The sequence below is a fragment of the Indicator indicator genome, chromosome 13 (assembly GCF_027791375.1).
Source record: "Indicator indicator isolate 239-I01 chromosome 13, UM_Iind_1.1, whole genome shotgun sequence".
Lineage (NCBI taxonomy): Eukaryota > Metazoa > Chordata > Aves > Piciformes > Indicatoridae > Indicator > Indicator indicator.
In genome coordinates, this window is record NC_072022.1 from 17930417 (window position 1) to 18074595 (window position 144179).

Here is a 144179-nt window from a genome sequence, read left to right on the forward strand (position 1 = left end):
GGGAGCACAGAGCTGGCCACCAGCGCTCCAGCCAGGTGCTGCTGTGGGAGTTCCTGGCTGTAGCATGTGCTCCCTGCAAAATACCTGCTGGTATTTTCTCAGCTGGAAGAAGAGATGTGTATCATTTTGGCAGGGAGGGCTTACGCAGCAGAGGCTCTGTGTGTGCACGGAGGGAAGGTGGAGCACCTCTGATGCCCTTGGGCAGGGCACGCATGGTGCTGTGAGCCTGGGGTGCTGCTGCATGCTGGCTGTGCCTGCAGGGTGTTGCAGCATGAAAGGCTGCTTACTCCCAAGGTGCCTCCAACCAGCCTTCTGGGTGGGTAGGATCTGGCTCTGGAGCCACCTCTGGACAGAGGTTTACCAACAAAGGAAACAGCTTCATACTTTTTGCACCCATAAGCTACTTAGAGGTAGAGCTGTCTTCTCTCCTGGTTTAGCAGATGATGGGTTTTGGTCCTCATCTTCTGAATTTCTCAGTTGTAGTAGTGTTGGCTGGTATGGGCACAAACCTGGGGATTCCCTGGGTACATAGCAAAGGGCAGAAGAGCCACAGAATCCCAACAGTAAAAGTTGCTCTGAGACACTAATAGCTCGTTCTACCCAAACAAGACAAATCACCACGAGTTGCTGCAGCAGCTCTTATGTGTGGGATGCAAAGAGAAAGGTTGAAAAAGACAGTTTTATAAAACTCATGCCCATGCTGTGAGCACAGGAGCTTTTTGGGGAGGGGATGGAGGAGTGGGATGAAGACAACGACAAAGGCTCAGTCATTCGGATCGCACCCACCTGTGCTGGGAAACTCAGAACCACAACAGCGGCCGGAGAAGAACTGACACCATGAACCAGGCCGGCCACAGCCACTCGGAGCTGCAACAAGTCCCCGCACTCCTTTTCCACATTGCAGGCAGCAGAACAGCCCCCGACGCTCAGAGCAAGGCCGGGTCGGGAGCGGGTCCCGCTAGAGGGCGGTGGCTCCACAGGTACCGGCGGCCGCTGCCGGCTCGGCACGGCGCGGGTCGGCTCGGCACGGCACGGCGCGGGTCGGCTCGGCACGGCACGGCGCGGGTCGGCCCGGCATCACCGCTGCCTGCCACGTGCTTGCACTTGTTTGTTCTTTTTTCCCCCCTGAAAACAGCATTACAGATCCCCTCGACAGGAAAACTAAGGCGGGTGGGAGATGGTGTACTCGTACATGCCCTGCATTAGTGCAGCCAGAGCTCCTGCTGACTCAATTCTATTTACTTAAAAAAAAAAATATATAAATATATATATATATAAAGTTTGGTGCTAGACAGTCATTTCAAAAGTGCCTTCTCTTCCCCACATCTGCCAACTTCTTTTGTTTCACTTTTCCCCATTTCCTGGTCGTTGCCCCAGTTTCCCTGCTGCACTGAAGCCCTGCATTCAGTCACTGCTGCTGGACTGCACATGGCTGCACCAGGAGAGTGTTTCTTGTTGTGCAGCCACAAGCCTTAGGAACTCAGCAAAGCTGATTGGCTTCACAGACAGAGCCATCCTGCTTCATATTAACAAACATGCTTAGTCTTCCCTTGGCCTTGATACAGGCAATAATGTGACCACATCTTCCAGGGCATGATTCAGAGTGGGAAGTTAACATGCTCTGAATGACTCCCCAGGGACTTTCTTGCCACTGACTGTGCAGGGAGCCTTAATCTCCTACCCTAGGCAGTTGGGAGAGACAGTGTAAGCATCTTCTGTGTATGCTGTAATGGTTGGGATCAGCCCAGCTGCCTGTAATTGCTGAGCATGCCAGAAGGCACCTAGCTCCTGTTGGACCATGTAGCCTCATTGTCTGGGGAAGCGGCACAGACAAAAAAGCCACTGGCTGCTCTGCTCATGTTATCATTGCGTGCAAAAGTCAGTACGCTGCAACAGCAAAAACAAACAAACAAACAAACATCTGAACAGTGCATTGACACCCTCACCAAACACACAATCTTAGAGCTATCAAGTGGAAAAGCAGTTCCCTGTGGGCCTGTCTGATGCGAGTGTGGGAGAGGAGTGTGCAGAAGGCAGAAACACGGTGTACAAGCAACATCAGGTGCAATTTGGCCCTTAGCTTCAATTTTGCAGGCAGGCTGTCACTGTACACCATCCCTGGAGATGACCCTCAGAGCTTGCCCGTGCCTTGGGTCTGCATCCCCTTGGTTGCACACCAAACCTTTTGTTTCCAGCCCCCCAATCCCACACAGATGCTTGGGACCACTGGTGAGTAAAGGAAGGGCTGTCTCATTTCATGAAGGCAAAGCTGATGTCCCAAGAACAAAATGTATGACACTTTGGCGTGTTTACAAAGAATTCAAAGCTTTTTAACAATGTCAGCTGATCCTTCAATCTCCCCCCAAAAAGGACTTTGGTCAGTTTAAGTCAAGGAAACACAGACCCATGCTCACCTAGCAGCAGGGCTTGGCTGTGATGGGCAGCCCTGCAACATCCACAGGCTGATGGAGGGGACTCCAAATAACTGACTAATAGAAACAAAACTAAAACCAGCTGGCTTCACAGCGCTGATTTTAAGGCCTTGTACTGAAAAAGCATGGTATATACAGTTGGAAGAGACAGTTGGAATAGACCATGGGGCCCAGATTAGACAGCAAACCTGTAGCAAAGGGGAACTACCATATACCTCCAAGTAAAATTTTGGCTTCTTAATCTTAGGGAAGCAAGCTGGGAGAAAGCTGCAGCCACTCCTTTCCAATAGAACATAAATATTAGCTTCCTTCAAGTTTATTTGACCTTCATGGCCAGTGTGTCCCAAAATCAACAATAAGGTTCCAAAACTCCAGCTTCCACCCTTTGCTATATGCTTAGGAAGATGATTCACTGCTATTATAGGTCACAGAAAGCCAAAACATCTCAAGATCCAGAAACCACCAGCTCGAGCTGTTTGCCAAACCTGCCTGGTGAAGGCTCAGCACAGGCACAGCCCATGCCAAGGTGGCCACACTCCACATCTGGGGAGCGGCTGTGCACTGTCACCCACAGAGCAGTCCAGAAGTGCTCTGCAGGGCCTGGCATATTTCCTCACTAACTTTTGACTCAGCAGTTGATATAAACAACACATTTTATAGCTCAGTAAATCCGACAACCAAATAGCCCAAGCTCCCATTTAGTGCTACAGCTGGGCTGCCTGTATGGTTTCCCCACTGAGAAACAACCTGAAAAGAGGCAGAGTGAGAGATCAGGTATTGAGGTCCTCCCACCACAGCCCAGGTAGCCACTTTGTCATCAGAAAGGAAGGGATTTCTTCTCAGATATACAAGACAAGAAGAATATTATGAGCAAGACACCCTTCACAGGCTCTACTTGAATACTTGCCAAACTTTGTTGTGTTCAGGTAAGTTTCATTCCAGAGGACTGCTAGCTTCAGCATAAGAGGGCACGCACGTCTTCAGAGGTCCACCCAGGCTCACAAAACACAGCTGGAAGCTTGTGATGCCACTTTCCTGCCCTGAAAACTTCATGCTTGTATATGAGGCATCCCAATAACCAATAAAATTACAACAGGTATGAGTAGAGGGTGAAATGGAGCACACCAGCTTGGGATTCCTTAGCACTGAAACCCCTGCTGTAACATGAGAAATGTGTAAGTTCCTGGCTCTGTCAGACAGCAGACAGCAATTTTGACCATCACCAAACAGTTCAGTGGGAACTAAAATCTTCTTTTACCTGATCCAGTTTGCTCATCTAGAGGTGAGGAGTCCATCAGCTGAAACAGTAAGTCTTTGCACCTATTGCAGTAGCACTTCTCCTTTTGAGGGGAACATGCTAGGTTTTAACATCACATTCAAGCGACTCCTGACTGCCAGAATGCATTCAGAGGACAATGATGAGATTCTGAATGTTATTGTCTCTAATACTTTGGCAAAAGGGAAAAGAAGCAGTGATCAGATCTTGAGAAATCAGGCAGGCTGTCTCTACATTAATGGTAAGTGTGAACTAACTCCCACAGGAAGGCATGGCCTGCTGAGATTTTTGTTGAACTGTTTTTGGACTCTTTCCCAAGCATCCTCCTCCAACCATAACCCAGGAAAACTATAAGAGCCAGATGTGAGACCCCATACAGAAATCACTGATGGAGCTGGGCTGCTGATGTGGTGACAAACTCCTTGTGGAAGCCACTCCACTTTCAGGACAGCCACCCACTGGCTCTGAGCTGCTGCTCTTTCAAATCCTTGGAAGAAAAACTGAGATGCAAAGAAAAAGAAATGGCTTTGGTAGGAGAGAAGATGCACAAAGTCTTTGGTGCAAGGTAAGTGACGAGGACAAGTTGTGCTGGGGATGGTGGAGATGGATGTATGAGGCTGGTTCACAACTGTAGAGGTAGGAAAGGGCAAAGCACACATTTCCTTCCCCTGTCCAGGGGACACAGGAGTCACGACTCCATCCTGTTTAAGCAGGATGTCGAACATAGGCCACTTCCCAGTGCCCTGCTCAGGAAGAGAATAAAGAAACCCGAAAGGGTAAAAGACAGCCACACAAATGATGCAAAAGCCAGAAGACTTCCCAGTTCAACAAGAGGATTAAAGAGGTTGATCCATTCAATCTGCCATAAAGAAGTCAGATGGCTGCATGGCAGCATATTATCACACACCCTTGTGACATTGATGGTGTGGAGATGAGCAAACTGCACATGTGGAAAAGGGCAGCACTTTGTCCTGATTGCTCAGAGGAGGAAGCAGCAGCAGACTCCTGCTCATTTCCGAGAAGGCACACAGGCAACAAAACAAGCTGTTTGGAAATTCAGTGTCATTTTCAGTTTGGCTTTTATTTTCATCAACTTCAACAACAAGGTGTTCCAAAACACACACAGGATTCGGTGCAGGCAACACTGTCATTGCTACAAGCATTGGCAGATTTCCAGCTCAATTTAACCCATGCACTTTGATGTACAAAACGAAACAAAAAAAAAAAATCACAGCTCTACAAGGGAGGGTAAAAGCTACAGCAGTTCAAACTCATGTGAAAATTCCAGTTATATGGCAGTGGGGTCCATAGTGGTATACAGTAGAAAGGAGGTTTTCACAGCATATATTTTAATCATTAGTGGTACAGCAGAAAAGCTCCATCTTACTGCTGAATTGGAAAGCAGATACTGAATGAAGTTCTTGCACCCAGACTCTGGGCACAGTATTAACTGCAGTAACCTTTCTAATCAGAAGCTTCCTAGTTCCTAAAACGACGGTATTCGTTGCATCAATATTTGTACAATACTGAAGCAGCTCAGAAGGATTACACAAAACCTTGGAGGTGAGAGGGGCACAGCCTAATTCACCTCCAGGAATCTGCTAAGTATCTGCGCTAACACTTTTCCCCTGCACTAACACTGCCCCGCTGAATTAATTCTTGCATTGAGTCAAGAGCAGGATGACAAGCTTCTTTTGTAGCATGCAGGGGAAAAAAAAGAAACAACAAAAAACCAAAACAAAAAAAAGGAAAAAAAAGCCATCGTTAAGATTTCACACTGAGAATGTTAAATACTTTGAAATCTAGGACACTGCTCTTTGAAGTGTTACAAAACAACGTGATAAAATAGGCTTTCAGTATCTGAACCCTCCCCCCCTCAACTGCAAAGTAACACAGGCATCTCAGTATGAAAAATACAAATACATCTGTCCAGAGAGGAGTTGTTTGTTACAAGGTATATACTGTAAGTGTTTCTGCATAAAAACAATAATTAAAAAAAAAATGAAAACAAACAAACAGAAAAACAAACAACATTTTACTGTGGTTCTGTCAGACCCGGTAGCCCAAGAAGAAATAAAAAATGGGTGTGTTATGCTGTAGGAAATAAAAATTACATATACAAAAAAAATGTATTTATGTACACACTTTACAGGGTAACCATCTTGCAATTACTATTTAGAGCTATCCCAAACAGGCTCGCACAGTTACTGCAAGGCAGTCTTTGAATGCAACACAGACCTGGCACATCGGACAGATGGAGGAGGATGCTAACGATATTGGACTCAAATGAAATACGTGGCACGTTGCAGGGCTGAGGAAACAGCCACTGCATTGAAACGAGATTGTATGGCCATAGCAAGGTAGGATGAAAAGTAATTTAAGCTGCTTTCTTCCAAATCTTCCCAGCCAAAAAAAAAAAAAAAAAAAAAAAGTCAGGCTTACTGTCAAAAAACACAAGCCAACTAAAAAGCAGCTGCTCTGAGCTCCTTTGTTTTGGATATGTTTGAGTCTCACTACCTTGGCCTGTACAAATGTGAGAACACACATTTTGTTCAGTTACTTGTCCACAGGTTCACTGGCAGGCAGAGGAAATGCCTCAGAGCACAGCTGCTGTAGAACCAATAAAGAAAAAAACAAAACAAAGCCAGAGAAAAATCAATTTCTCATGTAAACATGACTTTCTGTAGTAGCAACATTCATTATCCAGGAACTGGTCCTTGTCCAAGCAGCTGGAAATTTCTTTCTGATTTTACTCTCCAATTCTAATTGCTCATCACTTACTCTATAGTCACTAGCAACAAACCACTACAGGCTCCAGCCTATTACAGATAGATCTAAAGACAGTTCTACTTTACATGATAAGAAACCAATCCAGTGTAGTCTAAATAAAAAATTGACTTGGTTTAGGATAGCTGAAGCCCTACAAATTAGTGTGCAGCTCTCAGTTGGTCCTCTGTTCAACTGGATGCTAGGTAGGCAAATCCTTATGCTTAACTAACCAGGCTGCGTATGTGGCAAAACCTAAATCTCTAGCTTAAATGTCAGTAGTAGTATGGCATGGCTAAAGGCTGGGTGAAGGGCAGAATTCAAGAGTGACCAATGGTTGTATCTGCATTTATATTCTGAAATAAGCAAGCCAGGACATACACATGGATGTAAATTCAAAACAAGAAGAGACAGCAGGTTTGTTTTTCCCAGAGAAGGCAAGGGAAAAGAGAAAGTGGGTTGCAGGTGGCTGTAAGTGCTGGCCTGCCCAGCAAAGTGCACGTGCTGTCTCCGCTGGAGAATATTACACATGAACAGAGCACTCAGCTCCGTGGGAAGAGGCTGTTTAAGTGCAACGTTCAGCAGACCGATTCCCATTTATTTTTTGGATGAACTGACAGTTCAAAGTTTGGTGGCTTCGGGGGTTTTGCATTTGGTTTTGGGATAGGTTGTGGGAGTTTTTGGCTTAAAAAAAAATAAAATATATATATATATTTGAACCTTCCTGCTTTTCAAAGTAGGATTGCTGAATGAGAGAGACAATATTGCAGGTCAGGATGCCCACACAAGGTGTGTGAGAATGCAAAAGTCAAGAAAAGAAGACCTCTCCCCAAAAGAAAACATGAAACAAGAACAACACCTTCTTGAGAAGGTCAACAGCTTTCAGGGAAACACCACCCACCTCCTCCCTTCACTCAGCTCTTCCCCTTGCAAGAGCTGGCGTGGAGGTCATGGTCCAGAAGTATGACCTAGACAGCATCAAGGGCAAAACCTAGCATGAGTAGGCAAGAAGGTTCCCTCTGCCCTTCGTCCAAGGGCGCAGTACCGAGCAGAAGGAAGACAAATGAAGGGCTGAGCAGTTCATGGTTGAGGCGGGGTGGAGTGGAGTCTGCAGGGCTCACTCCCCTTCCTCCTTGATGCGCTGCTGTTTGTTGCGGCGAGCATCCATGTCGAAGTTGAAGTCGTTCCACTCATCGCGAGGCGGGAAGGAGATGGTCTGCCGGAGCGTGAAGCGGACCGCATCGATGACTCGCTCCCCCCGCGTCTCGCTGGAGCCCACGCTGACGGTGGAGGCGCCACTGGGGGTGCGCAGGAGGTGGGGAGGGGAGGAGAAGTCATGGAGCTGCCGGTGGTCCAGGATACCCTTCCAGATGGCATGGCGGAACTGCTCTGGGATCTTGAGGCTCACCAGATCCTGCAAGGTAAAGTGGAGGGCTTAACATGACAATCCCTGAGCAAGCTGGGCTCCAGGAGCAAAAGCAGCCTCCAGGCCACCCTACAAATGCCTATTAACTAAAGAAGTTGCTAAAATCCAAGTGGCCACAACAAACTGTAGAAGACAAACCACTAATCTGGAAAGCAGTGGTTCACTTCTGAACAAGCACGTGTAGCCATAAGGCAGCAAGAACTAGTGTCACAAGGTCTGTTTTGAAGTTACACAAAACACACATTCATGCATAAGACACAGTGACCTAAAGCTAGATGTTTGAGTGGACTTGCAAGGCCTCCAAGACAACCTTAGGGAGATCTGCTGGTTGTCTGTGGTGGGTGATGCTGCGCTGCAGAAGTTCAATGGCTTTGAAAATGTGTTTATTTCAAAACCTGAGAAAGGATTTTAGAATTCATTCTAAGCTCCACTATTTGAAGCTCTAACTCCATAGGAACTGCTTTAATTACCTGAACCCAACCAAAACCTAAAAACAGACAAATAACTTTAGAAAACTTGGACTTTGAAGCCCCATCATCTCTGGTGCGGTACCTGAGGGAAGTAATACTTAAACCCTGCGAAACAAGATATCAGCTTCTGAAAAAAATTGGCAACCAGCTTTGGTTAATTTGGGTCAGCTTTCCTAACTAGATTAGCAGTAGAAGGAAGACAGCCCAAGCTAAGAAACATAAGCACCACAGCTTTGCAAAGTCTCAGGGCAAAAAACATGGGACAGCCAGCTCTGAAGAGAGCAATGGCACAGGAGAGAAAGCAGCAACCCTGCAGCAAAAGCCATGCAAGATCCAAAAACCACCTGGGCTGAGATGCCAGTGGCAAGGGAAGATCATTAAGGTAAGTCCAGAAAACAGAAGCAGGGAGGCAAAAACGCAGACCACTTCTGGAAAGCCTACTTTTCTGCCAGGGCATGAGGTGTTTCAGAGAGGTGTAAACTGAAACCAAGCCTTGCAGAATTAACAGGCCTGTGGATTGGGGCCACTTTGGGGCTAAAACAGGGAGTTGAGGGGAGGTGGAGACACTCTTTCTCTGTGCCAGGCGAGGAGTTACACTTCTGGCCAAGTCCAGCCTCTCTTCACCTCACAGTGAGTATTCTGTGCAACAGCCTTTATCAAACTAACAGTATAAAAATATACTGAGTCTGGATTTCTGACCTGTTCCTACAGCAGGGCCAAGAGTGCAAACAAAGGAAATGGTGAGGAATTACTTACATCCATGGAGTAATGCTCAATCTGATAGATGGTGGTCAGCCCCTGGGTCGTGAAATAATCCACACAGGATGAGCAGCCCAACCTCGCTAAGAAGCTGCAGAGGAGGAAGGAAGGATGGAGAGAGAAAAAAGGATCACCCTGGCTGCAACAGCCCAAACCACAGAAAAACCAAACACTCAGCCAACCTGCAGCAACAGGAAACAAAGCTATCACCCTTGGCTTGACCTTCTCCAAGACATCCCAGGCCAGCAAGCCACATCTCTGCCACATCAAACAAATGAGGGAGTCCTTCAGTTTGGCACCTAGCAGACAGCCCTTGTGGCAGCACCTTGCCTTAATCAAGAGCTGGGGCTAGACAGCCTGTATCTTGAGGCATAAAGGTTCACCTGTACCCTCCTGCCAAGTTACTTCACCCAGAAGGTGGCTGAGGGTGTGGCAGCTTGCTACATGGATAGAGAATCTACAGCAAGGGCTAGGGCTCAGACCCATCATGCACACAAAGTACTTCAAGTAGCACATTCCTCCCTAAGTGTAAAAGATAAAAATATATTTGATCTCGTGAAGGAGCTTCTGACCCCAGCTATGGCTTGTTGAGTGGTCAAAGGGGAAGGAAAAAAAAAAATAAAAGGAGAAAGAAAAAGTTAAAAGGAAAGTAAAAAGTGGAGGAAAGGAAAGCCAGAAGAGGAAACTGAAAGAAAAAAATAAAATAAAAAGAAAAGAAAAAGTAAGAAGAAGAAAAAAGGAAAAAAAAAAAGGAAAGCAAAGAGGAAAATGAAAGAAAAAAAAGAAGGAAAAAGAGAAACTTTGGCAAGACTGCCTGACACCCACAGCTTCATCAGTCCAACAGATGCTGCATGTCTCAGCTTTCTTGCAGTCCTAACATCCCTGTTTGTCTCTGGTTTTCAGAGGTGAAGGTTTGAGGCTCGATGTCCAGTGCTCCAAGTGAATGGGGCAAGGGAGCTGGCAGGACCCTTCAGGCTCCCGACAGGAGGCCTCCACTCCCTGTGTGTGGGAAGCGTGCGCCAGGCAGCCTGCTGCCGCTCACCTGACAATGCTGCAGTCTGTGGGGTATGGAGGAGGGGGGGTGCAGTGGGATGTTGAAGGCATGGAGAGGGGAGGAGGCAGGGCCTGCGTGGGGCTGAGGCCATTCATGTCGCCGGTCATGGCCATGTGGGCGCCCATCATGGGAACTGGAGGAGAGAAGGAGGAGCACATTGTTACCCAGGCATCCCCAGACCACTCTTTGCCCCCTGCACAGCACCAAAGGACAGGACCCACAGCTGAAGCAGCCTTAAATCCTCAGCAAAGCCCCACATGGAGCAAGCTCACAGGGAATTTCAGGCAGAGTTGCAATGACTGCACAAGGACCAGATGACAGACAGTCCTTCAGGAACTTTCCCTTCACTGGAGCAACTGTCAACAGTGCTGTCATGTCACCTTCTCTTACAAACAGGCTTAGGAGAAACCTAAGCAAGCCTGGTCTCGGCTTTCCCTGCTGCAGGGGGGGAGCGGGACAGAGCCAGCAGAGTAACCCAATACAGAAGGCAAACAGCTTTGTTTTCAGAGACACTGGGAGTACCCGAAGGGGATCAGCAACAGGTGTGGGCAAGAGTCCAGTGCTTTTGAAATTAAAAAACCCCAAAATAACAAAACTCAGCCCCCAGAACCATGTCTGTCATCCCAGATTTACAGGGCTGCTGGGCACTTTTCAGCAGCCAGGATGAAGCAGGTTAGAGAGCTGCAAAATGTAGGTATTTCCTTTGAAGCTAACAAGTGTCTTAATTGAACCAAGGGGAAAATTTTGCTAATATTTGCATCTCCTCTGCTGGGAAAGAAAGAAAAAACAAGGCTTGAAAGACAGATGACAGCACAGCCAGCCAGATCTGCAGTAAGAGGTGTCTGTTTGCCCCTGTGAGGCTTAGAGCAGGATGCTGAAGACTTGCCTTATGGCACAGCAGCGAGAAATCTTTGGCTCTGCACATTGCCAGAGAATGATTCCAGGCTCCTCAGCTTAACACTAGCCACTTGGAGATGCCAAGTCTCCTTGTCCAAACTAGTGGGGAGCATGCATGGAACAGGAGAAAAAGGAGTGAAGGTTTCTTACTGTTGGTTCCCATGCCGTCAGGGATGGTGGTTGGGGTCAGGGCATTGCGCTGCTGAGGGTTAATTAACTGGCTGACCGAGGGCAGCTTGTTCATGCTGTTCATTTTGCCAAGTGGTGGAGAGTTGGAGCCGTAGGATGACTGTGACTGCATAGATGTCCTGCAAATCAAAGAGACATTAGGACAGGAATCACAGCAGTTGTTTGTTAAAAGTACACATCCAAGGGCCTGGATGCTTATGGCAGTTGTGAGCTACTGCTAAGGAAATTACTGACACTGTGGGAGCATCACAGATAAAGGTCATTGGAGAGAGACTGAGCAGGGAATTCAATGCCAAAATATCTTGGAAAGTTCTAAAAAGCAAATGGTGAAATACTGACAAAGGGAAGCTTCACTTTCAGTTCCAATTTTTTACTTGAGGAATATTTTGTACGTGAGCTTTTTAGTTGAAAAGATCATACACAAAGCCAGCAAACAGCTGCCAAAACTCAAAAAAAAGTATTTTTAAGTTAAGTTCTCTGTGTGGCCAGGGACACTTTTGGTAAGCAGAAGCCATCTCAAACCATCCTAAGTACCCCTAAAACTTAACTGAAGAACTAATTTTCAGATCAAGTCACACTTACCACCTTGGTTTCTCCAAAATTCTTATCAACTCATGTTATCAGGTGTGTATAGGACAGAGGCTGTTTGCACAAGACAGACTCAATACACCTTAAGGATCACTACTGAGAGAGGGTCAGAGCTGCCTGGGGCACAGACATGCAGCTTTTGCTAGTGTGAAAAAGAATCTGGTATCTAAACCCTGCAGGCTGCTTGCAAAAAGGATCAGATTTCTACTAGCACTCAACAACAGCGCTAACCTCCCTCAAGTCCAGACAGCCCCAAACTCTATCCAGTGTATCCATGAATCAGGCCAGAGAGGCTTGCTGGTGACCTACCCCCTGCCCAGCCCCAAGGATCCCAGCTGCAATCCCTCCTTGTAAGCGATCCAGAGCATGAAGACCAGACTGCTTCTGAATGCCAGCCCAGCTCCCAGCTCAAGTTACAGCTGAGGCATCCCATCTGGAGTGGGGTCTTATTTGGGATATGCAGAAAATGGTCATTAAAGTGGGTCCAACAGCACTACTGGCAGAGCACTATCATGCCACAGGAGAGCAGGTTTTTCTCTCCTTCACGCCTAGGAGCTTTGCAAGATGGGCAAAGGTGCTGGGAAATGGGGCACACTTCCCAAGCAACATACCCTTGGGTTGGCACTTGGTTCAGCTATATTATGGTGACCCCATGGTGAATGTGCAAGGGCACATTCTCATCTTATTTCCCATTGGGAAACTTGTTCATCTGGGCATAACTGGTTACACTAATTCCTGGGAACTGGCTTTCTTTCTATACAAAAAGAATAATTGTTACTTCAAATAAGCAAAGTGTAAAGGGAAGAAAAGGCTTATTCCTAGATGATTTATTAAAACCTTCAGCACTCAAGGTCAAGTTTCATGCAATTACATTGTCTCCATCTTCCTGCGCTTTTAAGACTTGCAGTGTTGGGTGGAGAAAACATCTATGCTAACAGGCTGGGGTATCTAAGGCCCTGAAGAAATGTTACCTAATTACACAATTACAGGAGGTACAGAAAGAAGGGTGTGAACTGTCCTTTGGCAGTGAAGATGTAGGACGAGATCCAGCAAACTTCATAGACTCAAGGAAGTGGAAAGCTCAAGAAGCTTCACAAATTAATATCAATGGAAGCAACTCCCAAGGGGAAGCAAAATCAAGCCATGAGGTTCAGACCCAACTTTTCAGGGTGAAGGGAATGATTCAGATCTGAGGTTTCAGTTCACCAATTATAAAAGTTGAGGCCAGCCATGAAGTTCAAGTCAGGTTGACATCAGCGTTAACCTAAGGAGCTTCTGCATCTGCACAATAGGTAAGCAAGGATGTCACCATGTGCACAGCGAAATCCCAAATCAAATCAAAGGCCTACCCAAAAATAGTTAATTTTATTCAGAGAGGTCTTTAGTAAAGTTTTTTTTTTTTTTTTAATTTTAAAGAATGCCTGCTGCTATGAAACAAAATTCTGAAAGGAGGTCAATAGTGGGCCTAATTTTGCCTTTTCCACCACCAGCAGTGATCTCAAGCTAGTTAGGACACTACATATTAATTTGGAGGTTAAAAAAAAAAACAACAAAAAAACAACTACAAACCAAGAAACCAGCCAAAACCAACCAACAATGGAGCAAACACAAGCCAACTCAAAGCACCCTACACTTTGGGAAACAAATGTGCTTTAACATATAGCTTAAGGACTTCTTATCTCATTTGTCCTCATAAGAATCAATTAAAACAATCAAGCTCAAGTGAATAAATCAGGAAACAAAAGCATTTTTATCTCATACTTGTTTCAGCTAAAGTATTCTATCACATAAGCACACATATAAAAGGTTGAGAGAAAGCCATTGAGCCAAAGAAGAGTCCCAAGATGCAAAATTTTATTGAAAATTAATGTCACACATCAATATAGCAACAGCCTCAGAAACACATGAAAATCTTTTTGGTGTTAAACACACAGACTACATGGTGTTTGAGGATTCATTTTAAAATATATTGCCTTTTTTTTCCCCCCTTCTAAATTATTTTTTTTTTTTTTAAACAGGTATTGTAAGAATGTCATGCACAGTGGTTTTCATTAAAATTATACTTGCTATGTCTCAAGAAAGATTAGAAGTAGGAGCATTACCATTTCTTTGATCTCAATGCCAATGAAATGCATTTTAATATCAAGGTATAAGGACTTCAATTAAAAGCCCATTATACTTCTTGGAACAGTCTGATACAAAAGGCACTGAGTCACATTCTGCAAGTGATTTTTCTCACTTCAAGAGGCCATGTAATTATTTAGCCACTAACATTTGTAGTTATGCAAGCTCATATGAGTGCAATCACCTTCAAGGCATACACTGATCATCTCAAGAGGTCAGGAAAGAACTTCCTTCTCCCACATACAAAGCATAGTTCAGTTCATAGGTTACCTTATACAGTTCTGTGCTTTCTCAGCTCACTGGATAGCAGCCCTTCAACAGAGTTAAGAAACTGCTTGGACAGACCTGATTGAGTAGACAAGTCCCAGAGTCTTGGTTCACATTAGATAAGCACACTGCCATGTAAGCAGCCTTAATATAAATGACATCAAAGTTTTATTAAGTGCAAGAGTAGGGCAGCTCAGGCTCAGAGTTTTCAAGATTTCACTCAAGCCCCTATGCCTACAGTTTGCTATCCCTGAAGACCTAGATTTATCACAATGCAGGGAGACCCAAGTGGAATCAAAGCTGTCCAGTTTAGGTCCTGCCTTTCCTTACAGTAAGGATTCTATCCCAAGTTCACAGATGGTCAATCTGCCTATTGGCAATGTTTTTTGCAAGTAAGGCTGTCCAGTGGGCTACATAGCACTGGGATGTCACTGATGTAGTCTAGCAATGGCACAAGAGCGACATGGGTGATGCTTAGTTGAGATCATCTACTCTGAAGGCCCATGAAGCAGGCACTAAAAAGCAGAGAAATGTCTTTGCTCTCCACATCTCAAACATCTGCTATTCCAAAGCAAGCAATAGGGCATCTCTTCAGCCACACAAATGGTCTGTAGGCTTGGTAACTAGGCTGGGAGCATAGAAAGGAGGAGCCCTGCTGGTTACTAGGCTGACAGCAGTTACAGCACATGGACAAGGGTGGCAATAATGATGCCCCTTAGATCTCAGGTATGGGAATTTCCCAAGGCAAGCAGTGGATTCTTTCCAGGGAATGGAGCTATGATACAGGAAGTGGATATACATCAGCTAGTTGACACAGACTGATACAGCCTGCCTGACTGATAAGGTCCCATTAGTCCACTTGGCGATTCCTAAAAAAAAAAAAGCTTACATTTCTGAAGCTCCAGAGATGACAATGAGACAATCAAAAGACAGCAAGGGAAAAGTCTTCTTCTTTTATCTGCAGAGGACAGACTATAAAAACCACAATTGCCTCCAGTTCCAGATTGTTTGATAAAAATGTGTCATCTAACACAACCATTGAGTCACCATTAAGACCAGGTGCACTGTCATCATCCTCTTTCTTTTAACCTCCTTGCCTGTAAAAGCTTTTCCAGAGGACAGAGTGATCTAAATAATTTACAGTATTGTTTGGTAGAAGTCCCAGGTGCTCTATTGGTACAAGAGATTTCCTAGAGGTCAGACTAGATAATGAACCGGAATCTCCCAGCAGAGGCTGTGGCTGCCTTGGATCTTCTGGTGGGCTGCATCTTCAAACTTGCTGGTGGAGAGGCCCTGAAGCGGAGGTCTACATACAGATTAGTGTGTCCCTGCTGCAGTATTTCCATCCAAAAGCAGACAAGACCAAGATACAGGTACAAACCCTCATTGAAAGGGCAGCCTGATGCTGCAAAGCATCATTCTGTGCCTGAGGAGCATTTGCTGTTGAGATGCACACCTCTCACCTTTCTTCTCCCAAATAGAAATGCACAGAGTAAATGCTTTGTTATCTCCAAGTACTACCTGAAGTTTCCAGGCAAAGTAAAGAGGCACTTAGTTTAGCTAGCTTTACATGAGAAACAACGGTTGAGCTGTAACTGTATGAAACAGTCACTGGCAGTATTTAATTAGTTATTATTTATACTCAGTGACAATTTTTGGGGCTCTTCTCCATCAGCCATCCCCTCACACACTGCTATGGTAGAACAAGTCTTTCTAAGACAACAAAAAAGGTGTTCAGAGATAGGACATGGCTTTCACAGGAGACGTTAGTACGAGTCATCACCTGCTCAGATCACAGCTCTGCTGCCTGGAAGCAGATGATGTGATGTTCAGAGATAAGAGTCTTCTCCCACTGCATCAGGCTTTTTGTCTTGGTGGGTGGCCAGGAGGCCCACTCTGCATTTGGGAGGCATCTTCTCTTCAGGCTGTGTGTAACTGCAAGTGTGTCAGAGCTGGGTATGCACCTGCCCCAGTTAAATCCAGCATGGACTGCACTGCAGGCACACAGGTCCCCATCAGTATTGATCCAGGATGCACTTCATGGGCACTAAGCAAAAGTCACTGGTTGCAGCATTAATAGACAAGGTGATCATTGCCTGAGGCTACTTGGCTGAGTCAACTTCAAGGTATGCTGGCACAGCTTTCTTTTAAACATTGATACTTGTAGCAAGGGGGTAAAATGCAGTAGCATTGGTTAGAACTCTAAGGCAACATCTAATAACTCCTGAACATCTGCAAGGAAAGGGGCAAGCTTCAACCTCTTTTTCACAGGTAGGGCAAGGAGCAGTTTTGGACACTGCCCTTTACAACTTCAGCTGCAGAGGGACACTGAACACATGAATGTCATTACACAAAATCTTCAGCCTTGCATTTACCTTGTACAACTCAGCCCACCCCTTGACTCAGCTCACAGAGTTAGGAGTGACCTTCCCAAGTTCAGCAAAGCTGGATTAATGACAGCAGTGCTCCTTCAAAGTCAAATTCACTCATTCTTCCCTACAATTTTATGTATTTTGGATCAGATCTTAAAGATCAGAAAGTGGTAGTAAGAACTTCTACAGGAAAAGTGAAATACAATTGTGCCAGTTCATATAATCACCTCCCTCTGTCCGGCAGTACAAATACATTGGCTACTTGCACTATTACTGCATGACCAGCATTAAAAACAAGTCAAAATGACTATGATAGACTGTTGAAAACACACCCCTTTCCCATCCCCCTCAATCCATGAACACATTTAATTTTAACAACAGAAGAGGCATTTTGAAATTGAGACCTGCTCAGAGAAACTTTTCCGAGTTCCACAAATACAGAGATAAGAGGAAAGAATATCAACAAGTTACAAAAACAGGAAGAAAACATTACACCAGGACAGAACATTGTTGTTCCTGACCTCCCAATGCTATGGGCTACAGCTAAGAGGTCTGTAGAAATGTCTGTTGTTTTTGCAAAGTTTGAGTCCCTTCAGAAGATTACTCTCACTATTCACTCTGTTGCTATCAGGCTCTGTGTTTGCCCCACTGTTCCTAGTCCTGCCAGCCAGGCAAAGTGATCCCACCAGCTCAGTTTATGGATATACTGATGGGTTTGGGGGGCTGGAATGTTTTAGGATGGCATCAGTCTGTTTGGGAGGATCTCTCCTTGAGTCCGTGAGTTCACTCCTGAAGCAGGCCGAAAGGAGACTGTAGAGAAGGAACCAGAGAAAAGAAAAGGTGAATGTACAGGACCCTTCACCAACCACAGAGAGAGAAATAGACACTTTCCACCTTCATGATCACAGTAGGGGCTTTGAAGGAGGAAAAAAATCAGGTGTCTCAGCACATAAAGTGATGGTATGTGACAAAAAGATTTCAAAAGCTGGAAAGCCCCAGATAGAAGCAAGTGCTTGGCAAAGAAGAGAAATCAATTAGTTGATAGGGAAATCTGATTTCCATATGCCAGTCTCGTGGGTGCAAATGGTGCCCCAATACTGTCTCCAGCAACAAATATGAGCAGAAAAAAAAATCACATAGCCAAAAGGAAAACAGAGAGAAGCAGCTTCCACTGAACCCACTTCAATTACTTAAAAACCAGAAGTCGGCTCTAGGGAGAGAAGATGATGTCTGCTGTGAAAGGATCATAGTGATTACATCTCAACTATTCCCATTTTCAAAGCTGGGGAGCCCTCTGCACTAAAGCCGAGGAGTCCCTGGGATTGCCAGAGGATGCTGAAGGTACCATACCCTCAGAGCCAAAGTGAATGCAGCACATCTTCATACACCTAATCCTACACTTTTTCTTGCTTATTCTCACCATGACAATTTTCTCTAACGAGAAAGCTATCCAAGTGCTTGAAGTTCACAATGCATAGAAGCACAGCACTGCAAAACCAAACCAAATCATGCAAAAATCCACTCTCAGTTTCCATATCAAAAAATGAGAATAAGTAGGTGGCAATATGAAGAATATCTTCCTCGCCAGCCCCCCCCCCAACAGCAAGCACTGGGATCCTTGCAATTCCCATCTCAGATGGAGTACTCCAGGCACTGGATAGCTTAGCTCTGTGATAATTCACTTATGTAATTCCTGTAAGCTGTGATGCTTACCAGATTGCAAAGCAGCTAAGGGGTTGGTAGCTGCAGCCCTGCTGATATGACAGAAACATTTGCTAGGATATAAGATCCCATTTGGACAAAAGAGTCCTCTTCTTGCTATCTATTGGAAGACTGTGAAAACTCTTCAGTCAGATGAACTTGATGATCCTTATGGGTCTCTTCCACTTTGAGGTATTCAATAATTCTATGCTACAGTTTATTTCAATAAAGAATGATCTGAAAACTGCTCAGCAGTGTGAAACCCAGACAGGAAATTTTGCTGAACATGAAAAAATATTTTCCAGTGAAAATCCTGAAAGACTGCACAGATACTCCCTGGGAATATTAACAGGAAACATAATTCACAATAGAGTATCAAAAGAAACCTTTCCTGCCCAATGAAGCACAGGCTACCTCTGGTATCTCTGACAGCAGGCATCTTTCTGGCAAATCCATGTTTAAAACAACTAGTGGCAGACCATGAAAAAGAAGTCTTCTAAATAAAAATGTGTACTGCTGTTCAAGTATGGGTCCTGGGATTTGGCAGTGAAAAAGGAAGAACAGAACCTGCAGAAAAAAAAAAATCCAGCTTCCCACCTGTGATCATGAAGGCGTTTGACATAATAAATAGGAGAAAACCATGCACAAAGGAGCAAACAGAGAGAGGAGATGAGACAGAGAATGATTGTGATCTGGCATAATGTGCAATACTGCAGTATATTGCTCATCCTGTGGGACACAAAGCTTTCTGACTGTCACCAGATTTATCCTTTTTATTCCAGAAGAGTAAGGCAGTTGCATCTGCTGGCCTGCAATGCTGGTCTGTATGTGCATGAAAGCAGTTGTTTTCCAAGATGACATATTTTTAAAACTACCTTTCACTATAATAAACTCATCCTTGCTTTTCCTACTCTTCAAAAATAAGAAAGATTTCAATGTTGTACAAATGAATTGGAAACTTCTTCCCACACGCCAAGACAGCTTTTCCACGTTAACCATGGCTTAGAAAAGTAAACTGAAGAAAACCCCAAGAAAATTCCTCCATCAAGGTTTGACTGTAGAGCACATGTGAGTGCAGCTCCATTTTGAAAGGAAATTGCGAAAGACAACTCAGAAACATCCCAGCCCCACAGAGCCCTGCTAGGACCTACAGCTTCCTACACATTTGAACTTGGTCACTGCCTATGCACTTTCCTAGCTCCCAGTTTTAATAAACACTTTGAACAAAAGCAAATAAAATCTTAGAAAGTACCTCCCTACTTATAAAGTGAAAGGCATTATCTTCTCAAGCTAGAACAGACTTGCAAAAGAGTCACCATGCTGCTGAGTTTGGCCAGTCTAAATTCCCCTCTTCCCTGAACACACTGCATCAGAAATCAAGTCATACCCTGGATTATCTAGGGGAAACGACCAAAACCCAACTGCATGTAAGAAGCTATTGCCTGAACATCTATTTCAGCACAGGGGACTCCACTTGATGGCAGGCTGTCAGCAGAGACAACTGCAGCAGCTCTGGGCAAACACTGAAAGTTATTTTTCTCCCCACTCCTGGCATCCTTAAAAGCTCTTAATCTTTCTCCTCAGTATCTGAGCACAGTCAGCAGCTGAGAAAAATGAGTATATAACTGGACAAGTGCCAGAAGACATGCTGAAAGATGTTTCATTTAAATTAAATGGCTGGACATATACATGCTGGTTTTAAAGGTAACACAAATACCAACCTCAGTTGCCAGGAACCCATCCTATTGATATAGGAAGAATGAAAACAGTAGTTATAGCAAAGCAACTGTCAGCACCAAGAGAAAGCTGTCATCTGCTGCTGTCCATTTCTGCTTACAAAACCATTTCTTAACTGAAATGGCTGTAGTTCAGGTGGAGCTTTGAAGACAGGCAGCTGAGCGCACCGAGGCCACAATGCCTAGGAGCTAATAAACATAAGCTATAGCATATACAAGCAGGGCAGATAACTGATTAAAAGAAATAATGAGAATGAAGTGCCATGAAGAGGGGAAAAAAAAAAAAAGTCTAGAGCCCCTGGATGTTCCAGCCATTTTGGCACAAAGCTTTTTTTCACACCTCCACAAGACTCCAGCTGACACTAAAAACACACAGGTCGAAATGTGAACACATGCAGAGAACTGGCAGAAAGCCGTGGTATTGCAGAAGTCCTGAGACAAGGCCAAGGCACCAAAATAAATCCCCATGGGCTCAAGTGGGACTTATGTGGTGCCTTGGCCTCACACTAACCTCTGCAGAGGAATGAGTTATGCCCACAGCCTCCTGACGCGTGAGCTTACCAGCAGGAACGCACAAGATCCTGAGCACTACCGCTGGCGGCTACCTACAGCCCGGGCGGCGATTTTGTGTCACCCGATACAGCAGGTGAAGCAATGCCCGTGAACGACACTGCTCACCCTCTGTCTGGGAAGTCATTCTCTGACCAAGTCTCTGCAACTGCAAAGCTTTGGGAACAGAGGGGACAAATGGAAACCAGACACTCACTTGGCCCTTCTTCTCCCCATTCTCCTGGCAATTACACCACCCAAAGGAATCCTGGTGCAGCCCTGCCAGATGAGTTCAGATAGGGACTATGTGCACCCGGATGGAAAGTTTCTCATGCCCAGCATGGAGAGTCAGTGACAAAGTACTGTTTTTAAAAACACTTTAGGAGTGCACATGTAGAAAGACACTGGTCACAAGGTAATTGTTGTGTTTCACCCTCACTTCTGACTTTCAGCTTCCTATTCTGTAGCTGAAGAACCTACAACATTTATGTCCCATCAGGACTCCAGCCTTCCAACAGCACCAGAGACATAAAGCAGTATGATTCAAGCACTCAAAGTTGCTGCTCAGAGTCTCAGCTCCACATGCTCTTAATAAGATGCTGAGATGGATACTTTGGCACAGGCAAGGTTTGTTGCTCATCTGCAGATGAGAGAAGAGCACACCCACTCTGCACTCCCTAGCTCAGGCAGACACATGTGGCAGGTTTCTGCCTTTGGGCTGCTCGGTGTCACTGCCTGGGTGCTCTGGGCCCTGGGCTCCATCTGGAAGTCAGAAAGGAGGCACTGAGCCTGTTATCCTTCACCTTCTGAGGCCAGGAGATTAATTGTGTGGGATGAAAGAGCAAAGAGGGACCTTGTAAGCAGTCAGGATGCGTGCTTGAGGAAAGAGGACTGCTTTGTCCCATTGCACAGATCGTGAATTCTGGATCTCAAAATCAGTCGCTCAAGTTCTGTACAGAAACCTGGGTTTGGACAAATTCCTGGCATAACTTTTTACCAGCTCTTGCCATGGGGTTAACAAGCAGCCAAGCTGTTGGAAAGAATTGCTCCACTGCACTTCTTCACACTTATGCGGCCCTTGGTTGAGCACCACCTCCCTATGAGCAACTGTGCCGAAGCCTTCTGTGTCTCTCTCCTCTCTCCCCTTTCCTCACTGTCTTCACTGCACAGGTCACTCAAGCAGTCACACAAAGCACACTCAATACTCACTGCTTCTGGAGCAAGTGCTGGTGCTGCTGTTGCTGCTGCTGCCGGTAGGTCTCAATCGTGTGCTGGGGAAGGTACTGCATTAGTTCCAGGGACTCTTTGATCTTTAGTAGCATTTCATATGTCTCCCGTCCCCTCACCTGGACCATAGGAAAAGGAAAGGAGAGAAAAGTCTTATAGGACTGCATCTGTGGTCCTTAGTGACAACTACCTTAACAAGTTCTAGATCAAATCAACTAAACTAAATACTCATTTATATAAGATACACACACAATAAAACCAATAAGCCTTGTGCAAGAGGTGTAGCAGATAATATTGAAGAGCAATAATCTGACACTGTAGGCTAAGGCACATCTTGGGGTTGTCGTATGGCTCAGTGTAAATCAAGGCCAACCAAAAGTAATATTCTGATTCAATCTGTTAGACAAAAAATATCTTTGCCTGTCACAGATATAAACAGATCTGGTGCTGAATCTTACATGCCTTGAGGAAAAAGGCTTGAATTTGTATCTTGCTTTTCCTCTGGATAGAACATGGTTTGTAACATATCCAACTAAATATGACTCATGAGGGAGTAGCTGAACAATCAACTACAGAGACTTCTTGCCCTTTATGATCCTGCACTTAGAGTGCATTCTACTTCTGTCACTACATTACAAAGGAAATAGATATAAAAGCCACAGAAGCATCCACCTTTGTCAGTGAGATGACACTCGTTATCTATAGAGAAAACTCAAGCACCAGAGACTCATAAATAACAGAGGAGAAAACCCAATGAGGTCTCCACAACAATACTTCCATCAGGACAGATAGATCCACTGGGATATTCTCATATGCCTTGCACAAGCCATTCTCCAGCAGCAGCTAATGGAGGGTTTAATATTTTTTTGTCTGAAATACATACATAAAATAGGTAGCTCTGAGAATCTTCAAGTAAAAAAAAATTCCACATCCCATCCTCAGTTCTCTCTGAGCTCTAGATAAGCACCTAATTTGCCTCCAGTCACTGAGGAAGTTATTAAACATAGGGTAAATGTAAAGAAAGAGAGAACTCACTGGTAAATATAAGAGCTCATCATCCGGGGAACGCCTTTTTTTGATAGATGTCATCTGTATGCCATGAGTTCCTTGTCGAAAAGCTGAAAGAACCCCCAAAAGCAGCTCATTAAAAAAAGAAAAGGGAAAAAGGGTAAAAGAAAAAGAGAGATACTAAAGAGATAGGAAGTGCATGGTGAGTTCAGATCTGCAGTGCTTTGGAAGGGTCTCTCTCTGAGCCACTTCAGAGCCAGTTGTGTCTGCAGCTCCTGATCCATAAAGCAGACAACTTTGCAGATATTGGGTGGCCACACTGCTTGGAGAAACACCAAGAAGTACTGGCAAAAGCCCAGCAAAGTGTATCTAGAACAAGCACTGGCCCTCTGGAGTAGAGACTGTGAACTTTGGTATAACAGTACTCATGAGCTGCTGGTGGATAAGTGATCCACAAAGACAAGAAAACAAGTAGGAAGCAGGCACAATTCACTGTGAAAGCAAAGTCCTCTTCCAGTCTGCCACCTGTTAAAACCTGCTGCCTTGTTGTTCAGCCTGGTGCCATCACTGAGCAGATGCTGGAAACCAAAGCTGAGTTTCCTTCTTACATTACACTCTGTAGAGAAGAGAGGCCACTTGCCAGAGCACCTCCAATGCACAGCAGGGTCTGCATGCAGTGGTAATCTAAAGCCTTGTAGGTAGCTGGAAGACGCATGCCACAGCACAAGACACTGGCTAGGAGGATCAGAAAATGACAGCAGTCTCAAAGAGGCAGTAAAGGTTCAGAAAGTCGTTACAGAGTTCCAGTCATATGCCTTAAGAGTGGCAAATAAATACCCTCTTCAACCACTACAGGCAGTGCTGCAAGGAAGCCCACAAGCCCAGACTGTCAAACGCTGTTTGTGAACACCAGCTCAGTTTCAGGCTGATTGACTCTGGGACAACAGACATCTCATGCCCTTCTGCCTCCAAGCCCATGCGCAGCACCACTCCATTCCCACAGCACAAGCAGCAGGGTCACTCTTGCACCCAGTGACAGCAAGGTTTGCCATCTGCCCAGCTCTGCCAGCTACTTACGGCGCTTCGTACCATCACCATTCTTTGTGCTGTCAGAGACTTGCTGCTTGCGGATGCTGTCCTCGTCTGCTTTGCGATCTCTGCCTGGGCAAGCGCAAATGCGGGCTTCGAAACATCGGCGGCCCAAGACTTGCCCGCTATGAAGAGAGGTGAGAGGAAATGTCAGATGGCAGCTCTGATGTGGGCCAGCAGCATCCTTCAGTCTCAAGTTGTGCCAGGGGAGGTACAGGCTGAATGTGAGGAGGAAGTTCTTCACAGAGAGAGAGATTGCCCATTGGAATGGGCTGCCCAGGGAGGTGGTGGAGTCACCATCATTGGAGATGTTCAAGAGAAGCCTGGATAAGGCACTTAGTGCCATGGTCTAGTTGATTGCTTAGGGCTGGGTGATAGGTTGGACTGGATGATCTTGGAGGTCTCTTCCAACCTGCTTGATTCTATGATGCAGCTTCATACCAGACTATGCACAGACAGACCCAAACCTCCCATTTCCCCCTCAAGATGTCCCAGGTGTTGGGCTGCTGCCACGTGCAAAGATTGGAAACATATCTTATGGCCCTTTGCATCAAACTGTTCCTAAGGATATGCAATGCTGCCCTCAGTTGAAGAGGAGCCAGAATGCCACCTTCCAAGCAAAAGGCTACACTTGTGAAGCATTACTTACTCTCTAGTTTCCAGTGTCACAATGATGAGGATCGGGCGACGATTCATACCTCCCACGCAGCTGCTGTTACACATGAAGTTGTACAAGACTGTTGTGAACTCCGTACCAACCTGAATGAGGCAAAGAACATGAGCAGAACAGATGGTGGATGGAAAGTTGTGCTTTTTCCTGCCTCTTCTCTTGTACTTCCACAGCTGTGCTACAATCAGCCTCGCTCAACATAGGCCCCACCATAAAGCTTTCTTTGAAGAAATTAAGAACCCCTGCTTTCAAGGGATAAAGAGGGTGATTAAAAGCTCATTTCTGACAAAAAGGCAAAAAACAATTTCATTGTGATGAAGATGGGGAAAGCACAGGATCCCAACTCCTTTGATTAAGGTTACAACCCCCACCCTTTTGTGTGCTGGGATGCAAACACCCTAAGCTCAAAACATACCTGGGGTGGCTCATAGGGGACCAGCACACTTTGCCTCCCGGTGATGGGGTCTTCTACGTACTGGGCATGGCTGTTCCCTTCCACCCTGATCAGATGGCTGGGAGGTGCAATCTGCCCTGCAAGGGTAAAAAAAACAAGAGACATTGTTCAGTGAAGTCATGCACAGGGTAGTATCAAGGAAAACCTGCACAACTGACCCAGAGGTCTGTCAAAAGTCATGCCTGCCTGCCAGCCCTTAGAGCATCCCTTCACAGGGTGCAGATAAAGGCAACACAGACTTTCTCAAGCTCATGCTAGACACTTGTGAGCGAAAATGAACATGGGCTTTCCAAGGTCTCAGACTGAACTAGTCCAAATGTCAGCTAAACTGCAGCTCATGGCATCTCTTCCAGCCGATAACTCCATGTGGATGTTCACACCATGTGAAAGTGTTTCTTTCCCTTCCACTTATGCATGCACCACAAATTCCTTCAAGTCTCAATTACTACTTTTCTCCCCATCAATGGCTAGCCCTTTTCTTTTCTGTCCCATCAGTCTTGTTCCCAAGGAGCTAAAAGAGATTCAAGCAGCAAGAAAAATGTGTTTAATGAATGGTCAGCTTTAAATAAAAAAAAAAAAACAACAAAAATCAATCACTTGCTTACAGCAGCAGCAGAAGGGAACATGATCTTCTCTTTCTAAGCCTCTTTCTAAGAATTAAAAAACAGTTTCCTTCCTGAAGGTTTTTCTTCAGTGTTTCTACAATACACAGCTAAATTCTGAGAAGAGAAGCCTGTTACGGGTTTATCCTCAAGAATTTGTTTTGTGTTCAAACTGTTAATTTCTTGCATGAAATACACTGTATTTCCAGAGAGTTATTTCAGAGTAAGAATGCATGGGTTTTGGTTTTTTCTTTCTTAGAAATCCATTATTAAACTGGTATCACTCACCAAAAAAGATAAATCTGGCAGAGAAGCATTTTCTAGTATGAAAACCTGTTCTGAAAAACTGTCTCACTCTACTATTTTACACTCCCAAGTCCTTCCTTTATTTTGGGTTTGTCTAGCTGGTTGCACTGAAACCAGCAAAGGGATCCAGGCTCCTAAGACATCCTTCTAACTTAGACCAACTGGATTTTTTTTTTTTTACAGTAGGAGATAAATAATGTGTGTAGAATAAAAACACATGCTCATCTGAACTCATGTGAACTTAAGTGGACAAGGCCAAAACAGAGCCCAGCCCATGAGTTTGCAGAAAACCCCAGGATGTTTTTAAAACAGCTGCTCCTTCACTAGCATGCAGAGCAGCAAGATTAAAACATTAATACTGAATTGATACCATTGAATCTACAGAAGGCTTGCCTATAGTTGATGCTGGCACTTAGTGTTGTCCTGCCAGAGATAAACAGCCCCTCTGTCTTTGAGGTATGGATTAAGGACTGGAGATGATATTGCATCCTGTTATTAGATCCCTGTCCCAGCAGCGTGGAAGCCCATTCCTGAGCACAAGAACAGCTGCTTTGCATTGCTGGAGCAAAACCAGAGCAGGGAGAGGCTGCCAGAAGGGCATTGCCTGCCATGGGGACAGACATCCATCCAACCTGGGCGGGCATGAGGTTTATTTCAGTACTTTCTTACCAAGGACATGCTTGCATAGGGACAGCTAAAATGTAGCTTGAAGCTTTCTGATAAGCACAGGAAATGAAAACCTGCACAAGACATTGCAGGGATGTCTGCTCCCAGCAGGTTTGCTGTGAAGCTGATGCCAAATCCCCAGACTGGCCACTCATCAGACAAACAGCTTTGGAGAGGTACTGCCAGCAAAGCATCGCCCTCCTTACCTTCATTGAACTCCCGGCTCAGCTCATGGTTTGGGCAGCGTTTGACCACTTCAGTGACGTGTTCAGCTTTCTTGTAGACTGGCATAGCCCTGATAACAGCTCCCTGAGGTGGTGGGGTCATCACTTTGATCTGGATGGGACATGTTTTGGCAATCTGGCAATACAGCTTTTTCAGTTCGGTAGAATACTGGATGGGGAAAAAAAAAGAGCAAGAGCAGGTCAGAATCCTCAGTGAGAGGTGTAAGCATGCCAGAAGGATGAGATAGGTTTGCACACACAACTGAATGCACCAACTACTGCGTGTGCATTGCATTTGTTCACACTTTCAGAAAAGTAGCAAAATCCCTGGACTTTTACCTGCTTTAGAGTATCAGAGTACAAATCTACATCTTAGTTTTCCCAAAAGGCAAAAACCTTCAGCTAAAGAACACCACTTTTACACGAACAAATAACCTTTATTTCTCTTCCAAGGAACACACAATACCTGCCTTACAAAACAGACATTATTCTTTTCACAGCACCCTGGAAACACTGGAAACCACACACAAAGTGTTTCATCCTGTTTTGTAAGAAGCCCTCCTGCTTTTGCAGAGGAATGAAATAAAACCATGAACCTTGGAGCTGAACAGTATCTGAAAGCAGGACCCTGACCAATTTGGCAGTTGTACCAAATCTGACATTTTAGTCACCTTTTGAAAGCATCTCATGCCCATGACCACTTTTGTAGCAATTTCCACACTCCTAAACTCAAAGTATTATATGCCTACAAGAGAGGTAAAAAATGAAATTATTTTTAAGTAATCAAAGGCCAAAAGAGTTGAACAACCCAAAGACCAGGTCCATGGTGAATCCTAGTTTACAACCCAGCAGCTGGCTTCAAAAGGGAGGTTGTGACCATGCAATGAATACCTGAAGCAGAACAAGATGCTCTTATTTACTGGGGCAATTTGGAGTGCATTAGATTCTCTCCTTTAAGATGTTCTCTGAAGTGTGTTCACATTGGGAACCTTTACTCAGCAAAACCCTAATGGCATGAGCCTTGCTTTCTGTTAAAAAAAAATGAAATAAGGGCATGTACTAAGCAGGAAGGGTTGCAAGGAAACCATAGTTCAGTACCATGTAATCTGAGGCATTTTTTCTGGATGTCCTCCATGATTCTCCAGTCTCCTCTGCTGTACAAGGTTCTTCAAAGCACATCAGTACTCATCACTACTCCACTCCAGTACTCCATTCAGTTTTCTCCCAGTGCTCAGATGTTCATGAACAACACAGAGCTCTCCTAGTAACTCTAACCACAGAACCCACAGGAATTGCTAGCATTTCCCCCCCTCCATCTCTTCAGTACTGCAGAGAAAGAAAAGGGAAAGCCTCAAGGTAGCTGTTTTCCAAAAAAAAAAAAAAAAAAAAAAAAAAAAAAAAAAAAAAAAAAAGAAATCTAGCAGGTGTGGCCAATACAGCCTCAGTTCCAACTGTTCAAACAGAGCACCAACAGGTTCATACCAGTTGAGAGCACGACTTAGCCATCCACCCTGGCAGGATGGGAAGAGCTGGCGCATGCAGGGCTGGGTGGCGCGTGACGTGGCAGCAGAAAGATTAACGAGTGATATTCAGGGATTATTTGCATTTCAAACTGTACACATTGCTAACATAGGAAAAAACAAAGTTTGGAGAGACACTGGGGAGGGGAGAGGGATTAAAAGTAAGACAAGCTGGTCCCTTTCCTCCTTACTCAATGCCACCCTGCCATATGGCAGAGAAGATGCTTCAGGTACTTAAGCTAAGAGAAGAGGAGGCGGGTGGAGGGATGTTGTAAGGAAGAAAAAAAAAATTCTTTAAAATGCAAAGGCCAAATTGTGCAATGTATTTTATGTGCCTGCAGGCTAGAGATTAAACCCACAAAGGATTTACCCAGCCTGCGGAAATGGGGAACATGCCAAACAATTACAAAAAAAAAAAGTTGCGAAACAGCTCTAGATGGTGATTTATATCATACATCTTTTTAACCTGAAATTCAGTATTGTTTTTTAATTAAAAAGCAATTCCTTGCTGAAGGTAAGAGTGAGCTCACTATGTTGTCTTTTCATCTCAAGAGGTAGGAAAAGAATCACTTATATTTGAATGAGGAAGAAAATTTAGAAAGCATTGTTGCCCTCGACATGTCCGTTTGCTAATAGCATTGTGAATGTTTCAAGGACAGAAAGCCTCAAAGATCTCAAAAAGCCAGCTAATTGCTTGGATGCCTTAACATTGTTGAAGCATAAAGAAATTGGGCACCCAAAGGCGATGAGCTGAAAGAAAAGCATAAGTATGGAAGTGTGATGGCGCAGGAAGGGCAGAGCACACCCCAGGAGCCAACGTGTCCAGTGTCTGCAGGCATTTGGAGAATTGAACAAATGGAAGGAGATACACACCCCTCAGTCATGGATCAGGAGTATTGGTGTTGGCTGTAATTTTGTGTATAATATATTCAAAGCCAGAAATCTGGGGTTACAAGAAGAGGGGGGGAGGAGATAAATAAACCAAAAATAAAAAACACTGCTTCCAGAAAGCTAGAAGTGCTCAACACCAGCATGAATGTCAAGGCTCCAGATCAAGCAGTGTGGCCCCTCTGCAAAGGAAGGGATCTGTTTGTTGTCCACCCTTCAGCACCCAAACTGTCAGACCCCCTTGCCTACAACCAGCAAATGAAGGCATCATCCTTCATCTTAAATGCACAGAAAGGAAACAGCCAAGAGCGAACACATTATGATGAACAAAGTAATATATGTCTCTAAAACACAGGGCAGACTCATGAGAAAGAAGATACCACCTCTGCTTTGGGACATGGTCAGGGAGGCAAGCAGCAATGCCCAGCACAGAGTCAGACAAGACTACAGGAGGGCTGTGCCACCTTTTTGCCACCTGATTGCAAGAGTTCAAACCTCACAGGCAGTATGCAGGGCTTGGGCATGTGGCATACAGCCACGATTTCACATCTACCCCAGGGACGGCTGCCTGTGAGCATGTAATCACCGAGCAGCAGGTCATTTAACACCAGTGTAAATCTGTCCACGGGGTACCTGCTGTCAGACAGTAAGGGCTTGAGTTTCCCACTCTGCCAACTTTGCTGCAACCATGGGTAACCTGACCCCCAGCCATCTATTGGCATAAATAGATGTGAACAAGTAGGTCATGGTGGCTTCGTACTGGATCAGTGATAATTGCTATATCCACGGAGCAAGACAGGATATTGTAGATAGATTTCAAAGCAAATAAGCTTCAGAAACAAAACCCGAGGCAGGAGCTGTCTGGGCCTTCAGAGAGTGCCTACAAGCAAAGGTCACCACTCTGAGAACAACTGCCTCTCTCCATTGGTCCCCAAACCATCCCATCTTGCAGGAGGTGACAGTCCCTCTGCCCACCATTTTGCTATGTGAACTGACAGATGCTCATTGTTTGTGGAGTAAGATCATGAGATGAACAATTCCCACAAAGACTGTTAACTGACCCACTTCCATTTCTTGCTTGAGTAAAACACCCTAAATGGATTAGGAGCAAAAATACCAAAATGAGCTTGACCCAATCAATAAGCCTATCACAGTTAGCTAGATTACAAAAGTCATTATCTTGCAGCAGGAACAAAAGTTGAGTCAACAGCCTGAGGAGTACAAACACCACTTCTACCAGACACTTGGACCACAAAGTTATTTAAAACAAGAATGGAACCTGGTGACGTGTTATCCATTCAAGAGGGGAAGGAAAGAGCTTTGATTCAGACTTTTCTTTGGGGTTTGAGTCCTGCCTGCCATGTCCAAATAAGCAGATTTCAATAGATTGCTAAGAACAAAAGTGAATTTAGCTTTTTGTTTAATAATATGTTTCAAGAGGAAAGAAGAAAACATTCCAGTGCCTGCAGCTCTGCCCTCTCCCCACCTGCCTGCACAGACATACTATATTACCCACTCTTGGCATCTTGGCTGGTAATTCAGCATCACAATACACACATGCCAGCTACCATCAGGCAACACCTGTCTGATTTCTCTGTGAGCCCCTTCTCCGGAAGGTGAGTCAACAAAGGCTTTAAAAAGAGAAAATTTACCTCTTGAATGGAGAACTTTTGCTAGAAAGGACAGAAGTCTCCTGGAAGTAAGCATTTGGTGTCATACAGGCTGCGATGACTTTTCACTGAGTGTTCAGTTCTGCTGCAAAATTCTGATGCAGCGAAATGCCCCAGACTCTGCTTTGGAAATCTACCTCTAATGCCTGCTTTCCTGTCTTGATCTAGCCGAGGGATTATGGCCACTAAGTCTTTAAAAGGAGCAGGGTTCAGTCTGTTCTATGAATGCTGATGGATGTCAACTTGAAGGTGATCCCAGAGGCTGGCTTATGGCATGACAGCTTCACAAGAGTCCCCTGCTCAGAACAACAGATCTTTCAAATCTTTTGCAAACTTCTTTCAAGTAGTCACATTTTAGCTCAACTCGGTTAAACGCTAGATTAATTTTATTTGACATTTTCAAAGCCACCAGCCTACTGTGCTTTCTTCTCTGCCAAACTAACTCCAAGAAAGGGGGGGAGAGAGGGGGGAGGGGGAAAGAACAGGTTAGAAGAGTGGGAAAGCAACACTTACTTGCAAAGCATTCACAGATAAGAACAAGGAGAATCACAAAGAAGTAGAAAATTATCTGCATAATGTTTGTTCATTTAGAGAAGAAAAAAAAGGCAGTAGGAAGAAACGAAGCTGCTTACTAAAAATAAAAATTGAGATTTATGTATGTACCTTACATGTTTTTTGCTTTGAAAAAAAAAAAAAAAACAACAAACCTCTTAGGGGCAGGACGGGACACCACATATGTGTGTGTACCCACACACACACTCTTAGAACTGACTTGTACCCAGAGAACACTCAGCGGGTAAGCCCCAGAGGAGCTTTACCAGGAATGCTGTGGACACGGAGGTCTCCTGCCAGATTTGACATTCAGCTCAGTGTAACCTTAACACCACTGTCTAGTAGTTGATTTACTGTAGCTCTAGAGTGAGGTTCCTTATCTCATCAGGCTCCAAAGAAAAGTGGACAGCTTGCTGCTAGTAGATGTAGCAGACATGCAAACCATGGGCATGACTCATTGGTCCAGCAATCATCAAACCTGGTGTGCCTACTGGTCCACCACACGTGACAACAATCTGTAGCCTCACAGTCCACCAGCAAGATATGCCTGAAAACATCCCATGAAATTGTGTAGGCTGGAAAAGACCTGTAGGATCATTGACTTCCATCACTAACCCAACATGCCCAAGTCCCCTGCTAAACCATGTTTCTAGGCACCGCTTTTACACATCTTTTAAATCCCGCCAGGGCTGGTGACCCCACCACTCCCACGATCCTTCGCAGGGGAAACCACCATGCGACGACCAGCCAGGATGGGTGCTTTGCAGACATTTACCAAACTTCTCCACCCTGCGGCAAAAGAAAAAAACATGTCACTCGCTTTTCCCTCTTGAGAAAGTGCAGCGACTCATACAAGGGTGCCCGCATTTGCGGAGGCTCAGACTTCATTTTCAGGCTCCTCTGCCCCCTGCCCGTCGCCGCGCCTGGCCCGCCGCGCACGAACGGTGCTGCTGAGCTGTTCAAATCCTCCCTCCGAGCGCTTTTCCCCGGCAGCCGCAGCCAAAGGCCGCCTGTTGCCACCTGTCAGTCGCAGGGATTAATTACCTGCGCCGGGCTGGGAGCGGCACATTCCTCCCTGGCCTCACCCTCCGACATGTTGACATCAGGCAGGTGGGCCCCGAGTCCCCCCTGGCCGGCAGCGCGGAAAGGACCGGGGGGTGGAACGCGACCCACGAACTGCGTGGGGACCGGCAGCGCCGCCAAAACCGCAAGAGAAACCGGAGAAGCGGGGAGGAGCGTGTCGGTGCAGCACCGCGCTGCCCCGGGGCGGGCGGCACTCCCAGCACCGGACCGGGGACCGACGGCAGCTGATGCTACGTCTCTGAAAAGTGGGGGGGGGAAGTTAGAAAAAAAAAAATTAATCTGTACCTATACGTCTGTATCTGTGTGTTGACCTGCTTAGATAAGCGGGGAAGGGGAGGGGTGGCAAGAGGGAGAACCGAGGAGACTCGTAGCCTGTATCCCGTGCCAGTCCCCTCTACTTGCAGCCCCTATGCCCCCGGCCGCGGCCACCCGAGGGGCTCAGCCCACGGGCAGGGGTTCGGGGGACTCACTGCTGCCCACCCAGCCGCTGGACTCTTGCGCTCGGCTGAGCCGTCCCAGCTCCTATGCCATAGTGTGGGGTGATGTAAAGGGAGAGAAAAGAATTCCTCACCACCACTCCAGCAGCTGTGGAGCTGCATGCACATCTTGCCCTGGTAGGGAAAGCCAGCTCTCTGTTACCCCCTTTCTGCTCAAAATCCTCTTTCTTGTTTTCCCATCCAGTCCTCAACCAACACCCTACAAATACCTATACCCCCAGCCACGCAGCACAGCTCAGGAGGGAGTGCTGAAAACAGGCTAGAAGAGGGACATACATAAATGGTTATGCTGGAGGAGATTCCCTGAAATTCCCCAAAACACTGAATTCAGAGCATCTGTTATGTTCTCCCAGCTTTGGGAAAATTATCTCATTCATTCATGTGACAATACTTCAGCATCTCACTTGAGGCTCCCCAAAGATTTTAATTCAAAACTATTTTAATCAGGAGGCATGATCTGCTTTAGGAATATTCCTACCTAACATTGCCAGCAAACCCACAATGATAAGAGAAATAACACTAGTATTTTCCCATTACTTCCCATGCTACCTTGCACTGTGAAACAGCAGTAAATTTGAAAACTTTATGTTCAAGGGTTTTTACATTTCAGTTTCATATATACAGATTTACTTCATCAGTAAATTAAGATCTCTTTCTGTTTGGTTTTAAGCACTTGAAGATCAATTAAAAAAAAAACCCCAACTACACAAAAACCCCAACCCAAACAAAATAAACCCAAACAACAAAAATAAAACACCCCCTCTCCCCCAGCTAACTGGGGAAAAAAAAAGAATCCTGTTTCAAGAGGGGAAAAACACAACAACAACAAAAAACCCACACCCAAAACTCTCATGGAAAATTTCAGAAGCTGTGAAATATATTGCACGGATATTTGGATCAAAGTGATGGCTCTAAAGGAAGGCTTTACTACCTGGTTTTATTAGTTAAGTTTTTTTCCTTTGCTGGTCTTTTTTGTTTTTTTTACTTTTTGAAATGCATTTCTTTAAAAACTAAACCCATAAGACTCCTGCAGTCAAATGGCCTTACCTTGTGTACCTAGCTCATACTCATGTATCACAGCCAGTTTCTTGGCTAATTTCTAAACTGAAATTTCAGGAGTACCAAATAAGTTTCAAACAGTAAGGATACCTACTTATTTGCATTTCTGATAAATAACTTTGCACCAGAAACTTTGGAAGTGAGGTGAAGGTATGAAAGAGGAATAAATGTGCTGAAAGCCAAAGCTGAGCATCTTCCCCCATGGATCACAGTAAGTGCTCGCTAATGGCAGGGTCCTGTGTTACAAAATGTGGGAGATTTCACTTGAATGAGGTAACTTCCACAGTGAGCATTTATTTTGTTATTACCCAAAGTCTGAGGCACACTCCCAGATTTCTTCTTGCAAACCTAAGTTTATACACAAACACATGAGATTTATCCCAATCCTAGTGCAGCTCTTTCTAATGCAAAATAACTGGCCAAAGCACTCATGCTTTGCAAGCCTACCAGGTTCTGGAGGCTGTGCTGGTTTCCAGAGGATCAGAGCATCTCCCCAGATGGTGACTCTGCTTACCTCTGTGGTGTTATTTTCATAGGCTCTGCCAGTTAACTGACAGTAACACAGATAATTTTCAGGCCATCAGTAAAACACTGACTGTGTGGCATCTGCTTTCTCAAAGGACTTTTCATTAGGATCCTTTTGCGAATAAAGCCTCCCATGAATGGGGCCTCATGCTGCATTGTTAAACTTCAAGGATTGGGGCGTTATTTGTGTTCTTTTGTTATCATTATTTTTTGGAGTGTAAGGGCTGGACACAGACTCTCTTCATCCCGTTCAACTCTCAGCCCCTCAGGTTGATATCTAGGTCTCCCAGTGACTTCTACATTACAACATGCAAAACATAAACAGCCTGTTTGACTACCAAAGAAGACATGACATTAAGAAATATACACTGTAAGAAATCCACTCTCATTCTGCCCAAACCTACCTAAAGACTAGGGAGCGTTACCATTTGGCAGAATAGTGAGTGAACAAAGTTAAGCTAAAACGTTAGTTAAAATTGGATTTGAAAAAAAAATCTGCTTCAGTAATTGAACATTGATTAGTGAGCAAATAAAATCCTACCAGAAATTGTTTTAATCATTATAGTGAGTGCAGAAGCAGCTCCATTACATTTCTTGCCACCTTTCACAGCCCTACTATCCTCAAAGACACTCAGCTGTTTCACATCCTCCTAGCAGGAGGGGAATTCACTTTACAAAGTGCTACACTGAAGTTACAAGTATGCACATCTGCACAAAACATACACACGTGCTTGCTCACATCACATTGAGTTGATTAGTATGACACACAGTGTGGCACCAGCTAGACACTGACATTGACATAACCAGCAGTAGCCACTTCAGGCAATTCAGCTCATTGCATCACAGCACATACACCATGTAAAAACCTCCAAGACTTGACCTAACAAAAAAGCCTTCAGCATCTGCCTAACTTTTAGCAGCACTTTTAACCACCGCCTGCTTGAGACAGTGTACCTCTGTGTACAGGCATTTGTGATGCTAAACCTGGACTTAAGAAAGGTCTCAGTCAACTTCTATCTTGGAAGAAACCAAAATTTTCTTAAAGGACTCCAGAAACGAACTGGAAAGAACATATTCAGGTTCCTGACAGCAAACCCACCCCAACCCATACTGCTCCTGACTCATGTGCCTCAGCCTCCAATATTGAACACCAGAACCTGTTCTGCTCACAGGCTACTTTAAGTAAAGCTCAAATTGGCCATTTCAAACTTCTTCCTAGTTTGGTGTGGGGAATTAAGTCTTCTTACAATCATCTGTCTCAAGTTCAGCCAAAGAGGAAGGTTGCTGTTTGTTTCCTATTAGCCTTCCAGATTTCACTTGTTTCAAGTCCTCATGTTCCAACATGTGCCATCCTACCAGCTGAACTCCAAAACTGTAACCAGCCAAAGAAATCATTGTCTGGAGTAATCAGACACCAGCTTTTAGTGCATGTCCCAGTCACTTTTGTCCCTGCTGAAAGTCACAGGGTGATGAACTCAACCATAAGCAGGAAGGGCTACAGCAGCACATAAAGGATGTCCCTACTAATTTTTTCTGTGCATGCTCAATTAAGATAAGCAAATGTCAAAACAAAAAGATCCTGAAGCTCTCCAAAATAAGCCTGTGCCCATCAAATTTAACCTGGTTTCATCAACATGAGTCACCTGTAAGAGTTCCAGACACGCAAGTCAATCTTTACAGCCCCCTACAGAACAGACATAGGCTTAGGGTCCTCAGAAACTTTGGATACAGTCACAGGTTCAAAATAGCTCCACACCAACTGAAGAGCAAGGGAAGGAAGCAAGGGACAAGAATATGCTCAGATCTAAGACCTAACTCCAAAATTTTTTCATTCCCTCATCTGCAAATAAGAGGATTTCATTAGTATCTCTGAAGAAAGTAAATGAGTCATTAGTATAGTATCTGATACAGTAGAGGCAAGACAAGCTGGCTGAGAGAACATGGCAAAAAAAAAAAAAAAAGAAAAAAAAAGAAAAAAATAACCAAAAACCCAAAGCAAAATGTCGAAGCTGTTCTGGCAACGTAGTCTTTTCAATCAGCAACGTCCCAAGCCTGCAATTTAGGGGCAGAGGCAGATCCAGAGGTAGCAGGCACTCTGCCATTCAACACACTGGAAAGGACACTTAGCTGGATGGTGACAGATTTCCACCCAAATTCTCTCTCTTGCCAATGGGCTGGCCCACTTGCAAAATGCCACAGAGACAGCATATTGCAAGGGTAAGAGCGTGCGTGTCAAATATAGGCCCATCTTCCCAGCTGGGTAACTGACAGGCTCAGAGAAGATGCAAGCTGGTCCTTGCATACTCTCTGATAAGCCAATACAGGAGAGAAAATTCCAGTGATTTAAAACTAAAAATCAGGGTTTATGTCTTCTGACTTCTCATACTTAACGCATTTGCTCAGATACATTTTCTTTCCTGTTCACTTTTTCTTAAGGTTTAAATTCAACAGACTCAAAGGAGAAAGAACCCGTGAAGAAGTTCACATAGAGAAGATCTGTATATTTCCTTGCCTTCCAGAAGTGCTACTGAAGGCATAGTTAGTCTTCTGTTACCTACTAAGCCTTTTATACATGGCTGTAAAAGATCTCTCCCTCATTCCCTCATAACTCATGTGGAGGATCAGCTTCCCTACTCATTCCAGATGGCCCAACAGCAATCCTCCTGCTGGTGAGCACATTACCAACACAAACTGCTGTGCATCTCCAGATAGTGTTGTTCAACACAAGTGAGGGATGCCAGATTCATTTCAAAGGGGGCTGTTTTCATCAACATTCATCCAGAGGGGAAGCTGGCAGGTCTGGCTGAGCTATCTCCTAGCATGGTGCAACATATACCTTCAGATCCTGAAACTGTGCATGTGACAGCTCAGAGCCCTCCCACAGTAGCCCTCTGTAGCTCTGTTCTTCATCCAGTTTCCATCCAGAAACAGGACAGACAGAGCCACTGTGAGAGCTCTAGGACATCACAGCCCAACCCAGCTTGGAAAACATGAGAACATCTGACACCACCCCCTGTGAAACATGGGGTTTATTACCTATACTAAAATCCACAGCCAAAACACATTAGGTCTTTCCCAGGCAGGGATCAAGACTTCACAGTGGACTAAGCAGTTTGAGCAGGTTGATGACTATGACACTATTTTCTTGCCTGAGTTTACCTGCTTCAGTATTGTGCTATTACCAATTGCAGAACTACTCCAGGGTGTCACTCAAGTGTGGAAGCAGCCATTGCACCCCATGGAGCAGGGCTGGCAGCTATCGGGGAAGCCAGGGATCTGGGGCTTTTCAGTCTGGAGAAGACTTAATAAATGTTTATAAATATCTGAGGGCTGGGTGTCAAGAGGGAGGGGACAGGCTCTGCTCAGTTGCACCCTATGATAGGACAAGGGGCAATGGATATAAACTACGGCACAGGAGGTTCCACATCTCAACATGAGGAGGAACTTCTTTACTGTGAGGGTCACAGAGCACTGGAACAGGCTCCCCAGAGAGGTTGTGGAGTCTCCTCTGGAGACTTTCAAGACCCATCTGGATGCATTAATGTGTGACCTGCACTAGATTCTAGGGTCCTGCTCTGGCAGCAGGGGTGGACTCAATTTCTGGAGATCCCTTCCAATGCTAACATCCTGTGGTCCTGTGAACTGAGATGCTCCAACGGCATAAGGAGCCACCAGCCAAGTCAGTCAATGAGCACTCCTCTGTATGTGCACTCTCAACAAAGAATGAGCAGCTCCAATGGAAAAAGGTGATTCCATTTCTCTCCTATTCACCTTCCTTTCCTCCACCTGAGGGAAAGTACAGATACCTCACCACTTCATCCTTCTAATAAAATATTAATTGCATCTATGGGAGGTGATGGAAGGAAAGACAAAATATTAAATCTGACAGACTCTCAAAGTGGCAGTGCCAGTGAAATGCATCATTAAGGTGAGTAATTTTCCTGTTTACTTCATAGGCTCTAAGCCCCCCCCCCCTTCCTCCCCACCTAAGATGTGGGCAGGACCCATCAAGGCAAAGCTTTGGAAGCAAGCAGCAGCGTCCCCAATTTCTACATAAACGCTGCAGGCCAAAGAGCAAAGGCAAGTTCCAACTGAGCCCTTGACAGTAATCAAGCACTGCGGCGCCTCTGGTCTTGTCTTGTGCATACCTTGCAAGTAGCATCATGTCTTCTCACTGAGATTACACTGGCAGAGCATACAAGCACCTTGTTCCTTGGCTTCCATCTCAGAAAAAGAAAGTCCTGAACACACACACACACACACACACACACACAGACACACACACACTTACCCCTCCCTCTGCCTTTCTGCTCCAAGGAAGACCATTTTCCTCCAGATCGTCCGTGTACTATGAGCAGCCCTTTCAGAACAGATTTAGGAATTTGCAAGAAATCTCTTTTGTTCCTGTGCAGAAAGGTTAGCACCAGTCCCTTGCCAAAAGGACATTGAGTTTTCTCTATCAACATCCAGGAAACTTTCCTGAGTCAGATCTTATTACATTTGAAACAAAGTGCAGGTACCAGCAAGTTTCTTCCATGATAACAGCCAGGGCCTGTCCCATTTCCTGATCACATTACACTCAGTTTCCAGAATTACATCTATGCAAATATTGTTCTCCTGCTTGCAGAGCATTTCATTGACAATTAAAGTGAAAACCCAGCAAAGCTTTCCTGGCCACAATAGCGGTCAAGGCAACAAACTAACATTCAGTGACCAAGCAGGGACAAAGTTTCTTTATCTGTATGAAGACCACCTGATGTGGACCCTCTCCTCTTCCTTCTAGAAATCAGAGTGTCCAAACCCACATCATTTCTGCAAACATCCCTCTGTTTTCTGGATTTACCAACCCAATGAGTCCATACTCCAGATCTGAGTCACAGAGAAAAGAGAAGGATTAGGAAAGAAAAAAAAAAAAACCCACACACCTGAGCAAGTCATAGTTTTACAGAGAACATAAAGATGTAGTAACTCAGACCTAAGATAAATCAATAAAACATGACAGCAAGTCCAACATACTTAAGATGAATGTTGACTAACCCGAACCTTTAAACCTTTTATTCAGACAAGATTTCAGGATGAATGGCAAGAAAGTCAGAGAAGCACACAAGTCACTAGCTAATGCCAGTATTTGCAAGGTTCTGGAATCTGTATTTTATCCAAATCCTCCTCTCTCTCTGAGCCCTCTCCTTCCACCTTCAACAACCTAGCTAAGCAGAGTCCTTGAGTCAAGTCAACTTATGTGGTTTTTCCTGAGCCTATGTTCAAAGTCAAGACATGACTCAGCAAAGTGTTTAAGCAGATGCCTACCTTTAAGGATGGGAGCAGCCTTGCTGACTCCAACAGAACCCAATAGATTTCACAGGGTACATTCATGTGCTAGAGGTTATGCACTCTCAAGTGCCTTCCTGCACTGAGACCTTGATTTCCCTATATACTGTGGGAAACAGCTTGTCAAGAACCAAGCTGAGAAACGTGATGTGTTGCTGCTGCAGCTATTGAGATGTCCCCAGCTCCAGAAAGCAGCACCTCACCCCCAGGCAGCTAGTGAGGTCAATGCCGTGGCATCTTCTCTTCTAGGAAGCACAAGCCCACCCCAGGCTTAGGGTATTCCTACAGTTTCTCATGCTCTCCAGCATCCCTAAGCTACACAACTGCAGTGGCTAAAGGAAAGCAGGCATCCTGTAGAGCAACATTTAGAGAGGGAGGAAGGCTTGCAAGGTGTTTGGAAAATGTTAGCAGCAGTCCTTCCTATGCCTCTTGCAGAAATCAAAATCTTTGGGTTTGCATCTCCTACTCCCCAATAGAAGAATGGTGTAATCACATCCCAGCTGACATGCAAGCCAAAGGAAGATATGCAGTAATGTGCCATGTGAGAAACAAAGTTTGAACATAACAGAGCCCACATCTGGCTTAGCTGATTCTTGGGTGGCTTTCATGAAGAATGCACAAGTGCATAAAGCAAGCATGTATGGACCTGGATGCACTTTATAGGCAAATCAGCAAGCTTGCTAGGTAAACTCATAAGGAATAACTGCCCAAACACTCCATGACAGTTATAGATCTATAAATTATTGAAAACAGATTACAGCAAGTCTCTAGATACCTTACAGCTGATTTATTTCACTTGATAACTGAAAGATAATCATGTCATCTGCATGACCTAACTGGAAACATAACAGGAATCAATGTGGATTTAGATGCAAATCCTTATGACCACAATCTGAAGATGGCTTTCCAACAAAAACACCAAAGAGCTCTTTGTCCCTGCAGACCTCACTACCTGCTTCTTTTGCAAACTGCAGGCTCTGAAGACCTCAAGCCACAGATGCTTTGAGAACCATAAAATGGTTTGGGTTGGAAGGGAACTTAAAGATCAAGTTCCAACCCCTTCTGCCCTGGGCAGGGACACCTTCTACTAGATCAAGTTGTTATCCTAGTCAAAGCAAGACTGTTTTCCCAAACAAGAAGCACTCTTTGTTACTGGATAACAGTGAGAACAGGAATAGCTCCATGGGAAACAAAATTTTAAAGTCAGATTTCCCAACTAACCACACCCATTTAGTAAGTAATGCCATGGTTTTACGTGAGTATGGTATCCCAGCAGATTTTCACCAGTTTCAATTTCATGATTTCCTTAATCTTTCCAACAAAAAGAGGGAACAAAAAAAAAAAACCCGCAACCTCAACCTATATAATATTGTGAGGGAGCAAAGGCAAGCCTCTTCCTCCCTAAGAAGAAATAAAACAAAATGGAGCAAAACAAGACAGAGTTGCAACATCAGAAGGAGTTATTGGCTCACGCTGTCCGACACTCCTGTTTTCTTCACAGCTCATGCATGATGCATCAGAGAAAGGTGCAAAGCCTCCATGGACAGAACGTACTGTTGCCCTGCATGATGCTGTGCAGATGAACTCCTGCCTTTGCAGAAAGCAAGCTTTGCCACAGAATCACAGAAACATTCAGGTTGGAAAAGACCCTCAGGATCACCAAGCCCAACCGATAACTCTACTCTACAAGGTTCACCCCTAAAACCATATCCCCAAGGACCACATCCAAACCACCTTTAAACACATCCAGGGCTGGTGACTCAACCACCTCCCTTGGCCTATTCCAATGCCTGACCACTTTTTCTGCGATTTTTTTTTTTCCAGTGTCCTGAGACAGCAACCATGTATCTGGTGAGGTGGCATCACTGCAAGCGCTATCAAAGGTAAGACTTTAAAACAGCCCCTTAAGAGCTCTGAATTTAATGCTATCCAAACAAGGTAGTGAGAGGATGGTTGGGACTAACATGAACAAGTCATTTGCCTGTGTAGCCTATTGAAGACAGTCAACTGGAACCAAAGAAAGCAAGAATTTTGACTCTACAGAAATTAATTACCCCTCTAGAATTTTACCAGCCACCACCATGTGTAGGAAGATGTAAGCAAACCACTGGCATAACCCAAAAGTGTCTATCCACCAGCTTTGCAATTGAACCAGAGAAGAGAGTCCACAGGGAAGCAAGTATTTAGTTCCTTAGTTGCAGACAGCAAAGCACCAGGGTGCAAAAACAAAACAAAAAAAGCAAACCCTGAATAGGATCAGAGATATGATAAAACATCCCACAAAGAGGTAACCATGCTACTGCTAGGAGGTGCAGCAGGATCATCATCAGGTAATGTAGCACACAAGGCTCCTCTGCACAAAGCACTTGGTGAGAAGAAATAAGCACAGTTTTACAATGTGTGGAGGCAACAGATTGAAACCATCCAGGGGGAGACCCTTAAAGAAAGTTGATAAGAGAAGAGAAGCCCTAGTCACAGCACACCAGCTACCTGACCCTGGAGGACAGTAAAAGATAAAGGCTCAGCTAGACTGTAACTGTTGCCACATATATCTTATTTAAATGCAATTTGTTTAATCTCAAGTCTGATTCAACCATCAAAGACTCTCTTCTGTAGCACACTGACAGTTCACTCTAAGTCTCTGCGCATTTAATCCTTTAATTAGCCAAGAAAAATGTGATCTCAACTCTTCCACCAGCCTAAGCTAATTTTCTGCATGGAGCTTCCAGCTCCTGTAGGTTACAGGTTTTAGCTGCTCATGTAGCCAAGGAGAGAGGGGAAAAAACCCAGCAAGACAAAAACCATCACCAAAACAACCCTCCACCCCATTCCCACACAGGCTGATGTACACTTCTCCACGTGCTACCTCTCCAAAGATCAAGCTCCTTGAAAAGTCCTCACACAAGAGGGATTCATTTTCACATTACTGTAGCAGGCTGAAAGGCATAATTACATCACACAACTAAGAAAAATAGTGTACTGAGGTTTTGATTTGTGATACAGAGGTGGCTGGAAGAACCTAGGGACAAGGCAGTGTTTGCACAGGAGAGAGATGAAACAGAGTTAAGCAGTGCTTGAGTAAGATACTGTCATTCCACCATGTGGCTTTGGCCACACTTCTCAGTCTACGGAATGGGAGATCCTAAGCAGGCAAACAAAACCCCAGACAGCCAACCATTTTGGAAACACACTCCAAAAGAGGATTGCTCCAGAGATGAGCTCTGCTCTTGCTCAAGACTGTCAGACAACACAGCTGTAAAGGCAGAAAAGGAAGGTTTCATGAGTCACCAGTGCATCAGGACAGACTCATTCATGCAACTTGAATTACACATAAGGCTTTCATGTAGTCCAGTAGAGCATGGTCAAGGAAGGATAAGAGGGCCACCTAAAGCCCTTGTGTCTGAAGCCCTAAGCATAGGGAATGAGATAAGATCTGCACCCAAACTCAGCCCTGGATGCTTTTTATGTCAGGACACTCCTTGCAGGGCAAGGCAAAAGCAAGCAGTGTTTTTCTTCAAGGTCTACTAAAGGCATGCCCACAGTACAGCTGTAGAGGCTTCCACCTACCACATGCTAACCCAGTGCATAACATGCAAGAGAAGGGCACAGATGTGGCCCAGCAGAGTTTGCACCACCCTTGGACTATTATGCTCAAGTTGCAATGCACCAGACCTAATGAACCTCACTTGCTGCAGCACCACACAGACACAGCAATTCTCAGTTTAGGTGCAACCTAGCCAGTCCATTCAGCATAGAATGGAACCTAATGCTCTCCCTAGCATAGAAAAAGCCATAGAAGGGCTTCCTGGCAGCTGGCAAGGTAAGACAAGTGAACAGCAGAGCTGGAATTCAGGAGGGACTTGATCAACACATGGGTACATAGAAGGGTAACCTCACTCTGGTGAGCTGACACAATGGAAGAGCCCTGTTTCATCAAAGAGAGAACAGGCATTTCTGTGTCTTGCAGTTCATTAAATTTACTTGTGTGTTGGGTCCTTGGAGAACATTAGCACATGACCAGGGCTGCCTTGCTTCAGCAAGCACTTTCTGCAAAGTCACAGCAGCATTTGGTGTGAGGCAGGGAAAAACCTCAACGCTTAAAAAACCTCCTAAATATTAACAACAACGATAAAACCAACAGGCTATAGTATTGTAAGCACTAGGAAAACACTATCCAGGTAGTATCACACCCCCATCTTTGCAGAACACCACTCTCAATGCATCCTCTTGTAGGATTTCACATTCTCTACTTTGTTCAGCCTAAAACACATTCCCCTAGCTTCCAGCTCTGTTACCAACCTCAACACTTAGCTGCTCCTGAGTCATATAACTGTTCTATGCTGCCACAGGCTTTCAGAAATAAGCATTTCAAGTGCACAATTAAAGGCAAGAAAAAGAGCTCTGTAAAGTGCAGTAGCTAGATGTTCGTTCTACATTCAGTTCTTACAGAACAAAGAGGATGGGAGTAGCTGGCAAGGAGCATTTGACTGGGAAGCTACATTCTGGTGTCCAGGCAGAATGGTATCAGTGTGGTAACTGACTCCTTGCATGCTCTTGGATAAATGCATTACAGAACATCCTTCCCCTGACAGTCCCCAGGGTAGGTAAGCAAAAGTAGCAAACGGTTACTAGATTTGCTCCAGGCCAGAGAGCAAGCTCATTTTGCAGCACCAAAAAGCAGGGATTTTTCTCTTTTAAGAAACATTAATAATAATAAAATCCTACAGTGCTCTGAAAGCAGCTAATCAAATTATTAAAGTGCTTAAAAGTTTAATGAAGAAATCAAAGCTATTAAGCAAACATTCAGCTTGATGTCTCTTCCCCTTAATACCCACCCTTCCTCAACGCATTCAAAAACCTCTTTTTGCTGTACTACAACATGTTTAAACAGGTACTGAGATACAAACAAGTCTTGGCCCCATCTCATACAGAATGGATTGGTTGCAGATGTTCTCCTGCAAGCTACATCTTGCCTCCTGCAAGAGCATTCATCTCCAAAACACATCATTTCACCTACTTTGCCTGAAGCCAAAACTCAAAGGTTATTTAATTTTAATTTTTTTTTTTTATTAACTCTAACATACCTACAGCTGTGCAAGCAAAACCCCATCTGGTTTTTCAAGGCACAAAGAGGCAAGCGACTAAGTTTGGATAAATGTAACCAAGCTGGGGCAGTCGTCTTTTTGTTCACCTCTGCAGCAGCCAACAGCAATGTCAGACGTGCAATAAACTAAAAAACTGCTATATTTCAGAGAAGCCTGACAGATTTCACTATCTTCCTAGGACAAGTCAGACATGAGCTCATACAGTGGCAGGTGAGTCAGTGACGAGTCAGACAAGAGCTCCTTAATTAAGCTTTAGGGGCAGATGATCCCTCGAAGGTGTAATCAGATTGGTATGACAGTAGAAAAATAAAATTAAAAAAAATAATAATAATGAAAAAAAGAGAGAAAGAAAGAAAGAAAGAAAAAGGATGAATGAACTGTTACACCCTTGCTAAGCCATGCCAGGCAGGCTGAAAGCCAGAGTGCCCCCTGCACACAGGATAGCTGACTGTCCTCTATCACTCCCCAGGAGGCAGCACCTACCTGCAGGCTCAGCCCTGCTTCTCCCAAGAGCATACAAAGGCTGATTTTCCCAGCAACCAGGTTATGCTGGGCTCACACTGCAGATGCATGTTATCCAGGGGTCCAGGGCAAGGTGGGCCCCAGGAATTTGGCTTTCAGATGCAAGGAGGTGATTTGCAGCAGTTCAGAGCTATGTGACAGAGAGGGAAGTAGTCATGAGTTAGTCACTCCCAGTTACTAACCAACAGTCAGTCCTGGCCATGTGCTTTACCAACCCTCAAAAGGCTGCCAAGCCACCTCACCTAAGAGAAAGACCCCACGAGCTCTGTGTTTAGGAAGCTTCCCTGAAATAAGTTGCAGCATCAGAATATCAGTGCATTGAAACACAACAGCCCCATTAAACTGTTTGTCATCAACAGGGTGACTAACAGCACCAGACTGTTTTTGTGCTCCCAACATCAGACACACAGCATGGAATTGGTTTTCTTCCAGGCTACATCCCTACAAATTCAACCTGGAACCTGGCTCGCCCATGGAGTTGCCCTTCCCATCGGGCAGGGACTGCTCTGCAGTGCTCTCTCTGAACTCCAGCAGCACCAGTGCAAGCCAGTTCTCTCCATTTCTGTATTCCATAGATCAATCTACTGAAAAACACACCCAGAAAGACAGACTCCAGCTTATGTAGCCCTTTTTGAGAGGCATGGCAAAGGAAATGAGCAAAACTGACTCTGAGAAGTCAGCACACTAAAAGCATGCCAAATTTATTAAACTGCATTGCAAAGCAATGATTCCACATGCTTTGCCTCTGTCAAATCCTATGCAACTAACAATGACTCTTCTGAAGCTTTTCCTAGGAGCCTTACCACTTCCTTCCTGGGTGCCAGCACTGTAAAAGATTGTTGTAGGATACCTAGAGTTGCAGAGGTGGGGTTTTTTTTTGGTTGTTGTAGTCCCCTTTGTTCATACACCTACAATAACTTACCAAGGATAGGTCAGGGAAGAAAAAGAGAATGACTAAGTAGGAGCAATGCGAGTGGTTTGCAGCAGAAGACAAGAGACAAGGAACACAGCACAAAACCAGCCACCACCTCTCTGATTAATGAACAAGTATCGTTCAGTGCCCAGCCACCCAACAGAAAAATCTCACAGGAAGACTCTCTCCCACCCATGGTGATGCTAACACTCAAATGCAAACAAAGTGAGTGTGCTGCATGCCTCATGAACACCCTTCAGGCTGGGCACCAAGCCCAGCAGCAGCACTCCCATCCTTTGCCCACAGGAATCCTTTCCAGCCCTGAATCTTAAGTGGGGGTCTAAGGAAACCTGGGTGCAGATTTGATAGCAAATTGGGGCTTAGTCTGATCCCGTTGCACAGAGGTCAGGAACAAGTCAATTCCCAGCCACAGCTCATGTGGCTGCACTAATAAGACACAAGAAGTGGCAGGCTGAGTTTGCTCACAGCTATTCTGCTACTAGCTAGTGTAGCAGTGCTGGTACAGCATCACATGGGACCTAAAGCTGGGAAAAAAATAACCTGATGGGCACCCAGGCAGTTTGAAGACTTAGCCTGGAGATGTTTTGGTTCCTCCTATAGTTAGTTGGTAAAACCCCCCAAACTGTAATGTTCTGTGAATAAGTAAAAACAAGGGGCCTAAAAGCTCAGGATTGTGATTCAGGATGAACAGCATGCAACAGTCCCCAGCTGTCCCCCAGGCATTTCACAGCAGAGGTCTAAGTGCTTTACAACATGGGATCATGGTGACACAGTCCCAAGTTTGAAAGTGGGTGTGTGGAAAGGGGGAAGAGAGGGAATGGAGGCAGAGGGAATGACTTTCACAACGTTACCCAGATTACATCTAAATCACAGTGCAGGAGGAGCTCAGAGGCTGGGCTTTGAGCCAAATCCGCTGCTCATTGATGCTGCTCCATAGCAGGGCATCTCCAGGCTTCTTTCCTCAGAAGGAAAGAGTGGTACACTCCCAGGGCACCACACAGCAGGTGGGGAGGAAAGCCCCAAGGCAGCATGGCTATAGTGGCTAACAGGGAAAACAGAGCTAGAGAATTTAGACCCAAGTCCCATCTTATTCTTTCAGGAAAGGCAGGTCAGCCTTTGAGCACTGCTTTGCTGTATTTCCTTTAGCACATTTTGCAGCTCTCCTATGTATTAGGCAAATTAATATTTTACTCTCCTTAGAAACAAAAAAGAAGAACCCCAACACTTTCATAGAAAGCATCTGGAGAGAAGAGGGGAAAAAAAAGAAAGAGGGTGAAGTAGCACTCTCCTCCTGTGGCTCCACCGAGATTTAGCTCCAATGTTTAAGTGTTATCTTTACCAACTGGAAACAATATAGTTGATATCAACACTCAGGTCTATTTGCAAGAGGATCTAAGCTTTTATTTGGGTAGCTATCCTACTGTGTTTACAATAACAAATCTGACACACCTGCACACAGCAAAACCTCATGAAAAGATTTCCATTGCATAATAAAGTTCATGCTCTTTCTATGCAGAAGCCATCCCTACCCAGGACACTTCTTTTTTTAAACAAAAGTAGGAATTTCTTCATACTGCAAGGTCTGCCAAGCACTGGAGCTGAACCCTCAGCATGCAGAGCACCACCAACTTGTTCTGTATCAAGCTGGCAGGGAAATATCTATGACAACTATGATATTTCAACTGACCTAAGGAAAAGAATGATGATCTTCAGGGGTGGTCTTTGTCTGCACAGTGAGGGATACATCTTGCACCAGCCTACCTGGAAAGCTTTACCAAAAAGTAACTGATTAAGCAGTCACTGCAGGATTTTTTTTCCACTTTTTTTTTTGGTAGAGTTGAAATAACTTCTAACACTGCTCAGTTAAAGCAGTTTAAAATTATACAACTCAATGGCACAGGGGAAATTGAGTACTTTTTCACAACCCTTCTTTGCCCCAGAGTAGGTTAACTGCCTTCTGGCCCAGCTTGCCACGACCTTTGGAAAGGTAAGGAGGTGACTCTGCTGATGCCTTGTTTGAGCTTTGCTGAGCTGCTTTGCATGCTTAACACTTGTGTAATTCAGGAGAGCTCAGCAGCTTTTATAAGCCATCCTAGAGGCAGTCTCATGCTGAACATCACAAAAAAGCCAAAGCATCAAAAAAAAAAAAAAAATCCAACAACAAACTTAAAGAAACCCAATAAAACACCACCAAAGCAAACTGGCAAATACTCCACTTGAAGGGAAAAAAAAGAAAAAAAGAAACAAAGAAAAAAAAGACCAGGTTGGAAATTTTGGTACTTCTCATGCCTTGGTTTCCCTTCTCTAAAATGGCGATTACACTCATGATTTGCCTACCAAGAAAAGGTGTTTGCTGATTAGGGAAGTAATGTTTGTGCAGCACTTTGAAGATTTAAAGCACTACATTAATCCTACATATGTTGTTCTTAGAGAAAACCAATTTTCAACTAAGAGGAATTAAAAAGAAAAGGAAGAAAAAAAAGTGATTTAAATAGTGACTCTCCCCTACTTCAGGATATTCACTCATCTCCCAGCATCACCTATTCTTATCTGCAATTTTTTTTTTTAACCCTTCCTTCTCACAGTTCTCAGAAACCACAAGTCTCATTATTCAGCTTTTATTTGAGAAATGGCTTCTTTCCAGGCTGTGGCTGTTTCTTGTAAAGTTAATTCCTTTGGTAATAGTGCTGGAGGCACATTGGTATGTTTGGTGTGTGCGTATACATATATATACATATTTTCCCCCTTTTCACACGGTGTTGTTTTTATATATGTGTAGTGAAAGATACCTAATCCAGGATTATGATTGTCTTTATTCCTTTCTCATGAAAGTAGGTGGGGCTTTTTTTTTTTTTTGGTGCAAGTTGCATTGATGAAAATTATATTTAATTAACAGTTTTTTTCCTCTCCGCATAGACAAAATTATTCTCATTAAGAATAAAAAAAAGAAAAAAATCTTGCACTTAATTCTCTCCCTCTGATTTAAAAAAAAAAAAGAAAAAATAAATTGAGGGGGGAAAAAAAGGATGATGTTAGTACAAGTAGAAATTGTACAAAACAGCAGAGTGATCTTTTGGCCAAGGAGGACATAGCCCTTCCCCTTCACTACTTTCTCCATCCTCCTTTGTTTGATCCTAATGGCTCCATGTTTTTCACTTGCAGATCCTGTGAAGCTTATAGTGAACTCCAACTGGTCTCCTGTTACATTAGGAAAGGATCAGCCACAAATATAGCAACCAAGAGGTTAAATCCTAGTTGCAAGAAGGACATTCACACCATCTGAAGCCTGCTTTCTCTCACTAGGTCAGGCGTGTTGGGTGCCCTAACTGACTGTACTGTTTGAAGAGCAGAGCATGCACCATTGTAAGGCAGAAGACCTAAATATTCCATTCTCAGGGCTGGCAGACACCAATTAATAAGTAAATAATTAACCTTCCCATCCTTCCTGGATGCCACTATCTGTGGGGGTTACAGGCTGCTCCTTACAGCACTGTCATCACAGAGGGTGCTGGTCTAATAGAGACCATATAAAAAACCTCCAGTTCATATAAGGGAGGCTTTAATAGGATTTACAGCACAATAAGAAAACCAGAAGATGCCTCACATGGTAAGACATTTTCTGGAAACTACTGCATGGATTTGCACGGCTGCTTTGTAAGGAGTGACAGAAGATAGCTGCTAATAAAAACAAGATATACATGACAAAGAGATTAGGGGGAAAAAGCACAATTACATTCTAATGGGAACCTAATGCACTCAGATCTCCTTTTACTCAAGCATAAAAACCCAAACAGAAGCCAGCAGGCCCCTCCTGGCTGGTTCTCACAGGTGAACTGGTTGTTCCCAGCTTTGCTAGCTTGAGAACACCTCCCTGCCGTGAGAAAGGCACCTCCTTCAAAGACAACAAGCCTGGCTCCTCTCTTTCCAGGTAGATGACCTAGGACAAGTTACATATGCCTCAACAGCCTTTGTGTTAGGCCCTGTAACATCACACAGAGGAAGATACACTTCACAAGCTCTTCAAACAGGACACACAATCACAACCTCTCCGTGCACAAGAACGATGGTGGCAGCAAAAACCTGCCCCGCCTGCTCCCTGCCAAGAGGCAGTGCATGATGGAAACACCCTCTACAGGCAGGCATGGTTGCAGAGAGCTTGAGGAAGGCAAATCTTAACCACTTTTCACCTGAGACAAATGCCCAAATATGGAAACACTCCTGCTTTACTGAGATCAGTGAGGAGCCAAGCCCTTAGCTCACACCATTGCATCAGACCTCACAGCCCCAAGTCCCAGGTCCTGCAACTCCATGTCCTGCTCCACTGCCTTCTCCTTCCAGATTGTTTCTCTCCCTTTGGATTACAGGTATTGTTTCCCTTCCTCACTCATGCTATAAAAACAAGGGAAGTTATCATCAGCAAAATCAACTTTGCTGGGCAACCAATTGGGCTGAAAATAAAGCCTGTATTAGAAGCATGAAAGGGTTAGAGTGGCCAGCAGGTCACCAGTTGCAGTGCTTGATGAAGCCTCTCGCAAGATCTCTCAGATACTCTAGGCAAACAGCTAACACCTACAGCACTGCTGACTAGGAGCCTCTGAGGACTGGGGAATTCAAAATCCTTTAACAAGACCACTTCTGCACTTTCTCCTGATAGTTTTAAAAATAAGGTTAAAGGGTAAAATTGGAAAACTGAGAGTGCACTGACCAACACACCATCAAGGAATAACAGAGCTAAGATTTCATGTGAACCCTTTGCACAAACCTCAGCCCCACATGAATGTTCATTGGGAGTCACCAAAACACAGAAAAAACACAGAAAAAAAACAGAACACAGAAAAAAAAAAAAGTTTTCATGCATGATGCAGAGAGATAATCAGCAGCCAGTAAAACACTGGACATGACCAGTGGTAATGAAACAATGCACTGTTTGAACAAATCATTTAAGAGAACACTGAACTCGATAATTAAGGACTGAGTCAATGCAGTGTGCACATCTAATTACCCTCTCATTGCTTCACTAGGCTTGTGCACAATCCTCTAATTCATTTTATAGAGACTGGGAAAAAAAATTTTCCCAATTTTACCAGGTGGTTCAGGACACAGAACATACTTAAAATGGAAATGGAATGAATCAATTTGAAATAAAAAGACCAAGATAGGCCAGCCAAGGAATCTGTACTCTCGACCACAGGATCCTGTTATTGCTCGTGTGGACTAATTTAAGTGCATTCCTTTCACCTTCCTTAAAATGCAGCTTTTCCAAATCCACTAACCCCAGCCAACATAATCCATTTACTTGCTTCATGCATGTTGCACAGGCAGTTATCCAGCTTTGCTGGCTAAGAGTCTGAAATCTGAGAATTTTCTTATAGCTGTAGGTCCAGCTGAGTTTGGGGAGAAGCAGTGAGCCTGACAGGAACAACGCTTGCAGCTTTGCAGAGCTCTGCGTTTCGTAACAAAGCCTTGCAAGGACCAACCAAGCTCAGCTCCAACCTACTGCAGGGCATGAGAATAAACTGCTAAACTCAGGTATTGCAAACACCTGAATTATGCAAGTCTTGCAGGGCTGGGTGTCTTTCTTCAGCAGAATCAAGAATTTGCAACTAATTTTATTTTTTTTTTTTCATTTAAAAACATAAAGCAATTTTTGCCTTCTTTTTTTCTTTAACCCTCTTGACTACCAATAAAAAACTTTAAAAAAAAAAATTAGTAGATGCACCCTAAAGGCTCAGAAACCTGGAGAAGAATAAGAAGAACCTGTTTGCCTTTTTAAAAGAGTCTCCTGACTTATAAGGTGGTATCTTGCTTATGGGGATGGGTGGATCTGATTAATTTTTTGATAACTTGCATTTGGCAGCCATGTTAAGTTTTGCTTACCTTGACATACAATTTTAATTTTTACTTTCCTACTGCAATCATATTCTTCCCCATGTAACAGGTTCTGCTAGTGACAGGTGATTGCCAAATCTTTTTTTTTTTTTTTAGGGGGGGGGGGGGGAAATCCAGTGCAGCTGTTTGTTTATTTGCACTCCGAGTGGGTGGGGAAGATCAGCACCCAACTTACTTCCACAAACAAACAAGCAAAAAATTCTGAGGTGGCACACTTTTGAAAAGCCTTCTCCTCTTCTTCTGCTGCAGAAACAGGAGATTTGCAAGGCATGGGAATATGGGAAAACTCACATTGGAATTATCCTACAATAAATGAGAGAATTCTGCAGAAGTTCTTATTTCACCTAGCTCATAGGGCTTCTCACTCAGCCTCAACAACCTACTGGTCTCAGCATTGAGAGAGAGAACTGCTTGTGCCTTCACAGCATAGTCTTATTGTCCTATGGGTATGCACATCAGAAACTTTGTTCAGTTTAGATTAAATCCTTTGTTTTTAAGCACTTCAGTAGAGTTTCTGTTGTTAAATATTTTCCTTCTGAAAAGACTGATTAACCTTCTTATATTCTTACTTCTGTTCTCAGGTCATTAATTAAAAGAAAAAAGTCAAGGATGCATATAAAGTCCTCTGCAATCCAATCTCAATTTGTCATCATTAATTAGTTCAGCATTGCATACAAATGCAGACCTAACCTGATTAGGCAGCATGTTTTACTGGAATGCCTACTTAAGGTCATGGAAGACTTCAGAGAGAAAATTTATAATATTTTCAAAGTGAATTGCTTATACATATGAAATCACCCTCTCACCTAGCAGCAGTTAGTGTTTCTGTCTGCAATTTTTTGGCCAATTTTTTTTTTCTTTTCTCATTCCCCCCCTACTTCTAATTAGGAGTCCACTACAAACCTGAGCAGAGAAGTAATCCTGATTTTGCATTCATTCCCCTCCTAGCCTATCCTGTACAAATAGTAATGATTTGGCAAAGGGTGCCCACTGTCCAAGGACAATAAACCTGCCCCAGGGAAGGAGTCTGCAGAACCTGGAGAGGGGAAAAAAAAAGTTCCAGGAAAAAAAGAAAATAAAGAAATTCAGGGCTGTTTTCAAAGCCACAGCACTTAGGTATTCAGCAAGTAGCTTCTCTCCTTTTCCCTGCCTCCAAAAATAATGTTGGAATCTACATGCAGTTCCAGATTATTGCCTCCAAAGCATGGTAAATGCACAAACTGGCCACAAAATCTGAAGCATCTTCACAGGTCTCTAATCCTTCCGTGAAAGCAGCTCTTGCTTTTTGGATAAATAACCCAGTCCTCTCCCCAAGCCCACAGTCTTCACTCCCACGACCTAATCTGTCATGACTCAACCCAGAAGATCAGAGGAGCTCCAGTGAAGCATGCTGTCAGCCTGGACAGCAGATCCCTTGCCAGTCACAACCAAGTCTTCCTAGCAGGCAGGGCAAGGTGGGTCATCCTGGCTCATCATCTCCCAAACTGGGGAAAGCACAATACAATGAATTTCCTTAATACTATTGCCCTGGGGAACAGCAAGAGGGGGAGAAAAAGACCTAAGAAACAAGGCTTTCAAGTTTTGGACTCTTAATAAGGGTGGGGCCATCAAGTAATTAAACTTTTAATAGGTCACTGCTGTGGAAGAAACTCTTCCAGTTGGGTCAGTTCCTGATCCATCATGAAAAAAAAAAGGAAAAGAAAAAAAAAGGAAAAGGAAAAAGAAAAAAAAAGAGAGAACAGCCATTAATCAAAGCATATGAAGTCACATGGTGAGGGATGAGCAACTCCAAGAACTTGCTCTTGCTGAGAGGATGAGGCAATCACTCCTCCTTTCATCAACATTTCACACATGTTTCCACATTTCTCAGGATGGCAGCAGGGAAAGAGCCTTCACGTCCTTCCCCACCCACCCCACTGATAAAGCTGTCGAACACATGACCAACTGCTCTAGAGCCCATGTGAAATGAGTTGGTGGATTAATTAGCAGGAAGGCAGAGCTCTGAAGATGGAAAGATGCTCTGCTGTGAAAGGCATATTGATTGAATGTCCCCAGCCACCGCTGTAGGACTGTCATCATCCACTGTGAACATACAGCACATTGCCAGCTCCTGCATGAGCAGCTAAAACTAGGTCACTTGGCTCAGTGCAGGGACACCTGGACCTTGCTTACTCCTCCCTGATCAGAGAGCTGTTCAGGAGCCCACGGCTTTAGTAAAATACACAGCCTTATATCTAGGCAGACTGCAACAGGTACAGGGAGCACAATTTCATCTATTGGTAATGCGGTCTGCGTCAGGGCAAAAGAAGAGAAAGGGAGGCTAAACATTCCTTTCCCTAGGCTGTTTGGTGACTGTAGTCACCAAGGAATAGTTTGTTTTGAAGCTAGCATGCAATCTGATCTTTGACTATTACCCACTAAAACTCAGCTTCCACTCTTACCCCAGAAAGCCACTATCACTACAATGAAGCATCTCAAGCACTAGCTTAATGTCAAGCATGTGAGTAGCTCACTCACCTTCAGCTCTGCTGGAACACCTTACTACATGTGTTCAAACCTCTTTTCAACTATAAAAAATGGTCTTTTGAAATGACAGCATCAAATGCTCTGGTTCCCCACAGCTGCATTAGATAGTTCTTTGTACCATATTTATCAAAAGAGAATGTCTTTTCATATCTCCTTCAAAGGACCCTCTCCAGAACTGCCTGCAAAAATCCAAGGGCAGCATTTTCTTACTCTGAGAAATGGGAAGTAGAAATGACCAATGATTTCTCTATCTAAAGGGAAGTGAAAATAATTACTGCATGTAGCACAAGGGCAGAAATCTGGGCACAAAAGTGTGAACTACAGCCGGGCATCGGTCCCGATGCAGATAAGGGAAATGTACAATTTCAGCCTCACTTACAAGTCCTTCACTCTTCTATGCATCAGCAAATGAAAAATTTGATCTTGAGCAGACTTACCCCACTTCAACTCCATTTAACACAATTTTCTGAACAAAAGTTATTGTAAACAGTTTCAGACAAATTTTATCAGAAAAGGCTTTTAAACTATAAAGGATGAAACCCGACAGTGATTTACTGTTCTGTGGCATCTTTTTCCAGAGTGAAGCACACCAGCTCCACTGCTTTGCTGGTAGCAGTGGCTGGGAGTTTGTTAGTTGCAATTCCAGCTAGATTGTGTCTACATTTGTCATTGATGTCACATTAAAAAAAAAAAATAAAAAGAAAAAAACCCATGCTATTGTAATGCCCTTAGCTTTTAGTAAAAAGTGCATTTTTTTTTTCTCCTTAAAAATCCCCCAAACAGAGCCTTTATTAAAGTAGAATAGGGTAGGACCTTTTTCACTGGACCTACTCCAGGTGTCTGAAGTGGAAGAAGGCAAACAGCAAACATCTTTAGGACATCTATATTCTCCACAGCAAACATCTCTGCTCTGGAGCCCTAAACCACAATAGATATAGATCTCTAGCAGTTTCCAGAGCTTGAATGATCAAGCCAGCTCCACAAAAAAAAAAAAAAAAAAAAAAAAAAAAAAAAAAAAAAGGAACTGGGATTCAAGTTCAAGCTCTACACATTTCTCCATACTTTAGTTTGTTTGGGTAATATTTTTTTTTTTTTTAAAGAAAGGTGCTATTCTGGTGGTAGAAGCAAAGCCTTAAGTAAAAAACCAAAAAGGTAAAAAAAAAAGTACTAAGTAAAAATCTTCCCAATACCCAGATACCACAGAGCTGAGCTAAGCTGATGACACCAGGGTTCCTACACCAGCTGCAAGAAGGCAAGAACAGAGGTAAAGAGAAAGCTCAACAGGGGTCAGAACAAAAAACATCACCTCTGTCCTGCTTGCATAGCCCTGCATGCCACATCTCACACAAACCCATGGATGCTGAGAAAAGCCAAAGGAAGCACCAAAGCCAAAATTATGCCAATCCCATGTTTAATTCCAGCATACCTGCTAGACCCAAATGGAGAGCTGCTGTTTCATCACACGTGGTCTTTGGGCAACTATCTTTATGCAAGGCATTTTATTCACCTGGGATTTAGTGATACTACCGAGGGTTAAATTCCCACCACACCCTCCCAGAGCCTCCAAAATAAATCTCTCCCTTCTATGTGCCATGTCATGCACTGAAGAGGACATAGGTCACCCCATTCTTGCACAAGCCTGGATGTGTACCATATAGAACAATGGCATCGCCGGTGTTCGGATCAAAACCAGAGAAGGAGCAAAGTGATGCTGTGACCTTACCGTCCACGTTGCTGACTTGGCTGTGCTGGACTGTTGAAATGATACATCAAAGCTGTGAGGTCCTGGGTAGTCTGTGTTGGAAGGGATGGCTGGGGAGGGTGAGAGGGCATCAAAAGTTGAGCTGGGCTGGGCATAAGGTGAGGGTGCCGTGACGCTGTTCTGCGCATGCTCCGTGTTGTAGGGGCTGGTGGAGGAAGAACCATTCTGGATCTGCTGGTCCATGCTGTTTAGGAGCCCAAGGTTCGTATACTGTGGCTAGAGGCAAAAGAGAAGCACAAGAGTGTTACAGAAGCAATGTTAGCACAGGCTGGCTAGCCATGGCATGGCCTTCATGATGGCATGTGTGCAGCACAAGCACAGCACTGTGATACATGTGTCACACCATGAGGAAGGAGATTTGCAAAGGGTATACCGCTTTTAACACTGGTGACTGACACAGAAGTAAAGCTTCTCACAGTCACACAGTGGGTCAACAGCCAAGCTGGGAAAAGGGCTTGCACTCAGCAAAGAGATGGATTTGCAGGGCAGCAAGCCATCATGAAGAGCCAGGCTCCCTACGTCTAGCAGCATCCAACCTAAGACCTTTTGGGTCTGCTATAAGCTGACAAAAATCACCAGGTTCATTACAAAGCAGCTGGCTCTAACCTGTACGAGGCTATATTGTTTCTAACAGTCTCAATACTCTGCACAAAGTCTGCTGCTCCTCTTGTGGATCCAGTTCTGCTATGCATGGTGACATTTAGGACTTTTAGCTCGGGTAGGTACTACACTAAAGTGTAACTCATCAGAGGAAACTTTATAGCACTTAACCAACTTGCACCATACACTCAATTCCCAGTGACTGGCCACAGACAGTAGCAGAGCAGAATTAAGGGTCTCATCAAGTGCCATGGAAGCTTACAGCATGGAGAGCTTCCCCACATACTTAAGCAGCAGCAATTGCACAATGAGCCAACATGGTTGTGCCCCAAAAATCAGCCTCCAGGTAGAAACAACATATGAAACAATTGAAGACATCAAAACCAAAGGCTAGAGAACAGAGTGTAGAAAGGCAAAGGTTAGATTAGGGAGAGGTTAGAAGGAAAAAGACAAACAACTATCACATGCTTAATACCCTGAACTATGTGTAGCCCTGGTCTTCCTCAAAGAGAAGAGAGGGAAACAAAGTTCAGAGAAATGTCTTAAGAATAAGCAAACCCTTCTAATGCCTTCCTCTAATACAGTAAATGACAACTTTTCAGCCTGGAAAAAAGATGAGAGTAAAGAAATGGTGGATAAATTCCTAAGCAATACAGGAAAAAAAATAGGAAATCAGTTTTCATGCTTTCTTAACAGAAGAATTAAGGAACAGGAAAACATTATGTTCAGACTTGATGATCTTCAAGGTCTTTTCTCACATAAATAATTCCACAATCTTGAGCAGGATTTTGGTTTAAACACACAAAATGGTTCTTTACAGAGCCCACAAATAAATGTGGATTTTTCTGCCACAAAACGTTGTGGCTACTAAAAGCCTAAATATGTTCAAAAACACACCAGACGAGTTCTGCTGGAGAAAAATACATTAGGGCAAGTGTATCTGATTCTAAAATTCTAAACCACAAACAGTTGGAAGCTGGGAAAGTACTCTGGGGAAAGAGTTACGCAACTGCTCTACTCTTCTGTTGCTCCAAAGGACCCAACAATGACCACGGAGACAGAGCAGAAGGCAAGAAGTACAGCCAGGTACTTGCATTCTTATTTTTGTGTGTGTGTATGTATGTGTGTTCAAAGGGCATTGTTTGTACCCAGCTTAGGGACAGCAGCACCCAAACAGCTTCAGTACCCATCCTCAACTTAACTGCTGCTGATAAAACAGAAGGTACTTGTGTGCTTCCCTTTGTCCAAGGATCCAAGCACATCATGTCCCTCCACATCTTGTAGCTTCAATCCCATCCAGTGCCATCAAGCTCATGTATCTCTCAGTATTTCAGTCACTATGCTTCCAAATTCCTCCTCCTTTCCAACACTTGCTCCTTTTCCAAGATAACTTGGTATTATCAACCAAGCAGCAAAGCTTCCCTGAGTCGGAGCTCCAACCAAAATGCTTCCCCCCTCTGCTGGGAATCCCACCAGTCCTGTTGAAACTGAGCAGCACATCACTCCTCCAAGGACATGAAAGGGAATGGTACAAGCTATCTGCTAAGCTCCCCCAGGGACTGTGAAAAAGTCGTTTAACACTCAGCTTTGGCAGTCATTTCAGCTAGGTGGAAATAGGCTGGTCCCTTGACAAGGATGAATTAGCCTTCTTATGCCCAAACACTTCACACTGAGCTGTTCTTCCAGAAGAGAAGGAAGTAGAAACATTTAAGCCACCAGCTGGAGCCCTTCCTTAGGTTTCTGCCTGTTTCACTGGAAGAGGCTGGTATTTTCTGGTGTTTTAACTAAAATCTCAAGGCAAGTCTGGTGCTCTGGGGTCTACAATAAAGCACATGGGACCTTCCAGAGATGGATCAGCTTGCAATTATGAGCTGTGCCAGGAAGAAAAGGGAAGAAAGGCCCTATAGAGGGACCTGGACAGGCAGGATCAATGGGCTGAAGCCAATTGTATGAGATTCAAAGCAGCCAAGAGCCTAGGGAGATTTATATCAGAAAAAACTTCTTCACTGAAAGGGTTCTCAAACACTGGAATTGACTTCCCAGGGAAGCAGTTGAATTGCCACCCCTCAAAGTGTTTAAAAGAGACATATGTGGTGTTAAAGGACATGGTTTAGCACCAGACTTGATAAAATTAGATAATGGTTGGTTTTGATTTTAAAGGTCCTTTCCAACCAAAACAATTCTTTAATTCCTAGGCCTGTCAGGGAACAGTATAGAGGACTTGATTTTGGGAGCTGGGAGAGTCTGCAGAGAAGAGAGAGAGATGGTTCCCTCCCTTGCTTTGTCATTGACACACTGTGTCCTTGGGCAAGCTGCCTTGCCTTCCCCTCCACCCTCAGCCTACTTCATGCAGCAAGGTCTTCAGGGCAAGGATTGCTCCTCACTATGTAAAATGCTCCACTTAATGGGCCTCTGTTTTGTCTGAGGCCTTCAGGCAGTAGAGTAATAAAAGCAATTACATTTTGAGTCCTAATCCTGGGTGACTCTTGGTGTTGCCTCAGGTCAGTCATTTGCTCTCCCTGCCTTAGTTTCCCCACCTACAGCAGCAGAGATGTTATAGCTGTCCACCACCCATTAGATGGGCAAGCAAGCATCTCCAGCTGGGCTCAAAGCATGCTACATAGCTGATCCAGAAGAACGTGGTATGGATTGGTAGTTCTCCTCCACAAAGGGGACTGCAGTTTTGGAAGAGTAGATTATGGCTATGTCTCCTCTCCTGCAGGCTGTTTAGCCAGTCAAGACCTATTTAATGGACTTTTGGTACATCTTTTTCCTTGAGGCTGATTCTGTATGGGAAGAGCCAGAATGCTAACATGCTGCACCAGGAACAGTCCTTTTCCTACTCAATAGTTTTGTATTTAGTAAACCCCCCAAATCTCCCTTCCCCTCTGTCCCAGAATACCTTAAAACTTGAAGACTTCTCAAAAATGTAGAAGTATGACTCAGTTGTTTCACTACTCAGAGAGATTAGCATCAGACACACTCCCTTAACAGCAAATGATGAAAAGATGGCTGTGATGAAAACAGTCTCCTAAACCAGCTCAGACACACAGACAGCAAAACAATAGTGTTTCAGCTTTCACTTAAAAACTATTCCCTCTAATCCCAGGCTACTTAAGATGATGGAGAAAGACGGCCAAATGGGCAGTTGGTGTTAACAAGACAGCACAGTCTGGAAATGCCTGAAGTTGCTGCCTAGAAGTCAGTTAAAAAGTGCTCCATTAAAATTTAAGATATCCATAAGAGAATCAAAGATCCTTTTCATTCCTTTCACTCCAAGGACCATCTGCCTAAACGTTACCACTGGAGCGGGCATTCCGCTGCATTTATACACTGACATGCCACAGCCGAATGCCTTGTCCCCATTTGCTCTTTAAATAACTATTAATCTCCTTACACTTATCCTCGCGCTGACACAAGCAGCTGTTGGACTCCCCTTCTCCCCCTCGAGTCCCACCAGCCTTTCACCTTCCCTGGCCCCTCACTCCCCTCCCCAGGAAGGTACTCCATCCCCGGTGACAAAGCCGCCGCCGTGGTTTGCACACACAAGCACTAAACTCCCGTCTCGCAGCTATGCCCCAAGGCAGACAGTTGTTTGCGCTCAAGGGGTCAACATCTGAATTGCTTGCAAGGCTTTTGGAAGAATCAGATAAGGCTTTTGGAGGCACACGCCTTCTGACAACACAACAATTAGAGGGGCAGCAGGCCGGGGAAGGCGTGCGCAGGAATTCGCCTTCCACTGCAATAAAACCCATTTGCCCCATCCAGGCTGGAACAAAGAGAGCAAGGGGCTTCGGGCAGGTTTGCAAAGTATTACCATACAGGAGAGGTCTGCAGGGGTGTGTTTGCACACACACCACCTCCCTTCACCATTTACAGAAAGAAACACAACAGCATTCAATCCAGAAATTAATTCTTGCCAGGTTAGTAGCCCAGAATTTAGCACATGCTTGTGTTTTGCTGAAGGGTTGTTTAAAGCAACTGCAGGATGTAGTCCCACTACCGATCCTGGCTGCAGGAGAATGTTGTTCGGTGGAAAGAAGAGTATTACATGCAAAGCTAGAAGAATAGATTATCTATTTTTCAGTTCCTTTGTTCTGTATTTTGTTCCTCCAAGTTTCTGAAAACTATTATCACTGGGGCATTAAAAGAAAATGATAAGAAAAACCTTCAGGCGAGTTTAACTGCAAATAATTAGAGAGCTACAATTAGATCTTAGAATATGCATTTTGGAACATCATTTCAATCATGTATCTTGAACTATCAGTTTCGCTTCCTACACCCCACCAGCTTCGCTTTCCGGTTTTCATGCTAGCTCATGCTTTAGATTAGGAGAGCCAAGGTTTCACTGTAGAGGCTGTGAATTAAAAACTAGCCTGAAAACTACAGCCGTTAATCTGCCAGGAGAGCAGATCTCCGTAGGGAATGCCATGGACGCGGCAGGGCAGAGAACCTCCTGACCTCAGCAGCTGTAGGGCACCTGCCGCAAGAGGGCAATGAAAATGCTCCACCTCACACAGCGGAGCTGATGTGCTGGGGAAGATTCCCCAGCCCACCCAAACTGGGGCCCTTCTTAACCTGTCCTGCAGCAAGAATACACTCCCAGGTCTTTGGCCACAGCCTACTTTTCAGCCCTTTGTGTTAACTGACAAGGTTATGAGATGAATCTGCAAAGAGACCCCCAGTGTGAGGCATAAGGGAAATAACACAAGTGAAGTTCTCACGGGGACTTCCACACCAAAAATCCCCTAAAATACACAACTCCAGCTATTAACTATCCAGTTTTTCAGAGAATGTTTTGAAAGTTTCTCCACTTAAAAGTTGTCATGGCCAGGTATAAAACACCTAGATGCCTCCACTCCCATCAAAACCCTTTTTCTGTATCTCCAAAGCAGCATGCACCTCTGCCGCATACATATACCAGAAAAACCCAATTCATTTTCTCCTCTGCACCTATGCAGCTCAAGAGCATTGTCCAAATACTGAAAAAGCCTTGTTAAATACCACTGCTGGTGCTTATACTCCAAAGATACAAGATGATGAAACTAATAAATTATCACGGATGTTAGCAAGAAGAAGAGCTTGCAAGGCACTTTGCTAATTCTGGGCTTTGTCCTTAGATGCGCCACAACTGATGCATGAGGGCTAACAGTTGCAGGACTAGTAGGAAGGTTCTTGCAGCATTATTTTAGTGTTAGACCAGGTAAAGATTCAGATTCCTGTTGATGAACAGCAGGATAAATGTTTTCCAGAGTTCTCATTGCCTATCCAAACCAGAAAAGACACCTCAAATGTATCAGGAAAGATTTAAATCAACATAGTTTATCAAACACCCCCAACAAAGGATCTTAGTAAGTGGAAAAAAAGTACAACAAAAGTACTTCTATCACAATTATTAATCAAGAAGTTGCAGACTGCAAGACAGCACAGTTTTGCCAGTTGGTCAGAAGGCAGCTGGTACAACACACCATACAGAGGCACTGCTTGTGCCATTACAAAGAACTGCCAAGTAAAAGGGCTCCACCCATGCCCCTCAGCTAAGATCAGGGCTGAAGCTGAAAGAGATACTTAACTCACTCATCACAATGAAAGGTGTGATTTGCTTTGCATCTCTAGCCTCTTATCAAACAGACTGAAAAACTTCTTTATGCATCAGACTTTCCACTTAGCTCACGTACATTTGCACTGCACTCCTTTCAGGAGAAACAAGCTCAGTCTGGACATTGCTCTGTCATTTCAACAACAGCTCAAGCCCACATCCTCATGGAGAGTCAGGATGCCAGCAGCAGATGTCACAGCCTCTGCACTGCCCCCAGCTTTGGAAACAAATCCCATAGGTGTATTTTGAAGAGGTGTTTGGGGTTTTTATTTTTTTATTATTGTTATTTCCCAATACTACTCTTCAGTGAAACACATCAAACACTATCATGTTATCTGTGGGTTCTGAAAGCGCACTTTATGTTCAATGTGAAGAGTGAGGGAGCAAATAATTTTGGTTGAACCAAAGATATCAGCAATTACCAAGATAAGTTACCAGGCACTATAGCTCCTAAGCTCTAATCACCATGCATCCCGGCTTTCAGCACTGTAACAGCACTGATTTGAGCAATCTCACTGTTGGATTGTTTTCCAGGAACAGGAGAGACTAATTTCACATCCCTTCAGCATTACAGGTTCTCAGTGTGACAGAGTGCATTGGACTAGAAGAGGTCCTAAAGTTAGTAACTCCTGTTCTGGTCGTTAGACCTGCTGCAGCATAACCAAACATTTAACATCTCAGCTTAAATCCCACCTGCAAGCAGGGAGCACAGATATTGCTGCACACTGTCTCCTGTAGTAGTTAGAAGGGGATCAATTTGAGATCTCCAGGGCTATGCAATAATCACCACCACTGTAATTTTAAGAAACTAAATTCCAGAAAAATAAAGAAAAAAATATTATTCTAAAAGGTGGAGGTGAGCCTACTGTAAAACAAACAAACAAACAAAGGTGTGAGTGTGTATGCATATTTATCTCCACAACTGTCCTGTACAGGTATTTCATGTTAAGTACTAAGATAACCCCCAGCAGGTTGCCTGGACAGCTTCCAAAACCACCTGAACACATAAAGCACAACCTAAACAAATCAGAGTCCTTCATTTCACCTACTTAGGGAGAAAGAAGAATAACACAGCCCCCCCCAGCAAAACAACTCCCCCTCTCCTGCAAAACCAATAAAAACCTACCCAAACCAAACATCAAGTGACCAACTGAAATTATGCCACCATGGTTTTAAAGTTTAGATATGCAAGCTTAAAAAGTTGCCTGCTCTGCCAACTTAACACAGCATCCCTTGCCTTCCAGTGGTCACTAATCAGCCCTTTGGCCGTGGCCTGCTTGGTAGATAACACACAACATGTGCTGAACTGCAGAAATCAGTGCACATCAGTAATTTGCAAAGACACACCATGGCACTTGAAAAGCATTGCAGTTTGTATGCTAGGTGGAGAGAGGAAAGTCTGGGTGATTTTCACTGGGAGTAGCCATTCCAATCTCCACGTTGTGCTACGTCTACACCTTTTAGGTTTACACAAGCAGCACAATTTTAAAAGCTGTACCCAGTAAGGCTGCAGCCTATGTGTTTCCATGGAGAGACAGTTCTGTTGAACTTGAACAAGAAATTCTGCTGAGTTCAAGTCCAGATACTTGTATGCTTGGAGAATAAGAAAAAAAAAAAAGAAAAGCGAGGTAAGGGCCATTTTCTGTCCACCCATAAAAGCTGCAAGCTTTGGAGTCGTCTTTGTTCCCCCCCAGCTGTAATTGCTTTCTTTTTTAAACTAAACTTTGAGTTTTGCCCCTTGGTTAATTTATTTAGCTCAGCAAGAACTATTTTTCAGCCAGAAGCAGGATGCCTTTAAAAACAAGCACAGCCCAAAGCAGGAATGCCTGTAATTCCTGACTTCTACCACCTGCCACAGGTTCACGTAAAAGAGCTTGTCTAATTTGAGGATTATCAGAATGACAGTGTGTCCTACTTCAGACAAATATTAAGTCTGGACATCCTATCTTGTGTAAATATTTTTAATTATTTTCCAATGAATAGAAAAATAATACCACTGACTTCCCTAGAGCTGTGTTTTAGGCTTTTAACAACAACAGCAGGGGAAAAAAAAAAATTCAGAATTAGACTCGTGAAAAAAGTTCTCCTTGGATAGGAAACAACTTCACTTCTGAAAGTCTGACCGTATTATGCAGGCTGTCCTTAAAGTACCTAGGCTATGCTTAGCTATTTTGAAAATTCAGACAGTTTACAACAAGAAAAAGTCCAAGATCTTCCCCCTTGAACACAGTAATTTCTTTACTCTGAGCTCATGCACAGTGATTTATCTTGCATATAACTGGAAGACGTATAAACAAAAGAATAAAGAAATAAATTGTAGAATCATAGAATCAACCAGGTTGGAAGAGACCCCCAGGATCATCCAGTCCAGTCTATTACCCAGCCCTATCCAATCAACTAGACCAAGGCACCCAAGTGCCTCATCCAGTCTTCTCTTGAACATCTCTAGGGATGGCAACTCCACCACAATATCCTCTCTGAGATGCGTGAAATCATGAGACATCAGAATTCCATGATCTTAAGGCAAATTAATTAATAACACAAATAGCTTTCTACAACTAAAATAGAGGCCAAGAGTCTCCTATGTGCCCCATTACCAGCTGGACAACACAATGCCAAGAAAGATCTGGAGAGTCAGGAAAAACAGACAATTTGAAAGGCACACTCCAAGTTCCCAAGACATGTAAACATAAGACAAAAACCTACATGAGGAAAGACAGAAAGGGACTGCAAGATTTCAGCAAGGTGTTTTTTGCCTTCTTTCAGCAGCAGAGAAGGTTTGTAGGATCACAACTCAGGTGCTTTGTGCAGTAACATTGAGAAGTTGGATAAAAAAACCAACATTTTAATGTAAGAGGAACCAATTTAGACACAAAAAGGGGGAGGTGAGGAGAAGCAATGACTAGACAGGAAAACTCCACTAGCTGATTAAAGCTGTTTGTTTCTTGAGTTCTTTACAGCACAGGAGCCATCGATGGCTATCAGTCATTTCAGACATGCAATGGCATTTTATTGTGTTGAGAGGGCAGCAATAGGCTGGACAGGATATCTGTGTGTCATCCACAGTGAAAGGCTGCAGACACTGTAACCACCAAAGCATGGCCATAGGGCAAACTTACAATGAATAGGCAGGGTCAGAATAGCACCAGGAGTTGAAGTTAATTCTCAAATTCATCATTATGCTCAATAAAATCAGAGTACACCAGCTTTCAGACAGCGAGGTAAAAGGCTCCAGTTAGGTAGCATTTTAGTCAGAACAAAAAACTCAGATCATCTGCAAGTTAAATAAGTCAAATAGTTGAGTACAAACACAAAAAAGGCACATACAGCCCCCTCCCCCACACCCACTCTTTGAAGCATGGTGCAGCTTCAGAACATACAAATTCATAAGAAGAGTTATAGGAGGGCAAAGGGCAAATTAAAACAAGTTAGAGCAAGCAAAGGAAAAGGGTTACACTGCAGCACGAGAGTCCCTATAGATCAAAAGAGACATCTACTGGATTTTCTATTGTCTTTGGCCATTTCTCCTGGCCAGATCAGGTGAGAAAACTCCTGGGTGACGTTCCCAAAAGCCTGAAACACCAAAACAGCAGACTTAGCAGCTTTCAAGACTGAGGAGTCAAGATGAGTGGCTGCCAAATTTTGATGGTGCCCCAACTGCAGAGAACAAAAGGAGGCAGGGCTTTACCTTCCAACGCTTAATTTTGTATATTAAAGCAGCTCCTGACCTGCACCATGCTTGATGATGCCTGCACCCAAAGCTCTGTTTGGGTGCAGTACAGCACCATGCACAGAGCTGGGAGACCACCCTAGCCACCTTCCCTCTGCAGTACATGTTAGAAATACAGCTTCACATCACTGCTACAATTTACTCTTAAGAAACGAGCAAGAGTTTCCTGTGGTGTTTTCCAAAGATGCCAGGCTGTGTGTGCACCAGAGCCAAAATATGGTCTTTGAGAGGGAGTGTGTCTGTCTACAGACACAATGTGCACACAAAGGCAGGGGTTCTTCCACAGTGACTTCAGACTGTTAGCCTTATGACCATCAAGAGTATTTTCGCCAATCATTTAAATTGTGTTATTACATTCTTCACAGCCAGGGCTTCCACAGGTCTCTCTAGCATGAGCCCTCCCATGTCTAACAGCACAACCAAACCTACTTTTAGTCCTCTCTGTCCAAAACTGCTGACTTCAGCAAATGCTAAGACCAAGTGCTGTGGTCATTTATATATGGCACAGCTTTGGAGAACTACATATGAGGTGCTCACATGGAGAGACATTTCTCTATCCTAACTGAGAAGCTGATATGGTCAATATGGAATTGCTCACGTTAACAGAAAGACAATGTCCTGTCCTGTGACATGAATTCTTCCAGATGTTTTGAGTAACAACATGCCTACTAATTTCCATCCAGTATCATGTTAAAATCGCCACACCTCCAACTTCACATTCACAGTTCTTTCTGGAACTAGAGTCCTGCAGACTGACAAAGGCTCCTCTCAACAGCTTTCCCAGAGTAATTATTCAAATAGTAGTTTCCTGTTTTGAAAATATTTGATCACATCTAACTAGTATATGTTCCAGTTTCCTTTTTAAGAACTCCTTGCACTCTTTTTGCTGCTGCTGAAAGAGTGGAGGGAAATTCACTCATCTGTTGAGTTCTGGTCAGTTATCAACACTTCTGAAGGAGTCAGTTCATAAGCTGTGGATAAAAAGCAGGGTAAACCTGCAGCTGCCAGAAATCACAGCAAAGGCTTGCAGAGGCTATTAAGGATCTCACAGACAAATCTGCAGAATCCAAATTTTACAGGTCAGTCAGAATTCTATTCTTTTCTTTGAGCAATCACACCCATAAAAAGTATTTTGTGATGCATGAATACATCACAGCATTCCCTAAAAAAAAAAAAAAAAAAAAGTCCTGAAGCAAAATGATTACATACTTTAAGTCATTTCCCATGCAGCAGGGAGATCCACTTGCTGACTTGACATTTTTGTCAGCAGCTTGCCTAAGTCCTGCAAAGGTACACTTGGAGAGAGCATCCATTTATTCCTATTGTTCTGTTCACCTCTGCTCCTGAGGCATTGCACACCAGATCCCCGAGGCAGCTGGACTGCAGCTCTGCAGCACAGGGATTTCTGCCTCAGCAGAACAGTTGAAAAGCCCAGGGAGGTACCTCTTCCCCTCATTCTCAGAAGTCGGCAAAATACTTTGTATTTACTTCCTAGATGTGGATTAAAACCGAAAGATTCGTATCTGCTGAGACACAATCCATCCCTTTCATTCCCAGACACTACCCCACCATCAAATATTTCCCCTTCCCTCCCTAAACTGGGTGTTTCCTCCCACTCTCTTGCCCTTGGTAAAAACATTCATCATCTTGCCATCTTAAGGAAGTTGGACTCATCTCAAATTTCACCAGGTCCCCTTGTATACCACTTCCCAAAATCCTTGGGGGGAAGTTTAATCCGGATCCAAACTCTGGAATCAATCCCAAGAGGCTGCTGGGCTTCAATCGATGCACTAATTTTCAAGCATGCTCAGCCTTGCCGTTTGGGTCTACTTCCAAACGGAGCAGATGACTGAGCACAAGCCCAGAAATACATCACACTTGGAGCCTTCTATTCTAGGTACTAACATCCTGGTCCAAACACTATTCCTTTAATTGTACTTTGAAGATTCTGGGTGAAACAGCAGAAGCAGAGGATTTGCAAAAATACCAGATATCATTGCACGTTCTTGGATCACCTCCCAGATCACTCAAACCCAGGACAAATTGAATAAAACCAACCACAAGTGAAACAAAACCCATACATCCCATGGTTTTGTTACTTTGTGCATGGAGCTCATAACAATGGTCAGTGATTTCTAACAAAATCATCACGTTTAGAATCAAGTTCCTAAAGAGGGTTCAAGTTTACTTTGCCAGTGCCAACAACCGAAAGCTTTCATTTGTCTTATGACTGACACCCTGAATAGTCCTTTCTTACTTTGCTCCTTATATTAGAAGTCTTATAGAAACTCAATCACCTTAAATCCCATCCTACTCCATTTGTTCCTTCCTCAACATAATTGCAAGCAGCTAAGCTAAACCTGGAAGGCTTCTCATAGGCTTTTCTTCAGAAGAGAATTGGGACTGTTCCCCAGGAGCCATTCTCCTTACAAGAAATAAGTTCACCCTGTGTTTCACTGCACTTCCTCCTCAGTGGCTTGCAGACCAATCACAATCTGCAAACTTGCTTCTTCTCGGCTGCTCTAAGGCTTTATCCCATGGTTTGCCCCTACTGGAAAGCAGCTCTTTAATCCCTTCAAATAGTTGCAGCAACTTCTCCCAGCACAGCAAAGCTCTGATGAAAAGTTGCATTTGAGAGGTTAAAGGCTGGAAGATTGCTCAGAAATCATTTAACACCATACCTGAAGAAACCAAAACCAAACAGGAAAACCAGTGAGTTTAATCACTTTGGGGGACACATCCCTAACCATGGCTGAACTCACATGTCACTCTATCATGGCCTTTTTTAGTTGTCAAAGGGACCGCAAGGTAATCACAGCACTGAGACAGCAGAGGCTCTAGAAAACACAAGCAAGTGAAAAGAAGCTGAACCTCAACACCCTTGGAAAGAAATTATTTCCCTCTTAATTCCACTTGACACCAAAAGTGACTTGACAGTAATCCAGGCCAAGTGGCACAAAGAGCTTGAGCACACTTCTCTGCTGGAGAGGGTGGAGTGTTGCTGGTGGTGTATGAGAAGCTCCTCTCCTTTCTGATGATTTATGCAACCTTGATTTAAAGAGTTGCCTTCATTTTATTGCCTACTCTGCACATTCTCAGGAGGCGTTGGAGGCAGTGCCAGAAAAATAACAGGGCTTAACAGTGTCTAGTGCAAATCCATCGGTGCAAAAGCTCCTTTCTGAAGCGTTTCCAGATTTTTTTTTTCCCAGTGGGAACATTTTGTAAACAGAATCTAAAATTTGCCTTGAGACAGGCAACACCTACTTTTATTCAGTCTTCCACGATAAAGAAATAAATAGTTTCTCTACTAGTTATGGCAACCATCCTCCAGAGCGAAGAAAGCACAAAGCCCATGGTTTACACCCTCTTAACATCCCACATCCACAACTTTCCTGTTGCAGAGGCCATGTCTTCCTCATGGAACCAGTGATGGTCCTATTTCACAGAAAATAGAGCTGCAATTGAAATTAAACCCTTCCACTAGGCGTAACTTGGCAGACACAATCCAAAAGGGCACCATTTGAAGGGGTTGAAACATACAAGACAGGCAAAGTTTCCTTCTGTTGTTTCTCTATGCTCAAGGACAAAAAAGTAATTTCACTTGACTTAAAACCATTACTTGGCAATTGAGGAAGTTCAAGTAAAAAGAAAGAAAATCAGCTGCTAATGGAGCTAGGCAATAAACAATCAGGCTTGAGTCAAAAGAAATCAGAGAATTCAGCTGCTGATGACATTGTGGAAGACTCAAACTATGCAAATGGTAAAATTAACCAGTCAAAATAGCAGCTTTTTGTATTCTCCAAGGAACAACCCTGAACACAAAGTATATGAATAATTTAATTTTCTCTCAACTGGAGAAAGTTTACAGCAAACAAAAGACGATTATCAGTTATTGGTTATGATGTAAAACGTCCTCAGTGCACTCCAATGGCAGCTTTTCCCTGTCTCTCACAATGAAAACCTATTCAATCAAAAAGAAAAATCTAGTATTAGTTTCTTGCCAAATTAATCGTGGTCACAATTTGCCAGCAACTAAAAAGCTCCCCTGTCCCTAATTTCATGCTGCTTATTAACTCTAATTTTGAGCACAGAAACTGTAAAACAGAGATGCAATTTCCAATGTCCATTGTAATTGCATCACTGTGCAAACTGCAAAGCATATAACTGAGCAGTAATAACACTCTACATGCAGCCAAAGCATCCTGGCTTCTGCAGAAGTGTTTCACACCACACGCTGTGAAGGTAAAGCTGTGCAGATGGACAGAACAGCAACAGGCTTCACTTCTGTCTATTGAAAGGCACATTTATTCTTTCCACCCACATTCGGGTTACAATCACTTATTTCTAGGCTACACCCACAGCCCTAGACAGCTGCAGTCCAGTTCCTCCATCTAAAGCAAGAAGATAATTTATCCAGGTAACATCCTTAATTCACTGTTCAATGTGGGAGTCACATTAGTATCAAAACTGATATCACCAAATTTTTTTCAGTAGCCCATTATCAAATGGTTGGGTCTTTGTTGGAAACACACTCAACTCTTATCCTTGCCACTGTTTCTCCCCAGAAGTGATCCTCTAGTTTCAGCTGTGAGAAAGATGGGAGCACATGGCAAGAGCAGGTTTCAGCTTCCTACTACCCATCTCTCTAGAATACTTTAGTCTCTCTGTTGGCATCCACCAGACTCTCCAAAAAAACCCCACCAAACCAAACCCCACAAACACCACCTCCACCCAAAAAACCCCAAAAAACAAACCCCAGAAAAAACAAACCAAACACAAAACCCCCCAAACAAACAAACGAATAACAAAAACCCAACAAAAAACCCCAACGCCAACCACAGACTTTTCTAGCTCGTGTTAAACCTTTGCAACTGGACTGCAGTTTTAAAACCTCTCAGAGGAAAAGGTAACTGGTTATACAGGGCCTCTACATCCTTGAAGATGACCTTTGCAGCCCAGGGATAAGACATGTGCCTCACAAGCCTTCACAGATGTCATATGGCAAGACCTTTAGTGCCTTAAGTTCAATCACAGCAAAAAATGAAAGATGGCTACACAGAAGCATAGCTGGAATTGCAGCTGGACACTGTCAAGAAACCCAGCCCCCAAAACTGCCTCTCTATTTCTTGTTCCTAATGAGAGACTGTGCCCAAACGCGAGGGTGTTTATACCATTTCTATAAAGAGAGGCCACTGAAACACCCAGGGCTCATACCCCAATTGTGCACAGTTCAGAGAGAGGTTTCCTTGCAAAGATCAGGAGTTGTTTACCTACTTGAAGCCAGCAGAAGTCCAAGCTATCATGAAAAATAGGACAAGGAAGGACCAGGACAGGAGGTCAGGTTTAGCTGAAACCTTCCTTTAGAAGCTCATCAGGCTTCATACAGCATCTGTCCAGGTGCTTTCCCCTCTTGAAAGAGGATGAGATGTGGGGTGAAAAGGGGTACAGAAAAATTCATAGATAAGCCTTTCTCCCTGGTACCTTCAGACTGGAGGAAGGCTGCAGTTGGGCTGCACTCGGGCTGCACTCATGGGCAATGATCAGGCAGTGCCCCTCAGAGACCACTTACTGTGCCACGGGTTTGGATGAGGGCTACAGGGAAGCGGTGCCATGAGGGGAAGAGACTTTGTGAAATGCAGTCAGAGTGACTATGGCCATGTGGCCAGGTAGCACTGGATGAGCCATGGCTCTCTTCTCTTTGGTGGTTCACAGCCAAATCCAGGCTGACAACAAGGACAAAAAACCTTAGACAGGCTTTCACTGCACACCAATGAAGCTCACGTTCAAAAATGAGCTACAAATTAATTTCCAGATTCCTTAACCTTAAACTGTTCACTGAACCAATGTTCCAGATAGTTGCAAAAAATCCTCTCACTCAGGAGATCCAGCTGCCTCAGAAAATCCTTCCAGGCCACCCCTGAGACCCATGTCTGCTGCTGCAAAGAAGAAGGACTCACACCTAGGCCACTACAGCTCAAACACACACATCTGAATTATTATTAAAAAAAACTTAAGAGGGAAAACAAAATAAGAACCAGCACCTTTCGGAACAGGACATCCTAACTCTCAAACAGCAATCTGTAGACAGTTTTTCTTACGCTTCCAACACTCTCAAAAAGCCATACAAGAGAGCAGGTATTTCAGCACAGAACAAGTTTTTCCCACCTCCAATTCCAAAGTTATGATAAAAATCTTTATAGATTCTTTAATTTGTCTCACAAAGACCATGAAGATCTTTGGGCAGGATGAAGGATATCAGCAAAAGTCATGGCACTTATTTCTTATCATTGTGTTTGATTAAGATGTGTTAGTTCTTTCGGCAATTCTTTAGTTTGATTTTAGTAAACACTCCAAACTCTACACCATCATCTCAGCTGAACTGCAGAAGAATCTAGAAGTCCCCAAAGAGAATCTCTATCACTCTCATTCTCCCCTCCCAGCATCCAGGAAACTTGGACAAGACAGGACAGAGTTGAAGATACTCTCTTCACATCTGATTTTGTTCATGGTCCCCGACAAGCATTTGTTATTAACACCTGAAATTCCAGATGTTGAGATGAGACTGAAAGACAAAACAAGATCTAAAGGATTCCTGTGCATCAGCTCCTCATCATTCCATTATAACCACTGCAACATCTCTCTGCTTTTCACATTTAGTCATGTACACATCTTTAGGGTCATCAATTCCAGTGCTTTGTCAACAAAGAGTTTAATCATTCTTATAGTCAGAGCAGATCTAACCCAGCAGACCAAATGATGTGTTAGGTTACTGGAAAAGAGGTTGGGATAGGTCCCATCTCCAGCCTTTCAGAGCCATGAATCACTTCACCATCCTTCTCTCTTTCAGCTCTTCTCAACCAGAATTTGCCCATTTGGGAGGAACTCATCACAGCATTCGGCACCGCACTCGCGGGTATGAGCTCCATAGGGCCATGGGCGATGGTAGGAGCTCAGCAGCCTGACCACACAGCTGTGCTGGGGCTTGCACAAGAGCCAGCTCCCAGGCTGCATGGTGGAATGCATTGCACCATCAGCGTACAGAGCTCAGCATCTGCAAGTAGGCAGCAAGCATCCTGGGATGGCTGGTCAGAGAACCCTAAGAAACGGGCTTCAAGTGGAAGAGGACTCCCTGGTCCTCATTTAAAAGTTTTATTTTGATAAAGAAAAAACCCCAAAAGTTAATTCCCCTTCCTTAAGTAAGTTCTTTTGTCTGTTTTTAAATCCAAACACCAAGTTTTTCATGAGTTGGTATGGCCACCTTCTGCCCAGTCCAGCACTAACTTCTAAATCTAAACTCCAGCAAGCCCCAGTTGCAACAAATTGCTGATTTCCACACAGAGAATTTCATTTAAAAAAAAATTCTTTTCCCTGCTTTTAAGCAAACCATGCCAAAGCCTACGTCTTGTTTTCAAGCTCAGGATGGGCAAGGTTAATCATCACTAATATATTTTAATTGAGCATTAATCTCTCTCTCTCTTTTGAGATGAGCCATTAGAGAGACTGCTCTTCTTCAGAAAAAAAGCCAAGTCAATGCTAATTAGGTTTTCCTTCCCCAGTATACACTGGATGAACAAAGCCAGCGCACTGTGTTCAAACCAAAGAAGGGAAAAGGGGAGAAGGGAAGGGGAGGAAGAAAGAAAATATTAAAAAAAAAAAAAATCAGAACTAAAGTCTTAAAAAAACCAAACCAAACCTCCCCTGACAGCAATGGTGATGAGCGGCGTTTAAGCGGAGCGAGAACACTCCTGAGCACATTGCTTCTGACAGATGAGCCTAGCAAGTCAACCATAGGGACTCCACAGCCCCACTGCTGCTATTCAGCGAAAGTTGATCAGATAGCAGCAGGCAAATAACGCCAAGCAAACACTCTGAGAAGTGCTCTCTCCACGTTTAAAGGTTTATAATTAACCTAAGGAAAACAAGAGGCACCAATTCAGGTCTTCTGCATAGCAGCAGGAACCATGCTCACACTGGGTGTTTGCACTCCTTGCAGAAGTGGGGACAGGGAAAGCACATCTGTTTCAGTTGACCCCTTGCTCTCCCCCAGTTGCAAACCTGCCATTCCAGGCATGCAAGCCCCAAGTCTACTTTTAATAAGCTGTTGTTCTCCAGCTATCACATCTCTTAGCTTCGCCCTCTGCCTTGCGTTTCCTATTTTGTTTTCTTTTCCAAGTGGCTGAGCTTCTGTCTGCTTCAGATCTCATACCCCATGCTCTCCACCTGAAGCTTTTTCACCAGGAACACACACACACACACACAGAGGAGCTTTTGCTGCATTGCCTTTCCGAGGAGTGTCAACACAGCTGCTGTCTCCGCTGGAATGTAAACCAATGTCGTTAGATCTCCCTCAACCCCAGGTAACTTCCTCAAAGGTTTGCACAGAGTATGGCCATTCCACTGCAACCGTACAAAGCATCGACACAGCTGGTTAAAAGCAAATAAATAAATAAATTAAAATCAAAGCTACATCTTAAGTTTGCATTCCACTCCTGCCCATGCAGTGCAAAGGGGTTTAGCAAGCAAAAGGCATATCCATTGTATTCATCCTCATATGTTTAGATAAATATCCTGTATAAAATATCTTGCTGCTGCTGTGAGTTACAAGGCAAGATTTAGGTGCCGAGTAAAAGAGTTACTGGCGTGGACATGAATGCAACATTTGCAGCAAAGAACCTTTGTTTGCATATTATTTTACCTAAAAAGGTAACCTAAGAAGGGGTTTATAACACATTTTTTAAAATTATTTCTTCAACACCATCCACTTTTAACAACAAGCAGCAATTTTGATTAACAGAAGACTAGAAAATGAGTTCCAATGCAGCCACCACAGGCTGCATCGGACTGCTACAGGAATCCCATCCGTGTGCATCGCCCGCTGTAAGCGACTGCTTTGCCTTGCTGCTCCAGTGAAAGAGAATTACGTTTGGCTGATCGAGGCTCCCAAAACAAATCCACTGTCCCAAACATAAAGACTCAAAGTTTAGCCTAACGAGCTCCGCTTCCCATTGTAAAACACAAAAGTGTTCAAAAAAAGCCCCAAAAGCCACGAAGTGCATATCGCACACCTAACCTCAGGACACCAGGGGTGAAGAAAACTGCACACATACACTAAAAATAAAAATATTTTCAAGCATATCATAAGCTCAAACCTAGAATCCTTACCTCGCTATACTGAGACTGGGCATTGTTTTCCAGGTACAACATGTTAGCAGTCAAATTGATCAATGCTGCTGTTCTTTCTTCTGGCTCCAGGATTTTGACAAACACCTCCCACCCCCTAGAAGACCCTAAAAATATGTGATGCTACTTGGAAGATAACAGGACTCAGAGTGTGCCTCTCTGCATAATTGAAGTTTCCCTTATATACCTAAGTATAGGCAAGGAGGAGGAGGTGGGGCTCTCCTGCCTTACCTGTCCAATCTGTCAAAGTGCCACCTGGAGTCCTCCACTCCAATGGAGAGAGGCCTCTCCCAGCTCATTAAGTAGTTAGAATTCCTTATCACCAATCTCTAAAAAGCAAAGCAAAGGGGGGGAATGACAGAAAACAAAAAAAAAAAAAGGACAGAGGGGGAAAAAAAAAGGAAACTAACTTGCTGCTATCACTTTTCTACAAGTTTGGGAACTCGAGACAGCAATAGAATTGCCCAAAGGAGCCACTTCAAGAAACTTCTTCTAATATAATTTATGAGAAGACTCCAGGATTCTTTTTTTTGGACAAAAGCTTTGCTGCTACCAAAGCCCAAGATGTTAGGGAATGGATTGAGATGCAACACTTGAAACTGGCAGTGCAGCAACCGAGCCTCTGGCTGCTGCAACAGGCAAATTTGGGACTAACCCCACGAGGTGCTTTCTGAGAAGCAAACACTGTTTCATGCACAATGTCCAGGTACATTCTCCATCATCCATGTGCTCTCATCCATGTTCAGAGCCCACCTGTCCTGTATTCACAGGATATCATTCCAGCTACATTATTTTCCCTCCTTTGCAATTACTTCTAGCCCATGCCACAGTAATAAGCCTTAAAAAATAATCTTATTTGAGGGGAAACATTAAAATGGAAAAAAAAAAAAGCAACACATCCTCCCCCACTCATTTCCCCCCAATTTTTCATCCTTTTTTTTTTTTCCCCCTTCAAAATAATGGGCTCAAGATTTTGCATTAATATGGGAGGAGATGTTGGGTACTGCTCAGTAAAAACCACCTGGATACTGTGCTCTCAGCAAGATAAAGATTTCGAAAAGAAAGGTAGGAAAAGCACTTATCCAAGACTCGATCTGTGGGAGAAGAGAGCAAGCAGCCAGCCAGATCCGAACAGCCCCACTGTGATTTTTTTACTCTGAATGAGCAAACAAAATCCCCCATTCTGTTTCAGTGTTTCGGAGCATGCCGGCGGTGTGAGGTCTGGGCTGTGCTGGCACCAGCCGCCCTCCTGGGGCGGAACTGTCTCACCCCAAACCCCCTGAAACACCCCTCTGGAAGAGGTCCGCTGCCATCCCACCGAGCGACCTGGATGCCTGGCCAGAACAAAAGCCGCTTGGTTCTGCCTGCTCCCAAAGAGCAGGGTAAGCGCCATCGAGCAAGGGGAAACAAAACACCTTTTTAAAGGGGTGGGGAGGGGGGAAGAGAGGAAACCAAACATCCAGATTAGAGTGCAGCCGCCTGCCCTCCCAGCCTAATGACAGCGCTTCAGACTTTTATTTGAGGACCTGCCGCCCAGCAGACCGGAGCCTAATTGCCCGGCCAGTGCTCACTGCAAACATCAAACCTCTCACCACGGGTAGTAAGCAACCCACCCGCAGGTGCTTTGCAGGGGAAGAGGGGTCCTAGCAGAGGTGAAATCCACCCGCAGCCTCAGCACCTCCATGCAGCCAAGCATCTGCCAGGAGCTGCTGCTGCTCCCTGCCACGACGACTCCTTCGCCTTTGGGCATCTTTTAACCCCAGCTTCTCCGTGCACACAAGGAGGGGACTCCAGGTGCAGAGATGGATGAAAGTCATCAGGGCTGCGCCGCTCAAGTTGCTAACGGCTCTCTAGGCTGCCTTCTCCAGCACAGGGCAGCAGCCACCATCGACTTCCTGCCAGTCTGTGAATAAATGCAAGCTTATGCCAGCCTCTCTCCAGCCTAGAGGCAGGCAGCACATTTGAAAATACCAAGAGAAATATGGAATAAAACCATCTTTGTGCTCTGATATTGGTTCCTACCCACACAGAGCAGGGGATCACAGTGCGTGTGCTACCCTGCAGCAGCTCCTTACCACAAGAAGCAGGGCAAGTGTCTAATTTAGCTCTAACCCTGTGAGCACAAGGTTGAAAGCATTTCCAACACAGCACTTCCAAGAACAGGTTGCAATGAGGAGTACTGAGCCTTCTTCAGCCAAGGGGTGGTCCTACCTACCACCACAGCTTGAGCTTCAATGCTCCTGAACTATCAGCAAGAGCTTGCTGAGCATACACAAGGTTTTCTGTATCACAGGAATAACTCAATAGACCATTGCTGCAGCCACTTCCCTGGCACCACCTAACACTAGGGGTACACCTAGTGCTTACCCGACCTCACCTGAGATAGGTACACACCAAAAAGCCTTACAAGCACTAATCTGCACGCACAGACAAGGTTTGGAGGGAGCAGCCACAGCACAGCTAGCCAAATGGGTCACTATGCAGCACCACTGCAAAACTTGGTCAGAATTGGACATGAAGCTGGAAGTCATCTATGGATTTTCTGTTGTCTAACAGTGAGGAAAAGTTGTGCTATGCTTAGAGGACCCATTTTGATCCCTGAATAGTATTAAGTTTTTGATACTGGCCTGTTAGTTCAAAACCTAGGAGGGGGAAGGGAAGATGAAGTGACAGTACACACAGGTCCTCCCAACCTCAGCAAGGCATTGCAAAAACCTCTTTTACTAGCTGTGCTATGAAACTCAGAAGATTCTCCTTTTCAAAGACATTAATGCAGCACTGTTGTGCTAGTTATCTGCTATCTTCTGTCCCACAGGTGGCTGGAGGTGGTTGTGGGTGAAGCAACACCCAGATGCACTACGCAGAGATACGTGGAAGTTTATCCAAAGAGATCTGCATGTCAAACACGAGAAGAAATGTATACAGCATGAATAAACTGACATGTCAGCACAAATCCCTGCCCTCTGTACACACAGCCCTGACCTGGCTCAGTGTTTCAGAGGCATTAGCCTGTGCGGTCACCTTGAAGTGGATGCTGGACAAGTGGCTTTTTGCGAATCAGTCATCTGCAAGTTACACAAAGAAGGCCACCACTACCCTGACAAGGATGGAAGGAGGTTACAGAGCACATACCAGACACTGTGCCCACCAATGCTCTTGCAGCCCAGGCACAAGTCTACCCTTCTCCAGACTCCCAACATTTTTCTTTCCCACTGGATTCAGACCTAAGCTCACCCCTCTCATAACATGCTTCCACCAACCAACATCCCACAGGCTGGCGTCATGCCTTGACTATTCACACCAGCACTGATGGTACAAGGTAAAAGTAAAGGCTTGATCACTCACCTTTCCACCTTGCCATGAACATGAAAAGCTCCTGGAGTCTCATTTGATTCTCTCCTTCTACATGAAATTTTTGCATCTGCAGATGAGTCTCCAGAAAGGAGGCAGCGTTTCTTAGAGGCTCTCAGAGGGAAACTTGACTCCTCAAAATAGCATATGCTTGAATGGCTGAGCCACAAAACCAACAGGACACCCCCCTACCTCCTCAAACTGCGCACTCACTCATCAACAATAGACTGTGATAGTTACTGTTTTTCCTCAGCCTTCTGGACAGGTCTCCAAGGGAAACACCAATACCAGTCTTGTTGTAACTGTGATGGTCAAAAGTCACAGGAAGAAAATCTTTGTAGATAGATGTTTACCTTATGATATCAATTAGCCTAGTCAGAAGAAGCCAACAGATTCAGGTAATGGCCTTTTCACATGTTAAAGAGCATTATTTCATACTAAGACCAGATGAATAAGGTTTAACTCTATTCTTCTAGTCTGACAAGCACTCTGCCACATTGAACAGTAAAAGAGCAAAACTAGAAGAGGAAGAAATCAACCAAGAACATACAGAGTTGTGCAAAACCTGGCACTCGATGCTTTGGATGCTCAATCACATTGAAATTGGGAAAGAGAATCTTTAAAGCAATTTATCTCTGATGTTGTAAGGAAACTAAAAAGAAAAAATTCTGGTTAGATTTGAAAATTTCAGCTGCAGCCCTCCCACGTCTGACTCAGATATTCTAGAAAGCTTCTGGCAAAGCTTTGTGGCTCTTTCTGGTATGTTGAAGAATAAAATAGTCAAACAAGACCTTTAGGTTTCCAAAATGAGGTATTGGCTAAGTTAAACTGCCAAGTCAGATTCTTTTGCTTGAAAGCACTTTCTCCTTGCTGTTACATGGTTCGTGCCAGCCTCTCTTGCTGGTATCACTCACAAGTTCTCAATAACTCTTTCTGGATGCAAAGTAAGCGTGCTAAATCATAACAATTAAAAATGTCATTGTCACAATGGTAGTGTTAATTTTGAGATGGTGCAATTTCTTTTAGAAGGGGGGAGAGGGTGTGTGCACACACCTGCCTGAGCATCAGGTGGTCCATGCAGAATTTCCTGCATCCCGAAGGAGAAAAAAAAAAAAAAATATCTGCTCAGACCTCTCCACTCTTACAAAAATAGCATCTGGATCAACTGCATCACCATGGGCTGTGACATTCACTCATCTGAGAAATGTTTACAAATCAGGGCTGAGATAACAGAAGGAGGAGGGAAAAAATAGAATGTGGGGTTTGGTTTATTTTTGTTTGCTACATCTGAATAACTGCTGAATGCTCAAAATCCAAGTCTCTGCCAATTGGTTTTGGAAGTCTTTTCAGTGAAGACTTCACAGGGAGAGACACGATAGACTGCAATAGAAGGTAGGCAAATTAAAGAGCAGAAAGAAAACACTTCCAATAATGTACGAGTCACTCTCTTGTCTTGGTATAGATGGTCTTCATTGCTCAAGCCACAAGGAAGAGAGGAAAAAAAGAACCCAGCAGAGATACTGAAAAAGAGTCTTTTCCCTAAAAATAAACAAATAGAAAGATGCTGCTTAAAGACAAAAAAGGATGCTGCTGAAAAACTGTAGCCTGTCTGTTGCTGACTGGGTACAGCCTTGTGCACATCCATGAGCAGTGTGGTTCACCCCTAGGCAGGAGATAGACAAGCACCTTAATTTCTCACAGGGCTGCCTACTCCACTGCCCACAAGCAATTGGATGCCCTCATGTCTTCTCCACGACAGACCCAGGGACAGGTCTGAAGCCTTCCTTTGAAAAGCACACAAGTGTATCAGCCCTCAAGCTAGAAACATGCCCTGGTTGCAAGTTTATTATTGAGGATCAATATCTTCTCCCAAGGACTTCAAATTGCATTTTTTATTTACCCCTGTTTTTAAAAGTGCAAGGTAAAGAGGTGGACTCGCTAAGAGCAGGAGCAATGCCCAGCCCTACCCAAGGCACAGGTCAGCTTCTCTTTCCCCCAGGGAGCATGGCCCTCCCCAAGGCAATCGCCTGTCACAACAGCCCTGCCCTCCGACCCTGGGTAAACATCTGCACACGCTGCTTATTTGAGCTCCTACAGCCTCATTATCTCTTCTGGAACACCCCCAGGGCTAATTAGAGAGTTAATGGCATCATGTCAGGAGATAACGCTACTTGGGGGGAGGAAGGTGGAAAGGAGTTGTGAAACAAAACCAGTTCCCTTCACAACCACTGTGCAATATTGGTTTAGGAAGGGCACACTCAGCCCCCAGGGACTCTACCCTCCGGCTGCCGAGCTCCATTTAATAAGACACTCCTCTGGAGAGATTCAGCTCTCCAGCCAAGATGATGCAAGGTCCCCACACCTTCCCTACTGTCTGCACAATCTAAACCTTTCCAACCCATTTGAGGGAGATCATTCTCACCAAAATGCCATCTGGGACTTGCTTCCCACAGTCTGTGTACGACTGAGGACTGGCATACAGGTGATCTAGTGGTGTACTTTTTTCCCTGGTGCTCGTCTTATCTAGGTTTTTTCCCTTTGTTGGTGTCCTAGAAACTCTTTTAAAAACAGTTGCTTTCACTAAAAATGCATAGAGATAAAAAGAAACAACCATCTGGACAGAGAGGTTTGCGAGGCAGAAGATGAGCCTGGGAAACAACTAGCTAGCAGATACTTCAGCAGCCACCTTTGTGCTGATAAGCACAAAACCACAGGTCATCAGACACCCATGCATGGGGACATCACCAGGGGACTTGGTGGGTTCAAGCTCCTGTTACCAGCAACTCTTTAGTCAGAGTAACAATCCTCAATATTCAAACTGCGTTTTTTTTGCCTGATGAGGTTCTTTGGATGCTCAACACAGCATGATCTGCCTTCTCTCTCAACATGCTTGTAAAGTATTTTTCCAAAGTAAGAGAGAAAAAAAATTACATAGGAAAACTAATGGGATTGCTCCTAAGCAGCATGAGCAGATAAATCCATCTTTGTAGCTGGAGGTGGGACAGGGCCATGGCACAAACCTGCATCCCATCAGGAGACAGTGCTCTAGCCAGGGCAAGGAAAAAGGAGACAACAGATTAGAGAGTCTTTGTTTTTAATTATGAGAGAGGAGCAACTGTTGACAGACCAGGGTTTATTCTTGCACAAGCAGCTGAGGGGAAAGTGTTGTTCTTCCCTTGGCTTGTATAAACTACAGATTACTCTCAAGAAAAGCACAACTGTTCATAAACGCACAATCACAGCAGCTCTTTCCAACCAGCCTCTGCTATGCTGCCAACTCCCTCCCACCCAAACCCTTCTACAATAATCCAATAGTTAAAAAAAAAAAAAAAAAATCAGTTTGCAATAATTTGAGCACAGCAGTAGCCAGGGAGCTTGTTTGTTCCTTACTCCTTTTGCAGCACTGTTGTATTTTGCAGTCCTTGTCTTTGGGGATCCCCTGTCTGCTCTCATATGCCATGTCCACCACCAGTATAGCAACAGCCACAGAGCTCAATTATTTGCCCAGTGCTCCTCCCCAGAAGATTGATTTCTTTAGTTTCTGACTTAATTTTAATTTAGTCTGGACATCATTATGAGGTCCATCATAGCCATCCATGCACTCAAAGAGAAAGAAGAGAACTTTAAGGTACCTTTCCCTTTTGCTTAAGCAGGCTGGAGACAAAAAGTCATACTTTCAGAGTGACAGTTACATTTGTTACTGAAAAGTCCTTTGATCTTTAATTAATCTCTGCAAATTCAGATGCTGATTAGCAAAGAGTTCATTCAGCAGTGAGCAAACTATCCCAGGCCACAAACCACTCCTTAATCTACGTAGGCTTCACAGAGGTTGATTTAATTTTCTGTGACTGCCTGACAATTCACTCCTTCATTAATTTCAATGCTATCAAATAAGTGACAGTGAGGTGGAAAGCAGATGGTAGAGCCATTCAGAAGAAAACATTACATAGTCCAAAAGCCTCCTCATGAAATATTGGAGGAAAAAAAATGATAGTCATTAACAGGACTGTGGGTAGAATCTGCAGAACCACAAAGTAACATGCATAGCAAGGCTTTGGAAGCATAAGACATTCTTCAAAGCAAGAATTCCAATTAATGCAAGAGAGAACTAAAAACAAGAGCTACACCCCACAGCTCACTGCAGCACAGACACTTTGGCAGACACACGGAAGAGGAATGGGATTCTCCCAGGGCTGTGTTCCAGGTTTGTCTAAGTCTGACAGGAGCATCTCATGAGCCCTCCCAGGCACAGTCATGACTGCAGCTTGCAACAGCCCTGGTAGTTGCTCTCCATCCATCACACCACACAAAGAGGGGCACCAAAAAGCTCAGGAAAGCTTTCATTTGTCTGGATATGAACAACTCAATTCATCACTTCCAGCTAGTAAGAGAAAAGGGTCCCATTTCCCTTCTTCCAACAACTTGGTTTAATAAAACAAGTGCAGGTGGCCATTTCACTTCCATTAGTGTTCAAGCTGTGCTTCGTGGCTTGCTGAAATGGCAGCTGCCCAGGGATTTAGCACTTCTGGGCTCTAACCTAGTCAAATTGCTCCCAACTTATGTAAGAGTTGTGTTTGTAGTTTCAGAAGGGGAAAAAAAAAAATGAGATGGGGAGGGGAAAGGCGTGGAATGCTATCCAGTATATGGAAACACAGAGTAAAGTTCGCATCAAGAGGGCATAAACCTTAAACTTGCTCTGGGGGCAAAAGTGCCTCCACTCTGTTGCTCCAAGATGTTGTTTAATTGTTTGTGCAGACCTTTTAAAGGCACAAATCAGGTGCTAATGCATTATCACTCTGTACTTAGGGAAGGAGCATGTGCAGCACCAGGGAAACCTTGAGACAGGCCTAGCTGCTTGGGGAAGATGTTTTCTGACACATCTGCTGCTTTTCTTTGGAGGTATTTGCATGCAGGCAGATGACAGGACTGGCCATCATGACACTTCTCTACCTCAAGTGCTTGTAGTAATATAACGCAGGCAGTTAAAGCCAGTCCTCCAGAGAAGCCAGACCAGAATGAACACAAACCACTTTTATACATAGCTCTTTTCCAGCAGGTTTGTGCTTTTCAGCTTAAAATCAAGTTTATCCCTTCCCAAGATGAACGTAAAGCAAGATACCAGAAGGGCAGAAGTACTCTTTAAAACTTTAAATATGCTTCCAAGACAATCCATAACACACCAGGCAGATCAGCCTTTGGTGGTTTTGTTTGGGCTTTTTTTTTTTTTTTTTGGGTTTGTTTTTCAATTACATTGAGAATTCAGGGAATTTACATTAAAAACAAAATACTTGGTGTCACAATGCTGATCAGCTGGCTGCATTCCTACAAAAAGAAATCCAGCCAGGCTTGGTTTGCAGCCAGAACCAGGGCAAAACTGCACAGGGAAGGGAGCTAGTGAAAAATTTTTTAAAAATAAAGAAATGTGTCTTCAGAGCCCTACTCCACTGAGAATGAAAGGAGCCTTCAGCCTTTGGCCAAACTGAACACACTGATGCATTCCTTGTGTGCATCCTTCACCTGAAAGAACTGGCCACTTCTGGATATGGATCTGCAGCCTAAAATGTGACAACTGGATCATTTGGAGGACCTATACTGCAGAAGATTGAACATCCACCATGATTACAAAAAAAAAAAAACCAACCCAACAAACCCAACAAAAAAAGCCTAAAGTAGGAGAACATAGGAGTCCAACTGCAAACAAGAGAAGTGCTAGAGGGAAACTTCCAACAGAATAATGCATTTGCTCATTATGGAAATGCCTTTGCATAACCTCAGCTTTCTTTGCACAGGTATGGAATGAACAAATACCCACAAAGAAGAGAAACTTGGCAAGTCTCAAACTCTCTCAAGCACAAACCAGACAGTAATAAAATCTTTGATCACATCCCTGTGCTGTGCAGAGTGCTTCCTTCCTTTCTATGGTCAATTTGGGAATACTTAGGCATGGAAACAGATGGCCACACAACCCACTTTTGCTGCATGTACTTATCAAATCAGTCTTATCCTCCAGGTGCAAAACCATTTCCAAACAAAACACAGGGCTGAAGCACCTGCCAGGGCCCTGGAAACACACACACCACACATTAGTCAGCCCCTACACTGAGACACTGTTCTGCACCTCTCTAGCTGCACTGCACATAGCATGCCATCTCCCTGCCTTACTATTGGTACACAGTGAGGTCCTCCAACGAAGGTGCAGGGTAGAAGGTTGGGAATTAATGATCTTAGGTCTTTTTTAACTTTAATGATTCTATGATTTGACCCTGCAATCTCATTTCCTCTTAGCCAGCTTTCATCTATTTTCTGAGACATTACCTTGCAGCAAGTGGAATTGTCTTCTGCTGATCCAGAAAAACACTTCAAAGCAAGCAATTGGAAGTTAAGAGAGATCAAAGTCTGCTTTTTCATATTAAAGCATTGGATAGGGTGCAACAGACTTCCTTCTGGACAGTGCATTGGATTTTTTTGATGTCTGTCCATTATATGGTTGCACATCTGATCCTGACCACAACCCACAGGTGACAGGCTCCTAGGGACCCAGGAATTCAGTGATGGCCACTAAATATGAATTACTGATTTATACTAAGTGGCCAGAGCAGCTCCTTCGTGAGCCTACCTCAAGATAGACCCGAGAATGTTTTTTTCTGTTTTCATTGGAAAACATCAAATAATAACTCTTAAGATGTGTTATTTGCACAAAGATTGAGGCTGAGAGCCTTGACACCTCCATGTCCTGCATGGGCTGCATTCAGTCTCCTACAGCCTAGTTTTCTCTCCACCCTTGCATATAAAGGAGAACCAAGTCACAGAGCTGAAGCTCTCGCTTTTAAAACTATGAAACACATGCTGCACTTCCAAAATTTCTGAGACCATTATTCCTGGGATACCCACAGCCCAGGCAGCTGAGGACCCAAACGGGCTCAGTTCTGCCCAAGGCACCCACACACCTATCCCAAGGCAGAAACCAACCCCAGGGGGAACTCAGTGCTGCCTAACTAAGCCACACAGCAAATCCCCATGAGGATTTGCAGAAGATGAGGAAAGACAAATAAAAATAAAAAAAAACCCACAAGGAATTCTGTCTCCCTTTTGTGGAAAGAGATGGATCCAGGTTAAGACAACTGTGACCATGGTGACTGTCTGGGGAAAGGCATTCCACTGAACTGGTTAGGCAAGGGGCTGCAGGAGGCTGGCTTACTCAGGGGCATGAAAAGAAGGTATGTACAGGGGGAGGGGGATGAGCTGCTCCATCATTGAGGACAGCACTTCTGCTCCTGCAGGCAGGGTACCCAGTGCCCTGAATGTACTGCTGGGATGGTGGAATGAGATTTTCAGGCTCTTTAAGCTCCTCAAATAATGCTGCTTGCTGAAGTCCTTAGCCCCAAGCAACTTTAAGTCCAGACCATCATCTTTTAGCAGTGGTGAGCTGTTTAAAGGACTTCTGAGAGATGACTAGGGGAAAGCAATCTTGCACCAGGTACAGCAGGCTGACAGCACACTGTGAGGGCTCCAGGACAATGTAGGGATTATTGCACTGCCACACTCTCACTCCTAGAGAGGGGTCTTCAGACCTCTCCTTTCCATAGCTCCAGGACATTTAGCAAGAAAAATACCTACAACATTACCTGGTTCCTATCATACAGCCTTTGAGATCAGTGTTCCTCTTGAATGCAAGGAGCTGGCCACCACCCCACCACAGACCCCACTGGTTAGATCCTTGATCAGGGGTGAGGCTGATCCTTGATCAGCTTTTTTGATAAGCCTAACCAACAGCAGGTAGCCCACAAGGATGCAGAGTCAACTTACCTTTCTGGCCATCCACAGCTCTTTCCCACACCAGGGCCATGACAGAGACTAAATGTTCCCTGCACCCACCAGCCCCTCACCTTGGCTATGCAAAAAGGCAGTTCTCTACTGGGATTTCCCAGTCTGCCTGTGGTCAATACCATGGGAGAGGAAGGGGCACAGCTGGCAGCCTCACATATAGGCCACCCAGGACATTGTGAAAGAGATGGTCACAAGGCACACAGCTGGAGAAGGCTGCTGACTGTCTAATGTTACACCAGACCCATAAACACTTTTCCTGTCCCCTTCATCTCTTTTCATTCCAGTTTTGTGCAGGTCAGAAGAAAGGGGTAAGAGAAACTTATATGAGACAGAGGAAAAATATTTCTGCCTTAAACAAAGGCATGAGAACTCCAAGATTTTGGCTTAGCAAGAGAGAGATCTGTAGCTCAGAGGAGTTCTTTCATCAGACAGCCTTCTTCTGCAGCTCTCTCCTCAGCTGCAACTTCAAGGCAATGAACACATAAGTATTCAGCAGGGCAGCACTCATGATCAGCCTCCAGCCCATTAATGGGACAGTTTCTTCAGACATTACTCTGAACACTGTAACTCTCTCCTCACTGCCAGCTCTTTTGTAAGCAAGCAAAAAGTAAAATAAAGAAATAAAAATCAGAGATCTCAACAGAACTCTTAGGATCAGTGATGAACATGTTTTAAACCTGGAAATTTATTTTTCAGCCATAAATTGCAGGACATTGCAGAGATTATGTTAAAGACTGGGACTGCTGTAAAGACAACTGCTTAAAATATATTGAAGTCTTAATTTCTTTGCACCTATTTAAAGGTGGCATACCTTAAAAGGTGGCGCACTCACATGGTGGTATATTTTTGGAGGAAAGCTGGCTTTGCTCTCTTCTTAAGACAAATCTAATAATGAAAAGCACTCTGCCTTGATCTCACCGTTCATGTCCCAGGGCCCCTCTGTTTCTGCTGCATTCCTTTGTGTTTATCTGCCCTCTTCAACTCTTTGCTGCAATCAGCTGCGTGCAGCACCTCGTGTCTGGAAGTGACATGGCTGAGGTTACAGGAGAGACAGGTGCAAGGGGAGCTCTTGCCCTGAAGCTATCCAAAGGAAAAGAGAAGCTGCAGGGGAAGAGGGTTGTAAGGTATTTCAGATTAAAGCCGACAAACAGCAAACACCTTGCCCTAGGCTACACATTCTCTGCCAATGCAAGCTGCGGCGGCTTCGAGCCCCAGAAACAGCAAAGCAAACACAGACTCCTCTACAAGGGGGAGTTGTCACCTGTCAGGGATGTTTGCAAATTTATAGGGAGGTGGTGATGGTGGTAAGAGGAGTAAAAAGAGCTTTCCTCAGTTTAAAAGACGGGCTGTTTGCACAGGTTTGCGATGCATACTTTGCTTTGTAAAGGCTTTTGTCCAGCATTCAACTGGGCGAAGGTGCTGTCTTCCACAGACGACAAACTGGAACGTTTATTAATGTACATACATTAATGCACTCTGAGCTGCTGCCTTACAGTAAGGGTGAGGATGGGATGGAATTTCCCCCCACACACGCCCCACCTTTCCTTTTGACTTCTCGTGTCAGTTAAACACTTTTAAAAGAAGTCACTACGCGTCTCAGCCTCCTCAGAAATTCCTCCTGCAAGGCTGAGATCAAACCCATCGTGAGCAAGAGACAACTGCATAGCAAAACCTGCCAGCTCTCCTGTCCTGGCCCCACCACTCACTTCAGCAGTGCTCCAAGAGGACAAGAGGAAAAGATTCTCCATTCACATTTTGCTGCATCGCAGATGAGTGGGAGACTGAACAATAGCTTCCAGTGAGCCTGTCAGCTACCACAGTCATCAGCAGACAGCTCAGAGGAACTGGACATAGGGAGGCTTCTCTAGCACTCAGTGCAGCAAGTCCAGGTTTGAGGATGGAAGGAGCAAAGATTCTGCTGAAGACCTTTAAACTATTGGGGAGTGTTTTTTTTAAGAGGGCAGAATAGTTCAGACAGAACATTACCACCCACTTTGAAAACCAGCAGCCCCTCTAAACATGGAGAGCCCTTTGGGCTATTGAAGAGAATTTTACAGGAGCTGTGCTACAGCATTGGAAAAAGTTGAGATGCAGATGGTGATTGAAGGCATGCACACCACCCCACTGTGCCCCTCCTTAAGGCAGAATTGAAAGATAACCAGACTTGATGTCAGGCACCTATCCTTGTGCTCTTGGGTGAGCTTCACCACATTAGCTGAGTACACACCTAACCTTAAAGTGACCTTTTTGCCTTCACAATCTTGCAAGGACACTGCAGCCTCCCCAGCAATCACTTCAGAGCAGCAGTAACAGGTCAAACCCTCTGTCAGTGGGGACTGCAGCCAATATGACCTGGAAGCTCTGTCCTTGAAGATGTGATCCTTCAGGTCACAAACACTGCCAGGATACAGACTGCCAACAAGCCATCTTCAGGTACATGAAAAATGGTGGTTGATTAGCCAGGGAATTAATTGACACAGTTTCTCATGTTGGAAACAGAGGAACAAGAACATTCACAGACAGCAAACACAAATTTCAAACCACACAAGATTTCTAACCCAAGGCATACAAAACCCAGGAAAAACAGAAACAGTGCACAAACAGCTCAAGCTCCTGAAACATCTCCTGCTTCAGCCTGCAAGAAGAGTTGTGGTGAAGAAGCCAGATGCTATTGCTGAGAAAAAGCTGGTCAGTTTGTGCCAAAGGCAATTAACCAGCAATCACCAGTGCCTCATCTGCATTCCAGTCTTAAGCCATACTGGTGAGATACAAATCCTGGCTGTGGGTTACAAACACTCTCCAGCTTTACCCATCTGGAGACACAAGAGGAAAATATCCAACCATGGCCTGAAACCAAGTTGCTTTATTTTTTTCTTAGAGGCCAGATGCAAAGAACAATGAAGAACCCTTGCCCTTGGCCAGCAAAGTTGCAGCTATACCAAACTATTTTAACCCTAAGGCCACATAAACCAGATCTAAGCAGAGAGAGGGCAAGGACAGCTGAGCACCCAGGTAAGTGCAAGAGACTCCTCATCTTTTCTGCCAGTTCAGCTACCTCATCCCTCTCCCCTGCCATTACTACAGCAGGACAGGAGCAGCAGGTGAGGAGCCAGCTTGCTCCTCCTCACAGCCCTGGGGAAGCACAGAGGAACAATGCCTTTCCATGGGTCACACAACTTCCAGTTTAGCCAGAAGTACAGAGCCACTGCTCACTGTCACTTAGAGTCACTCGGTAGAGCAATGCTCCCAAACCAGCTTCTGTGGGTGGGACACAATAGGAAAAGCAAGAAGGAACTTCCTTGGTCAGATGCAGCAGCCACAGCTCCTCCACCAAGGCATGGTCAGATGACCCTGGAGCAATGCAGCAAGAACAGTGCCTGCAAAAAAATCCCCATCTGTCCCAAGGGGTCAGGAAAGTTCTTCTCACTACTCACCCACATTGGGTCATTCAGTTCTGTGTCCTGCACCCGGACACAGTCCATGCTGATCTCTATTTTGTTTGTAGGGCCATTTTCAGATGGGTCATCGATGAAGTTTAAATCAATTGGCTGAACTGAGCATATTGGCCTGAAAAGAACAGAGTGATGCACTTAAAATTGACCAGACTTTCTTCTGCCTCTCTTCCCTGTGCTAGGGTCACCCAGAAATTAGGCACAGCCATGAACCAGTCTCAGGACAAGTTCATTAGTGATGAAAAACTACCTCATGGCTTGCTATGGTAACAGCAGCCCCTAAACAGGGCAGGGCCTAGAGGGATATTTCACTTGCCCAACCAGAAAAAGTAAGGCAAGAGCACACTGAAAGACAGAACTCTGTTATAGCAGTAACTATCTCAGCATCAGTCATGGCAAGTCAAGAACAGGAACAGTCAGTTTATTTCCTTCAATGGATCTGACAGGATGAACTCCACAGCATCTCCAGCTCCTTTCCCTCCCCAGCATGAGCAAAAAGGGAAAACATGCAGCCTGGACATAATGATCCCATTTCTTTAGAGGAAAACATCAACCATCCACATTAACTGATCACACACTGGAAAGTGGTCAGCTCAGCAATCAAAGGGCTTGAAGAAAGTCAGTGTCACTACTGAGCTCTGCATCTGTTCCCCATAGCCTAGATGTAAAGCCTCTTGAGAGATCAAGAGCTGTCAGTTGTCACACTCACACCTACATCTTTAAACCAACAGGTACAGAAGACTCCAAAACCCCCAACATCAGTCCCCTGAGCAGCCTAATTATAGAAGAGCCCTGTCCCAAACCCATCTTCCACAGGTTCCACATATGGGGCTACTTACTGTTCCAGGAAGTCCCAAATATGCTGGAGCACCTCTGGACTGAGGAATTCCCTGGGCTGTGAGTTCTGGGACATAGCTGATCTGTAGTAACTCTCCTTCCAAGAGAAGTGGCTCGGAGTTTCTACAAACCTTAAAAAACAAAAGCAAAAAAAAAAAAAAATAAAAAGGAAAAAGAAAAGAAAAGAAAAAAGAAAAAGGAAAAACACACACAAAGATATGTTGAATACATAAGCTCAACTTGATGAAAAGCCATAAATAGAAGCTATTGTGTGAAAAAGGAGACACACAGAATGTCTGGAACATTCACAGCTGTACTACACACATTCCACACTGCTGCAGATGCTGTATTTAGACAGGAGATAATTTGGCCACCCATCCCAATAAATTAAATACCCTTCAGAGTCCACTGGGACATTGCACCATAAGGGCAAGTCACCTTCCACTTCACCCCTAATAATCAACTTGCCCTATAAAGCAGGTAGTCTTGGCAGCAGGTGAGGCATCTAAGCAGTACATGACCACATTGTCCCTGGCTGGCTGTCTCTCTACATTGCAGCATGCCCTTGGATGATGTAGGTGACTTCTCCCATACCTAGCCACTGCAGCTGAAGTCTTAGACTAAAATAAGAGTTAACAACGACTAACAAAATTTGAACAATGCTAATAAACCCCTTTTTTTTTTTTCCACCTTTGCTTCATTTTGTATGGAATAACGTTTTTCACGTTGGATTATAGTTGCCTGTCTACCCTCTTCTCACCTCCAGTAAATTCTAAGGCCAATCAACTGATTTCCACCAGATCTGCTAATTACCTTGGCCATTTTTATCCCCTTAAGCTCCCACAGGCCTCACAGAAATAGGTGGACTCAAGAGGAGGGGTGATGAGGCCAGAGCTCTCACGCCTTCCACAGCTGCACATTCTCATCCCACTGGCCAATTTCTAAATTCAAACCCAGCAGCTTTTACACCCATGTGAAAATACTCAGTGACTGCAGTGATCTAAGGGGGGGTGGAAGGAATTCCTCATATACATTTGCAGTTGACAAAACACTTGGTTCAACTTAGAGCACAGGGCAGGTGACTACTTTTCCTGCAACAAGGACAGGGGCATCCTGCACAACTTACATATACTAAAGAAAAAAACCAAAACAACAAGAAACAAACAACCCAAAACAAAACAAAACACCAAAAAAGAGTTGTTTCAGCACAATGCAAGTGAATGACCACCCTCCCTCCCAGGAGAACAGCTGTGGCAGGAGCCAGGGCTATAAATGGATTCCAAAGAGAATTGGACTAACATTTGGTTTGGCACATTTTGGTGCTGTTTAACATGACAGTCTAAACAATTTGCATGGAAGAGCCTAATTTATTAAGCTGCCAGCATTAAGAAAGAGTGTTTCAGAGGGAGGATCACACTATAGTTGTTCTTTTCTTCTATTTTTTCCTATGTCTGGCTCTTCTTAGTGAGGGATCTAGTTCTCTTTATTGAATTTGTATGGCCCTTTGTTTTGAGGATGATTCTGGTCAGCAAAAAGCAGACCTTTCCTCACCTCTGCTGCTCCCAGCAGAGCATGCTCCTTGTAAAGAGCAGACAGTTTTCCTAAAGTAATGGAAATCAAAATGGTTTTGGCCCCCAGAGCCATAGTTGTGCATGCCTGAAAATAGATGAAAGTGTCACATCAGCTGCTCATCCTTTTTATGATTAATAATAAAACATCCTTTAAAAGTTTATGAACAGATCTGGCCTAAAGCCTGCTATATAATCTGTGAATCAATGCTAGCACAAACTTTGGAGCAATGGGGAGCACGTGCTCCCTGACCCACAGAGCTCAGGAACTTTTCAATGCCCTGCAGCCAGTCCTGACCTCCAAGGAATGGGCAAAGAAACCATACAGTGGGTTCTCCAAAGCCATAACTGCCCTTGGATCGAACACTAGAAATCTCTTCTTAGAAATTCACTGCCATGGTGGAAAACACAACTGTCTGCAGAAGCTCCTGACTACATATGTGAGAACTAACTTCACCAAAAAGAGTCAATACAAAACAGGCCTTCCTTGGAGACCTTCTTTCCTTATGGATGCCTCAGTGCAATGAGGTTCCTTTATGCCATGACAATCCTCAGTCTTGTTTGCAACTCAATTCTATGTTCTATGTTCTATGTCTCAAGAAGGCAAAGCAAACCCAGCTCAGCCCTGCCTACACTGGCCCTTGGGTCCCATTCAGCAGCAGAGCAGAAGTTGCTGGTTGCAAACCTACAAGCACTCTCCACAGTGCCCACAGCACAGAAGAGGAAGGAGATGTTAGCTGCACAGACTGATAAAGCCAGGTTTGCTGCTCTACACCTCTGAAGGTAACATTTGCTGGAAGGAGTCACACCAGTTAAGGACACAGCCAGCGCATTCCTGTACAAAACAGAACTCCAGATTTCTCCAAAGAAAGTAATTTTCCAGCAGGATCACCTTTATTCCTGTACCCAACCGAGCTCCTGGCCTCACCTTTTCTAATGAAAGCATTATCAGGTTTTGCCTGATGTCACAAAAGCTACATTTTGCTGCACTAAGCAAAAGAAGTTCCCTGGTTAATACTTTCATAGAAGCAAAATTTGAGAGACTCCTTAAACACTCTCTGTGACACTTTTATTACACATACAGTTCTATTTCCAAAGAAGGGTGCAGGTAGCCAACTTTGGTATGGCACCTGTGAGAAAGCTACAACATTGCAGAGGCAGCAAGCATTGCTTTTCACTCTGGTGCAGCCCATTTTTGGGCAGGCAATAGCTGTCAGGCTGCAAGAAAACTGACTCAGCACGAAGCTGAACTATTTCCTTCCCTCTGATTTTTATAAAAATCTAAGCTTAGTGCCATTTTCCTTAACAAATAGCTCTCAACATAGAGGACCAGCCTCTGTCTACAAAGAGCCCAAATTTGCTCTTCCATAAGAAGATAACTGCTAAAGCCTAAACAAGACCCATGCATAATTTTCACTAGTTAATTGCCTTTTCCTCTAGCTTCAGTGCCTAAAATTAATGACAAAATATCAGGAGTAGTATTGTTTGAATCACTCCTATCAGCTGTTGTATTTTTTAACTAAGAAACATTTAAACAAGCACTGCTTTTACCCACAACCACACCTCCCAAAGCGCATTGAAGGAGATAACACTGCCAAACACAGCCTGTTACACCAAACCACTGACTATGACAGGACAAAGCATAGTACTAAGTCTTGCCTAGCTTGCTCTCCACTTTAAGTGTACAGCTAATTCCTTTTATTAACTGCTGAGATCACCCTCAGGCAGCTTGCCAAAAGCAGACTGCACTAACTGCACCAGGTTAGAACTACAAAAAAATTTACAGCTCCCATCAAACTTCAAACTGAATAGGACATTACACCCACATGCCCCTCTTTGAAAAACAACCAGTGGATTATGAATTAACACAAATAGCAGGTTAAAACTTCTCTGAGAAGCAGCATCTCACCAAAAGCACAGGATTTCCTGACACAGCACTGGAACACCACTCCTGAAAAACTGACTTCCAAACAAGGATTCAGCCAACAATGCACTCCCACCAAGGTCTGCTTCCACTCCACCCTATTTATTTCACTGAAGCAAAGGCAGCCCAGACCCCAGGTGAAAGCACTTCAGCAGATAGAGTGGGTGGGCTGAACCCTTGGGCACACTGATTGCTTTGCTGCCTCCTGTGGGGCTGCATCCCAGCTGATCCAGTTTGCCATCATTCTAATGAGCAAGATTTCTGCAAAATATGGCACTGGGAACAACATGTCCCCATAGCTGTACCCACACAACACTCAATTTCAGTTTCCCAAAAGGCTAGGGAGGTTAAACTTTGCGAAAGCAAAACACAACAACCAAACAAAACCACCCTGGTAAGCACAATATTTGCCTTTCATAAGTCTTCCTAAGCCCATCTGCACTGCTCCTGCTTTTCCCTGAAGCCAGAGTCCTAGTGCAGGTAGAAACGAAACCCTGAGTGCTTGGTCTAGCTCAGCATAAACTGCTGGCATTTTTGCTCCTGCTACCTCACTCTAAGCATAAGCTTCTACTTCATCACATTTTCATTCTTCCTAACTTCACATCAAAGACATTAAAGAAAAGCAACAAAATAAAAGAAACAAACAAACCAACAAACCAACAACAACCTCCCCCCCCCCAAACTGCTGTTCACACCAGGAAACAAAGTCAAGAAAACCATAAAACTCAACTCTCACAATGTAGCAACACTTGTCACCCTGCAAAGCCACCTTTTACTGCAAGCAGCTTTTACTTTAGAAAGGACTGAACCCAAACCACTAGGCATGACTTACCACTGGGGAAAAGACACAAGCTCCTGAAGGAAGCAAGACCTAGGTTTGATATAGAGCATGCACAGCCTTAAAGGCAGATGCCACCTGCTTTCACTGATATAAGGTCAGCTCCTAAGCAGGGTGCAACTCACCTGTCCCTGGGATACATGTGTGAGTCATAGAATCAAAGAATGGTCCAGGCTGGAAAGGACCTCCAAAGGTCATCTAGTCTGATCTCCCTACAGTCAGCAGGAACATCCCCAACTAGACCAGGTTGCCCAGGGCCTTGTTGAGTCTCACCTTGAGTCCAGCACCGTCCTTCAAGAAAGAAGACAGTCACAATCAAGAGACCATGATTCTCTTTGGGGTTTCATTCAAAACAGGCTTGGAGCTTCAGCTTTCTGAAGTACCACCAAGTTAATAGTAGAGTTTCTGGGGAACCCAGAAATTAATAAGGTATCATGATGAAGCTTCTGTGTTGGGTTTCAAGAGAACCAAGCACCTCCAATTCTCCTTAGCTTCCCTCTGAAGTTTGTTTCTTCTACACAGTGTATGAACTCTTGGAAACTGTTGGTGTAGTTTATAAATGCTGAATTTCATGGCTTGATACAGGTGTAAAGCCACAGCATAAAATCTTACAAGTCTTATCTTCACAGTAGGGATGAGCAAAATGGTTTAAAGCTCTCTTTCTGTTTCTTTCCAGCGTTTTAGGATGTGCTTTCTGTTTCTCTTCACAAAATATCTGTTCATGATCTACTAATTTCTACCACTGGGTCTGTAGTCCTCAGTCAGTGGACCAGCAGATGGGGCCAGGGAAGTTTTTCTTTATATGGTACAGATGTTTTTGTTGTTGTTGTTGTTGTTGTTGTTTTTTTCTCCACAATATATGTTCCACCAAAGGACCTGGTAGCACAGTACTAAGGATACTTTGATGCAAAGAGAAGGACATCTACTCTTATGAATAAAGCACTTCCACATTATACAAATGAACCCAAAGAATAATTAATAATGTCTAAGTAATGATATCTAACATGCCTCTTTTTATTCATAGCTCCCAAAGTGCTCTACAAAGGAAGACAGAGTAATTACTCTCCCATTTAACCTGTGGGAAAACTAAGGCACTAGGAGGTCATAGGATTACTCATTGCTACTCAGCAAGCCAGTTGTGCAGCCAGAAATACAACCTTGGTCACCTGAGTCCCAGTCTGGTGCTGCTGAGAAAGGAACTAGTGATTCTGGGTGTGTAGATGCAGAAATTCAAAAAGGCCTTAATTTCTCCAGGCAGAGTATGCACTGCACTTCATTTCCTAGAGCAAGAAACCCCCAGACTTCATTTATCTCCAGGTACAAAAATGCTGATTCGAGGATTGAAAATCAAGACTGTAGCAATTCTGTGAACAGCTTCAAGCCACACTCAGAGTTCAGAGTGAAAGTAGATTTCAAACCCAAACACCCAGACTAAAAACTAATCTTTCTTCCCAAATGCTTATGGAAGTTAACCACTTAACAGCCCTTAATTAATGTGTAGTTTAATATATTAGCCCCCGACTATCACGGTGGGTGGGCTGGATGAAGAAGTAAGTCACACAGCAGAAAAGTCAGCAGCCTCAGCTCCAGTAGTCACAATCTATGTACTCGTCTCTGCCTTCTCTAGTTATACCTTGAAGTGCATCAAAAGACACAGTAAATAAATTATTTAAGGTTTATGAACATTACAGTTAATTGCCTGAATCTTGGTGTTGTATTTTTAGCCCTTGAGTGGGGAGTGGGTTCCTTTTTGGGCAGCACTATTAAAACTTGAGGAACTTGGCAGCCCTCATCCTGCTGGAATTCCCCTCCCTCTGCATTTTACCACTGCAGTGAGTTGTAGACATCACTTCCTAATGAAGCTCAGAGCTGTGCAAGAGGAGAGGGAAGCAGGGGACGGCAGCACAGGACAAGCGTGCTGGTGGCAGGCAGTGTCATCTGGAATTTCCCAAAGCGTGGAGCATGCTTGTCCCCTGCAGACCCATCAGCCACCCACAGCTGGCAAAGCACAGCCTGGAAACACCAGTTACAGACCTTTGGCAATCAAACAGGTTCATTGCTGTAAACACAGCGACCAAACCAAAAGTCAAATGGTAAGCTGGCAGGCCCTCAACCCCCTCAGACAGGAGACTGCAGTTAAACTTCAGGGGTCTGTATTGCACCTCTATGTCTCTTTCTGTGTCTACTTCATCAACAAGCAGTCCCCCTTCCCAGTGTGTATTGCACTGTACTACACGTTTTCTTGTTTCTTTCTCAGGTCTCAGCTCATGTGAGCCCAGAAAAGAGCGACTCACAACCTGGCAGAGGAAGGTCCTGCTAAAGTGCACTCACAAGTATTTATTCCCCTTTAGATTCCCAGCCCAGCTGTCAGATTCAGCTTTCAAAAATGTAGACTTCCTGCAATTTCTTTAACCCATCAGACTTTACTTCCATGTAGCACTGCTGCTGTGTGTTAGTCCACAGTGCTGCTGTGTGTGTGTCCTAGAAAATATTTCCAGAAAACTGATGGATGCATGTGTTTGGATGAGTGAATGTAAACCATATCAGACACCAACACACAGGATTTATTTAAGACACAATAGAATGTTCACCTCAAATGCTCATTATTTTTTCCCAGATCCCACATTTTTAGATATTCTCTCACTAAAAATTATGTGGACGGCAGCATGGCTTGTGGGGAGGGACAGCTGAGAGAGAAGTGGTTCAGTGGCACAGAGATGAACATTAGAAAACAAAAGAAGCTGTTTGAAGGGTGAACCCTGGTTTCAGAAGCAGCTACCAACCAAAGAGATATGGGGAATACAAGGACACTATGACACTGCCAGTATCCTGCAGCACCCACTGAACAGCCAAAGGAGGACTGTCCTACTCTCTAGGTAAACGACACTTGAATTGCACATGCCATGTTTCAACTGTGAGGTATATGATATTCAGAGGAATTAAAAGTAGTTCTGTCTCAGAAGAATGCTGATTGCGTTGCTTATAAACTCTTGTGCTCTCCTAGAGTCTACTGCAATAGAGCTCCCCAACCTCCCTGTGACTTAGATTTCTCTTCTAGAAGCACAAAAAGCAAACACGTCTGTGAGCTGAACGGAAAGGGGTTGGAAAGGGATGGTTCAGCTTTCTGGTTGCCCTTTACTGGAGTCTTCAGTGCACAGGCAAGACGGACCTATATCAAAGAAAGTGAAACCAGTCTCATGGAATGATCCTTCTAATTCACCATGCTGCAAAACACAAGGGGGATTTTCTTCTGTTCATCATCTTCTTTCAGTTACAACTGTTGTGTAAGACTGTGCAATGCCTACGGCAGCACAGTGGCCTCTCGAAGCGCATCATATCGCTGTAGCCCTGGCACCACATCAGTGCCCTGTTCCAGAGCTGGTAGTGTAGCTGGGAAGAAAAAGCTCCCTCTGCATTCCCTTTGCTACCATGCTGAGGGGTTCTCAGTTTGGGCACTGCATGGCCTACTCCCTGCAAACTGCTGGGAATGGCTTCTGGAAGCAGGAGTTCAGAGTGCTGTCAGTGACCCTTGCAGCACAGGAACCCACTGCATGTATCTCTCTTCACATCTGCTATCTACACATCAGCATTATTAGCCCAACAACAGTGACCATTTCTATATGGCAGACACATACCCTTCTTTGTGGGCTTCTGGCAGCTAATCACTCCACCATCCCTTAGCTGTTGGGCCAAGTCATCCCTAATTTTTTTTTTTTTTCTCCAAGGGTTCCAGAGGGGGGCCACCAGGATCATCAGAGGGCTGGAGCACCTTACCTACGAGGACAGACTGAAAGAGTTGGGGCTGTTCAGTCTGGAGAAGAGAAGGCTCCAAGGTGACCTTATTGTGGCTTTTCAATATCTGAAGGGGGCCTACAAGAAAGCTGGGGAGGGACTTTTTAGGCTATCAGGTAGTGATAGGACTAGGGGGAATGGAATAAAGCTGGAAGTGGGGAGATTCAGGCTGGACGTGAGGAAGAAGTTCTTCACCATGAGAGTGGTGAGAGCCTGGAATGGGTTGTCCAGGGAGGTGGTTGAGGCCCCATCCCTGGAGGTGTTTAAGGCCAGGCTGGATGAGGCTCTGGCCAGCCTGATGTAGTGTGAGGTGTCCCTGCCCATGGCAGGGGGGTTAGAACTAGATGATCCTTGTGGTCCCTTCCAACCCTGACTGATTCTATGATTCCTTCGGTGTCTTTTGAACCTTCCCAAACCTTTCTTATCTCCCACTCATCACGGACACCCCCTTCTCCATCCTCTCCTTGTCACTCATCCTTGGAAACTACCTTCTTACCCAGCTGTGGACATCCCCTCCCTTTCTGCTCATCCCTGACACCCACTCCCTTTCTCAGCATAGGCCGAGAGAGATGGAGCTCTAGCAAAGTGAAAGCACTGCCACGGCAATTCCTTCACCTGCCCACTGCAATTGGTGCTTTCTAATCTGTGGTACAGAGCCCCTGTAACCTCAAGGAGCCTGAGCAGCCTCCATTGGGAAGCCCAGAGTAGGAGAGCAAGCCTGGAGCTCAGGATGCTCAACTGAGCCCCTAGTCCCTGGGTATTGAATCCATCTTTGCCCTTCCAGTCCTGAGGTACAGCTGTGCCACCAATTCTGTAAATCAGTACAACGCCAGGGAAATGTGGTTCTGAGGCTTTCCAATTTTAAATGATTAAAAAAAAAATCATTCCACCCCAAATCAATTAAAAAATGGTTGTAATTGTCTTCTTTTGTAACTCAATTTTCAAGTCAATAAGTTGCAGCAATGGTTAAAAGCAGTGACCATCTGGAGAGAGAGAAGTCAGACCTGCTGCCCAGAGGTGAGAGCTCCTACTGCAGTAAGTCTTCCCAAGGAAAAAAAAAAAAAAAAAAAGGCCCAGCTTTCAAAATTCTGAGGTGTTATTGGGCAATGTCCAAAAATAAGTATTGTAAGGTAAACTTTACAGGCAAACTGTTCAGAAGCTACAAAATACATCCAAGTCCATTAAAAAAATAATGGTCTAAATTTGCTCAGTTCTGGATACCCAGCTGAGAACATGCATTTGGGTCTGCCTGGGAAAGTTTACACAAGACTGCAGGCAGTCAGCCCCTGATAGTCTTACAGCAGGACAAATGGAATGGTGCCTCCTCCACTCAGTGCAGGAGAGGATGAGTACTGATCTTTGCTGCAAGGCCTTCTGCTGCCTCCAGCTCTACTGCCACACAATAACCTGTGCTGCCCAGCTGCAGATACAATTAAGGACAATTTTGGTGCTTCCTGGAGGAATTGCCTAACACGAAATCCTCCCAAGACCCTCCCCTCATCCACCATTAGGAATGGTTTGTGGCAGGTGCTTGGGGACACATCCACAAGCTACCAGGGTAGAAGGAGACTGAGATCTCTACAGTTGCATGGAGAGACTTCTCATATTTTAGAGAGGAGAGGAGAAAAGGAAGATATTAACTGCCCAAAGCAGCCTATACCAGCTAACTGCATGCATCCCAGTTATCCAAATCTCTGCAGCATCAGGGAATAGTAAAAGAAAAGAAAGCAACAGCCCCAGAAATGAAAGCACACAAAGCAATTTTGAAGAGATGACAGTCATGACAAAATACAGCTATTACATGGCCTTCATCACTACTTTTCTGTAGTTATTTTAGGTATGTATTAAGGAAAAATGAAAAGTTCTGAAGAGGAAATGGCCAGAAATCTGACCTTCCTGAGACGTGCTGCATCAAATTTCCCCTTTTGAGCTTTGCTCACCAGTGTTCTTCCCATGAGCACAATATTTACCCAATAACAGCAGTTCATTGCTGTTCATTTTTTACAAAGAGCTTGCTTTCAGCATTTCCCACAGAACATGTGGCTTTTTTAACTACTGTCAGATGAAATGTTGCAGTATTGAGTGCAATCAGCATCTCTCAAGTTTCACTAGTTTGCTTCTACCACACCAAGACAGGGACCACAACAAAACGTGAAATTATTTATTATACAGGTTAAAATAATGCAGCAAAGTGCATCAAAGCTTCAAAAAGGCCATCAGGATGTCAGGAACTGGCTCTTATTACATACTACAAGGCTCTGAAAGAGGCCAGAGCTAGGGGGGGTGGGGTGGAAATCAAACCACCAAACACAACAGAAAAGTTCCACTTGTAGCCAGGGCTACATCTACACCATTGGTCCAACTCAGGTTCAAGGCCTGGTTTGTGCATTATCCCTTATCTACATGCAAGGACTTTTTTCAGACATGACCCTGGCCTGAGCTCTGGGCTGTCTGGAGAGGAAATGACTGTAAGTACTTTTGAATCCAGCCTCTCATTTTATGTAGTGTGGACAAGGCATGGTCTAGGCTGAGCTTCCTAGAGCTGAGTCCATCAACAGATGGCCTGAGCTCATCTCTTCCTAAGAACTGTGTGCCATTAGAGCAAGTGCCAGCTGCAGGCAGCATATCATCAAGCAATGCTGAGAGAAACCCTCAGACCAAGGGTTCACCACGAGTACAGTCAGTCCCCCAAACCAGGGACACATACTGGGCTGAGTAGCTGCCAGGGATATCTCTTTGGATTCCTGACTGGCTTGCTTATTAACACAATGACAATGAGATTAGGTGGTGCAGAGAGCAACTGTGACAGTCTAGGGAGCAAAGCCAGAGCAGTATTTCTTGCACAGAGTAACGGGATTAAACCAGAAAAACAAAACAAAAACAAAACAAACAACAGAAAAAAATCCCCACAAATAACCAACACCACAGTAGTTTGTATCTCTTTTAAAAGACATAGTCAGAACCACAAACCATGTCATATTGAATGCTCATGCCTGCAGAGGTGAAATTAGACTCAGTGCTCCTCTCAGAGTCTGAAGGAATGGAGATCTCACACTGTTTATTGACACCCTCCAGACCATGGCATACATGGGATAACACCCAAGGGAGCAGATAATGGGTAAGTGAGCAAATGTGGTATTCCCTACTAAGTTGCAGAAGCATAGTATATGGGAACTGATGGAGTGACTGCCGCTAGATATGGTGCATTTACATGGAGTCCTTCCAAGGGAGCTCCACAGAAGCTGTGAACATTCAGGGCAGCATGCAGCTGCTCCTGACCAGGAGCTGTGTGTGCCTCATTCAGCCTACTGCTGTGAGGCTTAGTGGAAAAAGAGAAGACTTTTGTAGCACATGACCATGGACTTCTGAAAAACTCCTGACTGCCCTCCATGTCCCTGGGGTGAAGATGCTGGGTATAGTTTTGTAGGTCAGGACCAAGGTGCTCAGTGAACTGTGCTCTCAGATTTAGTCATGACAATGGGCTAGAGTGAGTGCTTGTCTCCAAGCTCCTGCACCAAATGTCATTTCTGTGGTGCTTCCAGCCAGCAAGAGAGGGAGTAAGGGGCTTCTACCTCTCTTCTCCATAGTAAGAAAGTTCAAATCTCCTCCAAAAAGTTTCTGAGCACTACGCTATGCAAAACCCTACAAACAAAATGAGACATGAAGGATTCAGCTGCCTGTCACCTCTGCTACAACTGAATCCACTGAACTGAGTGCACTTTTCTGGACCAAAGCAATGGGAATACCCAGACTCCATAGCCTGGCAGAGGCACATGCAGCCCTGCAATGCGCTCTAAGCTCTGTTTAAAGCCTGGCCTAGGTTACCTGCAAGCAGTCTCAGTCTTGCTTGTGCCATATCAGTAGCATTGAGGGCATATGCTTGTTAGTGTCACACTCTTCCAGAAACAGCCTTTAAAACTTGCTCAGATTTGAACCTTTGTGATGTGTGAAGAAATCAGACCTTCTTTCTGCCAGGGTTGCCCCAACATCCCCTGGGTTTTGTTCGCTCAAGTGCTTGGTGTGCTGCAGCTACCACCCCTGGAAAGGCACTGAGCACTCTTGCACATCAAGCAACAGACACCACATTACTGCTGTTCCTCTTCACACAGGGCAGGCATTCCCCACATTTGGCCACCATGAGGATGTGGCAGGGAGAGGACGGTGAGGAGATACCCTACATGGATCTTATCATGACCCCACAGAGCAAGAGAAATCATGCAGCCCATGCTGATTTTCAGCCCTGGGATACTATGAGTGTCAGGGCATTTAGTCATATAAATATAGCCAAAGAGGAGAGAGGGATCGCTCCCCCCAGACACAGGACATGAAACGAGTGGTTCTTTTTTAAGATAGGAAAGTCTCAAACTGTCTGCTGCAATAGACTCCTGACATTTTGAGTTGAGCCAGGTAAGACTCTTGGCTCTCTAAGGCACCTACTATTACGAAAGTTGCTTCAGTGTTTAGTTACATGAATTATTTTCTCTTTGAACTGCTCAGGGGACTTACAGAGTCACTCTCAAACTTGTTTGGGAAGGTTCAATTTTACAAAAAAAATATAATAAATCATCATGATATCACAGAAAGTTCTCACAGCTCTGTAGATGCAGGAAACTGTAGACGGCAACATCCTGTGTTTCAGTAAATAATTAAAATGCAAAGCAGAAATGCCAGCAAAGCACGTTAGGTGCAGATTCTGGAAACAGGAGTTTGGTTGAAGCTCCTACTAGTCACCCCTACTGCCAATCTCCTAAATCCGATGTGGTCTGGATGAAAAACAATAACTTCCATTTCCCTACCACTGCCACTAGCAATACTCCTAGGAGAAAACGAAGTTTTCTGCTGAAAGTCCTGCTGGCTGCATTTTTTCGGCATGTAGCAACATTGTGGCAGGCCATCTATAGCTAAGCCCAAGGGCAGAGAATCTTCTCCAAAATAAGAGCACTTGCAAAAGCCTTTCTCTGTGTCACAAAATAGCTGCAAGACAGGGCAGATGAAGAACAAAGAACTAAAAGCAGATTGCAGTCCTGAAAGATGGGAACAAGTGAACTGGTTGTCAGGAACACTGCTGCTGTGCAAGGGAACATTACCTGGAGTGCTCATGGGATCTGCCCTTTTGCAACTCTGCCTGGTGCTAAGAAATTGCAGGGTTGGCTTCCTATTATTTTATCAATACATTGCCACACCTAGTGTGATTTATGATTTTTGCTTGTGATTATCTTAAAGCAGCAGTGTTCTGAATACATCAGAGCCTGCTGCTCTCTCCAAACCAGGAGCAACGTTTCCAGTTTGTATATTTCAAGAGGAAAATTAAGAAGTATGTCACCAAACTTGAAAGTGTAAAGTATCACACAGTCTCACAGTATATCAGAGGTTGGAAGGGACCTCAAGAGATCATCAGGTTCAACTCCCCTGCCAGAGCAGGATCACTTAGAGTAGTCCACACAGGAATGCATCCAGGTGGGTTTTGAAAGTCTCCAGAGAAGGAGACTCCACAACTCCCCTGGGCAGCCTGTTCCAGTGCTCTGTCACCCTCACTGTAAAGAAGTTTCTCCTCATGTTGAGGTGAAATCTTCTATGTTCAAGTTTGAACCCATTGTTCCTTGTCTTATCACTGTGAACCACTGAAAAGAGCCTGGCCCCTTCCACTTGACACCCACCCCTCAGATATTGATAGACATTGATCAGATCCCCTCTCAGTCTTCTCTTCTCCAGACTAAACAGCCCCAGGGCTCTCAGTCTCTCTTCATAGGGGAGATGCTCAAGTCCCCAAAGTAATTTGGTCGTTTAACATTAAGATTTTAATCCTGTATTATTTGACCACTCAATGCCCAGTTTCACAGCTGCCATGGCCACCTCATAGACCCCATTGTTGGCAAGCACAGCAATCCTACCATTTTACCTCACCACCTCTGGCTCCTATTTATAAGTTCAGAGGCAGACTCTGCTGGCAATGCACAGTTGAGCAGCTGCTGTTTGCAGCATCCAGCTCACCAGCACACTGTAAGCTTCTTTCTATGCATATTTTCAGCATGCATTGACTTAGGTGCATATCAAAATTACTGAACTGGAGAGTCATTCGACCTCCCAGGGCAAGGTTTTGTCAGTAGACTTATTTTTATGTTGCAAAAAGCCTATTGAAACCCTGCTCACTTACTGTGGGGTTTCCCCATTCTCACTCTTGGAGGTGGCTGTTCTCTTTATAACTCCATACACCAACCAAATTCCCCTTGCTTACATGCATCAGTATTTATCACATCAGGCCACCTGTGGCATTCGAACACCTGATGGGAGATAACTCAGGATACTGAAGGGAGATGGTCTGCTAGACAGCAGTGATTGCAAACAGGCACCAGAAACTCCCAAGTAAGCCCAAGAAACAGATACAGATGTTTCTATGACACTATCTAAACAGACAAAGGATATTATCTATTATCAGCAGACTTGGTCAAACAGACTTCAGGAATCTCTTAGAACAAAACAGTTTCCTTCTGATTACTTCAGTTTTAATCACAGGCTACAAAATTTTGTACTAAATGTAAGTCAAAATTTGCATGTCAGTGTAACCCTTGGCTCCTACCACAATGTTGACATCAGAGTTCTGGGTTTTTTTCACAACTCAAAGCTGAGTCCTTCTGCACTGTATTGGGCTAGAAAACCTTGTGGTTACTGAGCCACTGCAAGTTAGCAGAAGGTACCACACAAACCAGCAGGGGATTATACCTTGTAACAGGTACCATGAACACCATAAACATAGAATCATAGAATCAGTCAGGGTTGGAAGGGACCACAAGGATCATCTAGTTCTAACCCCCCTGCCATGGGCAGGGACACCTCACACTACATCAGGCTGGCCAGAGCCTCATCCAGCCTGGCCTTAAACACCTCCAGGCCTCAACCACCTCCCTGGACAACCCATTCCAGGCTCTCACCACTCTCATGGTGAAGAACTTCTTCCTCACGTCCAGCCTGAATCTCCCCACTTCCAGCTTTATTCCATTCCCCCTAGTCCTATCACTACCTGATAGCCTAAAAAGTCCCTCCCCAGCTTTCTTGTAGGCCCCCTTCAGATACTGGAAGGCCATCATCTCTGAACAAATGAGCCATTGAGGACTTGCTTCTTTATTATATTCAGTATTTCTGGAAGTTGGACAAGATTCTATGAATTAAATATTCTCTGCTGAAAATATAAAGGACCACATGAAAGATTTTACATGTTCTTCTTACAGTCCCTTGATAGCTGGAATTAAAAAACAACCAAAACCCAGAAAACGGTCAACTTTTATCCTTTAAGCAACACTAAAATTACCTCCAAGATGATAAATATTTTCTTATAACACACTTTGGGGGCCTACACTGTTTTGAAGAAGAAAAAAGTTCTCTCTTTGGCAATGACTGTGAAGGGGTTGTGACATCCTCAGTGCAACAACATCTCTCTGACATAGAGCAAAGAGGTCCATTAGAGACAAAACAGAGAAGGGCAGGAACAGCTGTGCCAGAAAGAAAGAACTGAAGAGGGTTTAACATGCTGCTCTTGAGTGCTGTTTTGCAAAGATCTTATCTTCTAATCCCATCTTCTGATGAGACTGCAGTACAAGAACAGGAGAACAAGTGGAGAACAGACCTCAAAGACGAGATAAACACCTTACTCTCTTCACCAGCAGCAGCACATGTCCTTAGTGAGATGCCAGAGGCCATCTGAGAGGTCCCATACTGGCAGCATGGGAAGTCCATGCTCTCCCTGCAGAGCTGCTCTGCAAAGCTTCCCACTCATGAGGCCACCCTGTATCAGTGGTGTCTCAGCACACTACATGCTGTCCCCTTGAACTTGCCTGGCTCCAGATGGGGTCTGTCCCTGTTGAATTTCTACCAGGGTGACAGCACAGCCATGAAGGTAACTACCACCTCACAGGACAGTTCACTGTGGCCAATAAAAAAACCCCACAACACCTCCTCAGCTCTCCTCCAGCTTTACTTCTTGCATGGAACTAATTCTGCTCTTTCAGAAGTCACTGGCTGCTCTGAGCACACCACAAGCTGCTCAGAACATTTCAGAACATTTTCTGGCCCCTCTCTGAGTCTTTGGAAAGTACCTGCTGTATCACTGTCTGTTTCTGCAAATAGATCTATACCAAGTCATGTGGCTTTCCTTACTTGGCTCCAGGTCTTTCTGCCAACACAGCAAATTTGGGCTCCCATCTCAAAGGTGAAGGCAGTTGTCACAGCAGGAGTTCAGTTATTCTTCAGCAAAGCATAGTACAAGGGAAGAGAGAAAGCTTGCAAGGATTCTGCAGAGCCTGTGCATGGAATGAAGCACTCCTTCAAGACACTACCCTACGGCATCATAAGCAAAGCTGTGTCCCAGTGTCACCCAGCTAACACCCAAGTGAAAGGAGAGCTGCTTATGCCAGCATTGATTCATGACTGTGAAGGATTGCAGGCTGCTGGCCTGTGATCAGGATGGGCAGCCAGCAGGTTTTGCCTGAATATGCCCCCTCCCAACCCAAAGGGAGGAAATCTGCTGCTTCATTACTGCCTATTAGTAATGGTGAGCACTAGGTACAGTGAGATTTTCACCTTTGTGCTGCATTGCAAGGATTACCATTGGCATGACTCCTATCTGACAATTGCAGCCCGTTTCCCAGCCCTCTTTGGTACGTGTGGGAAACAATGAAGAAAGATGAAGCAACACGTGCAATGCTCACAATGAATGATCTCTTTGAACCCAGGAGCTCTGCTGGCCTGGAGCTAGGCCCTGCTCTTCAAAAATCCATCTTGGCACAGCACCTAATAGATACTGCTACAGTAGCCCATGCCAATGAGGGGTCCCGAGCACAAGCCCTATGAGGAGTGGATGAGGGAGCTGGGGTTGTTTAGCCTGGAGAAAAGGAAGCTCAGGGGAGACCTTATTGCTGTCTACAACTACCTGAAGGGAAGATGTAGCCAGGTGGAGGTTGGTCTCTTCTCCAGGCAACCAGCAACAGAACAAGAGGACCCAGTCTCAAGCTGCACCAGGGGAGGTTTAGGCTGGATGTTAGGAAGAAATTCTTCACAGAAAGAGTGATTGGCCATTGGAATGCACTGCCCAGGGAGGTGGTGGAGTCACCGTCCCTGGAAGTGTTTAAAATAAGACTGGATGAGGCTCTTAGTGCCATGGTTTAGTTGATTAGATGGTGTTGGGTGATAGGTTGGACTTGATGATCTCGATGGTCTTTCCCAACCTGGTTAATTGTGTGATTCTCTTCCTTCCATGTCCCACCTAATTTCTGACAGTTTCCTTCGTTCTCTTCTAAAATTATTTATTTTTTTCCCTACATATATGATTTTTTTTTTTGTTTGGGATTTTTTTTGTTTCATTTGTCTGGGCTTTTTTCTTTTTTCAGCAATCCTCCCAAGCTCCAGGATTGTGTCTGAGAAACCAGGTTTCTAGCATAGAGGCTCCAGCGACCAGAAGATTTCAAGATTGTTCCTCAAGCCTTTGTTATTAGCAAGATTTGGGAGGCTGGGCCGTATCAAATTGTGCTGAGAATACAAAGCCAGAAATTAAAGAGGAAAGAGCAGCTTGTGCTAGAGGCCTTTCATTCAAAAGGGAGGAGTGAGCTACAGTGAACGCTTTCAACACCATCAGCGATGTGAAGTCCTGAGGCCACCAATTAGCCTGGGCACAGCAAGAGTGGTGAGCAGAGCAGGCAGCTCCATAGTGCAGCACACTGGCAGGTGCATTCCCAGCAGCCCCAAGAGAAGAGAGCATAAAACGCAGCTTAATGACCATTATTTCCAAGAACACAAGTAACTTATCTGTAAACATCACTCCTCTAACTAGGCATTAACTGGAGGGGGGGAGGGAAAGGTGCTTTGGAAAGAGAGAGACTAATTACATAGCACTCAACAGCTGGACTTTGATCATAATTACAGTGCCTTCTTCATCTTACATGAAGTGGCTTTCAGCTGCTGCTAGGTGGGAACTTCTTGGAAGGTGGAAATCCCACCCGTTTCAGATAGCTCATTTTATGAGTCAGAGCTAGCCTGGGTTTTCTGCAGCACAGGATGAGCTCTCACAGTACCATCCAAATAAGTGGGGGTCAGCAACTTGGCAGCTCAGTGCAGTTGCTTCCCTCCTTACAGTAGCATTGTCCAAGCTCAGGAGCCAGAGCACTGAGCCAGCTTTATCACTGATTTCAAGCATTTGATATAAATCCCTGTGTAAGAGATGCAGAAATAGAAAAACCTTTGAAGTTTTTCCTCAGCTCTATTGCTGCTGAGTTTTAGCATCTCTGAGCTCTTTCTGCTTAAGAAGAAGAAAGATAAGCATGCTCAGGATATACCTTTCCAACTTCATTTTAGACATTCACACAGAATCACAGAATGTTAGGGGCTGGAAGGGATCTCAAAAGATCATCCAGTCCAACCCCCCCTGCCAGAGCAGAATCACCTCGACCAGGTCACACAGGAACGCATCCAGGCAGGTCTTGAATATCTCCAGAGAGATTTAGTGGTGGACTTGGTGGTGCTGGGTTAATTATTTGGACTTGATGATCAGCAGTGTGCCCAGGTGGCCAGGAATGCCAACAGCATCCTGGCCTGGATCATGCCCCTGTACTGAGCAGTGGTGAGGCTGCACCCCGAGTCTTGGGCTCAGCCCTGGGCCTCTCACTCCAAGAAGGCCATCGAGGAGCTGGAGCAAGTCCAGAGAGGGGCAACAAAGCTGGTGAGGGATCTGGAGAACAGGTCCAGTGAAGAGAAGCTGAGGGAACTGTGGCTGTTCAGCCTGAAGAAAAGAAGGCTGAGGAGATACCTGTCTCTCTACAGCTCCCTGAAAAGAGGTTGGAGCCAGGTTGGGGTTGGTCTCTTCTACCAAGGAACAAATAACAGGATGAGAGCAAACAGCCTCAAGTTGCACTGTGAGATGTTTAGGTTGGACACGAGGAAGATCTTCACTGAAAGAGTGACTAAGGCCTGGCCCAGGCTACCCAGGGCAGATAATACATTTGCACCCCTCACTTCTGCACAGGGATGTATGTCCTGTCAGTGCCCAGTGCCCCTCTCTTGGCTGGGCTGCAACTCCAGCACCAAGCTGCAGTGCTGGCAGTGCTGGGGTTGTAAAGGACGAGGCTGCTGTCCTGGCCAGCTGAGTTCTGTGCTTCTGTGTGACGTGGGGGGTGCTTTGCTTTGATACCCACATTTACAAAAAAATAGATGGCCAAAATGAGAGACCTGGGCTGTTGAGACAGAGGCTGGCACAGCCTAGACAATAACACACAACACTCAGAGTCTGGGCATCCACTTATTTTTCTCCATCTGTGGCACTGGACTACTGTGTTGTGTGGATACACCATAACAGCAGCAGCACCAGCACATAGTTTCACTGCTGTGAAACGACAGGCAGTAAGCACACAAGCATTATAATAGCACATTAGTTAACACTCCAAAGCCTGATCTGTGTTCACCTCTTGACAGAGGAAATGTTTTAGCTGGCTCTCACCTTGTCTGTCTGCTGGACATCCCCCAAATGAAGAGACTAAGAGATGAAGCAGAAGGTAAATCTAAGCCACAAATCTTAGAGCTAACTGGGATTTATAACTGCTCCCCCTCCATGCTGACCTACAGGGAAATGTGTGATACACACCCATTTTAACAGGGCTGCAAACAATTTTCACTGTTGTTATTTTGCCAGCATTCCTCAGCTCAATGTTATCACTTTGCTGTTGAGATTATTACTAGATGCAATTTTAAAGTTGCAAAAAAGCCCACTGGTGTTAGCTAAATAAAACACTTTGACCACATCAAAGCAAAAGTATTTCCAACTCTGCAAAATAAATGCAATTATGAAACTATTCAATTTTGTTAAATCAGTCAGAGCTCACTCAACACATTATAAATATCCAACCAACAGTCTATCTACATCTTCAGGTCGAGAAAAGTATCTCTGCAACTAGCTTTCAGCTGATTTTGACCTGTGGCAGAGCACAGCCACTAATATAGCTGGACAAATGCCACTCTCTGCTCATATAAACAGACATGCATAACAGCTGAGACATGTTAGTACTCTGAGCTGCGTCTCAGTCAAGTTCTATGACTTAGGGGTGTCACAAATTATCTGTACTAAGATGTCCTGAGGCTTTGCACACCACAACAGTCTCTTAAAAAACTCATCATGCCACGCTGAGGCATGTGGCAAAGAGCAGCATTTGTAGTGAAAGGCCTGACTTGCTGGAGGATCCAAAACTTGAAGGGAAGAAGGGCCCATTTGAAAAGTTCTACAGATTATAGACACAGCAATATTTTTCTCCTTAATTCCTACCACAGCTTTTATTTTTCCTGAGCCACAGCATGAATTTTATGAACCTGTTCTTTGGCATGGAATGAGATGTGATGGGCAGGAGTTCACAAGGAGTGAGAGACTGTCTCAGAACTCAGGTACAGTTCCCATGCTTTCCTTTTTTTTTTTTTGGTTGTTGTTGTTTGTTGGGTTTTAAAAAACAAATTTTAAAAAATAACATCTTTTAAAATTTCTGCATTTTATTTATTTTGGTTGGTTGGTTTGTTTTCTTTCTTTAATTTTCTGTTCTGGAATTTGCCTGGCTGTGGCTTCCAGCCACTGAAACTTATTCACCTGCTAAAGATCTTAGCAACTTCAGCCCAAATTTGCCTTCCTGGGTGGGCACCACTCTTGCCCTGCTCTTCTCTTGGACACATGCACATCCCTGCCAGGGTCAGTGGGGCTGGGTGGATTTGCAGGAGATCAGAGCGTGGCTGGATGTGTCTGGCCAACCCTGGGGCTCGTATTGTGGAAGGTCTCGCCAGGGAAACCAATACCGGCACCTTTGTTCCCTGTTCCTCTGCCATGACAGTGCAGCCAAGGACTGGGCACTATTTCCCAATTCCCCTCCTCTGGCCCCAGACACTGCCCCTCCTCACTGCCAGGTCTCCACACTCCTCCCCAGAATGTCTGCACAGTGGTGGCACTGAGCACCCAGTGGATTAAGGGGTGATAAATCCCCTCCACGCAAACACTGCAACGAATCGCGACAGTGGGGGAAAAAAGATCCTGCAAAGCTGCCTGTAGTGCTGTGGACTGGGTGACAGTGGCCAAGCCCCTTCTTCAACAGGCAGCTATGCAACATGAGCAGCCTTCCCCAGCACCCTGCAGAGGACACAGAGTTAACAGTTAACCCTTCTGGGGACCAAACACCTTCAAGTGAAATCAGCCAGAGGTTTTTCAAAATGAAGCCAGAAACTCTTCCTAAAGTAGCTGGACAAATGACTGTGCTCAGAGGATTGCACCTCTCTGGACTTTACGACTGGAAAAATACCATCTACATGTCATTTACATGCTTAAATATAGTATCTTCTATTGGGAGAAACAAACAAACTGACAATGTGATACTCTGATACCTCATGCAGACATGATCTTTTATCTGCTGGAAAGTCATAAAACTCAGCGTAACAACAAAGCTAAAATAAGAGTGGTTGCCAGGCTCTGAGGTTGGCTGTCAGAATGAGCAAATACTCTCAGAAAAGCCCTCTCTCTTATTACCTAGCTTTTTCTCCTCTGAATCTTTCGAATTACTTATTTACCCTTTACATTTAGGAATCTCAGAGCTTAATCGTTCAGCTCTCATTCTTTTCAGGAGCTTCTTCATTTAAAGGAACAAATAAACACACCGTAGAAAGCTAGAGCAATTCCTGCGCTACCCAGAGCACAGGGTGGAAACACAGGCAAAAGATGCTATCAGCTTTCATGTTGTTCATCATGCATTTTTTTCCCCCTCTAATGCCAAAGAGGAAAGAAGGAGATATCTTAAACGGATGCCTACAATTAAACAGTAACCTGTTAGAAAGCCAAAAACAATAACAAGCTCCAGTGAGCATGAAGAGAGCGGCACATTTTTTCCGCGTGCAGCCCAGCTGCCACCGGCCGATAGCAGAGAAGTTAACAATTCCACAAGACACTCAGATCAAACCTGCGATAGGAGAGTTACGTCACGCCCCGAGACTCACCGCGGGATGCAAGGATCAGGGTAGTACTGCAAGGTGGTGAAAGGTGCCGGTTCAAAATTCATTTCCTTTGAGCCCCTCTTTGGGTAGAGACCAAAATTCGAATAAATAGATATAAAGCCAGCAGGCTAAAAGCAATAAGGTCAAGTGGTACACGAGGTACAACTTTAGAGATTTATTTCACACTTGTGAATGGGTGGGATCTCCTAGAGACTTGGCCAATGGGATTCATCAAGTGACCAGAGCATCACCACCAGTCCCTCCTCACCAGCTGGGCATCTTCTGCACAGATATTTTCCCCTCCTCTCAACATCCTTAATAAACTTCGGTGTACAGCAGCTACACTTGTTGTTGGGAGCTCATCTGGGGCATCTCTGAACTTCTGATCTCGCTGGTCATTGGTTGCCTTCCCGCCTGACTTCACAGTTTAATTTTGGCAGCTCTTGCCATTTTTCAAAGTGCTGTGGCTGCTGGTCACCCTCGTCTCCAGATGGCTGGAGTTTCCTCTGCTGTTCTCTGTGTGCAGTGCCTGTGCTGCATTTGGTTGTACTTTAAAAGCTTTCTTTGTCAACCCTGTGGCTAGTACCTGCATAAAGTTGCCTGGGGAAATTTTCAGTTTCTCTCACACCACAGTTCAAACAGTCTGTTGTGGTCACAGTTTCAAAAGCTGAATGACAAAATACGGGGAAATTCCTCAATTAAAATTAATTCTGAACTTTTGCTCCTCTGCCTCTTTTTCCTGCCCTCCTCCCCCCCAAGAAAACTATCAAACTAAATTGTTAATATGCCCATCTATATCTTTTCACCTTTTTTTTTTTCCCAAAAGGATTGAATTGATGTAGAAATCTGGCATTGTTTCAGTGTTCTGTAAATAACATATATGTTTTCCATTTGTAATACAACATTTTCAAATACCTTGAAGAGAAAAGAAAAGCAGAAAATAGAAATTATCTCTTTTTCAAGTCACTAAAGCCTAAAAAAGGCAAAGTTAAGTTCACCAAAACAACGTAGGCTTCAATTTCCACCCATCCTCACCTCTTGCTCTTTTTTGAGTTATACAGAAAATCATTCAGGAAAGCAACCTGTTTTGTCCCCCTGTTTTTCCTCCTCCATGGCTCATCCAAATAGTACAGGCTGTAAACCTATCCTGGTTTTGTGGTTTTGGGGAATGAATGAAATATGAATCAGGAGCTAAATTAAAATGGATTCCATCAGGAAAAAATAGCATCCGTGTATCTATGCACCAGTGGGGTTGCATCTTCAAGCAGACATAGGTTTGCTTGTTTTGAAGAAAGGAGAAGGGGCTGCCCCATAGGTCACCTACAGTGCATCTTTTGTGCTGACCTCAGCAAATGCTAACCTCTTGAGCAAAAGCCAGGAGCCTTCTGAGGTGGCAGTGATTAACTCTTATATTTTCCCCTCTGCATTTTCCTTGTGGGAAATTTTGGGTTGAAGAATGTCATGTGGAAACATTTTCTTTGCTGCCTGTGCCAGGGTGGCAGGGGAGCTATTTCAGGCTTGACATTCTCCACCCACACTCACCCTGATAGTTCCTAACATCTGTGAATTGTGAATCCTGTAAAGTCGCAGGGCTGATCCCTGGCCAAGTCCAAGCTGATTTCACTACAGTAAGTGGCATTTGCCAATGAAGAGAGGCTGGAAGTGAAAGTTGTATTCATTAAGAGCTCCCTCACTGATGGACACCATTCTGCCCTGCCTGGCCTGGGGAGGAGAAGTAGTGCAAAACACTCTTCTTTTAAGCTGAGATGGTCATCTGCATCACTGGGGAAGAAGTGTGAAAATGTCCAGATCAGGCTCTACTAGGGAGGAGAGAAGGGTGAAATCACACTCAGTGCAGCCCAGGAAGCATGGCTGCAGAGCGGCTGCATCCATTTTGCTGCTCTCCCTAGGCATCAAATACTCTCAGGGAATAGACAAGGAGGGCCAGCACAAACTTGTGGTCCACACTGCTAGCCTGGCTCTGGTTTAGGCTTTGAACATTTGTGCTTTAGCCAAAGACATGGCAGAAAAATCCTCTCCCCTGTACAAACCACTTGAGCAAGAGCTTGCATTCGTGCTCTGCTGCTGCATGATTCAGTTTCAATGTGCACCCATGGACATGACTATGGATAACCAGCCTAGCTGGGAAAGTGCACACAAGAACCAGGCTGGGCTGCAGATACATTGCCAAGACCTCGTGCTTGCTTCTAGAGGTGCATCAGAAGCTTGTTGTATTTCTTCTACTGTGCTCATGATGGGATTAGCTGTACCTTCTTCAGCCCTAGCTTTACAAGAGTGGCCACACATTGTGTGCTCTCTCAGCAGTCTAGAAGACTGTCTGTCTTGGTATATTTCATTCTAAAAGGCTTAAACCTAATGCAAAATAAATACTGTATGAATGTGGCTGTTCCTGGGAAATCCTTTATCTATTTCTCCACTGGAGATGGAGAAGAATATTTTCCAACACAGTCTGGGTGCCAGGACCAACAGACAGGGAGCAGGGGACAACTGGACAATTCCCACCCAGAGACTCAGATCTGCTCTCCTGGTTTTGGCCACTCTCTTCACCGGGCATATGCCCACATGATGCTATGTGGCCAGATCACACATTCCAAGTACAATTCCAAATACATCATGGAGTGCAACAAGCAGTTCCTGGAACTGATGCTGCTGGGTTGGCCTCTGTCTCCAAGGGTCAACCTGACCTCCAACTTTACACTGCCTTAACTCTGCGGAGCAGAATACCTACCCCTTGTTATCTTGGACACACTAAATACAAGCTGGTGTGATGGTTTAAAACTGTCTCTTTAATTTTCCTTGCAAAGTTCAAGCAGAGAAAGTGAAAGAGTGTAAGAAAGCCCAATCCTGCAATTCCTGCTTTTAATGCTGGACACATCTAGCAGCACCACAGTCAAGAAGATGTAACTAGTCTCCAGCTCATGGTTCACTCCAAAAGGATAACCTGAAAAGATGTAATTAATTTTAAAAAGAAGCACCACATAACTGAAATAAGAAGTAGTTTCTTGGGTCAGGGAAGGAGTGTCTAGTAAAGACATTTCCATAAAAACATCAAAAGGGGCCAACAACGACCCAAGGTTCTTTGCAGCTCTTGTGCCTGGGGTTGGGCAAATGCAAATCACTCACAGTTTACCTCATTTTGGCAGTGCACACAGCACCTGGCTGCTTTTCCCAGAGAGCTGGACATTTTATCCTCCCACAGAGATCTGGACATGTCCTGAGGTAGCTCAGAAGGTCTATCTTTTGCTTTTCCCATCTGGAAAACAAAACCATGGAAACCTACTGGTGACACTGTACCAAAACTATCTGCAAAAGCCAGTAAGTCTCCCAGCTTCTCTCCCCCAACCTCAGCTTCCTTCCTGTCCCCTGCTCACAGCCAACATTCAGCTGTGGGTGGATCCATCATGAATTTAGGCAGTGGTATCTCCCATTGCAGTCAGACTGTGCCAAACTCCTCTCAGCTGCAAGGCGCTCCTTCACATAGCAGTCTGCAGTGGAAACACAAGCCACAGGGTGTGTGCACATGTGAATTGCCAGTACCCCAATGCATAGCTGGGAGGTTCTCAAGACTCAGTGGTATTTGGCCAACCTTATTTGCACTGCCTTAAAGGAGATCTATTGGGAGAGGTTAGCCAGAAGCACTTGAGAGATGAAGATTTCAGAGAGGGTCTGAGCGTTGTTCTGCTTTGAGTTAATTGATCTAATTCTCTTCAGTCATTTTACTTTTCAACTCAGTCTCTTCTAAGTAACTGCACTTTCTGAAGTTAACAGCATATTTCTGCAGGCAGCGTCAGCTTCTAGCAGCAACAGCCCTTGATGTGTATAGTTACTACCAACGACTGGCATGCAGAAAGGCTCTTGCTTACGCTTGCTCCTATAGAGATCAAGGTCACTGCTAAATTTTGTGCACCATGGTGGGGGTGCAGGAAGTAATAGGTTGCACCCACATGGACAGAACAGGTGACCCTAAACTGACCAACAAGTTATTCCATTCCATTCATGTCATATTTGGTATAAAGCTAAGAGATCCTGAGGGTCAAGCTCTCTTCTTCAAGGAAAACCCCTGTCCATTTCACCTTCCATCCTGATTTGTGTGTTTTAGAATCCAATTTCAAAACCCAGCTCCTGAATCCAGTTCCCATTTGCCACCAAATCCAGTTTGAGACTTTCCCAGTGCCTGCCCACATTGTGTAGTGGTGATCAGGGAGACTGAGTTCATATTTGGGTTTGCACACATATAATTTTATTGACATTATTTTCATTGAAAGAGTTTTAGTTTTCTTTCCTATAAGACTCTCTCCCTTATTGCCTTTCTCTTTCCCCTTCTGGGAAAGCAGGTGGGGTTTACAGAATCACAGAAACACTCGGGTTGGAAAAGACCCTCAGGGTCACCAAATCCAATCAATAACCCTACTCTACAAAAGTTCACCCCTAAACCATATCCCCAAGCACCACATCCAAACAACCTTTAAACACATCCAGGGTTGGTGACTCAATCACCTCCCTGGGTAGCACATTCCAATGCCTGACCACTCTTTATATGAAAAATTTTTTCCTAATGTCCAGTCTAAACCTACCCATGTCCTCTTGTTCTATTGCTAATTACCTGTGAGAAGAGACCAGCACCAGTCTCTCTACAACATCTTTTCAGGTAGTTGTAGAAAGCAATGAGGTCTCCCCCTCAGCCTTCCCTTTTCCAAACTAAACAGGCCCAGCTCCTTCAGTTGCTTCAGAGAGCATGTGTCATTTATCTAGTGGTGGGTCACAGAATCAATAAGGCTGGAAAAGACCTCAAGGATCATCAAAGGCCAACCTGTCACCCAAGACCTCATGACTACCAAACCATGTCACCAAGTGCCACGTCCAATCCCCTCTTGAACACCTCCAGGGATGGTGACTCCACCACCTCCCGGGGCAGCACATTCCAACGTCTAACAACTCTCTCCATGAAGAACTTTCTCCTCACCTCGAGCCTAAACTTCCTCTGGCACAGCTCGAGACTGTGTCCTCTTGTTCTGGTGCTGGTTGCTTGGGAGAAGACACCAAGCCCCTCCTGGCTACAACCTGCCCTCAGGTAGTTGTAGACAGCAATGAGGTCACCCCTGAGCCTTCTCTTCTCCAGGCTAAACAATCCCAGCTCCTTCTAACCACTGACAATGAGGACTAGCCAATATCATCATGGCAGCCTGGGCGTGCACACAAGCTGGAGCTACTCACAGTAGCAGGTCTCAAAAGAGCAAATGAGACTTGTCTCCATCACTTTTCCTAGGAAGTTTCCTTTGTGGTAGTGAGGGTGATGCCAATCTAAGAGCAGCAGGCACGTGTCCTGCAGCAGCAGGGCGGAAGCCAGGGTGTCAGGGATCTGTCTGGCCAGCGGATTTACAGCCCAGCCTCCAGTGCTTGCGGTAAGCAGGCGGCACGGGGATATGCAGAGGAAGCATGTGTGTAGGTGGGCAGGAATGCAGGGCATCGCTCCGCCACTGCTGCTTCCACGTCTGGGAGAGAAAAACAGCCAGAGAAACAGCTGTGGACTACTCTCCCATTACCCCTCTGTGCCTGCTCACTAAAGCTTCAATTTAAGCTGTCATTGAAATGACCACGAGATTATGTTTTAGCAGAGACAAACATTTATATCCTCGGGAGGAGACTGGTGAGGATTTACAATGGTATCCCCACCACCACCCAAGCTCAGTGCCAGGATGCCTGTGTGCAAGGCATAGTTCTAAACAAGAGTGGGTGGGAGATACAGAGTTTCCTGACATCCCTGCATCACCAGTCCTGATCAATGAGAATGAGGACCTCTGAACAGATAACTAAGAACTAACGAAGACAGGGAAGGGGGGATGCTAGCTTTGCTCTGAGCCACCTTTGCAACTACTGGCCTCAGGATTTGCCTGGAATCAGCCCCACCCTTTACACCAGGAGATAAAACGTTTCATTCATAGTTTGGGGTTTCCAGGGGAAGGGTTGTGGTGAGGGTTTTTTGGTGGTGGTTGTTTCCTTGCCTTTTTTTTTTTTTTTCTTTCTTTCCCTAAGTTAAAATTAATTTATTTTAAGGGCAAGAATTTTGTGAGACATTTGGGGATTTTTTTGTTAGGAAAAGTTTGAGACGGAAATAATTCCCTCCCACTAGCAATGAAATCTTTAGTTTAGCCAATGAAACAAAAATACACAATGTCAGTATTCCTTTGGAGCACATTTTCCAGTTTCAACTAAATGTTACAGGTGTTTAGAGGTCTCAAAGACATTTTCAGTAACCTCAGTGAAGGGAAAGAAAAAGCAGACTTTGGAGGATCTACATGAATGCTGTGATGGTGGTAAAAGCTTCTATAATAATTCACAGTTTGCCTGCAGCCAATCTCTGGCCCCACTGCTCCTGAAGTGTCAGATTTCTGGCTTTTGGTTCATACAAGCTTCCCCACATTCTCCATAATGAGAGACCAGGGATAGGGAAAACAGCAAATTTTAAAACATTAATTAATAATTAAAACTGCCACAATTCTACAAACAATTTCCCCCTTTCCCAAGCACTTTTTTCCCTTTTTTCTAGTGCAAATAAATCAGTAAAAATAAGAGTACTTATACCCAAGCCTCTCCATGCTGGCACTGCCCTTCACGAGAAGCCCAGAGCTGCTGGTGGGGACATGAGAGGCTGAGCACAAGCAGCAGCTCCAGGACAGTGCTATGCAAATGCTGCTGCGACATCTGTGGTCCAGGGCACGCTTGGTCACCAGTGGCCAGCCTAGGCCCAGGATTGGTGACAACTCGAGTGAGCAAGCAGTCTGGCCCAGTCCTAGGCACATCTAAAAAGCAACTGACAAAGGGGTCTTAATGTACCACTCCCCACATCCTTCTCCAGCTACATCTGAGCACGTCACTGATAACTGTGGACTTCAAAATACACACCAACTTTGAGCTGCTGTCTGCTTGTCATAGCACACAACCTGAGCCCTGCACTGTCCTCATGTTGGCCATCAACTGTTACATAGAGCTAGAAAGAAACAAAGGAGATGGCTCTGCTCCCCATCTGCTCAACAGGACAAATTACCTTCAGAGCTATCTGGTTGCCTTTGGTGTCTCCTCTGTCACATCCATACTGTCAGAGAATTATCCACTCACAGTAAAGGCTAAGTAGATTGGTGTTTTCCTTTGGAGGGATACAAATGGTTTCATGAGATACAAACTTCCTGAGCATTTGATCCCAGGCTCTTGTCTCCCCAGAGTCTGGGATGATATGGATAAGACTTGCTACCCCACAGGAGAAAAGCTGAAGCCTTTCATGTTCTTCCTCCTCACTGTCACCTGCTTTGTAGCCTTTGTCTGTCAGAACATACCATAGTCCTCTGCTTGAGCATCCCTGAAACTATTACTACTTCCAAGTTATCCACAAGAGTTACAACAGGAGCTTTCCACAGCTTCCCTTTCTACTCTACCTCCACAGCTTCCAGCAAAGCACATTTTACTCTTATCCAGGTGTCTCATGTTTTACAAAGACTTCCAGCTCCCACAGGACAGTTAGTGGCTTCCCTTGTTTCCTGCAGGTTTTCATGTCTCCCATGTACCAAGACAGAAACTACTGCTAAGAGCAAGCCCAGAGCACCAATCTCATAGAATATTTTGGTTTGGAAGGGACCTTTAAAGGTCATCTAGACAAACCTCCCTACAGTGAGCAGGGACAGATTTACCTAGACCAGATTGCTCAGAGCGATCTCCAACCTGATCCCAGCAGGCTGTGGAACTGCGTTCTGGGCCTCCCAAGTGCCAAATCTGCATGTTTCCTTGGAATCAGTCCAAGCCAAAGCCCCTGCCTGAGGCTTGCATCAATTCTAATGAACCAACCTTTATATCTCACTGACCTTCCACCACCATCCTCAGAGACATAGTTTCCTACATCACGGTCTGATGGTGAAACCTGAGTACAGCTGTGAATGTCCTGTCTTCTTCAGACATTCCCACCACATATGAGGACCACCTATGGTCTTCCCCTCTCTTCCCTCAGAAGTGGATGAAAGCAGGTTTGGGGCTCAGCATGCATTTTGGAAGCTGCCATCTTCGTTTTCTCACCACTGAGAAGGAGTCAAACAAAAGTAAGTGTAAAGGTAATACCATTAGTGAAGAGCAGATAGGAATGCTGGAGGAGTTTCTCTTAGCTGTTACTAAATACCAAGGCTCTCCTCTCTGTCAAGAGGAAGATAAAGGAACCACGTCTGAGACCAACAACCCAAACTGGAATTTTGCTCCATCTCCCTGGCACATCAAAGAAAAGCAAAGCCCAAGTCTTACGGTATTCATTCAGGTGTGAACAAAATCAAACAGGGGGAGCAGTGACTAGAGTGATAAACCAGAAACAAGGCCTAAAGGAGGCTTTTGTCCTGCTGTCAGCTCCCCAGAAGTGCTCTGGTCCCAGAAGACCCCACCCTGCCCTCCAGAGCTGGCAGGACACCATGCAACTCCCATGGGAAACTCCCGCCACTTGAGGGGAGGAGGGAATGACAGACCTGGCAGGCAGAGGGAATTTCCCTCTGTGACGTCAGTGCAGCTGTGCCATCATCTCTGGGCGTTCCTGAGACATAGTGGGGCCACAGCCTGGGCTAAAGCTGGGCTGGAGGCTGAAGTGCCCCAGGACAGGTGGCTACACCCCGCCATGGGGTCTGGATTGCATATCAAAAGGGTGGCAGGAGCTGTGTAGGTGGAAGGCTTGGCCTCCCCATACAGCTGCCATGCGACATGTCTGGCATTCTGGCGAGAACCGCACCACAAATACACACAGTGTCATCGTGCCCTGCGGGGTCAAGCCCAGGTTGGGCATACAAACCCCAGAGAACACATTCTTATCAGTGAAGGCCTTCTCCAGCTCTGTTGTGCTGTGGGATGAGTGGCAGAGGAGGGCAGGTCTGGGAGCTTCCTGCAGTTTACTTTCAGTTTTCTAGCTCAGGCTCACCCTCATCCTTTCACCCCACACCAGCCCCACAGTTCTTTCATGATCTGCTCCCATCTCCCAGCCTTTCACATCAGAAGCCACGGAGGTTGGTGCACACATGGGGATATCAGCTTCTGAATCACTAGTGACAGCCAGCAGCACCAGACCAGGAGGAAATGAAGAGGTTTTCTCTGTGTGAAGCAAAGTGAAAGATTTCAGCAAGTGGTCTGCATGGAGAGATTCACTCAGAAAGTCACTAGCAAGGGTGGCATTTACAGGCAACCATGATGAGGACAGACTGAATTTTGCTGCATCATTTGTCTCTCAACCCCTCCAACTTTTCCTCGTGAGTCAGAGCCAAGATGAATCATAGCAACGTTTTGTTGCTGCCACCATCCCCTGCTGTTTTCCATCTCCTGCATACTCGACACAAGCATAAACCTTTATCCTTTTGGCTGCTTCAGAAAACGAGCCCTCAATGTAAAAGCATTGATCTCAAAAGAATTCCTCATTTCCAAACAGGATACAACAAAAACTCACTGCTTGGGTGGCAGGGCCCTGGTTCCCAGCATTAAAGCTATGTCTCTCTTGCAGTCTGAGGTGCAAGCACAATTCCTGCAGGCATACCTGAGCAAATGAGATTAAAGCCAGTTCAAGAACTAGTAGCAATTAAACCAAAAATCCCCAAAGCATTAACCACTAGCAATGGAAGCCCTGGTTGCAAACCTGCATATCCTCTGCTGAAGCCTGCACTTCCACACCTCCCCAGCCAGCAGTACCCAAGCTCACCCAGATCACCATTAACATGGGTGTGTTCACACAGGTAATATTTATCCTCCTGACTGTGCTGGAGGTATAGCCCAAGAGCACTTACATTTAGGGGCATGGGGTTCCCTTTCCAGGCTTACAGCTTGAAAATCAGAAAGCACAGGACATGCTCAGCTCTGCTAGTCAGTGCCTTCTCCTCAGGATGGGCTGGAAAATCCACTTAATCAACGACAGTAAAGTACCTGGGCATAAAGTAGTAGTTTGGTGCCACTTAGGTAACATGTGAAAGTTAATAAAACTTTTCTCCCTCTCAGAGCAAAGCTCATGAAAGCTGAAAAGCCAGTGTTTCATGTCTTTATGGAGATAATGACATAAGGAGAGTCTCTTGCATTACCCTCATCCTTACACTTTGATGTTAATAACCCATATATGCGTTCTTGAAAAAAAAAAACCAACACAAAACCTCATATGTGATATGATCAAAACTTTGCACCTCACTCTTTCCAAAGTGAAACAATTTCTGCTGTGACTCAACCTAAGCACGTCATGCACTGCACCCTCGAAACAGGCAAAAGATTAACCTTCTGTCCCGAGCTCTTAACTCAGACTTCAGCTTTTCAGAACAAGGTAACTTCCACATTGCCATGGGATGGCAGAAGCCAGCATTACTCTTTGCTAGGAAGCTGACTGCCAGGAGCAACATGCCACAACTACACAAGAGGCACCTGACACAGGTGATCCTACATTTTGGAAACTCAGTATCTCCTTCTGGGGGGATGAAACCTCCCCCTGGCAGCTGGTAGAGCAGGCAGACTGACAACTGACAGTTGATTTCCAAGGAACAATCTCTTAAGAACCTCATCACTGTCACCTCTCTGGAGACAGCACACATCTGCTGCACCAAAAGTGTGGTAGTGTGAGTGTGCCAAACAGTGCCAACTGGTGATCCAGTGATCCCAGACACTGGGTTTGGGGCTGCCTGGGCAGCCACACAAACCTCCTGGTACTCATGGGGCCAGCTCTAAGGTGTTCAACAGACACTTCCTTGCAAAATCTGACCTCTGAGTGCTGCTGCTGTAATCTTAGGGGCAGTAAGCCAGAAATGTTCAGTGTGGGAACAGGGACAAGGGTGAGGAGAGTTGCTGGGTTTTTTTTATTATTATTATTATTTTTTATTTCCCTGCCTACCAGCTTTCCTGAAAAGCCCTGGAGTTCTAGTGAAGCTGAGCTAGGGCACTCCATTCTTCATCTTATTACTATCTATCAAAAGGATGAGCAAGCCAAATCCTGCCTTTTGCAGTTTTTCTGCAGTCCCCTGACTTATGTACCCTTTTCCAGATTCGCTTGTAGACCATGAGCTCCGTGGCCATAAAAGAAGAGGTCAGCTCTGTCTTGCAGAGGTGCACTAGCCCTGAAGCATAAGAACATTCTAGCCCCTAGGCCCACATTTGAGACAAATGTAGAGCTGGGAAGCATTCCTACCTTATTTAAAAGTCATTGTTCTTAAGGGTAGGGTTCCAAAGCGTGGTAACAAATTGCTCAAAAGACATCAGTTCAGAAACCTTAACCCTGCCTGCCTCCTACTCAAGGATTGCCAGGAAGCATTGTCACTCTGCATTAATTTTGCTAAAAGTTACAGTTTTTGCAAGTCCTGTGAAATCCACCTGCCATACACATGAGTCTTGCACCCAAATCTGCTGCAGCTTCAGATGTCACCAGAGGGACAACCAAATGCTCCCTTCATGCTCATTGCACAAAAGGCATCACCCAAGTCCTCCTGGGACAGGTCTGGAAGAGCAGAGGCTATCCAAAGGCTGATCTCAGCTTTGAAAGAAACCTGTAACTTAACAGAACTCTTTCCAGCCTGTTGGAAGGGAAGAAGGGAAGGAGGGGACACCCCTGAAACCTCTCAGGCTGTTGTAACCCTGGAAAGTGCATTGTTGATCTACTAATAGATGTCCCAATATTCCCAATAGAAAAGGAACCAGGTGGAAGCACCTTTAGCCTCCACAGCAAAAAAAGTATAGAACCTATCTGAGAGTCCTTTCCCAACACTGGAACTGCTGATGCCTTAGGGTATGAGCCTTTAGCAGGTGATCTGAATTGCTCATTCCTCTCTCAAGCTGCTATGGCACCAACAACGTCTGGGTTAGAGGCCACCAGCAAGCAGCTTGCAAGCCCTGTGTGCCCTGGTATAAAGAAGACTGCAGTCCTTCCAAAAGTTGTGAAAAACGACTGAGCAAAGGCCTCCTATGACAAATGACAACAATGGGCTTCATGTGCAGAGCATTCTTTCCTCTTCCTTGCACTTTAAACAAGAGTGCCAAGGGTCCTAATGGAGCCAGACTTACACACCATAGACTGATCTCTCAGCTCTCTGAAGGAGAATGCCCATAATAGTATTCTCCCTTGTGTCTTCTCAGTCTCTAGGAACATTCCAGAGCTTGCTTATTCTCCTATTGGGAGACCTGACATCTCATACCTTTGGCAGGTTGCATTACAGGCCCTGTTTTGCTCTAAAGAGTAGGAAAAAAGAAAACCCAAATAAAACATTTCCACACTCCTGCAAAGTTCATGATAACACCTCCTTCTGTTTTTGTTTTTTCCTGATGCTAACTCCTAGTCCTGTCCTCCAGGAGATGAGAAGCTTATTCAGTGGCTTCCAGTTCTAATGTCACCAGGTCTCTAAAGGTCCAAACTTGAAAGTGGTGCTAAATATACATTGAATTATATTCTTGATAACACCATCTAACATAGCTTTATGAATAAAATGTATTCTTGTATAAGAGCACTGAGTTAATGCCTCTTTCTAAAGAGCTTATCCTAAAGCATTACCAATCAATTACTAGGCAGACAGGCTTTAGAAAAGTCTCTCCCAAAACAGATTCCAACATGCTGATTCTGTGTTGTTAAAAAAAAAAAAAAAAAAAAAAAAAATCACATGCCTTTTTTTCCACACATAATTTCAAGTTAAGGTAAGCAAGATAGCACAACAGAGCTTAATACATAGCAATCAAAAATTTCCACACAATCCTTTAATATAAAGCCACGTCCCTGTGTAATAAGTGACGCAGACAGACTTTCCCTTAAGTCCCAGTTCCTGCAATTGAAGCTTAAGCTCAACATAGAAAGAATTAAAATTCTTTGGTTGCCACTGAATCATTGGCTGCATTGGGTTATTTTACTGGGCATTAGACTTTAATTATAACTAAGCTCTAGCCATCTGTTCTACCCCCTAATTATAGATGCAGCAAAGATTTCACAATTACAACCGTTAAAGAGAGCTAAGAGAGCTCAGGCTATGGTGTGCAAGGCTGGCTCCATGAGGAGCACTTTGCACTCTTGTTTGAAGTGCTGAGGAAGAGGAAAGAACGCTCTGCACATGAAACACACAGCTGTCATTCATCATAGGAGGACTTTGCTCCATCAATATTCACACCTTTTGGAAGAACTGCCAACTTCTCCCTACCAGAGCAGAGGGCCATACTAGTGTTATCTGCTGGTGGCCTCTAACCCAGATGTTGTGGGTACCATAACAGCTTGAGACAGGAATGAGCACTTCAGATCACCTGCTAAAGGCTCATACCTTGAAGCATCAGCAGTTCCAGCATTTGGAAAGGACTCTGTCAGATAGATTCTAGGCTTTTTCCACCACCCCACCACCCCCGCCTTGGAGGATAAAAGTGCTTTCACCTGGTTCCTCTTCCTGTGGTGGTTGTTATCACACAGCCCACATCCTACTAGGATAAATCCCTGAAAGTGCTTCCACTGCATCACTTCATGGACTAGAGGACACAGTCTCAAGCTGTGCCAGGGGAAGTACAGGAAGTTCTTCACAGAGAAAGTGATTGCCATTGAAATGGGCTGCCCAGGAAGGTGGTGGAGTCACCATCACTGGAGACCTTCAAGAGAAGACTGGATGAGGCACTTAGTGCCATGACCTAGTTGATCGCGTAGGGCTGGGTGATAGGTTGGACTGGATGATCCTGGAGGTCTCTTCCAACCTGGTTGATTCTATGGTTCTAGTGTCTCATCAACACAAAGAAAGGTGGGACTGTCTTTACACACAATATTGCAAACAGCAGCTGCTGAAGACAAAGCCCTCATCCTATCCCCTTCACGCCTGCTGCAGCAATAATCATCTCTGCACAATGGCTAGGTAGGGGGAAGGGTTGGATGAAGGGGTGGTAACACCCTAACCAGCCAGAGCTACATGCAGCACAGCTTGCTTACCATGAGTGCTGTTACCAACTCTCTCCACTGAGCTGGGGCTGGCTGCCCTTGCCCGCAGGTTGGTGGACAGCCCAAGAGGAGAAACTTGCTGCAGGCCCTGGAGCCCCTTGGTCACATTCCAAACAGCTCTGCCCGCTGTCATGAGACACAGCTTCAGCTGCCTGACTCTGCCACCACCTTCTCCCTCTACTGTCCACAGTATTGCTCAGTCTAGACCTTCAACCACATTTATAGCTAAAAGGTGTGCTTGTGCCTTCACAAACCACCTGGACAACTGCCCAGTGTGTTGTAATTATGCACACCACCACTGACCTAGGCAATCCTGTGACCAGTAATAAATAGTCAGACGGTCAGAGAGTTCCAGAGCAGTTATTCATCACAAAATCTTCATTTCACACTGTCTGCAACAGCATTCATACCCAGGTGTGGAGAAGAAGGTCTCTCTTCTTCAGGTACATCCATTGGGCTACTTAGTTTGTCTCCAGGGAAAGCATGCAGAAAGTGGACAGGAGAAGAAAATGCCCAGTTCACAGAGCTGAAGTTTGAGTATTCTTTTTTGCTACTCTACCAATCAAAAAAAAAAAAAAATAGAGCTTTGGAGTAGAGAATAGAATAGAGAAAGGTAATGGAATAGAGAAAGGTAAGAAAGTTTAAAGTAACCTAGAAGCACATACAGTTTTCTCACAGTTATATTTTACATTTTTCTCCTCTCCTGCATCCACAGTAAGTTTTGATACTAAATCCAATGGCTTCTCACCACAATGTATGCAAGGCTCTCTTTACATTTCAGTCCTCTTAGGTATATGCCCAGACTTTCACTCTGAATGTAATGTTAAAATGAATTAAAAAAAAAAAAAAAAAAGTAATCAACCAACAGTCTTCTGATGTAATTTGACAAGGACCCAAAACCACCACGTTTCTTGTGGTTTTCTTCTAAAATCATTATGACAGGGTTGAGTGGAATCATGAGGCAGGTTTGCCGAGTGGTTTGGTTCAGAGCATATAACAGAGTCCAGAGTCAAAGCATTTTAACTCTGGCATCAGAGCAAGAGATCACAGTGTTTCTGTGGGTACTCATAACTATGTGATTGCACGTCCTAGCCCCTGGGTGATTGTATATCACACAAGGTGATAACATGGACAGTGAGAATAACTCTGCAAGAATCATCATGCATGGAAAGAAATTACTCTCTGTGATTTCCTTGAAGTTAGTCCCAGAGCTCAAGCCAGAAAGTCCTGCTCTGTCATTCTAGTTCAACTTTAACCCACAAGTAAAGCAACAGCAGAATAAAATCAGTTGCTTCCACCTTGAGGAAAAAGCAGACCAAAGTCTAGAATTTTCCAAAAACCTCCTAAAGCTTTCCAGAGCCTTATGTGGAGCTCCCTTTGCCCTCAGGCAAGTGATAGTCTTACTTAACTCTGCAAAGGCCCTGGAAACTGGTGGCTTCACTTTCCTTCACAGATGCCTGCTTGGGTTAGACAGCCTGAAGCTCAAAATCTGAATATAAGCAGAGATCCAAATGGAGAAAAAAAATAAACACTAACAAGACACACAGGATCCAGATCTGATCTTGAGTCTTTACTCAAGCCACAACAGAATTCTCACTGACTTGAGTGATGTTTGTGCCATTAGGATATTATTTTCAGTTTAATTAAACTGACTACAGTTCCATCTTTCCCTTTTTGGTACTTTCCCCACTTTTCATGTCCTGGGGAGTACTCAGCAAGCAAGCAGCCTGGGGAAAAGGTATGCAGAAATGTCTCTTAACACAGGAGTCAGCATTGTGAGCAGCATTCCCTATGCTAAGAAGCTGACACAGATACTGCGAGCAAATGCCTCTGAGGAAGCTAGCTTAGGGAATTCGCTTAAGGAGATTAAATAATTCATTGTGGCATTTTTCAAGAGCTAAGTTAAAAGGGAAGCAATCTCTTCATTTGAATGACGTCTCTCCACTCCTTACATAAAAAGGATAAAAACCTGCTTACTCTCCTTCCCACCAATGATTACTTTTATTCAATATGATTTGTGTTTCTGACCTTCCTTTTTGCCACCCAGTCAGTTCCTGCACCCACCTAGAGCCAGCCAGATCAATACTGTAAGCACAGAGAAAGGAGGAAAGCAGCCCAGCAAAAGACTGCAGCCCAAATGGGAGCAGTTTGCTCTGAGTCAGCACATCAGATGCGTGTTTTTACTCACAGATGTAGTACAAATTCTGAATTAAAAGCCAGGATTTTCCCCACCCACCACTCTATATTCGCTGAACATCACCAAGCAATAAATTCAACATGTCATGCTGGGGGATTAAGTTATGCTCCCTGCATAGCAAGGACAGCTGCACTGCACCAAGATGCACTAACAACATAGAATTTTATTGATTTTGGCTGATCTCAACACTTTCGACCTCAAGATGTGTGATGCTAGATGAAGATTAATGGTGAGGAATCTGGATGGGATCGACTGCTACTTTCTGCAGACACATTTGGCACGTCTGTAGCATAAGTATGTTGATTTGCTCTGCTCTTCTGAGCAGACACATAGTGAGCTCTGCTCTAACCAGAAGAGATTCAGCTCAGAACCAAAAGCCTTGCAGTTATACAAACGTGGCTGAAAGTTCAGACTAATACACCCAGCACCAACATACCCACAGCTGCGCATCTCAGACCAGCACCAGCTTTTGGCCAGACTGAACAAGTCTCACATTTACCTGCAAACACTGCATTGCCATTCTTCTGTCCAGCAAGGTCTCACCCTGCCAAGGCTCTGTGCTCAGGGTGTGCCTCACCCCTTGTGATGCATCCAGCATCATCCCATGTCCCGCCATCCATAAACTGCAGGAGAATCTTTCACATTTCACAATGGCCAAGAATTGTCCAAATCAGCTTGTGGAAGACATTCAGCAGATTCAGGCTGTCCTTAGATGATGCAGTTGGCCTAAAGTAAGTGATCTGCAGGTGACTGGACAGCAGTTAACAAGTCATCCTGCCTGCAGGGGCAGAAAGCATCACAAATATGCAAGTTACAGTAACTTTCCAGAAAAGGAGAGAGAGGAATAAGCAGAGACCTGCTCTGAGATGAGTAATTGGATAGAGTCATCTGCCCTAACCTTGGTGCACCTGCTCTCAAGCTCTCTTATTCCAGCCCTCAGCACCCTCACCTTGCCTTCCCTGTGTTTCCACATCAAGGCAAGCACAAAACACCTCTCCTTGCCTGAGGTGGCTCAAGAATTCCCAGCAGTGCACATGCAAGGAAAGGCGCAGAGCTGGGATGGGGAGTTGGGAAGGGTAAAAGAAAGGGCAAAGAGCCCTGCAGCCATTGCTTTTGTTGCCACATGGGAAGGATTGAAGGGAACAGCCTCTTTCTGGAAAGATCCCAGCAAGATCCATATGGTGCAAAGTTCCCCCTCAGCATGCACACAACTCCTGTGGCCACCAGCACAGCTTTCCAGGGCTCCAGTCATGATGAAACTGTGAACAAATCTTACCAGGACTGCCTTGCCCCTTTGGCAGCCAGTTAACATAGGCAACTACCTATGGTTACAGAGCCCTAGAGGTAAGAACATCAGAATGTCTTTTGCTAGGAGTTTCTGAAGAAAATTCAAGGTGTTTGGACCATCTGAAAGGTGTAGAAAGAGATGTGTAAGAGTAGGAAAAAATTAATGACTCTGTCAGGGAACAGGAAAGCAGCCCTGAAGCAATGAAAGATAGGAAAGCATGATTATGCAGAGATTGTATCCAGCACAGACATACCCCAGCAGAATGGATGGGCTGGAGTCCCAGAGTGAAGACTGGAGGGACTCTTTGAAGACGTGTTTCAGCACAGGTCTCTTCCAAACCTGAATATGTAGGTGTAGAAACTGAGGCTGGCAGAAATGGTTCAACAATGCCTTACACACACACCACCCCACAATAGCCCTTCGAAAGAGGTTTTTGCTATCATCCTAGAAAGACACTGGAACAGGAAAACAGATCTCCAAAGATATAAACAGGATTAAAAAAAAAAATCATCTAGGGATTTGGCAGGGAATTATCCTGCCAGGGACACACTACCATTGCCATGGTTTCTATCTGTTGTCAGTGTAAACTATTCCTTTTCTTTCCAATAAGGCTGGGTCACACAGGAAGTTACAACTTCAATCCTTTGTGATTAATGGGTCAAGTACTGTCATGTTGGAAGTTTTAGTACATATATCAATGACTTAAACTGGTCATACAACCACGATCTTGTATCCATGCACGACCTTCAAAGAATGAGCTCTTGCAACAGGCTTCACCACAGAAAAATGTAGGCATATGGATGAAAAGGCTTGTAAATGCTACACAGTTTCCTTACAGACTCCTACAGATGCACCCACAAGTATACACAATGTATATGAGTGCACACAAATGTGCAGAGATGGAGGAAACAGAACCCACAAAACAAGGAAGGTACTGAGAAAAATCATGGACCAAGTTCTTCTCAGCTGTGTGTTAGCTCGAATTCTAGGAACCGTGAAGCTCTCCACGTTGAACTTTTCAAATGAGAAGGGTTCATCAAGAACCACCCTAAGAAATGCTGGGATCAAACTTTGAGTTTGCTTTCTAATGGAGATAATCTGCTATACATTGGACATTGTGGGTTAATTGCTGGTGCCAACAGGAAACAAGTCACACAAGACTGGCCCAGAAATATCAGAAGTCAGAATATTAATCCATGGCTTGCAAATGAATGTCACTTCAGTTAACGAGGTTCTGATTTCTATTTGCAAACGCTGGAACCCCAGAGGCTTTTATGTGAGGAACCAAACAGCAGAGCTGTTGTGTTCCAGTGCACACAGGGCTACTGCAAATGAAATAAGAACAGACAAAAATCTTCTCTTACCAGAGGCAGGCAGCTAGATATTGTGGTGACAGTACTATGCTGGCAGAACACAGTGAGGATAAGCCACATGAAAGCTAATTTGCCTACACTGGGAAACCAGCTGCAGGTGGTGCTGTGAAATGCTGTCACCTGCCACTCTGCAGTGGTTCCCACTTGGCCACTCTGTTCCTGAGCAGAAGTAGCTGTAGGTCAGAGCAGTCCAAAGTTATCATCCCTGAGCAGCTCGTTTTCTGTTTTGCACCCATGAACACGCTGCAAAGCAATTCTGGTCTGGTCCATGTCCTCTGGTAGACTAAAGCCTGGTACCTGGAAAAAGTCTGCCATTCTAAAGCAAGATAGTTATATGCAACATCGTTAGCAAAAAAAAAAACCAAAACAAAACAAAACAAAAACAATGAGTTCCTAATTCCAAAGTGCTTATACAAATAAGATGGAGATAAGAGAGCAAACCCTTTGCAAATGCAGCAGAGCATAGGGTGTCCAATTACCTATTCAAAAAGAATAAAGCATCTTTCATACTTTGATTCCAAAAATTAATTAGTCTTAGCTATCATTAAATAATGATGCAGTTCAGTTCTAATTAAATGAGCCTGCTTTTGACAATCAGCTGCAGTCTGGCTGTTGAAGGTAACTAGCACATTTCCCCTGCATCTCTCCCAGGTGCCAGCAGAATTAGGGATGTTGGCAGCATTGGGTAGTCCCAACCCTACCACTGAGCATGGAGCATGACCAGGGTGACCACAGGTAGCACATAAGAAACCTCCTGGACTTCTGTCACAAGAACCAATGCCTTGAGGAGAACTACATTCTCTGCAGCAAGCCTGCATGGATTCAGTATTGTGTTTCAGCATGATCTGCTTTTTGTCATTGCTGTCTTCAGCCCCAGGTGTTCCACAGACCCTGCAAACTCCCTTCCCTCTGGTTGCCAGAGGATACTCAGCCTGGCTTCATATTTGTTCTCTTCAACGTTTCCCAACAGCATGTTCTGGGCTTAAGCTAGAAGGTTCTGCCCAGTCACATACAAATTTCCTTAAAAAAAACAAACACACAAACAAAAAACCCAAAAACAACAAACGAAAGACCAAACCAAAACAACCAAACTAACAAACAAAAAGAACCCCCCAAAACCCAGACACATTAAAAAAAGAGGAGGGGAAAGAGTTTATTCCACCACCCTGTCAGCAAATATGCTCTCTAAGGGCTCAACCCAGCCTTCAACACTGGTTCCATTCTCTGCATGGTTGCTTGAGGATGGTGGGATCTCAGTTTCTTCCCTACCGAGTTGATTTCTTGCAAATCTTGTTATCCTGTAGCTGAAACAAGGGAACTGACCACTTACATTTTCTGCTGTTCTGTCTGACACTGAACAAAAGCTTAAGGGAGAGGGACCAAGCACACCCTTGGGTTAAGGGAGTGGATTACAGCACATCAGGTTCACCAGCTCCCTGCCTACCACAGGCTTCAACGTTTTCCAGCTTTGGGAGACCCCAAGACAGGTGTTAATGTTGCCTTTAGTAGCCCAGACACATAGCTGTCCTTAGGGATCTCATTTTGAGCTGGAAGAATCCTTTGTACACACAGGTAACAAGTTACACAGTGTGGCTGCTCAGTGTGTAGAGAAAACAGATGAGCTAAATGGAAAGAACACATATGCAAGTTGCAGACACTGTCTCCCCTTTGGGTTGCTCTGCATTTGGCAACCACCAGCTTACTTTTCAAATCCAGCTCCTGAGCATGAAGACAACCTTCTCCATGTCACTGACTACTTAGCTGACTCTTCACATACTTCCCCTCTTGCTCACTTTTGAGGCTGGAGTCCTCCTCTGCTTAGCTGTTTCTTTTATGGAAAATACTTCATGTCTTTGCTCTTCCATTGATTCTTTTAAAGTTTGACCAGATTACCAGAAACCCACCCACAAAAACAAACCCAAACCACACAAAAAAGCAACAACAACAAGAAAACCCAACCAACCAAACAGAAAACCCCCCACAAAAACAAACAACCCACCCCAAAAAAACCAAACCCCAGAAAACCAAATTCCAAATCACTGGGAAATACAATGCACTAAGAATTAAGGATGGGAATCCCTCACACCAAAGTCTTTCTCACCTGTAACATTTTACAGCTTCCAAGAGAAGGAAAAGAGACTGATGCAGGGAGATGATTCAGTAACATCAAACCACAGGTAAGCATTTGAGAGTTTGCATAACAACGTGTCAATATGCTGCCAATAAAACATGACTGAATTTTAACCTTGTGAAGCCAGACCCAGCTGTTCAGCAAATAACTACATCAGCTTTCACAAATGGCATGATCTTTCAATCCAATTTGAAATGTCACCTTTGCAGATGAGCACATGCCCATCTCCCTGGCACCTTTATTTCTCTAAGGCAGCTACTAGGTGCCAACCAATGTTGCAGTAAATACCTGCTGTAGAGGAAAGGCAAATGGACCTTCTGCCTCTTCCACCTCTTATTTCCCAGGCAAGTACTGCAGCTCCAAATCCCACCAAACATCCATGCTCATATCTGTGGACACTTGTAGTGTTCCAACAAGTTAAAATTACCCCGAACTCTGCAATCCGAGAGCTCCCAAAGTACCCCCACATTAAGGAGATTACACAGAAATGTGAAATGCTCAAGTCATTTGAAGTTACCATGTGGTCAGCACAGAGTAAATGGACATTATTGGACTGCCTTGGATGGTTTTGCAAAGCCTTACAGCTTGGGATTCAAGCAGTCCTAGGAAATGTACACAGATCCCTTAAGGGGCATCAGATGGAGGTGGAAAAGGGTAAAGGATAGCTGCAGTCTGTAGCTGGGAGAGAGTCCTTAGCTCAGGTAAGGTCTGAATGCCAACTGCATCCAGATGTTGTGGCTCTTGCTTGGTAAGACCTTCTGGGAATCAGTGGACAGAAACATTGTGGATAACACATGCACATATTGGTGCTAGTTCGGAGTGTGAGAATATAGGGAACAGGACAGGAAATGTAAGCCACTGTACAGGAAATGTAAGCCACTATAGGGACAGACCCACTGTAACAAAGCCATTTTTTTCTCAAGCATTAGTAAAAAGGAGTATGTGTTCCCACTTGCACATGGACAGAAGCCTCCAGAGAGGTGTCAAGGGGCCTTTCTTGGGGGTCTGGTTCATTGCAACAGTGTCTGAAGGATGGGTTCCCTTCGCTCCTTATGAAGGTGCCAGCAAAAATTTGTATTGTCTTTGCAAGAAATCTTTAAAGAAGACTTTGATAGCATGCTTTCCTTACTCTTCCTCTGCAGCTTCCATACTCTCCTCACTTTTGGAACTGGGCAGTTCCTAGTACTGCTGACAGATGGTCAGGAAAACACTCCATTCCTATGAATTTTATGCTCTTTGGTGGCCAGATAGATAGAAACCACAAGTGCCATGCGCTCTTTGAAGGAAGGGCTGCAAGTGTTCCAGTTTTCACCAAATTTAAGAGATTTTTAATGAGAACATTTATAATACCTGGATGTAGGAGAAGTCGCAGTGGGGGACACTATTTTATCAGACAGCAGGGCATCTCTCTGATGTAGATTTATAAAGCATATTGCATTGCAGTCTCAATATAATGCAACAGGGGAAAGAAGGATCTGGCAAAACAAAACCCCCAAAACCAAAAATCCTGCATTAACTACCAGACAAAGCCCTAGGAAATCTGACTTCATCATTTGCCAATCATAGAAACCACTTGCTTGATGCTAAAATTGAAACATTTCACCATCTGTCCAGGAGGGAAGGAAGAGAGCCTGGAAATGCACTCATTTTACCAACTTTTCTTTCCCACTTGCATGAGAGGGAAATGGTGCTGGTGGTTTTACTGCAGAAGGAAGCAGCTCTGGGCTCATACCCCAGAGCCCGTGCTGCAAGGAAAGAGCTGGTGACACCTCTGCAAAACCCAAAGTGACACAAGGTGCTTTACAGATGTGCTGCAGCTCTGATTGCAGCCACCTCTACATCACTGCAATGAAACTGCTTATGAGAGCTGGGCTTTTGGAGGGACACATATCTGAACAGAAGCTGAACATTGTGGCCATTGCACAGTGCAAAGATGTACCCTGGGGCCCAGGAACACCCACCCTGTCACTGAAAAACAGTAATCAGTGGTCTGTAGGATTAGTTGCTTTAGAGGTTTAAATTTGGATGGGGTGTGTTATTTTGGATGCCAAGTATCTTTTTAAGTTAGTATCATTTCTTAGTGTTGCATTAAGGGAAGGGGAGGCAGGGGAAAGAAAATACTAAAATCTCCAGAAGAAGTAGAAATACAGCTTCTACAGCTGCAAAAAGAACTAGTGTACAGCAAGCAGACCTTAAATTCAGAGTGGGTTGAGGGGAACATTGCTCCACACTGAAGGCTCCTATCTGAGAGGAGTGGGAGACACACAATGGACTTCTGTCCTGGGCCGTGAGTCAGAGAAAGAATATGTTGCTAAGTAAACCAGCACAGAGCAGAAGCCTTTTCCTCTAAGAGCTCTTGGATCCAATCCCTTTTTTAAAGCCAATGTAAGAGGTACTCAGAGCTCACATTTATACAGCAGTGACAAGAAGGATTTCACATCTTGTATTGTACATACAAGGATTTCAAGGTTTTTGACTTTGCCTTAATCAAAAGCCATTTTCACCACAATACTCAAAGACTTTGTGTGAAATTGAGATAGAGTTTTGCCAGTTCTTCTTTTCTAGGTAAACTATTGCTAGTCACATGCCAAGTTGAGTAAAAGGAGTTACAAGTTTTAACATTTTTCCCTGCTATTAGTCAAGGAGGAGAGTTAAACCACTGAAGCTTAAGTTTTCCACAAAAGGTCTCATTAAAAATAAATAAATAAATAAAGCATAGGAAATCTTACCACAGTGCCTGAAAACAAGGACAGAGGACAGAAAAGGCTTAAGACAACTCAAGCCAAATCAGGGTCCTTCTCATCTCCTAAAGTAAGTTATGTCTCCACAACTGAAAAGTGGATCTTGCAGAGTGTTCAGTCTGAGCTGCAGAATTTGCATAGTTCCCACATAGTAGAAACAAAAGCAAGAATCTCTCATGCTGCTTTTGAACATTTCTTCAAGGCAGTGCCTCACCCAGTTCTTAACAGGAAGCTTCCCATTAACAATACGAGAAGGATGACGAATGAAGGCTTAAACACTTTCCAAACTCATTCACTTCTAATTGTCTGATGATATAAACTGTGCTGGTCACGAGTGTTGCAGGGAACTTGTATCCTACATGATCAAAATGAACCAACATGGTTCTGTGGCAGATCTTGCCCCGACAGTGTGCTGCATGCTGCACAAAATTATTTGCAGACAATCTCAAGGTGATGCTCTGGCTGGCTAGAACAATCAGCATGCACCACAAAAACTCAAGGACAGATCTGCATCACACACACACACCCCCCCTCAGTTTTTACATAGCTTGTGTCAGGTACTGATAGCAAGGGAGAGGAAGAGAGAATAATCAGCCTGTTTTGTAGAGATGAATGCAAACTCACATCTGATATGCTGTGACTAGCCCCCAAGAGCAACCCTACACTGAAGAGCTTGTAGGAATTTCCCACTGACCACCTGCTCTTGAAACTGCAGGGGAAAATCCCACATGCTCTGGGATGAAGGGAGTTCAGTTAAAAACAGCCTTTAACAATTACAGCTGCAGGTTATTTTTAATTGAATTCAGATGATGAATGTGAATTAGGTGATTTCAAGTGAGATAAGCAGGGAGATTCTTACTCTTGTCAAGAAGGTATGGAGCACACTCTCCTCAGCCAGCCTAGCGGAGTGTTTTAAATATTGAAAGAGAAATTACAGGTCCAAACTATTAAAGTCTTCAGTGCTCAAAATAGCCCTTGGACAAGTCAGCAGGAGGTGCTGGTTCTTGTCTCTGAACAGACCTAGAGGGCCCCAGAATCTTCACTCTTCAAAGACCATGACTTTCCTCAGCCCAGAAGAAGAGAGAGGGGAAGATGCTCTTACACTTACTGCGATGGCTAAATATTCATCACACACCCTCAGATGTCTGAAAGAGTGTGCTGAAAAGTGTCTGGGCAATAGCTTGCTTGCCAGAAAAGTGGGAACTATTTCTGTTCCCTCTCCCTCTGTCTTGTTCATCTAGATGATGTAAGAATATGCTGTGAAACAGCAAGGCAGACAGGAGGTTTGATGCTGTACTGGTACCATTAACTGAACTATGGCTTTGGTCCTGCAGTACTACCAGCTGCTTTTCAGTTACTGGTGTAAGTGGAGGCTGAAATTAGAACTCTGTAGGCACAGTGGATGCCCCTCAGCACTGACAGAGAATAAGAATAGGTTTGATAAGTTTGGGGTATTTCCAATGGAAGATGACAAGAACCTTCATTAAACTGGAGCCATGGTATACCATACTGTTCATCAAGAGAGCCATGTGGACACATGCACAACCTACCAAGAAGGACATTTCCCCACACCACCACATCTTTTACTTAGATTGTGAGCTCATTTTATCCATGCACATGACAGAATTGTAAAAAAACCCAAACAAACAAAAAGACAAAAATTATTTTCTTTGCTATTGTTACATGGAAACATAAGTAAATTTACTCCAGCAGAACCTGATCATCATTCATGTCCAATGCAACAAGGAGAGCACACAGGCAGCTCCTCCCTTCTCTCAACCCCAAACCTTTGTGAAACATTATTTCCATTAGGGAAAAAAAATGAACTGTAAACAGATGTGTGTGAAAGAAAGGGGTGAGCAACACTGGAAAAAAAATAGTAATCATGCCTAGAAGTGTACACAGTGTTTCACAAGCTAATTGCAGAACAAATAGAAAACAGAGCAGAACCAGATAAACACAGACAGCCTGTGCTACATTCTCACAACCAACTCAAGAGCTTTATAAAACAAAGGGCAACAGAGTAGATAGATTTCTAAAGAGCCATTTCCTGGTATCTCAAAGATGACTAAAAATAAAAATCAGAGTAGAGGCACTACTGAGAAGGTAGAGGTCTTGTATACATTGGGATCATTCAGTGTCAATTTCTCTTCTCTTGGAGCAAGGCAGAGCTCAACACCAGATGGAACCAATCTATTTCTTAAATGCACTCTGCAGCTGACACGGAGCAAAAAATCAGTTATGACTCAGGTGGGATTTGGGCTGGCAAGCCCCCTGCAAACACCTTCACTACAGGCAGCCCTAGCACCATTTTCTCTGTGTAAAGGGATCCCACTTTGCTGAATAAGTTTCATAAGGTCATGACAAGAGGAGGAAAGGAAATTCAGCAGTTACCTGCCACAATTTAAACGCAAAGTAAATTTCGGGAAGTAAATTTCTTCCTCTTCTGGAAGAAGAAATGTCCTGAAATAACACATCCCATAGGGTGTCCCTTCTCCCCAGCCCAGCTTATCTATTTGGGCAGGTGAATCACCTGCCCAGAGGGAGCATCATTGCACTCCACCCTGGCTTAGCCCTGAGCTCCAAGTGACTGATCACAGTTAGCTTCCCAGGACCCTTTCAGAAGTAGCAAGCACTGCACTTCTACCTGGAGTGTAGGCTGATTTGTTAACTAGCTATTGAAATTAGTAATCCTCAGTTGAGTCAACAAGTAGGCAGCTGCTTATATCACCTTACAAGGAAAAGAATATTGACACTCTTATACTGTCAACAGATCTAGAAGTAGGCAAATATAGATAGAGATAGAGTATTCAGATAACCTGCCAACCCCTGCCAATTGCAAGTAAAAATATAAACAGAAGGTTCTTTGCTTTAAGATGATTTGCAACAGGGCAGCAGCTACATGAGGAGCCTCAGAAGCATCTTTTGAGCTGAGCTTAAGGTCAGAGAACCATTACTTAGCTATCTCAAGGATTTTTGTGCTCAGAACAGCTGTTGATGTTATGGACTTGAGCTACTGGAAGCAATACCTCTATCCCCTTTGGCAGAGGCAAAAAGAACATACAGATTCAGCTGAAGTTGCCAGATAACGGAACTGGAATGGTCCAGATTTTGAGCCACTTTAAACCCAAATCCTCAATTTGACTTAAACCAAGTCTTAATATTGTCCTGCTCATTGTGGCTTGCTGAGAAAACAGACCCCCATGCCGGATTTCATCACTCACCTCTTCATCACTCACCTCTTTCCCCCAAGGAAGATAAAAGTCAGAAGATGCTAGGACAGAAAATGCCTCACATTGTCCTGCCTGAAGCTTCTTCTCTTTTATATGCCTTCTCCCATTGCTCTGTCTCCTGTAGCTCTTCCTTCTACATCTATCCCAGAAGTCCTCCTTCAGCTGCTTTCCAAGGCAGTCTTTTCCTTGGACATAGCTCCATATACAATGGAGCCATCCTATACTCCCCATAGCACATGATGGTTTAACTTAAAGTTACTTTTGGGGAAGCAGCTCTCAGAAAGGCTCTCCTAAAAGACCAGATGTCCCTTTTTAAAATCAGGCTAATTATAATTAGTCCTAGAGCAGCTGGGATGAGGGCTGAGTGAGCATCTGGTAACCCTTTCAGCAATGAGTTGTGGCTAATACAACTGAAAATGGTAGTTTTGAAAATGTATCTCTACAAAGATTTCTTTGTCATGCTCTGGATCTGTTCTTTGCAAAGATTGTCAAGATTGCCACCAGGGCAAAAAGAAACCCCTCCCCCTCTCCACTCAGCCCCTTGCTTTATTTGTTCTGAGTCAACTCAATGGAAGACTATTCCATCCCTTTCCTCATTAAAACCACACAGTCTCTCCAACAATGACAAGTGGCTGCTTAGGCTAACCACATGCATCCACACAGCCCCTGCTTCCTAACACACTCTTGGCAAAGCCAAAGGGGCACACTGGTTTGTGGTCCTGTGGGCAGCAATGGAGGCCTGAAGCCCACACCAGTCTGGTATTAGTGTTCATGGAGTAAATACTGGCTGATGTTCAAATAATTAACCTCAAGGGAGGGTAGAGATGCAGGCATGCAGAGAAAGATTTTAAGATAATAGTAATACCTTTCATAGTGTCTGTGAAGGTTCAGCTCTAAGGATAGGCATGTTCCAGGCTTAGGTTTGTGAAGTGCAAGAAGACAAAATTCAGGCACAAAAAGAAATGGGCAAAAGTTCAGTCTAAGCTGCAATTTATTATACTCAAACCAGTTTGTCCAACCCTGGAGATGCTTCTCAAGATATTAGGTTTGCTGAGGTTCCTACCTGACATCTTTCAAGCAGGGCAGAAGGGCTCACAGAACTCCAACTCCAGCTTGGCTCATAAACCTGTCAAACATGTTTCTTGGCAAGGTAGCAGACTCATTTCCCCAAAGGCATGGTGGTTTTGCTTTGTCTTTTACCAGGTTCTAGCCCTGTGGTGCTAGCAGTTGTCACAGGGAGACAATCCTAAACCAAGAAAGCAAAGCAGGAAATAAATAAAGAAACAAAGAAATAAGCAACAAAAATGTTAGGAGCACTACTACATACAAAAAGGAGATGTTGTTGAGCAGAGAAAAGCCAAAATGGACAGAGGAAAAACATTACTCACTTCTTTTCAAAAGTTTTTTGCCCACTCCAAAATAAAACCAAATGGTGGAATAAGTCATGTCCATTGTGTCTAGCTATTCTATGTGGGTTTTACCAGTAGCCACAATTGTCTGTGTTGACTTAAGTATTATTTATAAGGTACAAGGAATGAGTTGTGGAAAAGTCAACCAGGAATTTGACAAACTACAAGAAAGGGCTTAGAAGTTTTCCTGATCTTCATTGAGCTTAACACTCCCAGGCAACTAGTGACAGGACAAGAGGGCATGGTATGAAGCTGTGCCAGGGGAGGTTTAGGTTAGATATTGGGAAGCACTCCCTCACAGAAAGGCTAATTAGGCACTGGAATGGACTGCCCAGGGAGGTGGTGGAGTCACCGTCACTGGAGGTCTTGAAGAAAAGGTTGGATGTGGCACTTGGTGGCATGGTTTAGCTGATATTGTGGTGTTAGGTCATAGCCTGGACTTGATGTTGTCAGAGGTCTTTTCCAGCCCCAATAATTCTGTGATTCACCATTGGTCTCTTTTCATCTCTTTCCCTTTTCTGACCTTGATAAGAAGGTTCTGCCATTTCTTCCTTTTGTGTGTTGCAGGCTGAGAATACCTCCACGGGAATAAATCCAACACCAGCAGTGACGGAGACTCTTTCAGAAACAAAAATGCTGGCACCTCATTAGAAAAAAATGTTGGAAATGGAAAACAAGATTAACTGATTCTCTAGGAGGAGACTTACAACCATTCAGGCTGCAATGAAACTGTCATCCCCCAAAATGCAATAGATACAGAGATGTGTAAGTGCAGAGGCACCCAAGCAGGCTCTGCACATAACAACTTTCTATTGTCAGGATTGCTGAGGGCATCATAGATACTTCTGTGCTAATGGAACACCACAAGCTTTAAGTTTCCAGGCACTGCTGTGAAAAAACAGTCACTTTGCTTCTGGGCAGAAGTGACATCCTGAAAGAGCATTTTTCTAGCCTGCACTTACTTACTGACTCCTATCCCCAGTTGACAGATCCCTATTTTATGCACTACCATGACAAAACCACCTGGTCCTCCTTTCTTCTCTCTTTTTCTTGTCTGTCTTGGCTTAAGTGTAATTTGAATTTAAAATGTTAAGTAACCTAAAAATTCTTATTTTTAGAACAGAGTTTAAGAACTGCTCCAGAATATTTAATACCTGTGGATACAGAAAAACATTTCATTTCAATCAAATATATTACAAAATTGTAGTCAATATTTCCAGGTCAATGTCTTGTGGATGCAAAAAAAAAAAAACCCACCTTCATTATTTCCTGAATATCTTGACACTAACTCTCCCTCTTAGGATGAAAGCAAACATATCTTAGAGTTTCCCAAGGTACAGAAATGCTCTGCTCTGTTAGCCACTTGAATAGGTTGGCTGCATATTTGGGCCTGGAGTTAACTGTTCACTGGGAAGGTGGACACCCTTGCTAAAAGGTCCTTCTCATTAGAAATAGAAACAAGGCAATATGGGAGGAAAACAGAGGAATCCAGTCATTGCCCTCTAGAAACAAACACTCTGAGCCTCTCTGTCTGAATATCACAGGCTTGCAGAGTTTGTAGGAATCTTTTCTGGGTTTGATTAGCACGAGATGCCCCAGCTGCTTCCCTTGACTCACCTCCCAATGTATTGATTTTAGCCTCAAATTGAGGCAGAAGTCAAATGTAGGCAGTATGATTCATGTGCCTCTCATTTCAATCCACCTCTTCCTGGAAAATGAATTGTCATTTGCTTTGAATTTATATTTCTCTCAAGTTAACATTTATAGGAATTGCAACCTTCCTGCTGAGTTGTTTTGGCATAAATTGTGCCATTGTCACTGCAGGACACAGCAGGGTGGTGACAAAGAGCTTTCTTACAGCAGTGCCACACAGTCCTCCTGCTTTCAACTCTCCTAGATTTGTTTCACACACACCACAGCAACTCTGTTGGCACATGAGCAGAACCAGAATAAGGCCCCAAGCTGTGGCAAGCTTTAGCTCCATGCAGGCTTGTCTGCTGCAGACAGGCTGACACTGGTCATCTGAAGTCCAGGCTAAAGGCACTGTAAACTCCAATAACCCCAGAGCAATCCTTATTCTGTGTAAGAGCTGTAGCTAATCTCAACTATTGCCAAATAAAGCAAATAAGAGAAAAGGAGGTTCAGCTCCAAAGCCAAGAAACTCTGAACTAGTTAAACCCAGAAACTTGATTTTCTTTGCACCTTGCCATGTACTTACTGACTCTCTCTTGCCTTGGCAAGACGTCTCCAAGTCCAGTTTTAAATATGTCCTTCACTATTCACTCTTTCTAAAGAAGATACCCTGCCTTAAGTCTACCAGCCTCTCTGATTTGTGCTGGTTCCTCATCAGAATCTACTGAACTGTCATCAAGTTACCTGGCTCCCTCAAGCCAACCCTTGGCATTATAAATCCTGGACTTGTTGAAATTGCACATGAAATCTCCATTGGCTCAG

The 144179-nt window shown here is 44.4% G+C and overlaps 1 protein-coding gene across 2 annotated transcripts; it reads right to left on the reverse strand.

The window, feature by feature from the left end:
- Window positions 1–7591: 7591 nt before the first annotated feature.
- On the reverse strand, window positions 7592–113470 carry TP63 (tumor protein p63). 2 transcript variants are annotated; one of them, XM_054386284.1, is made up of 14 exons: window positions 113409–113470; window positions 91291–91419; window positions 90434–90566; window positions 56674–56928; window positions 26835–27021; window positions 25016–25131; window positions 24580–24689; window positions 23919–24055; window positions 22869–22951; window positions 21816–21952; window positions 11231–11388; window positions 10172–10316; window positions 9127–9220; window positions 7592–7888 (listed from the first exon to the last, which is right to left on the reverse strand). In XM_054386284.1, exons 1-14 carry the CDS (start codon window positions 113468–113470, stop codon window positions 7592–7594), a joined length of 2043 nt encoding a protein of 680 aa, XP_054242259.1. The 2 variants fall into 2 exon arrangements, with proteins under 2 accessions (XP_054242259.1, XP_054242260.1); XM_054386285.1 differs by lacking the exon at window positions 113409–113470 and having other exon boundaries at window positions 23931–24055; window positions 91291–91412.
- Window positions 113471–144179: the final 30709 nt, after the last annotated feature.

Coding starts and splice junctions, on each gene's coding strand:
- TP63 (XM_054386284.1), bottom strand. CDS start 113,470: ATGAATTTTGAACCGGCACCTTTCACCACCTTGCAGTACTACCCTGAT. Junction 21,953..22,868: donor ATGAGCTCTTATATTTACCA/GTGAGTTCTCTC, acceptor CCTATGGTCCAG/GTGAGGGGACGGGAGACATA. Junction 10,317..11,230: donor TGACGGCATGGGAACCAACA/GTAAGAAACCTT, acceptor TCTCTCCTCCAG/TTCCCATGATGGGCGCCCAC.